Source organism: Eucalyptus grandis, chromosome 6, assembly GCF_016545825.1.
Source record: "Eucalyptus grandis isolate ANBG69807.140 chromosome 6, ASM1654582v1, whole genome shotgun sequence".
Taxonomy (NCBI): Eukaryota; Viridiplantae; Streptophyta; class Magnoliopsida; order Myrtales; family Myrtaceae; genus Eucalyptus; species Eucalyptus grandis.
Window position 1 is genome coordinate 50,873,071 of NC_052617.1, and position 142,025 is coordinate 51,015,095.

A 142,025-nucleotide genomic window follows, 5' to 3' on the forward strand; every position below is an offset into this window, starting at 1 on the left:
GTGCTGGTTGACAAAATATAACCAAGCATGTGGAAGTGAAATAATGCTGTGAGCATGCATCGAAATGGGTCAATCAAATCTCATGGGAGCTAGAGATCAATGGTCATCTGTGAAACCTAGTAATATCCATCTGAATCTCCCTATGAATAAGTTTAATTTGATTACTATCAAATGAATTATGAAGCAAACCATATGATCTTCCTGAAGATCGTTAAAGCTCCACAATCAGCTGTTACGACATAAAAATAAAAAATTATCATACCACCTTATCCAATCATCCTTCTTGTTGGATCATCCACAATCCATCTTGGATCATCCACGATCCATCTTGCACGGAAAACCTTTGGACGGTAATATTATCACATCATAATCCATCTTGCACGGAAACTTTTGGATAGTAATATTATCACATCAATTTTGGTATGAATTTTACTAAATTTGGTTAAATATTTAGGTGTTTTAGCAATATTGATTGGGTTGGATATATGTTACTAAATTTATAGTATATTGAAATGGATTAAAACGAGGTCAAAAGGGTTGATTTGAGTCCGACCATTTTTACTTGACCCACTCGTTTGATGGATGAACTCATTAGAGAGCATCAAAAGCCCAGGCAATTCAGCCCACATTCATCAAAGAAATCCAGGGGCAGCAAATATATATTATTTAGATAATTTACTCCAGAAAAATCCTCATGTGCTCATGCCTTCTTCGGAACAGAGCAAAGAGTCTCTCTCTCTCTCTCAAAGTGACTGCTGCATTTGGCCTTTCCCGCGTTAAAGAAAGATCATCAACAAGAAAGCAATTTCGTATATGGAATCGAACGGGAGATGCGGAGAAGAGGGAAAAACAACGAAGACAAGGGAGAGGTAATCATCCCATTCTGAGTTGAATAATCTTAATAGTTTCTTCTTCGAATGTTCCGAATCTGTATTCTTCTTTTTTTCCTCATCTCCTTCGTAATTCCCTCGCCTTTTTTCAGGAACCACTCTAAAAACGTCGCCTCTGAGAATACAGAAGAACGTCTGGATATGCGGAGGAAATTTGATGGAGGAACAGAGGACATGGATGAACTTTCGCAGAAGCTCCAATGCATGGCTTTTCGAACGTCTAAAAGAGGTATAAGGGAAAAGAATACTTCACTGTTTTTCTTCCAGTTTGCTTCACTTTCCCTCTCATTTTCCCGGAATAAAGATCCGCGTTCGATCACCATCTTGGGTCATTCTCGTTTTCTTTGAATGTAAGAAAGACTGTTTGATTGAACAAATTCTTTTCCACTTTCTTGGTCATTTTATGCACCAGATTGCTTTGATCCTAGTTGCTATTGTACTGGTGGGAGAATTCAACAAGATTCAACATTTTCTTGATTCTTAATTCATATAACACATAGACAATAGTTAATCTCTTAGATCGGGGATAGCTGCTAAATCATGTGGATGTATTTCGACTTCATCTGATAAAACGCATATCTTCTGTGTTTTGATGTTTCAAACGAAATTTTTTGATACATTTCTTTTGATTACAAGCTTTTAAACTTCCTAAAGTGGCGATGCTTGAATGAGTTGTTCATCGAGTCGATATGATTGCTCTCCAGGAAAGAACACTTCCCGGAGGCAAGGGCAAGACATGGAAGAACATCTAACAGAAGGGTGGGAACTAGACTTCCTAATCGAAGAACAGCTGGACCGGTTCTATGACTGCAACAACCGCGCAATGAACCCGACCCGGCTCGGCGATGTGGCCAAAATGCTGGTGCCCGATTCGACTCCACCCCTCGAGCTGGCCTCCGTGGGCTGGTTCGGCGATTGGAGGCCCTCCATAATCTTGGGCCTCCTTCTTGGGCTGGTGCACTCCTCGCTGCCGGTGTCCGACCCGGGTCAGATCGAACGGAACTTGACACAGTTCATCCGCGAGGTCAGGATCGAGGAGGCGATCGTCGATGGGGAAATGGCTGAGATTCAGGCCACGTGTGTGCTGCAGCTTCCGTTTGCTAGGCCAAGTAAGGGACCTGATGGTGTTTTCCCGTTGAGGGCAGTCTATTCTGAGTTCAAGAAAATCAAGCAGGTCATCAACAAGGCGCAACAGCTCAGGTCCAACCCCTTACTCCACATTTTCTGTTATTTTTTGGGTAAATTTTTGAATTTGTGAACTTCCGGTCAGTAATGTTTATAATGTTTTTTAGCCTTCAAGTTCGGGTTGTTTTATTAGTAAGGTCTTGAACCTACTTTCTGGTTTTGTACTGCTAGTAAATGTACAGTCAAATGCATTTGACTTTCTGATAATGTATGGTTTCAACTCACAATCCGTGAAAACTTGTGGGAATAAGGACATTGTGAATCAGAAGACCTAGTCTAAGAAACTCAGTTAATTTGAGAGTAGCTCAGAGTGCTAGAAAATGGCGAGGCAACGCGAAAATCCACTCGAACGACTGTCATATTCTTTTGCCACGATTAGATTGACCCGTAATATGCGGTTAATTAGTGATATTGCGACGGTCGACAGGTTCAGGACATTGGAGCTGGTGGTCCGGAAAATCCTGGACACAACTGATGCAGCAGCCTTCCTTGTCGCGTTCGAGAAGATACGGCATGAGCTTCACTGTTATGCAGCTGAACGAGAGCAGCGAAAGGGTCCCGTGACCGTGTCTACCAGGGGCTTGAGGTCCATTTCCGAGAGAGAGTGCGGGAGCCAGAGCCCACGCAGAAGTGTCAAGTCCATTGACAAAAGGCTGCTGAGGAACGCTCGGAGAGACTGCAAAGGAAGGTATCAAACCCATGAGGATGGCACGGCTCTGGCTCGGTTCATTGAAGAGCTTCAGCGTGAACTGCAGGAGCATTGCACCCAAAGCAAGAAGATGTAGCATGAGAAAGATGAGGAGAATAGGATCAGGGAAGTGCTGGGTCATCTTGATTGCCGAGCTGATTCAAGATCATTGTAGGCGCTTGGTTGCGGATTCATGCCGCGCACTTTAGACGCATTGTTTCTTTTGAGGTGGCTCCAATCTAGTAAAGTCGGGTCAATCGGTGTTCTTTCGCTTATAGTTAGAATAATTGCGGTGGAACATAGGATTGCACTATAATACTCATTTTTCTCCTTTAGTTTTGAATAATTGATTTTCAATGTCTTTTTGTATTGATGTAGATCACCTGTCGAACCACATGAATCATCACGTTCTTTTACTTTCTATGCTTTTCGATTTCTCATGAATTGCCGCCTATTCATATTTGCACCTACAACTTAGTAGCTTGATTGCCCTAGCAGGTCCCTCGCGAAAAAAGGTAAAGAGAATCGGATATAAAGGGGGCTTAAAAGGTGAAAAGAACCATCAATGCTCTAAAGTGCTCATTGACTTTGAGGGAGCCCAAGATTGGAGAGATGTTCATAATCCTTCAATTATATCTTTTCAGTTTGCCATGCATCGATATTGCATCGTGCATGCAATACATTGTCATATCATTTTGCATCATGGGAAGGTTTTCTCGTATGCAACTTTGAATAAAGTAGATCGAGATCTGAGAAAATTTCCATGCTATAAGGATCGATCACATCGTTGCTCAATCCAACTTTTTTTCTCGGTCTTGGTGCGGGGTTGGATGAATTCCATGGGTAAAGCTCTCGAGCAAATCTTGAAATGGATTCAAATTCTACTGTCGATATAAGATATGTCGAGTTGTATAAAATTACTACCGTGGCTATTACAATACAAATGATGGCAATTACCTTTAAAACCGATTCAACTTTAGGATCAAATTGGTCAAGACAACTAAATGAAGGATTGGGCATTTCAATTGTCAAAACTGAGGTAAGAGTTGAGAACTTCCGAGGTGCCTACACGCTTTGGGTTTTTGATCGAGATTTGAAATGGGGTTCACTCAGGAGTTGATTTCATTTTAAATTGGTTAACGTGACTTTTAAACATTTTATCCATAACTATTGACGCTAGTCTAGTTCTATTTTCAAAAGCGTTACCGAAAGAGATTTCACTATAGTAAATCATCGATATCAATTAGATTTTAGTACAATAGAAAACGTAAGGTCCAACAGCATATATAATATACAAATAATAGTTGACAATAAATATAGATTTATTTAGATATGAGAAGATTTTGGTACGATATCGGAAATAATTGAGATTGAACTCGTGAATGGACATGGAATTTATCCTGAAAACACATCCGTTACTAATTATTAGCGTTGTTGTTATATATATTATTCATAATAGTAAATTAGGGGAAAAAGCCATCCAAGAAAATTGGATTGCAGCTTTGCTAAGTGGGCGGAGCCGAGAGAGAGAGGGAGAGAGAGAGAGAGAGAGAGAGAGAGGGAGTTGGAGCGAGGGGCCCATCGGGAAGAAGGAGGCCCAATTAAATGATCAGGCGATCCCATCGGTGCTTGCCAGTACCGCCCGCGTGCACATGAACAGTGATCCTGTCCGTCCTTTCATCGTGGGGCCCCCCACCTCCAATTATATGGCGCATGATCTCCTCTCCAGATTTTTTGTGCTCCTCTTCCCTGCCCCCTTTTTTTTTGGGGTTTCCTTCCTTTCCCTTTGTTGTTTCCCCAATTTGAATAACCCGCATGAGATCGACCCGATCACCTGCTGTCAATTCCCATAATGCATCGGTATGATCACGCCCGATTAAACATGAGTTATGATAAAGAATCAGTGCAAGATCGGTACTTTTCTCGACTTTTTGGTTAAGGAAATATGACTTGACTCAGCGGCATTTTCAGTTGACCCATATTATGATTTAAGAAATTTTGATTTCGATTTTTATAGAAGAGGAAAGTAGGACCCCTTGTAGAGGCTAAGGACGAGAGAGTGAAGTTGTTAGGATACGAATAGATAGAACTAAGATCTCAATTGATTCACTGATTAATCTTGATTTGATGATAGGTACATGGACTTTGGCCATGTTTACCTTTCATTGATGGGAACGATGAACCATTTTCGCAACATTTAGCCATTTACATTCATGAAAACTTTTTGATTAAAAAGGACAAATTAATTGCATAAGTTTTTTGGCATGTAATCAATGTTGTTCACCATGCTCTAATTGGCAATCAAAACTCTATGATCCAAATGCTCATGAAATTGGTTTAACACTGAACAGGAGACAAGACATAAAATTTCCTACATTCTCTATACAATGCATCCCTAATCAAATATTAACCATCATTATAATATAATGATATAATGAAGTGTTGTATAAACATTATTTTCAGATATTATATAATAATAGTTTTATAATATTAAGTATGGTAACTATTATAACTATTCAAAAGAAAAAATGTTTTGGCTAAGGTAATTACATCACCATCATTAATTTTATGTGTAATGCAATTATAAACCTGGAGTCAATAGTAACCTTCTTATATTTTCAGTACGATAACAAAAGAGAGACAAAATCCATATTTTACCTACATCTTCAAATTATAATCATGATAATATAATGAATAATAATAATTTATAAAATCATATTATAAATTTTCACAAAAAGTGAAATCAAATGCATGCAGTTGAATCCTTCAAAGCCTTGACAATATTACTAGATGTTTGAAAATGATTGAACGAAAAGTGGAATCACACGCATGTGATTGAATCCTTCAAATCCCCGAATATATTATCAGATGCTTAAAAATGATCGAAATAGTTGAATAGAATGACTGCTTTGGCGATAGCCTGATAATTTGCCAAGATGGGAATATTTTGTGTGGAATAAAAGCATCCGGTGAAGCTGAGAAATAAAGTAAGTACAACTACGCATTTCTACACTATAACATTCGGAGAAGCTATTCGATTGAAGATAAAGCGTGGTACAACATGGTCAGTCAATTTATCAGGATATTGTTTTAAGCATTCTAGGGACTTGAACTTTTTAAGTCCATAAGGAATATCTTGAAAAAAAAAATTGAAATAAATAGAGAAGGCGAAACAAAATTATAAGAAAAGAGACAAGTATTGTCATGCTAAACACACTATATCTTTCTTTAGCATTGAAAGTACCAAGGGAATTATTATTATTATTATTTTGTGATGGCTTCCTTCATTAATCCATAATTTACAGATTATATACAACTATGCATTACGCATACATCGCACGGGTATTATCATAGTATATTACATTTTATATTTCTCTCCACATTCCATCATACATAGTTTCTTATTACTAAAAGCTATTTCGAGTATGCTTATCACATATTCTAACATATTACTCGAATTTTCCAATATACTTGAAATTATATGCCATGGAAGAGAGAGATTAAATCCCTAAAGTCACACGACCACGTTGATGTAATATCACTATATCACTCTCCATTTTACTCGCTTTATAATAACCTGACCTGGGAATTTTGTAATTTGGAATGACCCGAATATGCTTGGTGACACCACATGCATTTTGGACACAAGAAACATGACGAATACATGGGATATCTTTTAGTGACTTATGGAGTGAATATCGTACGATTGAGTAGTCACACCGCTTGAATTGATATGTATAGATTTTGCGTATCACTAGGTTGACACGGGAGAGGGCACTACAACGTGGAATGCGAAAGTTGTCGGTGTGTGTATAGATGCATGTCATGTTTAGAGTTAGACATCCTGAGACTTTGTGTTCGTTTACGACTTTCCACTAATGTGAAAGGGTTTTCTCCAAACCCTTGGCGGGTACTACCCATGTAATTTTCCTCATAAAAGCCAAGGCACTGATATATTCTCTTTGCTAAATCAGGCCATTGCCTACGTCAAAATCAGGCGTGCAAGTCGTGGAATGTCTCGAATCAAATCGCGATTAGAGTGACATTACACAGTAGATACGAGCGTGCAATGGTAATGATAATAAGAATCCTATCTCGTCTTTCACTTTTGACATTTTGACATGTTGGAAAGACACCGCGGCATGATAAATGAAGCAAATTTTCGAGTCTTGGCATGCACCCGGAATTCTCAATTGTATACTCACGTGTTTGATTAACTCTGAGTTAGTGAAATAGTTCGGGGGTGATGATATCGATTTTTACCATTTTGCAGGTTGCACTTCAAATCCAAAGATCTCAGCTAAATCATACAAAAACTATTTTAGGTAAGAAAAATATAGGAGATGGACTTTTGAACATTAATAAATATACTAAATCTAAAGGAAGTCTTTTCTTTATAAAATATGCCATTGGCCATTAAATACATATGTAAAATAATATTGAGAGGAAAAATGGTTTTGTCGTTTGCCATATCAACTGGTGACCAAATAGATTAACGCCACGTGAAAGAATATATCAGGAATAGAAAATAAAATATGAGCATTGCAATCGATTTTAATATAATAGTATATAATGTGATTTAGAAAATATAGATAATTATTGAATATGGAACCAATTCTATAACATATAGCTTGAAATTACTCTAGTTTGGTCCAATAACACGTGTAGTAAAATACAAATATTAGAGTTAAATAAGAGAAAATATCATTAACATTCTCCACTTTTCATCACCGGCTGTGGTGGCTCCGTTGAATAGGTTTTAGTGATCATTTGCGAGAGAGGGGAGAGGTTCGAATTTCTTGCTACGAAAGGAGGTTGGCAAGAGTAGCTAGGTGTATTAAGAGTGATGCCGTGATGGTGGGTCTTGCGTTAGCGTCACTAGGGGGTTTACGGCGCGGCTATCGGCCGCAAGCTAGTTTCTCTTATCCACAAAAAAATGAAAAATAAAAAATTCCCCACTTTTCATCTATCTCTATTATCTAAAGTTACATGTCTGCACCTACCTCACAAAAGAATTTTGCATAATTTCATCTCCATTTTCCCTTCCCAAAATATCCATACCAATCTTCTCTTACCCAATGATGAACGCACCCTAATTTGCAAACATCCAAAAAAAAACACCAACCCCCCCACTTGAGTTCAGCCGCCATGACAGTGCCACCACGGCTGCTGGCGCCACGAAGGGCTACCATAGGGCTACTCGTCCTTGCCTCTCAATCTCCACCTCTTCTGTCTTTTTCGCACGTGCGTATCGTGGCCACGGGCCATTTTATGCCTAATGTCAGAAGTAGCAAAATGACTGAAATAAAGAAAGGCGTGCTTTAAATTATATATATAAAAAAAAAATTCATGCTAAGAATATTAGGGTCAGTCATAATATTAAGTTATGATGACCTACTACAAACGAGCTTTCAAATAATCAAGCGATCGAGAAAACTTTATTTGATTATTAATAACTTTGCAATCTGATGATTAAGTGCTGAAGTTAAATGAACTGAATTTCAAGCTGTTCATTATTTCAAATGTCGAAAATATTAATGAATGTTGTCCGATAATAGTTGAATTTCAGTGTTAAATAATTTCTTTTGATAAGTACGTAATTAATGAATATCATGGTAGGTTATAAGTTTTTCTAACGTAATAAGCAAATTTTTATTTTAATTTCAAATATCTATATACGAATGAAATAAGTAATTTTATCCTTACTTATGGAATTAAGTGACTTTTGGACTCACTACAATCATGTAAGTCAAAGCTAGTTAAAGCTATAAAACAACATAATTTCAACAAGTATTGAATGCATTGAATTTTTTATTTTTATTTTTATTTTGAGCACTTATTGGAGTTCTGAAAGCGGCCTCAGTATGCTCATTAAATACTATATAAATGCTAACGCCAGCCGAATTGGATCTTCTTCTTCAGGTTCGAGGAACGCCTTCGCCAGTGCTGACGCAGACTCTCTCTCTCTCCCTCTCTCTCTCTTTCCACTCACGCACGGAGAGCGAAACAGAGAGCGAAGAAGATGGGGGCAGCAGAGAACGGAGGAGACCCGAGATTGAAGGCCATCTCGGACGCCATAAGGGTCGTTCCTCACTTCCCGAAACCAGGTTTGAATTTCTCTCGCACCCGCGTCTTCGTCTTCGTCTTCGTCTGTGTTCTTCGAATTCTAACGGAGATCCCCTGCCGTTCCTCGCTCCCGCATCGCAGGCATAATGTTCCACGACATAACCACGCTGTTGCTCGATCACAAGGCCTTCAAAGACACGGTTGACTTGTTCGTGGAGCGTTACAGGGACATGGGCATCTCCATCGTAGCTGGTACTCGCTCTCTCGTGATTATTCAATTTTCATCTTTTTCAAGGCTCTGTTGTGACCTCTCCCGATTGTGGCGTTATGGCACTGTCCATATTCTATCACGAGATTATTAATAACGAAAGGCAAGTTGCGGCTTTTTAGTATTACCTTTCTTGTGGAAAAAAAAGTCGAAATGCGGTGCTCCTCTGAACATATGGAGGACCACTGCATAATATTTATTTTCTCTAAAAGCATGTCACATTGGAAAGCAATCGGTAGGTAAGGCGGGTTGTTATCCTCGTTTTGTTGAATTTCTTTTTTAAATATTTGCTTTTTTTTTTTTAAATTATGACCCCTTAAACTACGAGCTAATGAATTGCAGAGCAACTGGTTTCCTATTCTTTATCTACTGTTCCTTGGGTTTTTTAATTTTTTTATATACCCTTTACTGTCTTCTGAAGCATGAAAGCACTGTGGACGAGACATGGGCTGCCGAATGCTTTTCTTGATCAGATTTCCATTTTCGTTGTAAAAGAAAGAGGGAAAAAGAAAACAATTTTGGTTGCTAAATGTTCACAGATTTGGTCATGAACTGCCCTGCCAATCGTCTCATTGGAACATCCACACTCGACTGAGGGCTTGTGTAATATAAGACGACAATTCTGTTTTCTTTCTTTGCAATGAACAATATAGCATATTACTCTGCCAGCAAGTCTGAATGTTTTGAAGTTTGCATCCTGTTATAGATGCATCGAAAAGGATTATTAGCTTATAGGCATTCTTGGTAATCCTCAACAGCATCGTCTTCCACCATCTGCGTGTATTATATGACGATTATCGTATAGCATAACAGTTGTCTCGTCATTTCGATGTTTGCCATCCGTCACATTACATGGAGTTTCACTTTTAACTAGGTCAATTTGCCTTTCTCTGCTCTTCTAACCAAGTTTCAAGTGAAGAAATAAAGTGGAGTTTGCTGATTGAAGCTAAAGTAGTATCCCAGATTTGCATAGTAGACCAGGCGGAGGATTTGCTCAAGTTCACATAAATTGTTTATAAGTTATCTACTTTTGGCAAGAGCAGAAAGTTATTTCTTATATCACAGTCTTCAAAAATCAATACAATTTTTCCTGTTAAAGTGGATCGATTGGATACTGTTTCACTATGCTTAGTGGTTCCGGTAGTTCTAGCTGATTCTTGACAAGCAAAAACGCGTGCAAGTACATAATAACTGGCCAGTAACTGTCCATCAATCCATATAAGTGGTTTGCTTGCTTAATGCAACTGCTGTTGATCATCCTGGTTTCTTGGTCAGCTGTGAAATGAATCTGTTCAGCAAAAAGATTTCAGGAAGATCTGCCTTTCTTATTTTCTTCATATCAAGGGTCCCTTTATTTCTCTCATTTTGGGCGTGATGATCTTTCTTTTAACTACCCTGTACAAGTGTGCTACATCAGAGTTCTGTTTCTCTTTCTTACCATATCCGATGTCAAGTTATGTTTCAGGCATTGAAGCCAGGGGATTCATATTTGGGCCATCTATTGCTTTGGGTATTGGTGCCAAGTTTGTCCCTCTCCGGAAACCGGGGAAGCTGCCAGGTGAACTTTCGCCGAGTTCCTGTAATTACTAATATATTGATCTTTTTCCAAATAAGTGACGACGGTCTAGTTGGTGAATTGACTATTATCTTGTTAGGTAGAAATCTCGTGCTTGTTAACTCTGCTTTTGTGGTAATGTCAATACATCATGAGAAAGAATTCTGAGACAATCCAACAGGTTATAGGGTAAAATCAGTGAAGCAGTTAGAAATATGATAGGTATACTTCTGTTTAAGTGCTTGAAGCAATGTTTATTATCAAGTTGGTTGAAGCATCTGGTCCTTGTCATCTGCTTGCCATGAAGCAGACGACTTGGCACCTCCTGGGTTTTAGGATATTTGTGTTAGGAGCCCTGTGCTCCACACTGTCTTAAGAGTTGCTTGTAGTGGAACGGCCTTCTTCCTGCCTTCTTTTATTGGAGTTTCTAATAGTCTTGAATTGTAGCTACTTCTAGCTAGTCCTTAATACAGTACTAGCAGTAAAATTTCAATTGAAGCTTCCAATATTTGATTGAACCTTAGGAAAAATCATATCTGAACCATATGAACTCGAGTATGGCACTGATCAACTCGAGATGCATGTCGGAGCTGTTCAGCCGGGGGAACGTACCTTAATTATCGATGATTTGGTAGCCACTGGTGGGACACTTTCCGCTGCAATAAGACTTCTAGGTCAGTTGAACTCTCGGGTTCTCGCTTTCTCTCACCTTTGTCTTTGCCATAAAACTTCCAGTTTTCCAGTTTCTAGTTCCAATTTTCCCTTCTCTAAATGTGAATTCCATGACTAAGATACACACAATTGGTCCTGCTGACCAGAACGCTTTCAGGCTGAAGTGGTTGAGTGCGCTTGTGTTGTTGGTTCGCCTGTTGTCCAGGTAATCCTCAAATAAAGCAGTTTGGTAATTTCTTATCCATGGGTTCAATCTTGCTTGAATTCATTGATGTATTTTGCTTCTCGCATCATCCAGCTTTCATGCACGCATTTCCCTTGCCACTTATCCTTTTCTATCTACTGAAGGAAAAGGAATTGTATGATCATTCATGTTAACTATCTAACCATGCATATCTTCCCTAGCTCAACGTTGAAATGCACTTCTTCTCGATAGCAGGCTTTTTTTTGTCGTACTGGTGTTGTTTCAAGTATGCATTTTGTAATTTTGTATGAGATCAAGCTATAACTGCTTATCAGCTACGCTGTGCAGAAGTTTTGTTCAGGAGGTTTATGGGGTCTTCTGTCAGTTACGGTGTCTGCTCTGTTTATTGAACTGAAGTGTGTTTTAGCTCAGCTGTAGCGGATAAAGTAGTCACAAACAAGTGATAGCTTGAATTTGTTGGACTGATCAGCTAAGCTAACTCGCAGTCAATTTGACGTTTTTGCTGTGAACTCTTGTGCTATGATACACATGTGAGCGCAGAGTGCAATTCTGGAGATATGGACCTCTTGTCCATTCTTTGGTTCCATTTGGTTTCCATTGGTTGATTGCTTGTGTTGCAGGGAGAATGTGAGCTGAAGGAGAAGCCGCTGTTTGTTCTTGTGGAGCCCCACCATTGAAAGATCAATTTGACAGGTAACATCCTCTCATTTTAAGATATACTTTGTCATCCAGAACAACCTAAGATATTGCTAAATTTAATCAAGTGTATGGAATGGGATAATTTTCGTTTTGCCGAACCGATGAGATGACTTTTAACTACAAAGACCATTTTCTTTCTCAAATACCTCAGGATCAGGAAGTGAAGAGGATCCAGTTTGGGACTGATACATGGGGCTACACCTGATGAAGCATTTGTTCATTATTCTACACCGCTGGCTACTTCCTTCGACAAAGAACAGTCCAATGTCGAACCCTAAAGGCAAAAATAATGTCGCTGGCTCTGCATTGGCTTCCTTGTGTAGTAGGGGCATCTAGCCAGCGTCCTCATAATAGTATATAAGATGCTTTCTCAGCGCACATCGAATAAGTATTGGAGTAGGCCAATCCTTTCAATGATCAGAGGAGACCAAACTCTACCATGCTTTTAGCCGACTGCGTTGAAGAGCCAATGCCCCAATGTTAGATTGGCGTCGGATGACATTGTGACCTATTTGTGTGGAAAATTTCTTGTTCATACTTTGTACAAAAATCGGTCTGAATTTCCTCTTGTTTGTGTGCCTAAGCATACCCGGTTCGGGCTGTGAAATTCAAGCATCGTAGAGGGCGAAACTAGCCCGGCGTGGCCCCATTTGCCGCCATTCACTTCTATGGTTGAGTTTAGATTGAATTAGTACGTCCAGAATCTAGAACTTTTGTCTTTTGGTCAGGACAGAATCTGAAAACTTGAAAGTAAGAATTGACGCAGAGATTTCTCCATGCGACTGAGCTTCAACGATCTATGATGGGAATATGCATAAACAGAGTGTCCATGGCCCACGTTCCATCTCAAAGCTCAAAAATAAAACGGCCCAAGAAAACCGCCCATATGGATAACTCGTTACAAAATTCTGCGTTTTAAAGGGAAAAACAGGGAAAAAAAACAAAAAGAAGAGTCGGTCTATTTTACTTCTATTTCCCCCTAATCTTGGTTAATTTTTCTCCATATTTCGTTGTAGCCCACAAATTTCTTGCTAGAAATGAATCACTCTTGAAGCATGACGCAGGCATGTGTGATATTCTTTTTTTAACAAATGAGCTTGGTGATTCCAAAAGATTGATTCGTTAATCTCGACTATTGAATATTGAGTTTTTGATCAAAAGATTTCATCATTTCGTTGCTACAAAAGTGATTAAGAAGCCCGAATGAGTGCCAAATGAGATTAGCCTCAAGAGATCTTGCCAAAGTTATTTAATAAGAGATGTGACCAATTACTATGGTTAGGAATTCATATTTAATCGCATAAAAAAAAAGAACACATCATGCGGTTTCATAAAACATCACCGATATCATTGGGGGTAGGACCGATCAATGGGGAATGGTGATTATAAGCCTCTAACCAAGTGAATTAGCAGAACAAAACTTGTCTTTTTATCCTTTTTCCTATAAGTTAAAGGACAAATGCTTAAAAACAAAAAAGACTCCAAATTATATCCAACACAAAAATATCAACCTTTTTTATGTCACCAAAAGCCATAAACTCATAATTGTAACACAAATACCTCAATTTTTTTGTGTCACAAAAAATATTCAAATTTATACAAATATGATATATACAGTCTCTATTTTAGTTTCATCAAATATATTCAATTATATGATTTCTTTAAAACGAAAAAACTGAGATGTTTGTGTCACAACAAGTATATTACAAAAAAAAAAAAAAAAATCAGGATGTTTCAGTTGCGGCGGGCATAATTTGAATTTTTTTATATGGTACAATACTGAATTAAATAAGTTTTTTTTTTGTGAAATTACGAGTTCTCCCCCATATCCCGACAGGCGATCCACCTGCCGCGCCACGTCAAACCCCCACCCCAAAAAAAGGCATTCCCCTTGCGCCGACCACTCGCGCCCACGCGCCTCCCTCCCCCGTTTAAAAAACTCGCCCCCACTCCACGCCACCGCTCGCTATATAAAAACCCTCCCCCTCTCCTCCCGATCGGACCGCTCTCCTTCGTTCCCAAACCTCCTCCGCTCGAAAGCCGAATCCCATCCCCGAAAAGAATCCCTTCTTCTCTCCCAAAAACCCTAATTCGCGAATCCCCCCAAATCCGAGTCGCCTCCGTCTCCGGCCTCGATTCGGATCGAATCCGACTGGAACGGATAAAGAGGAACTGCGGCCGGCCGGCGCGGGCGATTCGCGCGAGATCGGAATCCGAGGCGGCGGCGCAATAATGTCTGCAGTAGTTTGCGGGAGCAAGCGATCGTTGTTCGACGACATACCTTCTCCCCCCTCGCCCCCGTCCTGCAAGAAGATCCGCCGCTTCTCCCCGTCGTCTTCCTCGTCTTCTCCGCCCCCGGCTTGGCCGGCGCCGGCGGTGGCCCACCTCGATCGGCTCCTCCAGCTTTTTCCCCACATGGAACCCCAGGTGGTGCCTCTCGCGGTCTTTCGTTATCTGCCTGTTCGCTGTAGAATCCGTATGGCATGAAAAATCGTATAAAACGACGTCCGGTGGACTCTGAAGCTAACTAGTGAGCGTTTTCTAGTTCGTTCTTTGGGGCAGTCTGTGATTGGCATTAGCGCGGGCAAGGGCGTAACTGCTGATTCTTTCCTTTTCTAATCGGAGTTCGATAGTCCTGTTTGGTTCTTTTGGCGAGCTGTAGGCGAACGATTCGCGTGTTTTTTGGATTCTGGACTGTCGCGGGCCTGCAGTGCCTTATAATCTTGATGGATTTCATTCTCAGATTCTCGAGAGAGCATTGGTAGAATGCGGGGACGATGTAGAGGCTGCCATTAGGAGGCTGCACGAGCTCTGTTTGGGTCCTGCTGCGGATAATGGAGGGTTTTCTGAAGAACCTGGTGTTAATGTTGACCAAGGTAGATGATTCTTCTTATGTGCCTTTTCAGTTCGTGCAAAGTTAAAACCTGTTTTTCCTAACTAGTTGACCGGCGTGGAAAAGGGAAACAGATGGATTCGACCGTCAGTTGCAATTATGTCCTTCTCCTAGGCAGGGATGTTTTGATCCTCATCAATTATAGTGAATATAACAGGGTTTATATGTTGAAATCTTCGTGGGGATTGATAATGGTTTTTGTTTTTATTGCACAGAGGATATGAATCAACATTCTCTTTATTTTAAGGGCTGGAATTTCATGTAACTTATTCAGATGGAATTCTTGCCGGGATTTATTCTTCATATGTTACCTTGATCAGTCCAATGACGTTGAAGTTCCATTGACAGGTGATAGAGATGATGCTGATGTACCTTGTGAGCCATCAACCAACCTTCCCGTTGATGGTGCAGGGTGGGTGGATGTATTTGTGAAAGAAATGATGAGCGCCACAAGTTTAGATGATGCCAGAGCACGTGCCACAAGAGTGCTCGAGTTTTTTGAACAGTCTGTCAGTGGACAAGCTGGGGCTGAGGCTGTTAAAAGTGTCCAGAAGGTACTTGTCAATTCGTATATGGTTTTTGACATGCTGTGCTTTAGTGTATGTTGTTATGTCATGGTGTTTCCTTAGACTATCTGAGGTTACTTTAATCAGCTTATGAAGCTACATCTGTAATGTTTATCTTGGTAATCGCCAGCAGTTTTGTCTTAGTCACTACCCATTGACAATTGGGCTTGTGAGGCTCCTGACATGATTGTTTAGTTTGGCGTTTGTTTTGTCTACCTCCTAGAAATATCTCTTAGGATGAGAAACACTCATGTGGTATGCCCTTGCCATCCTCTCAAAGCTGAAATGCATCAGATGTCAGAAAATTTGGCTTGTCTTTCTGTACAAAGTCTTGATTCAATTACTGTTCAAATAAAAGAACAATTAGTGTTTAGTCTCTTCAACTGTAACTTTTTTCATGTCTGTAAATGAAAACCATCAAACGTCCCTTGCACTGATTAGGGCCGGGAGATGTGACGAAAAAAACACAGTAATGTCTGTTCTTCTGCATTGATCGGTCTAGTAGTTGTGGTAAGTATATCCCTTATTAAGTAATCATGTGGAACTTTAAAATTGGCATGTGATTCTGTTCATTTCTCAGGAACATATGATGCTGAAGGAGCAAATGGAGGCAGTCCTTCGGGAGAACGCAATTCTCAAACGTGCTGTGGCTATTCAACATGAACGTCAAAAGGAACACGAGGAGAAGAATCGTGAGCTGCAGCACCTGAAGCAGTTAGTATCTCAGTATCAAGAACAGTTAAGAGTACTTGAGGTCTGTCGCCTGAACTTCTCTACTAGATGTTTACTAGGTATCGCTTGGCTTATTTTAGCATAAGGTGAGAATGTTCACACGTGTTTGCTGTCTTGCCAGGTCAACAACTATGCCTTGTCGATGCATTTGAGACAGGCCCAGCAAAGCAACTCTTTCCATGGGAGTTATCCTCCCGATGTCTTCTGATTTTGGATCATTCTCCTGGAACGGTTCAAACCAAGTAGATGTTTCGTCCTTGGCGACGATGTTCCTTTATACATATTAAAGAGCAACTCGAAGTTGACAGTGGTCTTTCTATCTATGAAAATAGATGAAAGGAGAACAGTGCCGGCAGGAGTTCTGCGGAGCCCGTCCTGCATATTTTCCCCTTTCCGTTCTTACTAGTCTTGCAGCATGCTTCATATCATCAGATGAGGTGTTGTATTGTAGGAAAGTTGAAGTTGGGTCGAAGATTTTTATCCAATAGGGTTCAATTTTGATGTTGGGGTTCATTTCTCTGATTCTGTTTGTTGTCTGAAATCTGCTTGTAATTTCCTTAAGTAATCAATGGAGTTATGTTTAACAATTTGCTCATTGCTCATTGAGGTGGAAGATCCAGTAAGTACTGTTTTCTCAACAGACCTTTGTATTGTGAGAGAACTCCCCGACTGATCAATGGAAAATTCCTTGTCATCCTTTCGCTTTTTTTCATGCCGACCGGTGCCGCAACAAGATCCTCGAATAAACACGGCATCCCGCATTTTTTGTCTTTTGAATGCAAATTACTCGAGTTATCCAGAGAGATTCTAAGGATTTATTTGTTTTGTGGAAAAAAGTTTTGAAAAATATTTTTCTATAAATGATTGATTGTATTGTCAACAAAAATGGATGAAAATATTTTTATAATGTACGAAAATATTCAGATATAAAATATTGTCAATAAGGATTTATCTTCTATTAATTAATTATTTCAAATGTGATTATTTTTAGAAAAAATCGTTTCCAAACTATTTATTTTCAGCAAAATAAAGGCATCGTAAGAAGCTCATCATCTTCCTGATTTTTAGTAAATGGTTATAATTTATGATGCAAAGCCATCAATTACCCATTAGGTTAGAGAATTGAATTCGCGGCTGTGCTCTCTGTGAGTTTTGGTATATTGTTCCAGTTTCGGTTTGGACAGATGTATTTATTCTTCACTTTAGGCTTGATGTGACCTAACCCAATACGTACGACACGTTAATTAATCGATTGTCTATAATTCGTGTAAACGATAACATAATTCTTTAATGTGAAAATACAAAATAAAGGCTTTTGATCTTCGTGATTTTTCACTAAAAGGGATGAAGACATATTTTTATTCAAAATAGTACCATTGAAAGAATAATTATCGTAGAAACCGAAGAACCTAAGACATCTTATTTCTCTTCCTTAACCCACACTTTTCCTTAATGTATTTTATCATATAGAAAATAGAATACAATGTTCATTTCACTTGGGTTGAGAGAGGACCGGATTCTATTTATACATGCTATAAATATGTGCTTTTTATCAAAACACATTCTACCTTCATACCTTTTTATAATAACTACAACTTTCTCTTAAGGATTACACCTTTTTCATTTCATGAGATTTACAATTCTCATAGTCAATATGTTTTTGCACTTAAATATTTATTAAACTATTAATTAATAATATCATGTGAGCCATAATAATTCTTACAAGTCACTCCAGAGGAGGTGTAGACGTGCAAAAATTCTTTGCATCGTCTTCGCCTCTTCCATTGTACCATTCGGTCAAACTTCAGAAGGCATTGGTCAACCATTTCTAAATTTGTAATTCGAGGGTTTGACCTGAGACGTCCTCCCAAAAGAAAATGCAAAGTTTTGATTACATCGTGTTTGATATTGGCTAATAGTTGGGGTCTAGTTTGGTCAACTTGAGATCAACTAATAATTTTTTTGTTTCATTTTTTGTATTCCTTGAATAGACAATCCCGCTATTTGAAATTAATGGTGCATTTGGTAATATTTTTTGAAAATTGTTCAGGAACATTAGAAAAACACCTAACTTAGGAACCGAATAAAAATGAATAAAAACACGTTTGGTAAATTTATATTCTTTTTTGTTTCTTTTAATTTTTTAATATTGGTCCTCAATTTTTAGGATTGAGGACCTAGCCCAACCATGGCAAGGCTCGGCCCATTTTGGATTTATAGAGCTTGCCCGGCCAAAGGAGGCCAAGCCTCGCTAGTTTGCAATGTCAATTTGAGACCAACTAATAATTTTTTTGTTTTATTTTTTGTATTCCTTGAATAGACAATCTTGCTATTTGAAATTAAATATCTATCAACAATGTGGCATTCATCAACTAGACTATAAATACCAGTGTATATCCAACATAAATATAAGATAACATAATAATATAAATTTTGCAACTTGCTAAAAATAACAAAGCATAAAAACAACATGGAGATAAAGTGTTTCCATCACTAGGCCATGCTATAATTCCTTCCGCTTTTGATTTATCTTTGAATCATTTTTCAATTTGGGAAATGGGATGAGATGGGAAATTTAAGAGAAGAGGCAAGAGCTGAGACGAGGGGAGAGTAGCGTTCCGAGGGGCAAACGGCGAGCTGCAAGCTACAAGGTGAGGGGCGAGCAACAAGCAGGAAGTGAGGTGGGTGAGCATTGCTTACGAAAATGGTTTATAAATTTATAATTAGGACTTTGTTCTTTGTGATATACTTGCCAAAGATTAAAAAAAGAAAAAGAAAAAAAAAAGAGGACAAAAAAGAAAGAAGATAATAGAATAGAATGTTGGAGGAAGACGACTCAATAACGCTGTTAACATCAAGTTAGGATTATAAACTCTAGAATATACAAAATAATATTATATATGTAACATACTAAATATGTATATTTATATATAATATATAATATATGATATCTATAGGGCTGGTCTGAGTCGGACCAAGGACCAACCAGTTCTTTTGGGAACTGGATCGGGATTGACAGGATTGGACCGATCCAGGAGGATTGATCAATGACCGATGCTCGCCCCTAGCTAATAGCAAAAATGAAGACGTATCTTCCTTTGAACCAAATCCAAACCGATTACAATTTGTACTCACCTAAAATCACCCATTGGGCCTCCGATTCATTCCCAACCTGGGCCTAGAACGCAGCCCGTTTGGGGCCCATCTAACTGAAACCAACTCCAGAGGAACAACTCCCCAACGATCAAATGTCAAAACTCCCGCTCGATCTAGTTAACCTCTCGATCGCCATTCCTCTCTCCGGAAATCACCCCGGCCTTAGAGAGTCTCCAAGATTCTCCGTCGCGATCGTTCGCGTTCGCGTTCGCGTTCGTCCCCCGTCGTCCGTCTCCCGTCGTCCGTCCCTCGGTTTCCTTCAAGCTGCGCGAGCGAAGAAGATGGTGTTGGCGCAGTTGGGCGGGACCATCGCCCGCGACGAGAAGGTCCTGAGAGAGTGCCGCAACGGGATCAACCGCGCCTTCCTCAGCGCCGACATCCGGTTCCAGCTCGTCCGCGACATGCAAAGCAACATCAAGCGCATCGTCAGCGTTGACGATCTTGCTGCCGCCGGGCACAACAAGCGCAGGATCATCCACAGCAGGTATGTGTTTTTCCTTTTTGATTTTCTTTTTTGGGAATTCAGTCTCTCTCTCTCTCTTTTTCTTTTCTTTTTTGGGAATTCAGTGTCTCTCTCTTTTTCCTTTTCTTGTTTGGGGCTTGAGGTATCCGTGCATTGGCATGGGCTTTGATGAATTTTTGCTGAATAAATTGCATATAATTTGATGAAGTTTATATAGAAGATTGTCCTGGATTGAATTCGAAAAATATTCAACCCCGATGCGTAGGAAGGTGCTTCATGATATGAGTTATTGGTATGCCTATGTTGACAGTAAGCTGTGAGCTCAGTGTTATTATAGAATTCGAGGTGTTCCACTGTGTGTATCAGCAATTGCGATTAAGTTTTCTTTGATAAAAGTTGGATGATTGGAATTTGTCGATCTTGAGGATGTTTTAGATTCAGGACTCCAATTTGATAGGCTCTCATTCTGAAAAGGTGCCTTGATATGAAGCTTTGATTAGGAAACGCCCTATTTTCCTTCCTAGATATGTAGTTAATTTTGATTTGCTCTATGGAGATCAAATATAATGTGTTCCTTTGAGTGGCATCGCGTGTGGAAGAATTTTTGTTCATTAGACATTACTGCAACTGTAAATGCTAGTTCTTATTTTTAGTATTGATATGATCTTTGTTTTCAGCATAGCTCTATTCCAAATGCTTTTTTTTGTGTTTTGGGGATGGGTGGAATAACCCGGAGATATGTATAGTTTGGTGTTTGAAAATTGCTGTTGAAGGTGTGGAGACATTTAAAAAGGAAAATTGTGATCTTATAATTGTTGACACAAGTGTGCATCACAAGCAGGATGCTGCTCTTTTTGAAGAAATGCGTCAAGTTTCTGAAGCAACGGTTGCATATGATCCTTTTGCACATATACAATTGGATCTCTGCTTCTTTAAAACTTTAATATGTTGCATGATATGCTGCAGAAACCAGATCTCATTGTATTCGTTATGGACAGTAGCATTGGTCAATCTGCATTTGATCAAGCAAAGGCATTCAAGCAAAGTGTTCCTGTTGGGGCTGTTATTGTGACTAAGATGGATGGTCATGCAAAGGGAGGTGGTGCTCTTAGTGCGTAAGTGTTATTTTAGTTAAGTCAGAGACATACCATTTCATTACCCATAATTTCCCTCTTCACAGTCGCCATCATTTAAGTGGTTTGCTAGTATTTCAGTGGGGTAATAGAGTGGATTATTGTGCAAAAGGTTTGCAAACGGTTGCAATATGAGTCCCTAGAGTAGATTGCTGCTAGCGTGCAGTTGCATATATATGTTGTGTGTCTCTGTGTGTGTTTATTTAAATGGCAGCAGTTATGATCGTATTCTTAAGTGTAGCTGAGCAATGAATATCACAGGTTATATTTTTTCGTTGGATTCTAATCGTTAGATCTTCATACTTTATGGGTTATGTTAATATATGTCAGTTTAGGTGAAAGATCACATAATGAAACATTTACACTTTAGTAATTGAAAGTGATTATTATTTTTATGGGACTGATGGTGAAATACTCTACAGAAAAAAAAAAAAAAGAAGAAAAATTAGGTAGGAATCCAGCATGGTTAAGTTTTACCGGTTGAAGATTACTTAGGCTTATGATACTTTCATAACATTTGGTGTGAGTTTATTTGTTTTCATGTGCAGCGTTGCCGCAACGAAAAGTCCTGTGATCTTTATAGGTACTGGAGAACATATGGATGAGTTTGAAGTGTTTGATGTTAAGCCTTTCGTTAGCCGGCTATTGGGTAGGTAATTTCATTTGGGTTCTGCTTTTCAATGTGTCTTAATGATATGTATGAGGGTGAGTTGCATTATTTAGTGGTTTAATATTTTGGTGAAAACTATTTTCCACATAGGTATGGACGATTGGTCTGGGTTAATGGACAAAATTCACAAAGTGGTGCCTAAAGATCAACAGCCTGAGTATCTACAAAAGCTTTCTGAAGGGAATTCTACATCGAGAATCATGTATGAACAGTTTCAGAACGTTCTTAAAATGGGTCCAATTGGCCAGGTTTCTATTTCTTCCATCATTGGATATGATGCTCTACCTTATCATTGCATGCTTTTATTTTGAGATTCATTCAAAGAGAATACTCAAGCATGATTGAGAATGGACAAGCATGTGCCATGGTTTGGTCTCTTGAATCAAGGTATTTTCCATGCTACTGGGGTTCAATTCAGAATTGATGCTAAAGGGTCAAGAGAAAGCAAGTCATACTGTAATATATAAATTAGGTGTTTATTATTTTGGCTTGGGACTGCAGTGAAGGTTTTAAATTTAAATCCTTGCCTCTGAGCCTGATTAAACAAAGTTCAATTTGTTCCAGAGCTAGACAGTTCAAATCCAAAGATCATGAATGAGTCTAGAATCATGCAGATAGCAAGGGATTCGGGTTGCCTCGACAGAGAAGTCATGGAAATGTTGGAAGAATATAAGAGGCTAGCCAAGAGTCTGAGAAAAATGAGGGGACTTAAGATCACGACAAGGGGTGATATGAATTTGTGGTCTCGAAACATGAATGCGTAACGCATGAGCAGAGTTCTCCCACCTCAGATGGTAAGGCAGATTGGTGGTATGGGTGGTTTACAGAGCTTGATGAGGCAAATGGGTTCCGCCAAGGAAATGACGGGTATGTTTGGAGGTGGCCATTTATAATGGCTGATTTGCCATGTGCATCATTCATTTGTAACTCCAAGCGAAATTAAGTGGCCACAGTTTGGCTTCGGTTAGAATTAGACGAGCGTTGTTTCCTCGAGTGACAAGCCATACAGCTATGCTTGGACATGGGAGAGTGAGTTCTGGTGGAAAGGCTGATGATTTGATTCGCATTCTTTATGTAACTAGTCAAAATTCTGCCTGGAATAATTAGTTACAGGATTTTTGTTTTTTGAGTTAGGATTAAGGAATAGCAGGTGATTTTTTTTTTTTATTTTTTATTTTTAAGTCGGCTGAAATGCTAACTGAAGTTTTGTGGCGTGTTACCTTCCTTTTTCGGTTGAAGTTCTTGGTTCCATCTGACGAATCTTACCATGGAGTGTCTGGATTGGATGTGTAATGAAGCTGATCAACTGGTTTCTCTCTTTTATGGCTTATCGGCACCCTTTCCCACGATCTTGCTACTTGAGCAGGTTTGCTCCGAAGGTGCAGTAGAACCGTCACCTGACATTGTCACATTGCTTTGTTGCTAGAAAGGCGGTAAATAACTAGTCCAATGATCCGTCTGTTTTGCAGAAAATATTCTGATTTCAGTTCGCTTAGGAAAACAAGTCAATGAAAAATGTTTTCCTATCAAAACTTACATAAGAATCAGAAAATATTGATGTTTAGTTACGAAAACCCCAACAATGGTTCTTAGGTCCGTTCAAGATCAAGACTTTGGCAGCCGAGCCTAGGTTCGTCAATGCCGGGGTCGAGACCTTGGTGCTTAGGGTAGGGCCTTGGCACCACGCGGGTCCATTGAGGTTAGGCTTGAACCTTGACGCTCATACCGAATGATTTGACACCCTAGCCTTGGTCCATAAAGGTTGTGCTCGGGTTCCTAAAACATTAACTCTTGGTCCCGACCTTGAAGCTCGAGACAAAAATGGCCATGCGCGGGTCATTGGTTCTCGGCTCGGGTTTTTTATAATTATTTTTATTTTTTTTAAATATTGGGATTTTTAAATATTTTATATTATTTGCATTTCTTTCTTTTTCTTTCTATTTTTTTTCTCAACTCGTCACAAGCAAGTTTGAGCCTTGCCCAAAGTTGGTGACTCGACTATGATCGACAGCAATGATGACTCACAATTGGCAACCAATTGGCGGTAGTGGCGATCGTTGATGGCAATGACTAGCAATAAGATATTGACGACTAATCGTTGATTGGCGATGATCGGTAGTAGTTGATGATGACAATTGGTAGCTGTCGACAGTGACGATTAGTTGAGGAAAAAGGAGGAAGAACAAAGAAAAAAGAAAAAAAAATTAAAGTAAAAAAATGAAAAATTGGAATTTATTGGTAATTTTTTTTTCTAAAAATACCAAACGACATAAAGTATTTTCCATTTTATTTTTTTGGTTTACAGAAAAATACTTGAAAGTATTCTCATTTTCCTTGGAAGATGACTTTTCAGAAAATATTTTTTGAGTATATTTTTGGTGAAATAAACGGGTCCTTTGAGTGTTTATGATTTGAAGAAGAGTGACATTCCTAGAGGCAAAAAGCACGCGAATGGGGGATGAGCGTAACATTCTCAAACATTGAGAGAGGAGCCATCGAAGCAATCCCAATTTTATCACCACGGAGCAGAACCTCTACTTAAATAAAGAAGACGAATGGAATCGAATTCATCTTGATGTGCCAAGACAAGGGCGGATCCAATACTAACCCTGGAAGTGCAGCAAGTGCCGTACGAGAAAAATGCAGTCTTGTCTGTCTGTGTAGATGCATAAAATAATAGTCCCAAAAATGTTCTTTTTCGGTTTGTTTTTATCCATAACTACGAAGTTATCCATTTTTCCAGGGTATCAATTTAAGGAGAAAAAAAAAATGCTAAAATTGAAAATCGAGACTAATTGGGTATGTGTCCAATTAGGTGTAGGTCGCGTGGTTCCTTTTAAAAATAATAGGAAAAAACCATCAAAAATTCTAAATTGTGCAAATTATAACACATTTATCTAATTTTTTTTTTCAATTTTTTAGACACCGAAAACCTCATATCTGTATCAAATTCATTTACTCAAAATTACTTAATCTTTATAGGACACATTTACTTCAAATTTGAGGTAAATAAAAATCGCATAAATTAAATCTGAGATTTTTGATGTTATAAAAAAAACTTTTGAGATAAATATAACACGCTAATACAAATTTAGCGTCATATGAGCATAAAATTCGAGATTTTTATTGTATTACGAAAAAATTTGTGGCAAATGTGTCATAATTTAGAATTTTTGATGTCTTTTCTCTAAATAATAAAACGTTATCTTTTTACCCCTCCTCGTCCTCTTCCTCTTCTTCTAGCCCTAAGAGAGAGAGAGAGAGAATCTCCGATAGATCAGAACCTCTCAATCGCCACTTCTCTCTGGAATTCCTCCAGCCCTAGAGTCCCCCGATCGTTCATCGCGATCGGCGTTCGCGTCCGTCTCCCTTTCATCCCCCTCGTGTTCCCGAAGCAGAGCGAGCGAAGATGGTGTTGGCACAGTTAGGCGGGACCATCACCCGCGCGATACAGCAGATGAGCAATGCGACGATCATCGACGAGAAGGTCCTGAACGAGTGCCTCAACGAGATCAACCGCGCCCTCCTCAACGCCGACGTCCAGTTCCAGCTCGTCCGCAACATGCAGAACAACATCAAGCGCATCGTCAACATCGAGGATCTCGCCGCCGGCCACAACAAGCGCAGGATCATCCAGCAGGTCTGTGCGTGCGTGTTTTTGTTTTTGGGAATTCAGTTTTTTTTTTTTTTTTTTTTTTTTTTTTTTTTTTGGGGCCTGAGGTATCGATGAGTTACCTGTGAATTGGCGTGGGCTTTGATGAATTTTCGCTGAATTATTGCATAGAATTTGGTGAAGTTTATGTAGAGCCTTGTCTTGGATTGAATTCGGAAAATATTCAATTACGATGCGCAGGAAGGTGCTTCATGATGTGGTTATTGGTATGCCTGTGTTGACGGTAGGCTGGGACCTCAGCGTTGTTAGAGAATTCGACATGTTCCGCTGTGTGATTCAGCAATCGCGATTAAGTTTTCTTTGATAGAAGTTCGAATATATAATTCTTTTTCCCTTTATGTGATTGGAATTTGTCAATTTTGAGGATGTTTTAGATTCTGGACTCCAATTTGATGGGCTCTCATTTTGAAAAAGTGCCTTGATATGAAGCGTTGATTAGGAAACGCCCTGTTTTCCTTTCTAGATGTGCAGTTGATTTTGATTTGCTATATGGAGATCAGATATAATGTGTTACTTCGGGTGGCATCTCGTGTGGAAGAACTTTAGTTCATTAAGACATTACTGCAACTGTAAATGCTAGTTCTTATTTTTAGTGTTGATATGATCTTCTCTTTCAGCATAGCTCTATCCCAAATACTTGTTTGTGTTTTGGGGATGGATGGAATTTCCTGGAGATGTGTATATCATGTTATTCGATCTGTTTGGTCAAATTTTAAGGACATATCTGTCACTGGCACTGCATGTCAGAATTTTGTCTCACATGCGGCTGAATGTGATCAAGAAGTACTCATGTGGTTCACTTGTGGCGGCTTTTGTTTCAGGCCATATTTAATGAGCTATGCAACATGTTGGATCCTGGGAAGCCAGCCTTTACTCCTAAGAAAGGAAAGACGAGTATCATTATGTTTGTTGGTTTACAAGGTACTTAAAGATCTCCTTTGACTTGAGTTGCTGTTCATGAATTTAGTTACTTGGGAAATGGATATTGTTGTATCCGTGCATTCTCTTCAAGTGGTTACAATTTGTTTGGAGGCTTTATACACTGCTTATGCTTTGATGTGTGAATAGAATATTCAAATATGCATTATTATGACAGGATCGGGTAAGACCACGACATGTACCAAGTATGCATACTATCATCAAAAGAAAGGTTGGAAACCGGCTCTTGTCTGTGCTGATACTTTTAGAGCTGGTGCCTTTGATCAGTTGAAGCAGAATGCCACTAAAGCTAAAATTCCATTTTACGGAAGGTACTTTCTTTTGTGCATTGCATTTTGATCTGCTCCTGTATGCATACTCCTAGTTCCTCAAACAAAATGACTAGGACTGACAGATATTGTAAAAGTGAACTTAAGGTCTCCAAGTGCACATGTTTTCATCATGCATAAATTCTTCCTCATGTTGATTAGTTTATCCTTCGTCTATTCACGAGTGGGCTCACAGAAACGAACATTTAGGACTGTTGTGTTTCAATGCAATTTCTTGGCCATCAAATGATACGAGTTCTGTGACAGTTACACAGAATCGGATCCTGTGAAAATTGCTGTTGAAGGTGTGGAGACATTTAAGAAGGAAAATTGTGATCTCATAATTGTTGACACGAGTGGGCGTCACAAGCAAGAGGCTGCTCTTTTTGAAGAAATGCGTCAAGTTTCTGAAGCAACGGTAGCATATGATCCTTTTGCACATTTACAAGTGGATCTCTGCTTCTTTAAGATTTTAACATGTTACATGATATGCTGCAGAAACCAGATCTCATTGTATTCGTTATGGACAGTAGCATTGGTCAAGCTGCATTTGATCAAGCACAGGCATTCAAGCAAAGTGTTCCTGTTGGGGCTGTTATTGTGACTAAGATGGATGGTCATGCAAAGGGAGGTGGTGCTCTTAGTGCGTAAGTGTTATTTTGGTTTAGTCAGAGACATACCATTTCATTTCCCATAATTTCCCTCTTGACAATCGCCATCAATGAAGTGGTTTTCTAGTATTTGAATGGGGTAATAGGGTGGATTAATGTGCAAAAGGTTTGCAAATGGTTGCAATATGAGTCTGTGGAGTAGATTGCTGCTAGCTTGCAGTTGGTTATATATGTTCTGTGTATATGTGCGTGTTTCTCTAAATAGTGGCGGCTATGCTCAGCAATGAATATCACTGGTTATATTCTTCATTGGATTCTAATCATTAAATCTTCATACTTTTTGGGTTATGTAATATATGTCAGCTTAGGTAAAAGATCACATAATGAAACATTTACACTTGTTGTAATTGAAAGTGATTATTATTTTTATGGGACTGACGGTGAAATATTCTCTACAAGACAAAAAAAAAAAAAAAAATAGTTGGGAACCCCATGTGGATAATTTTTAGCTGTTGAAGATTTCTTAAACTTATGATACTTTCGAACATAAAAATGCTTATATGCATCTTTCTTTGGTGTGAATTTACATGTGCAGTGTTGCAGCAACGAAAAGTCCCGTGATCTTTATAGGTACTGGAGAACATATGGATGAGTTTGAGGTGTTTGATGTTAAGCCTTTCGTTAGCCGGCTATTAGGTAGGTAATTTCATTTGGGTTCTGCCTTTCAATGTGTCTTTTTGATATGTATGAGCATGAGATGCGTCCTTTAGTGGTTTAATATTTTGGTGGAAACCTTTTTTCCACATAGGTATGGGGGACTGGTCTGGGTTTATGGACAAAATTCACGAAGTGGTGCCTAAAGATCAACAGCCTGAGCTTCTACAAAAGCTTTCTGAAGGGAACTTTACCTTGAGAATTATGTATGAACAGTTTCAGAACATCCTTAAAATGGGTCCAATTGGCCAGGTTTGTATTTGTTCCATCATTGGATATTATGCTTTACCTTATCATTGCACGCTTTTATCTTGAGATTCGTGCAAAGAGAATGCACAAGCATGTGCCATGTCAAGATCAGTCAATGATCCAGAATGATGGTTTGGTCATCTTGAATCAAGGTTTTTTCAATGCTACCGGGGTTCAGTTCGGAATTGATGCCAAAGGGTCAAGAGAAAGAAAGCCAGGCAAAGATCAAAAGATACATGACCATGATGGACTCAATGACAAATGAAGGCAAGTCATGCAGTAATATATAGTTTAGCTGTTTATTATTTTGGCTTATGGCTGCAGTGAAGGTTTTAAATTCAAATCCTTGCCTCTGAGCCTGATTAAACAAGTTTGATTTGTTTCAGAGTTAGACAGTTCAAATCCAAAGATCATGAATGACTCTAGAATCATGCGGATAGCAAGGGGTTCTGGTCGCCACGTCAGAGAAGTTATGGAAATGTTGGAAGAGTATAAGCGGCTTGCCAAGATTTGGAGCAAAATGAAGGGACTTAAGATCCCGACCAGGGGTGATATGAACATGCGGTCTCGAAACATGAATGCACAGCACATGAGCAGAGTTCTTCCACCTCAGATGCTAAAGCAGATTGGTGGCATGGGTGGTTTACAGAACTTGATGAAGCAAATGGGTTCTGGCAAGGATATGATGGGTATGTTCGGAGGTGGCGATTCATAATGGCTGATTTGTTAAGTGTATCATTCAGTTGTAACCTCTGGGCGAAATTAAGCAGCCACAGTTTGACTCCACTAAGAATTAGACGGGCCTTATTTCCTCAAGTGACAAGCCATACAGCTATGAATAGACATGGGAGAGTGAGTTCTAGTGGAAGGGTCGATGCATTTGATTTGCATTCTTATGTAACTAGTCAAAATGCTGGCTGGAATAATTACAGGATTTTTATTTTTTGAGTTAGGATTATGGGAGAGCAGGTGTACCTTTTGGTTTTTTATAAGTCAGCTGAAATGCATAAGTGAAGTTTTTTGTGTGTTTCCTCCCTTTCTCGGTTGAATTTATTGATTACATATGACAAATCTTACCTTGGAGCGCCTGGAATAGATGTGTGAAGAGCTGTCAGCTTGTTTCTCTTTTATGGCTTAACGGTACCCTTTCCTACGGTCTTGCTAATTGACGGTAGGTTTGCTCCCATGGTGACGTAGGTCCATCACCGGACACCACTTTGTTGCTAGAAAGGCGGTAAGTAACTAGTCTGTGAAGCTGTTCTTGATACATCAATACTGGGGAAGACTCGGACATTCCTAGAGACAAAAACACAATGGGAAGCTTCAACTCATTGCGTAACTAGTGTAAGTTACTCTTCCGTAACATTGAGAAAGCCATCCAAGCAAAATTAACTTTCGTTACTAAGAAGCAGACCTCTAATTTATAAGTAATTGTATATGCATTAGCATCAGTCTTAACAACGCAGAAGATGGAAATTAAATGAACCTCCTCCATCGATGAGTCCAGTTGGGTGTAAAAGAGAGAACTAAGCTAATGGGCAAAGAAAAGCTTTAGTAATCATCCTTTTACGTGAAGTTAAGATTGTTTAACTCCACTTGCGCACGTACTCATCCTCCAAAACACATGCGGTTCATCAAATCGCAACCCATTAGTTTTTTGGTGGGGGAGAATTGCTTTTCATTTGGTTGCGTTCGCTCTTCATGCAGGACAAATTGACGAGGCAGCCAAGTTTACCATCGACCAAGAATTTGGCAGGTTCATAGTACGCTTTATTTGGCCGATCCTGTCTTGTAGGAAGACGAGATTTTGGGATATAAATTCCGAATGATCAAGATCTGTAGTTGACAATATCATCTGCATCACAGCATGTGTGTCCAAGTGCAAACTCACATGACATGCAGCATTTCTGCGGAAGACGGCCATAATAGTCAGATAAAGAGGGATGCTGTTTTGAACAGATCCCAAATTAGCTGAACTATTAAACACAGGGAAAATCTAAATTGCAAGCACAATGCAAAAATACTATAATTAATTTGATTGGAAAGGGGGACGGATCTAACACATGAGCGCAAATCAAGAATCCACCAGTCAGCATCTACTGATTCAACCTCTGAATAATCATCCACACAAAGATAAGCTAAACTAAAAAGTAGAAAAGAAAATTCGAAATTCTAAACCTAAACTTCAGCTTTCACAAATGCATTAGAAGTCTCGGACGATCCAGACTGGAGCCAGTTCTTGGCGCAAACAAGAGCTTCAAGTGTAACTGGACGCAATGAACTGCGATAACCGTCAATCTTCTTGCTTTGGGTGTCGAAGACAGCACCAGGATCAACAATCGAGATTGGTATGGACAAAACATCAGCAGCCATCTTGGAAAGAATGGGGTACTTCAGGTTATTTAATTTCCACCAACCCAATAGATCGAAGTCCTGTACCCTCGGCAGAAGAGACTCCTCCAAATATTGATCTAACTCGGACTTTGTTTGCTGGCCACTAGTGATCTCCGAAATGTAGACATCAAAATCAGAAAGCCCATCCCCAAAGGAGATGACCGTACCATCATGTGGCAGCTCTTCATGAGACACTCCTTCCTGAGGCATTCCTTCATTTGGCAGCTCTGATTTTATGATGCTCTCGGTGCCATTCTCCATTGGAGCTTCCGGAAGAGGAAGTATGGGTGAAAAATAATCAAGAAAGAGTTCGCGAATACCCTCATCAACAAGTCCAATCCACGTTTCAGCATCCTCGCCAAAAATTCTAGAGAAACTAAATTCTACAAGTTTCATCTTGAATCTTGGATCCATGACTACTGCAACCGCCAATATAAGGCAGCATCCCCTCCAATATTTGTCGAACTTTTCTTGTAAAGGCCTGATTAGGTTGCTTACAAATGGGTCCTGGCTCGTTGCAGCATGTGTGAGATCCAACTGAAGTTTAGACACTTCATGGAAGAAGGTACTGGCAGTTGGGTAGGTCGGGCCAGTCAATATATTTGCGGCATCAAACAATATCTTCAAATAAGAACAGAGAGTCTCTACTTGCCTCCAATCATCCATTGAAGGGTTAATTTATAATCAGGATCGGACGCATCGAAGCAGGCAAATACTTCCTTGAGCTCAGAAGCAGCTACAAGCATATGATAAGTTGTATCCCACCTTGTTTGGTCATCAATCAGCAGGTCCTTGGTACTAGGTACTTGAAGTTGTTGCTTGAGCTCATCAAACTTCTCTTCATGAGCTTCTGAAGTCTTCACATACTTCACACTATCCCGGATTTTCTTAATGGTATCTACCATTGACCCAAAAGCATCTTGTGCAAGACCACTTAACAGATGCGCATAGCAACTCCCAATCAGTATCTGGCCATTGAGCAACTGTGGATTCTTTACTGAGGTCAAACCTCTCACATTCGCAATAACAGCTTCGCTGGAGAAAGACTGATCAACAGTGAGGGTGAACAACCTACCTTCCAAATTCCAATCAGATAAGCAAGCCACAACAGCCTGATTAAAAGCATTATCTGAATCAGGATAAGGCACCATTACAACATTAAGAATGTGGCGATGTACCTTCCAATCACTATCAATGAAGTGTCCAGTCAAGAAAACATAACCTAGGTTCTGGTTTGAAGTCCGAAGATCCAGTGTCAGATTGACTCTTCCTGGTATTGTACTGATGAGGTTCAAAAGTTTTTGCTTTTCCCTCAGGTATAGAGCTACACAATCACCTTGAACAGTATTGAAGCTCACCATATTGTAATGGGGATTGAGAGTCCGTACAAAGTCAATGAAACCTGGATGTTCGACAATGTGTAGAGGATACTCATGCATGATAATCATCTTGGCAATCTCAAGACTGCATCGCTCTTGGTCAAGAGGTACATTTGCTATTGCAGGAGTGGTCCTGTACCGCCGTTTTGGTGGATCTGTTGCACTTCCATAAGCACCAGCAGACTTGGAAGCTGGTGTATATGTAGCAAGAGGTTGGCTCCTCTGGCGGCTGACGGGACAGATACCCAAGGCAATGTGCCGTTTTAGGTGACTCGTGCCTGCCAGCTTGGAGCCAGTTATATAGGCAAACGACTTCTTGCACTGCTTACAGCAAGCCCTCGTATGTCCAGGACCCACAGTTTCTACAGTGAAGTGTTCCCAAACAATAGATTTCTTTCTTCTGCGCTTATTAGGCTGTGTCTCTGAACCAGGTTGCTCATTATCAAGAGGGGTAGCAGGAGTAGCAGGGACGATAGCCATATCTGAATCAGGGGCGAAATCCATATCTGTTTCAGGGATAAGAGCATCATCTGTTTCAGGAATATTAGCATGATCTGTTTCAGGGATGATAGCAAGCTCTGTATCAGGGATGATAGCAAGCTCTGTTTCAGGGATGATAGCATGCTCTGTTTCAGGGATGACAGCAGCATCTGTTTCTGGGAGAACAGCAGCCTCTGTTTCCTGGACATGGGCGGTATCTGTTGGAGGAATGATAGCAGTATCTACTTCCGAAACGATAGTGGTATCGGTTTCCATGGGAGAAGGTGCATCCCTGCAACCATATGCAGGCATACCTTTAAAACTTTTAAGCATGAGACAATAAGGAATTCTTTGTAGCACAGAAATAAGCAAAAAGACACATATTACGGGTAATAGTACACGAAAAGGAACCAACGCCAGATTGATGGAATTGGCAAACAGAGACAATCCACAACGAATGATATATAAGCATCGCGAGAAGCAAAAATTATTGCCCACATCGATGCCTTAATCTCCTCTAAATTTCTATATCCCTGTGCCGTCACAGTTTCAAATATGAAAATATAGCAGGAAGAATAAAAAACTGACATCCATGTGGCAAACACTTCTGATCTGTCAGTCAAATCGACAACATGAACAGGTGCCTCAGTAGTCAATCAAAGAGAAAAACCATAATAGTGAGCTAGCGGACAATTCCACCCCCCTCTCCCCCAGAAAAAATAAAAATAAAAATAAACAAATAAAACCCACACCCGTACATATAATGTCCCATATGTAAGTACCTAAACTAAACCCTCATAAAATCCGTCATTTCACACATCTGAACTAATGTAGCTTAAATTAAACTACAAAGGACCCAAAATACTAACGTTCCTAGACAGTTTTCCCACCCGCACATATAATGTCCCATATGTAAGTAACTAAACTAAACCCTCATTAAATCCGTCATTCCACACATATGAACTAATGTAGCTTAAATCAAACGACAAAGGACCCAAAGCACTAAGGTTACCAGACAATTTTCCCTTTTCCACAAAATAAATAAAATTTTCCTCTATTTCCAAACTGGAGAATTAGAACTTAAGCTTCAACAAATTACAAAACAACTCGAAAACCTTCTCAAGTTGTGCAACTCGAATGATATCAACTCTAAGCTGAAATTGAGACGCAAATTCACATGAACCAAATCATCGAGTGCAATTTGGAAAAGATCTCCATTTTCCCTTTTCCGTGCTTTGCAGGATCTGGGCATGCCATCCATAATGCTCTTGTAGTGATGCTTGGTGCACCAATTGCACATCACAATTACAATCTAGTCAACAAGGTTCCAGAGAAGATGCACCCATTGTGCTAGGTGTAATATTAGCAAAGAAGTGCCCACTCATACATGCTGTGTGACCTCAGCAGTGCAATGATCTAACGCTTTGATGCTACCCATAACAGCTGTGACCGACGCAGTACAGACCCAATCCAAAAGCGCCGCGTAGTGACATTGCCAAGCGGACATAGAACTTATGAATCGCTAATCATGCTCGTATTCACTCCATTAAATTACTCGGATCTCACATAAAACATCTTGAAATTCACTTCTTGGAAAACGCAAGAACACAACAATGGCCTAATCATTCTTAAACCCATAGTGACAGAAATTCCTAACAAGGTTGAAATTTCAGGCGTCTCAAATCCGAGGGTGGTAAGCATGTAGATTTTCATAAAGAATACAGCCTCGAAGGTGTTCCGTCAATGGCCATCTCGGCTATGATACGAATTCTTCTCAATCCAAATGCATACCACACCATGCCTTTACAGCCGTGCTGAAGCCAAGGTTCCAACTGAGTATGTTGAAGTGAAAATCCCAATCCTAGGCGGCCTACTACAAAAGTATAACGCAAAAGCTATATAAAAAAAAACAACCGTTCTCTGGAAATCATAACAAATTCATCAGCTGTTATGATTCGGTTTCAGCCGTAGCCCGAACGAAAGTACGTACACCAAAACCCTAGAAAATTCAGTACCCACCAAGTCAAAATCGGTCCAGCTCTTACCCACTAGAAAATCTAAAAAACTGCTCGACGGGAGAACTCAACCCACACCGCAGTTCCCACTCAAAGCCACATAACCGGGTACCCAAATCCCAAGAACAAACGCTCTTTTGATCATCCACCCACCAGCGAACCCGCAGCAGAATCATCAAACGCGAAAAGAAAAGACGACGCAATTCGACCCTCGAGAGAAACAAGAACACGCGGCCACAGCTCCCAGAACCCACAAGCGAACCACGCCGAGAAGGGGGAGAAAATCACTCACATTCTTGCGGGAACGACGGCGAAGATCCTCGGCTACCCCGCGGGGGACGAATTCGCGGCAATTTCAAACGGGGTCCCGATTAAAAAAGAGGAAGGAAGGAGCAAGGAAGGATCCTTTTTTTTTTTTTTTGAAATTCGGAGCCAGCAGTAGCAGAGAGCGGTCTGGTCTGGTCAGGTGGCTGGGGAGGAGGGAAGGAGGGAGATGGGATGGGCTTGAGCTCGGCTCCGCAACAACAAAGCTTGGAGCTTTGAGCTTTTTGGGGGGGAGGGAGAGAGAAAACCCTAATGGACCTCTTTTAGGGGCTAGGGCTGGAGCGGTGATGAACATCGATTCGGAAAAATTATAATAGCCTCCCCTTGCGTCAGGCCTTTTCTTCATCTATTAAAGGTACGACCTTTGGGGCGAGACGAGGAGAGAGAAAGACAGAGAGAGCGAGCGAGCGAGAGTCCTCTTTAAAACGACGCGCACGATAATAGCGGAAAAAATGTCGTTTTTTTTTCCGAAGGCGTTTTTTACAAAACCGAATTGGATTTGGACTTTCAGGTCCACCGAGCGAGCGGGCGGGCGGGCGGGCGGGGAGGTAGGCCATCTCGATAGAGCCCACCTCGATGTTCGATCTAATCTCGGCCGTTGGATTCGGCCGGGACGTAATCCGCCGAGGATTTTCATTTCCTCTTGTGGAGTTTTGGCTTTTTGGGCTTTCTCTTTAGGGTGGGGTCGATCCGGTGCGTCGCGGTGTATGTTAGTTACCTAGGTGAGATTTGACGCCGTGCGATGCCGATGAATTATTAAATCGAAACGTCCTTTCGTCTCGCTAGACCAGGTACCGCGGCGAAATCAATCATGGACCGGAAAAAAAGAGAGAGTTATATGTGAATAATCCAAATATGATATTTACCTCGTAAGGATATAGCTATCAACGTCATCAAATAACAATGGACATCTTTAATGCCCTCCAAGTGTTGTCCCGCTGAAAAACTAGCGAGGGCCTTTGCGGTCCCGGCCGGCCTTTGCGGTCGGTACACGGAAAAATAATAATAAAGAAAAATTTAAAAAATTAAAACAAAAAAAACAAATTCAGCTTTTTTAATGCAAAAAAATCGACGAAGGATGATTTGTCAAAACTGACGTTTCAATAATCGATTTTACTTTAATGTAGCATCTAAATGATCGAAAAATAAGTTAAGACACCTCTTGCTATATTTGTCTCATTTTGCTAGCTATTTTTCAATATTACCCTCGCATCTAAAGTTAGAAACCATTCATTACTCTCCCTCTCTTAGCGAGGTGGCCATCTAACTTCATGCTTGTGATATAAAGTACTCGATGCACATTTGGTCAATTTTATCTAAAAAAAAATTGTTCATGTCTTTTCATATGCGGTTCATTTGTGGTCACGAATACACCCCTCAAGCACTAATTACCAAATGAAGCTATATAAGGGATTTCACGTTGCGTGACGATTCATTCTTGATAATAGAGGCATGGGTGCAAAAGTTCGATGATCTAGAGGCCCATGGATCGTCTGATAAGTCCTATGAAGAATTAAGTTCGTGATTTTAGCGTATGCTAATTGCCTTGATTGAACATTAAAAATATCACACGTGCATATTGTCGTGATAGGTGAATGACAAACGGGCTATGATCTCGAGGCCACTCTTGTGAAGAAAACTTCTCGTGATTCCTCATAAATAAAAACCAGTCAAGATTTACTTTTCTGATCATTAAAAACGAACCAACCAACTAACTCCCAACTATAAAAAGGCACGAAGGAAAGAAGAACTCAGGAAACAAAATTAAGCTAAAATTTGTTTACAACTTGAGCTATGGTTAGAGGAGAATTTCATGACTAAAACCTATTTTTTGATCCTTATAACTTAAACGAAAATAAATGAGGAATTAATGTAAAATCTACCAAAACGAAGGAGATGTATAGACGCATGATGTGTTGTTGACTACGAGGTCGCAACTTATGGAGTTTGCTATTGCATGTAACAATTTACTTATCACACCTAGATTTTATTTATTTATTTATTTACAACGGGTCTAAAGTTACTCTTTTTTTTGAAATCTTACCAAAATTACATGTGAAAAAAATTGGTTATTGATAGGTTAAAAAAGTAATTTTTCAATGTGAAAAATGCTATTGGCCATATAGGGAAAGAGCCTTGACATAATTACTTGGTTTCTTGATAATTTTTTTAAGCTATAAGTGCACTAAAAACTTTTCAAAAGGTTCAATCAAATAGTAAAATTCATCAATAAAGCAGTATCTTTGTTAATTCAATATATTTCAAGTGGTGAAAATATTTGACATGAATTTTGATTTTTTCGAACGGTACACAGTTCTAATATGACGCTATGGACATCGCAACATGAAAATAGACTAAAAACCAGGTGTCCTTCCTTTGTCAATAGGGGCGTGCGACCCTTGCTTGCCCTCAGGCAATGATAGGGCCATTAACTACCATTGGTCCTCACATGGTGATTAGCGTGGGCCGACCAATCCTTTGTCTTGCCTATCTTTTTTTATCCATGTTACGCTTTTTTTTTTTTTTTTTTTTGTAGATTTCACCTTCTCTTGTGACCACACCTATTCCTATTTTGTAGACATCATATTCGCACTCGCCTAACAAAAAAAACCCAAATCAAAGTAGATTAATTACATAATTGGATATTCTCGGTGTGCTATCGACTAGACGACTTAGGCAACAAATTTTTATGATAATTGGCGTATTTTTATTATCATTATTATTTTTTTATTTCCCCAAAATAAATAAAAACTAGAAAAAGAAAATCCAGGAGCACGGGGAAGGATTCAAGGATGGGGAGGAAGGCAAAGGAACGCGTCGCTTTTCTTTCCCCCTGAACCTCTTCTGATCCGAAACCAAGCGGGCCTACAAGTCTAAAGCCTCAGAAAATCCCGTCTCCTCTGCGCGGGTGGGGCCCACGCGCCGTAGCTCATCCGCCGCCTCCGCCTCCGCCGCCGCCGCCGCCGAACCTCCTCATCGAATCGGAGATGAGTCTGTACGCGAACGACTTCTCCCTGTTCGACTTCGGCTTCTCCGATCCGGGCTTCGACGCCCTCTCTCAACGCTTCGATTCGCCTCCGACCTCTCCCACCCCCTCGACGTCGTCGAGTTCCGCGATTGCCCACGCCCGCGCCCACGCCCGCGCTTACGCCACGCCAACGCCAACGCCACGCCGACGCCTCCAGTTCCGCCACCGCCACCGCCGCCGCCGCCGCCGCTGCCGACCCCCGAGTCACCGTCACGATGGCAAATCGCCGCTGCCTCTGGGGATGGACTGGAGCCCTCCTCCTCGCAATTGGGTATTCCTTTTTTCGGTCCCTTCGTTCGATCCGCGATCCCAATTTCATTGCTTTATCGCGATCCTCTTTTTTCCTGCAAATTCGGGAACTCACGTTGCGTGGAAACGTCAATAAGCTCAATTCGTTTCGCGTGTTTTTATCATCTTATGGCGTGTGTGGTCAATGAACCTTTCTCACTCTCAATTCCTCGGAAGGTTTTAGGCTTGCCTAGTTGAATAGAGTCGGTTAATTGGATTGCATTATATAGATTTAGTGATCAATGAGGAATTGACGGTTTCGCCTTCCTGATTTTGATCCTCCATAATTGAAGGCATCTGCTGCGTGTGTTAAATGCGATGTCGATCGATAATTTAGTGAGACTTTCAGAATGCTTTTACATATTACGGTGCATGGAGTGATGCAATGCGCATGTCTTTGAAATCTTGCATATGTTGATTGTTTCGATCTACCTATCTTGTTGCTGAGTTTCTTTTTTAATTTATTGTGGTGGCTATGTGTTTCCTATACGTCGAATCGTTTTATATGAGGGAGGCCTTAAGCAGAGTGCTTCTTTTATAACTTGGCTGGCGAGAGTAAACATTTTCTATTGCATGATTTTTGTTGTGTTGATATATATACTTGGTTGATATCCCACCCAGTGCCAGAACACAAACTAGAAATTTTTGTTTAGTGAATGTATATCTGAATGAAGATGTTCAAATGTTCCATCAAAAGGAAATTCAAATTTCCTTTTGATGCTCCACCAATGAAACACTATAGCTTCATTTAAACAATAGAGGTTTACAGAATGTAGAGCGATGAAAAAATAGTTGAGTGCAGAAATCTTTTCCTATCTGGCAATTGCATGTGAGAAACTCATCTATTTGTTTAAGTAATATCTGTAGCTCTGAGAATGATGAAGAGGACCCCGCTTTTCTTTTGTCTCAAACAGCATCAGTGTTAAAACAACAAGAGACTGGAAATGCATTAGATCTTGTTAAAACTCACAACTTTTGAATGAAGTATGCTCTGTCATTCTGGTTTCTGTAGAATTGATGTGAGCAATTGGGGAAAATGTGGAACATTCTCTGTTCTTGCTGCTTCTTAACTGCGTGGGCCTTCTGGCAAAAAAAAAAAAAAAAAGAAGAAAGAAAGAAAGACTATGTGGCGCGTGGCTAAAGGTTATAGAGGTCTAACCATTGCCAGCGAAAAGAGGCATGTCAAGTTTGTTATAATGTAGTATTAAGTTTGCATGCTCCTTTTCCCCCTAAAGTTGGTGACTTCAGGGAAGTGTCTTTTGCTTCTCATCATTTACGTTACACATATTACTGGATAAGCCCAGAATTGCGCTGCCATGTCATCCAGGCATTATCTACAAATATAGAAAGTCATCTAGGCTTTGTGCAACAACACCAATTATCCTTGAGGTCATTCCATATTCAGATACTTTATAGAGGGCCCTATGGAGAATGTGGTCAGAAATCCATAATAGAGTCCGACCAGTATGGTTTTCTGCCCATCCTATTAAAATTTCATAATTTCGAGTTTTGATTCTTGTCTCTGATGGCAGGATGGGCGGAGTACTGTTTGGCCTCATGATCCACGCACCGGATGGAGCTACTGCATCACAATTCCTTCTTGGATTCTCCTGTCTGAATCTATAGGTTCAGACCCCATAGTGGTACTTAATGTTTCCTTTTTGTCAATTAATGTAATATTTTTCTTTATGCTACAGTATGAGTACATGTAATATTTGAGCATCAGAGGTAGAGCACCTGTTGGGAAATGAAATATTCTGGCATAGGTACTAAAATTGCATGCATTTTTACACACATAAATATACTATATGTGATGTTTCAAATGTCAGACTCTAGATGTGTCTCGTTTTGTGGAAAACAGTCGAGTGGCACATTCAAAGCATGGGCCACATGTTAAATACTTAACTGAGAGCATTTGTTTTGTGATAATCATACTTATTTTATTAGGGTCGATTCAAACTTAATTCTCTCTCTTTTTAAATTGTTAAATAGCCTCTTCTTAACCTTATGGTTATTTAATATTTTGTGTACTTATCAGATAGAGTGATCGGTATTGCATTCAATATTGGTGGATTAGAATATATTCAAGTAGCTGATAGGAAATTGCCCCTTATTTTATTTTTGGGGAAATTATATAATTCATCCTCATACTCTTATATGAAATTGTTTTTGGTCTTTGTACTATATTTCTGATGCATGTAGTCCCCCAACTTGTCTCTAGTGACAACTCAAGGACAAAATTCAACTTCTGTCTAGATGTAAACGGGTTATCCGAGTTAGCATTGACATATTGACATATGGCGCCTACATAAATGGATTAGGCCAAGTTACACTTTTGGTCTGCGTACTTTTAAGAATGCTCCATTCTAGTCCTTGTACTTTATTTTAGTTTTAAAACTACTTTTTGAATTATTTTTCAAAAAAAATTAATTTCTTCAACACATTATTATCAGAAATCTTATGGAAATGTCAATTTAAAACAAACTATTAATTGGTGATTCCTACGCTTGAGTGCATAATTTGATCGATAGCCCTATTAAGATTAATTCAATCGTATGCAATAATTTAATATCCACATTTTGGGTGGAGATCCATATAGAAGTATTCTAGGACCTTTTTTTTTTTTGGGGAAAAAAGGATCATTCTTAAAAAAATTTAACCATAGCTTTAACTCACTATATTATAGCTAACATATTTTGGAAAGTTTATAAGAAAACTTCAAATTATAGTATGATTAGCAACTCCACATCACATTGATTGTAAAGACTTGCATATGATGTTTCAATTAGTCTGGTGTTTCATTTAGTCATTCAATTAGATTGGGCAAACTTGTAGATGAGTTACAAATTAATACTTGGTTTTAATTCAACATTTCGATAAGATTTTGGATTGAGATGCTGTGAAAGAAATTAAGTTTTTGTTGAAAAATAATATGAGGACTATTTTTGTAACTAAAACAAAGTATAAGGACTAGAGTTGAACATTTCTTAAAGCAAGTGGACAGAAAGTGTAATTCTTTTAGAAACTTGTACATGTAGGCGCTGCAACTTAGCATACATTGTCCACATTTTGATAGAAAATTTAATTTTGTCATTCAATTTCGCGAAGATCAGTTGGGGGACTAAATTATAATGAAATATAGTATAACAATCAAAACTGAATTAGGTAAATAGTGTGGGGACGATTTTTGTAATTTCTGCTAAATACTTTTATGAACATCAACATGATTTTAGATTCTTAACTTCGGATACATGGCTCAGCTAGTCCCTTTTCTGTTTCTTACATGAAATCAATGTTGCAGGATTGGGACCCTAAGCTGGGTTGTTTTGAGATCTTCAAGGGATGATCATGGATTGTTCGTACAGTTTTAAACATATTTAGGCAAAAACTGTTAATTGTAACTACCTATTAAATAAAGTGCATTTTGAACTTTGTTTACACTCCCATGCATATCAAGTTTAAGAAGAATGAATAAATCTTGGAACCCTCCTATCAAGGTCAAGTGCTTCATATCTTAGTCCATTGTCCATGCAATTCTTGCCAAAACAAATTATAAAGAGTGAGATATAAAAGGAGAGTAAACTATTGTACAGAGAAAGCAAACCCAAAGAGAGAAAGGAAAGCAAAATAAAGATACAGTGTGGTATTGTGGAGTGCTCAAGCGCGGTGAAATGTTGGGCAGATTAAGCCGTGCTATGGTGATTGTACAGCAATGTCATGTTGTTTTGAACAAAGGAAAATGTTGGTTCCAACTATCACAGAGGTATGAAGAAAAAAATATGCAAAGAAAAAAGAAGAATAAAGACCCAATGGAGAACAATATTTTGTAGCGATTAGTGAAGTGGACATAAGAGTAGTCTCTATACCGACTGAAGAAGAAGAGGATGGAATGGCATCTTCTCATTCCCAGAGCTCTGCCTCTACTTCATGTTTCTTTCTACTTTCAGGCTTCAGGAGTGTCAAAAAGAAGCTTTTTATATAAATTTCTATGCCCTAGTAGGGAAAGCATGTGTGTTTTCCATTAATTGCGATTGGCAAAGAGGACTAAGAGCTGAATTAAAACCATAGACATTTCTATATAGGAATAGTACCATTGCCACTTGTTTGTTAGATCATGGCCTTTTTTTTTTTCACTGCATGGTGCTGATCTCAATGTAGTAGTTCTCGCGTTAATTTTTGGTCTTGAGTGTGTATATTATTGATCTTGATGGTGATATCACTCTGTCACTTTGTATTTCATGCTGGTGATCTGTTATTTTCTTTTTCTTTGTTATTCTCTGCTGTCCATGACGGGATTGGATGACTAGTTTGTATTCTGGAAGATGAATATGCTCATAACAATATCTAGTTACAGCAATTCGCCACCGATACTTAAAGTATAGTATCTCAAAGTCATTTTCTGTTTTAACATTCATTTAGAACAGTTTTACAGGGTTCAAGTTGGCATACAATCGCCAGAAGGGATCACAATAACACGAGGAATATTGCGAAGATTTCGTGATTTTTTGAAGCTTTCAAAGGAGGTGAGTTGTCTGTTTGCCTCATGATTGCAAAGTTACTCTAGATGGGCATTTACAAATATATGAATGCATTATGCTCATAAGCTTCTAGATCCTCTTGCATAGTTAGATGGTTAATCATTAAATTAAACTATTCCAGTAACTGGATACCTTTCTACATGTTTTTGCAGCTGAAAGAGGATTTTCCAGTAAAAATGCTGCCTCCAGCTCCTCCAAAGAAAATTCTGAGATTGAAAAGCAGGATACTTTTGGATGAGGTATGCTCTTCCCCCCCTCCCGCACTTTCTCTCTCTCTGTGGCACGGCCTAGCATTCATTTTTGACACGCCTTTTATATTTACTATGCAGTTTCGCAATCAAGTAGATACTTGTATTTTAGGCAGATTAAGAGTTTTTTTTTCACTGATCTTTTATATTTTCTTTTGGTGTTTATTCCTGATATAGCAATATGCTCAAACTTTACATTCTTCACATTAAGGGCTTATTTCTTTATTGTTCCAAGATCTACTGTTAAATAAATCTCTCTGTTTGCTACTATTTTCTTAATAATGGATTCATTCTCATGAATGGTTATAGTAATGTGCTCAAACATTTAGTTCACTGCAGAGAAGGTGTTCTCTGGAGGATTGGATGGATAAACTCTTATCTGATATTGATATATCACGATCTGCTGTGGTAGCAAACTTTCTTGAGCTTGAAGCTGCTGTGAGGTCATGTAGGTGCTTGTTTGATAAATCCTCATCAGTTTGTAATTTCTCTTCACTTGAACCAGGATTGTTGCATGAAATATATATAAGGGCAATGTTTTCCTATATTTTGCAGATTTTGATGAGGTACATGTGCAGAGCTCAGATGCAAATTCGATTGCCACTGATGCGGCTCCACTCTATCCACAACCTGTAGCTGATGTTTTCAATAGTGTTGTAAGTCCATCTGTATTGTCAGATCAGGGCAATGATTCATCCTATGAGATATCTGAACTGGGATCACCAAGAGTTGGGCATAGTGATTCTGCTGATCTTGGCATTGACAACTCTGAACATGAGTTTACCCATGCGGATGCAAATTTGAAGTATGGACTTTTTAATAGAAAGTTCATCTTGGACAATATAGAAAGATTTTCCTGGCTTAAAGTTCGCAATAGAGGTGTTAACAGCATTTTGAGTGGCAGAGGGGTTCCTTATGATAATGTTGCCATCGTAAAGATCAGTATGACAAGGACTTTCCTTCTGAAACAGAAAGTCACATGGTTCATGCTCGAAGAATATCATCAGAAAGTGTTGGTAGCGACTTAAGCTCCGGAAAAGCGAGTGAAGGAGTTGCATTTAATCCCACTGCAAACAATACTATGTGCAATCCTGAATTTCCTGAAATGCAAAATTCTACCATCGCAAGGTTACAGTTTCCAAGGGACTTAGCTGTCGCTCTTCCATCAGAAGAGCGGCATAAGTTGAACAGAGTTCTTACAACTGTGCAACAAAGGTTATCGACAGCAAAGACCGACATGGAAGATCTCATCGCCAGATTGAATCAAGAGACTGCTGTGAGACAATTCTTAACAACAAAGGTACGTTCTGGCCTCTTGGAAAATTTGTTGAGTCTTTTGTCTGCTCATCATCTCCAGTCAAGAGAAATGGTTGCTGCCTCTCCACCATTTTGTCTTTTGAGATAATAGTGCTGATTCGTGTCATTAAAATTTTAGCTTGTATGCAGTAAATTATTGGTTTTTCTTTGCTCAGCTGGTCACTCCGAACTTCTTTCTTTAGTTTGAATATATGCCTGTAGTCATATTGATAGTTTCCGCTGCATTCGACTCAATGGTTGAGAGGTGCTAACGATCTATTTGATGAATACATTACATGTTTAGCCCTTGAAAGCTTGCAGTATTCCAATCTGTTATATTTTTTATGTTGTTGAGCTTTTATATGGACACTCAATCTGTTATGGATTATTCTGTTTGCAATATCCCCATCCTGAGACACCATCACATGGTTAAGAGGCTGTTATTACCTAGTTGCACGTCGACTTTTCTGAATGCTTCTATGTTCTTGTGTTTATTCACACGTCATTGTTTTGGATGATGCAACTAAATATATGAAGACTCTGTCTTGAAGGTCAAGGATCTGGAAGTGGAACTTGAAACCACGAGATATAATTGCAGAGAAAACGTGCAGCAAGCAACTTTAATTGAGAAAGAAAGGTTTACTCAAATGCAATGGGACATGGAGGAGCTTCGTAGCAAATGTTTGGAGGTGGAAATGAACTTGAAGGCCGAACAGGTTCCTATCACTATCTATTTTCTGTGACTTCTATTTTATTGCCTGTATCAATAGGCATTTTCAAATGTTGTAAAATTCTCAGGAAGAAAAGGCTCGTGTTGAATCAGCAAAAGTACTGGTGATTCAAGAGAGAGACTTGTTGCTTAATGAGTTGGATGTTGCTAGAGAACACCTCAGTAAACTGCACAAACGTAATGAGGAGTTGGAAGCAAAATCAAAAGCTGATGTGAAGCTTCTTGTTAAAGAGGTTAAATCTCTTCGTAGTTCTCAGTCAGAATTAAAGCAGGAGCTTGGCCGCCTCATGAAAGAGAAAATAGAAGTAGAGGTAATCCGCCCTTTTTTACGTAATAATTTTTTTTTCTCCATAAATTGAGAATATCTTTACGTGCACGAACAAGTGATGCACCATCACAAGCAGTTCCTGTTCTATATATTACACCCATGATCCATTTTTGAAGTCTGAAAAACTGGCAATTTAGTTTAAGTCTACTGCAGTAATCACCTTTTGATTGAGTTTTGGAGTCTCAAGGCTGCTCTCTGAGCCTTAACTTACTGTTGAATTTGTCTTGTTCAGCGAACTCTACAGAAAGAAAAACAGAGGGCAGAGTCTGCAAGTGCTGCTAATTCAAAGCTGCTGCATGAATGTGAAATTCTAAGAAATCGGCTTCAAGAATGTAGCGTTAATTTCCTTAGTGAAGAAGAAGATATGTTGATTGTGGATACCTCTTCACCGTCTGATGCAATAGATCTACTGACGACCTCTGACAATCGAATTGGCCTTCTTCTTGCAGAGGTATCGTTTGCATATCAGAATTTTAACTTCTTATTTGCCTATATTCTATTTCAATCTTAATTTTTGATATCTTTACAAATTGGCCTCAGCTCCCCCATATAGGCCTCTTCTTCTTGTTATAGATTCAAATATGCCATCCCTTGTATCACCTCTTGTAATTCATCTTTCTCCAATTTAATAAAACCTGAACCTTATATAATCATTGGAGCGCTGTTTAACTTATGTTGTGAATTGGATGGGCGTTCTCTAATTCATGAAGTCAAGGATGTCAAGTACTTGAAGTTTTTCTGCATTATGTGGTCTTGTCTGCATCAGTTACCTGGCAGTTATCATGCTGACCTGTGTGCATTATCAGGCCCAACTCCTTGCTCAAGATGTAGAAAATGCCGTTGTAAAAATGGATGAGACTCGGAATGCTAATGATGGCAATGGGAGGACCAGTGATGATGAATTGAGGAAGATGCTGACGGACATGTTCATTGACAATGCGACATTGAGGAAGCAAGCGAATTCAGTAATCCGTTGTGCTTTAAATATGTATGTCCAAGCCGAAGAAAAGGATGAAGAAGATGAAGAAGTCCCTTTGCGAAAAACAGTTTTAAGCAAATTTTTAGAGAGATGATGGGAATTATGGTGACTATTGATGGTGGGTCATTTATCCTAGTAGAATTAGCAGCAGCTGCTTGTACATTTGTGCTGGCAATAAATGAGATTGCCTCTGCTGCAGGATGGTTCCCTTTCTCGCGTAAGGTGATCATAATTCGCACTGTATCTCTTCCCTTTCGAAATTTATTCTTTGATTAACATTTCCTCCAGAATTAGAACGGTTTGCTCATATCAAATAGCAACGCTCCACAATTCAAGAATTGGTAGTTTTGGATGTACATACTTCTAAGATGGTATATGATACATAGGAAATGAACTTTTGTTAATTGATTTTAACTTTATAATTTCCTTTTGGTATAGAAATCCCTAAAGTGCATGATTATTTTCTTTTGCTGGAATAAGGAACCTTAGAATGACATCACTGAGAATCTAGGATATGGACCATGGTTCTTTTTAGGTCTTCAAAAGGGCAATTGAAAACAAGAGCCCTCTGGTCTATATCGAGTCTTTAAGCTCCATATGCTCAATATCTTCCCTTATTGTTGTCTTTGCGACTCTTTTGTCCTGAGTTTTGATCTCTTGATTACACCTCTCATTGGATCATCCCGAAGCTTATATCCGACTTGAGCAATAGAAGCCTTTAGAAAATGCCAGAATTGCCAATTCCAGTGCAAGCTTATGGATGAAGATGCACATCTAAATGCGAAAATATCGCCTCTGTTGACATTTTAAAGAAAAAATAGAGAAGACGATTGTGTTGCTCTCTCTCTCGTACTTCTCGAATAATATCGACTCGCTTATACCTCTTAAGTCATATCAATGTCCTGTGCAATGACGGCATTATTTTGCCATTGAAGAGAAGAATTGTTTTCCTTTCGTAGAAATTCAAGAGAAGAATCTATAACAATCACATGCACAAACATGACTTCAAAATAACATTTTCGCTAGTCCTCACAAAGAGCATAAAAAAGAGTACTATGCCAATTAAGATGGCCAATGGACCCCTGTCCTGGCTGGGTACCCTGAACTGCGATAATCCTGCGCAGGAGCTGCAAAATAGAATTCTCCAGGTCATATATACATACGTACTCGACAAGTTCATGCAGAAGCAGCTCACATTAATCAACGGTGTTTCATTTTTCTTGATGCCTCATGACCTCCAAATTACGAGACCCGTTTCGAATTTGAGTGCTTTTCTGTATTCCACAATATCTTCTTTGCACAGATAAGAATGAAGAGGAATCGAAAAGAACAGCAACAGATCAACATTGTGAACCAAGAGAGCGGACCTCAAACTTTGCGCAGGTTTTCGCTCTATATTTATGGCGATTACATAACATTATCACCTAATTATTGCAGTTAATCTATTTCAAGCATGCATATGGTGGAATCCGTATATATAAATCATATAGAGTCCGACAGGATCAAAACCAGGACGCGACTTGTTTATGTTCACCTCCTCCGTGGTGTCCCAAGTGCGGACGGAACATCTCGTACTTCTGTTTGATACGAACCACTGCCATGCTACTCCTGCACAATGAGCATATCCATGAGAAGTCATGCAACCACGCTGCCAAGATACAGAAGAGTAAGTGAGCATATGCTGATGCTGGCTGCTGCAGGGAGTAGTCACTTGGCAAAGCGCGTTCCTTTCCTAATCCCTACTGCCTTGACTTTCCTATTGAAATTACCGCCCGAAATGGCCAGTTTAGTCAATTTTGTTATTATGTTTCAGGCCGGGCCAGAATTTCGAGCTTCACACGGTGAAAGATGTTAGTAGCGAAAGACATTTATTCTTCAACGAAATGATGTTGGGGTCAACGGGTCAAGCTCAAAAAAATTGCTCGAAGCATGTCAAAAAAGTGAATTTTATAAGGGAAAAAAATGATCTCAAACGCCGTAGGAAATCGTATATGACGAAATACACTTTTCGATCAGATCTCTAGGACTGATGAAATAGAAGAATATCCAAACCTTTTAACTGGAAATCTTGTTTTGTAACACTAGTGAAAAAAGTATTAGTACTCTATATTCGCTATCCAAAGAACAAGGATTGACTCTTGTTGTCATAGAAGAGCATTTCTTATCCAAGTGATAACCTCGTATCAAACTTTCTAAGATGAAATCATTTAAAATTGTGGATAGATTGATTCTGATCATAGTAATTTTATCAGCTTGCAATCTTAACTTCACATTATAAGCATAGAACTCAGTCCAATCTGTAAGAAAGGCGATAGTAAACTGTCACGTAAACTGTCATACTATCAAATGCGCTTCCATAGCAACTGATGGTATAACACACATCTCCGTAATGCTAAAAAAGACAAAAGAACCCTATGATCACACAAGCACACGATTTTCGATATGCTCGTACTTTTATCCGTGCAATCAAGTCCTCCAAGAGCACTCAGATGGTCTTCACTTTTCAAGAAAATTCGGCCTTCTGTTACCCATTTTGTCTATAGCAAACATGAAGTCGGTCTATGATTTTTATTTTTATTTTAAATAAAGAATGTGAATAACCATCATTCCATTCAACTGGTATTTCTATAGTCATCAATTCAGTTATGAACATCAATATAATACCCCCAATAACGTAAACATTAATCACGAATTACGAATTGCAATTAGCGATTGCTGCTTTAATTATTTTAAGACTTAAGGTGAACATGCATGCATGGCGTGTATTATTTCTAAGAGGAACAAACTGAAAATTGCTTGGGAGGAAAAAGAAAAAGAAAAAATAGTAGAAGAAGAAACTAAAGGAAATTTTACCTTTCTCCAATCATTGACACGTGTCTGAAGAGGTAGATCAGGCAAATCTAGCGATGGACAACCAATCAAGTTTAATAGCCGCAGCTTCTTTAATTCTGATAGGCCAGAGAACCTTTTTAGGGATTTGCAACTCGCAATTTGTATAGACTCTAGCGATTCCAATTTCTCCACGCCTTGAATCTCCTTTAGCCTTGGGCAATCAGCCACACTCAATCCCTTGAGCCCCTTTAATATCGGAAAACCCAATAGCCTCTCAAGCAATTCACTGGAGTTCACTTCCAAAGTACGAAGTTTCTCCAACTGCTGTCCAAGCACATAGTCTAATTTCACCTCCGGTGACCTGAGATCGTATAGATGTAATCCACTAAGATTGGACGGAAACACTATCGATGATCGGTGGTCAATCCAAGTCACTACAAGACTTCGAAGCCGAGAAAGAGTAGCCAAATCGATAAGACAAGATGTGACATCTTTCATGTAAAGCACCAAATGTTTCAGTGTTGATAATCGCTTGATCCACTTTGTATTTGGAGCCCCATCACCAAATTCTGACAGTTGAGGAGTGCCTTTGCTTATAAAAAGTTTGACTAAATTAGTTAGGTATGAGAGGTCAATGGCTGTCCACAATAAATGAGATGGGAAATATAAATCTTCCAAACTCATGGGGAGATTTGAAATTTGTTCAAGTTTATCACACTCATATAAATCGAGTTGTTGGAGATGGGAAAGCCGATTCATAGATATTGGCAGCCTCCTAATCTTGCTCTTCCTTAGACATAGCCTCCTTAAAAAGGATAGAGCCCCAATTTCATTTGGAATTTCCCCCTCCAGATTTCCACACATTGAGGCATCCAATTTCTTAAGATTCTCCAACATCCCTATGGTCTCCGGTAGCTCTCTTATTGCACTCCCTTTTAGATCTAAACTCTCCAAATTTTTGAGATTACCGATACTAGTAGGTAATTCTACGATATCCAAATTCGACAAATTTAGCTCAATTAAGGACTCTAGCCCTCCTATTGAGTTCGGTAGCTTTTTTATCAAAGTCCCACGAAGCCTCAACTTTGTCAACTTTTTAAGATCTCCAATACAATGAGGCAATTCTGTGATTTCCGTTTCACGCAAGTCCAATTCAACCAATAGTTTCAATTTTCCAATGGAGTCTGGAACTTTTCTAAGCAAACAATTACCGAAAGACAAATACTTCAAATGCATCATCTCCCCAATGGAATGATGAATTTCTTCAACATTCATACCTTCTAAGTCTAGTTTTGATAGGGATCTTAGACCACCAAATGTGGAAGGTAAGGAGCTGCATTTTTTGCTTTTTGGCAAAGATGAACCTTTGATTTCCAAGTGCTTTAGGTGCTCCAGTTTAGAGAGAGAGCCATCAATCACTGGCATGGCTGAAAAACATTGAAGAACCAATCTTTTCAAATTCTTGCATTTCGAGAGGTCAGGAGTCCTTTCCAGTATAGTTTGAGAAGTGATGTGTATAACTTTCAAGTTATTGCTCACCTAAAAATAACAAACCAATGATCAGACAAGTCAAGAAAGGTAAATGAGTAAGTTTGGTTAGAGCGACAAATGCCAAATAAAGTAAACCGCTTGCTGTAATGTTGTACCATGTATTGCTCCCATCCCATCCAATCTCCGAAGACAGTTGTTGAAAGCTTGAGCACGACTAGTTTCTCAAGACATAAGTTCTTTGCTTCTAATTTCGAGGGGCAATTTCTCCAAGAGAACCATGTTAATTTGGAGAGAAGATTCTTAAAGTCCCCTATCAAGTTCCCACCGTCTAAATCCATGAATCTTAAGTTGGGTAGCTTTGAAAATTCTTCACTCGTGATATTCGGTACTTTGGAGAGTCCTGTTAGTTTGAGGGCTACGGTTTTGTTTGATGCCTGATGATAGGAAAAGCATAAGTGGACAGTGAAGTAGATGACAACCATGGTATTATAGATCTGAGGAGCTTGATTATGTTCAATAATGAAACATACATTATTGTTTCGTACACATCTAAATCCAGAAAATTGTGAAAAAAGAGAGGATATAATCCCCCGTTAATCTGACTTATTCATACAATGGAGAAAAGTTCTTATATTGTATAAAGCATAATAATACTTATAATCCATCAAATTTGAGAGAATTTCTGCCGCAAGATTATAATAGAATAATGTTAGTATTATGTGTAGAACCCTTTCATAGAAAATACTGCCTACATATTTAATTATTACGAAAATAAAAAACCTGCAATGGTTTTACAATTAAGAAAAAAAATTATCAGAACAATTTCTAACTTTCTTAAGACAATTGCGGCTCTATGGATGGAAACCTGCTTGGTCTAGAGCGTGTGGTAACCCGGGTTACCTAAAGGCGCCTCATTAGTAGGTTTGCTGCGAGTTTTATCACGAGACATGGACTTTTAGGAGTACTTCTGGATTCCACGGAATGAAGGATCAATGTTTAGAAAGATTTCTTCCGTAACAGTAGAGAAAGAGTCAAGCAAGTCTCCCATATATAGTTGGAAATGTTAGAGATGGACCGTCAATTACCAAATCCACATTTTATAGGAAGGGTCTACCGGACAATACAAAGACAATTGCACGCCACAATTAATCACTAAATCAATTACCAAATATTTTCGGCCAAAAAAAAAATTACCAAATTTCAACTGAGTGGCGCAGATGATGTCTCATTGAACAGTGCTAATGATTGCCAACTTAGCATAAAATAAACAAAGTCAGCCGTGAAGAACTTTGATGGCCTAGGAAGTTGCAATCTGGATCTGTTTTCATATACTTTGCTCAACATTTTTCGTATTCAAACGTATTCCTTGAAGTGTTTGCTGCTAGTTACTTTCACGTCGTGAGTATAATCTACGAAACACTTTTTAGATATAATATGCGATGATATTACCGTCAACGAAGTCTTATAGAAACCCTTTAATTTTTCTTTGCCAGAAGAAAATTTGAACAAAAAAATTTAATTGCAAGAATTTAATTACACCACCGTGGTAAATGCATGTTGATTTTTTCCCAATGAAAATAGCAAAGGTGACTATAGCTTACCTGTTTCCGCTGAACCACATTCAAGGCATTGTCGGGCATCCACAACCTGCTACGCTTTCCAGGATCACTCTTCAAGTCGAATAATTTCTCTTCCAAGATCTCTAAGTTGGTCATGCATCCATAGCGTATCATCTTCCTCTATCTTTATCAAAGACATACGAGTAAGGACAAGTAGATCGGTCTTTGGGAAATAGCCAGAAGCTTTCCACATATAGAATGGGCAGAGTCTGTCTTTTCCAATGAAGTAACATGCAATGTCAAGAAAGATCTCTCTTTGAGCATCATCTAACATGTCATAACTAATCTTTAATTTAACGAAGACTTCCTGCTTGGGCATCGAATGTAATTTCTTCAATGTGTCTTTCCATATTGTTTTGTTTTTGCCGAAAAGTGAGGAACCAATAACCTCAAGAGCTAATGGAAGTCCACCTGTTTTGTAGGTAATTTTGCGTGAGATATCTTCATACTGAGGTGGTGGGAAATCCATCCCTAAGGCATGTCGACTAAAAAGCTCAAGAGCATGAGAAGAATCCATTTCTTTCATGTCATAGATTTCAAATTCTTTAGAATGTGCTTGGAAACTACCCTCTTCCTCCTCCTCCTCTTTGATTGGCAAAAAGTTGATGTCCTCGTTGTAATGATGATTTTGCTCCCTGGACCGAACCAATCGCTCTTTCCCGCTAGTTTAGAGAGTTGATCCCATTTATCCACGTCATCAATAACAAGCAGGACTTTCTTATGACGAAACCTTTCTCTAATTATGTTAATCCCTACATCAATGGAATTGTGGATCTCTGGAGATCGGCCTTGGAGAATTTCTGACAACAACTGCTTTTGCAAGTCAATAATTCTACCACGCTGTGCAGATTCGCGAACATCCGAGAGGAAGCTATAGCCTTCAAATTGATTGGAGATTCGATTAAAGATGGCACTTACGAGAGTTGTCTTACCGATACCGCCCATTCCATGGATGACTAGGTAACGGGTATCACGAGAACCTTTGTTTAACAAGTCCATTATAGCTTCCACTCGATCATGAATCCCGACTAAATATTCGGGTAGAATTATCCTTCTTTTCATTAGCTTGGTCATAATCTCGTCCATGGTATCGTTGATGATTTCACCATAGCTGCCATATTGACATAAGAATTTTAGCATGAAACAGATGCGGATAAACTCTCCAATTGAGAAATATAGTAGACATAAAAGCTAGTCAGATTTCCCATTGGGCGAGATTTTACCAACAAGAAGATCGCTTTCTTAAGTAAAATGAAATCTTGACTTATGATATGACACTATGTTTGGATGAGTGGTTTGGGAAAGGAAGAAAATAATTACAGGGAGAAAAGGGGAAAAAAAAGGGAGTAACAAATATACAGTGCTGGGTAGTAGTAAGTAAAAGAGAAAAAAGAAGAAGAGAAAACTCTACTCCTTAATATCATCTCACTTTTGTAGAGATCAGCCAAACGAAGAAGAAAAAACTATGAAAGGATCCGAAGGGATTAGTTAGGAAAATTTTCTTCTCCTCCTTTCTCTTCATCCCATTAGAAAAAGTAACTAACTTATCTCTTTGATTTCTCATTCCTTCTCTTTCAATCTTTTCGATCCTACATCGAGTGAAAGAGTGAAAAAATTTTCTGGAAAAAGAGGCAGCCTAGCATATTTTTTTTGAGGAGTAAGCAGTATAATATTACACAAAGGAAAACATCATGAGTACGTCTTATCATCTTAATCCAAAATGTACTTCTCCGCTGAATTTATATAATTATTCTTTTAATTGCCCAGAAAACAGAAAAGCAAGCGGATTTCCAACCCACGCTCTTACCCTTTGTTCTTCAAGTCCGATCCTCTCATTTTTGCGACCTCGGTCAGAGCCTTCTTCCACTGCGGAACCTCGTGGTCGAACTTCTCCTCGTGCTCCCCCAGAGCATCGAGGTACAATTTAGTTTCGAGCTTCACATCCTCGGGATCCACATCAAAGAAAATAGGTAGGATCATTTTATCTTTCGCTTTGCTCCAGCAATCCACCATTTGGGTGAGCTCACGAAGACACCACCTGCTGGATGCGTAGTTCTTAGAGAAGATGGGCACGTATATTTTGGAGGATTTGATGGCATGCAAAAGCTTGTCTCCAATCTTTTCGCCCTGTCGGATCTCTTCGTTGTCTCTGAAAACACGAATCCCAGCTTTAACTAGGGTGTGATAGAGGGAATCGGTGAAGGTGAGGCGGGTGTCGGGGCCTCTGAAACTCAAGAACACCTCGAATTCAGCCCCCGAGGACGAATCACCGTCATCGACAGAGGCAGACATCGTCGATGGGCCAGGTGAGTCCCACTTTCTCTCCATCCTCCTTTAGGAGCTCAAAATCTTGACCGGATGTGATCTGAGCGAGATGTAAAGTCTTCTTTCTGAATCTGATCTGGGATTCCTCGAGAGGAAATAGCGAATCGCCGGAGGCAGGAGAATGGCAATGCGCTTTCGCCTGTAATTTCGCGGATGTGTCCACTTTTGTCTCGGCACAGAAAGGGAAAATGAAGAGCGACGACTTGGACGAGTCAAGCCAATGAAAGTCTTCCGGAGTGGCGGGGCCCAACTTTATCAGCTCCAGCGGTGTGTTCGCTGTCCTGGTGTACGTGGAGAGGATTGGACGAAGCAGCTCTGATCCGGGGTTTATCTGTGTTGATCAGTAATTCGAAAGGAAATTAACATAAATAGTATCTGAACATCAGTTTGAACATTAGTTCTGAAATATTAGCAAGTGTTCTATGTAATTCTAAAATTATATAAAAATATTTAATGTTATATTGTAATTAATTCAACTAAATGGAGCATGTTGATGCGACTTTTAATTCGTTATGTTTGAATGATAGATGATGAAAAAAGTTAACATATGAATTCTCCAATTAAGATATTCATCTTAAATAAAGATATAACAATCAAACTCAGTCATCAAATAATGATAAACATGTTAACACCTCATCTTTTTCCTTTTTTAAAGTAGATAGATAAAATTGTAGCTCATCATTTTTAAAAATCCAACTTAGTGTTCTACATCATCAACTAATGTTTGCTTTGTCTCGAGCAAACAAAATGATTATATTGAATATTTAAATATAATTCAGGGATCGTATTGAAAATATTAAAAATTCAAGGACGATGGGATCTATTGTATCATTCTCCCGAGTTTAAAATGAGGAAAGGATCATTAAAATTGTTATAAGTTTCTAAAGCTCATTTCATTGCCAAAACTTTTCAAGTGATCACTCTAATACTGTTTTGGTTAAAAAGAAATTATTTACATGCCATCGCCGATTTGGGATGTTAGAAATTCAACATGGCAATTAACATTCTTTAGATCGGTGTGCCTCGTTAGCACTTAAATGCCCAAAACAAGGTCGCGATATGAGTTTACCCCAAATCCAAATCCTAATTCGGACAAATTTAGCTACTTCCCCTCCTCTTCAAACCCTATTTCCGACCAAGGCAATTGGGGCCAAAATTAAGAGCAGGAGCCTCGTATCAACAACGCCCGAAAGGTTGTCGATTGAAAACATGAGTAAAGCGAGGTTTTCATCACCGCACCATGCTGCTTAGCTCAATGCAATGCTTAACTACTATTGTCCTGAACGAAGAGTTGTTTGAATTCTCGGCATAAGCTCCAACAGACCAAACAACCACCGCACTGGACCGAGAAAATAATTAAAAGAATTTTAACCAATTGTAATTGTACCGATCAAGTCCTAAATCATTTTTTTTTTGTCAATCAAGTCCTAAATCTTTTGTATTTGCACAAATTCAGTCCATTTGTTCAATTTTGACCGGCTGACGTTAATGTAGATAATTTTTAATAATATTTTAATATTTTAAAATTTTTAATTTTTTTCTTTCTCCTTTTTCTTCCTTCCCTTTATTTTGTGGCCGGCGATGTTGACCTTGTAGGCCATTGTTGAGGCCCTTGCCCAGCCATGGCGAGGGCAAGCCTTGTCGTTGTTGGGTGAGGTTGAGCTTCACAAAGCAAAAAAAAAAAAAAACAAATAAAAAATTGAAAAAAATTAAAATATTACTAAACATTGTTCACATTTGTGCTAATTGTGCCGTGTTGACACTTGCTGGCCAAAATTAGTTGGATAGACTAAATTGACACAAATCGAAAAATTTTGGACTCAAATGATAAAATAAAAGATTTGTGATTAATTTGACAATATTGTAATAGGTTGATGACTTTTTGGTAATTCTTCCCATTGGAGGTAGTGACAGGACCATTGGAAATACTTCCTATGTCGACATTTATCATAAGAGGCTTTATCTCAAGTGACTGGCTTAAAAGGCTAAAACCATTTCAGAAAATTGCCTATTTTAGTTCGCTACAAAGTCATGAATGGACATGTAGGCCATTGGAAATACTTCCTATGTTGAAGACTGTGTTTTGAATGATGCAACTAAATATATGAAGACTGTGTTTTGAAGGTCAAAGATCTCGGAAGTGGAACTTGAAACCACGAGATATAATTGCAAAGAAAACATGCAGCAAGCAACTTTAATCGAGAAAGAAAGGTTTACTCATATGCAATGGTGTTGGAGAAATCTTTCCAGAATATTTTGAAGTCGACAAAACATTTCTATCACCCAAGTCTGGATATCGATAGTTAAATTCTCAAGATTTTATAGTCTCAAGACTTTGTTATCTCAAGACTCAAGACTCAAGACTCAAGACTCAAGACTCAAAGTTATTCTCACCGATGTCTTTCTAATCCAGTGTTGAAGGAAATCCAAAGTCGAGGTTTATGATTGAGGATTTGATCCTATCCTCTCGGGATAGATTCTTTGGTTGGATAATCATTTCGGATTCTTTATATCTTATCTAAGAACGATTGAAGATCCGATGGTCGACGAAATAATCTTGGATTATTCTATTCTTGGAAACCGAGATCCCGATTGTATGGGCGAACAGATTGATGGGCTATCATCGATTCCTTATATAGCTCGGATGATCTTCTTGATTGATTCCGTCCAACGGGTAGATTGGAGGAATTCCTTTGGTAAGTGCCAACGGCTATGATGGCATGAAGGAGTATAAAAGGAAGACGTTCTAGTTGTTTTAAGTGTGTGATCGATAGAAAAATTCCCAGTCCGAAGATCCTTTGATTGTTAGTTGAGGCGAGCGAAATTGTATACCGAGAGTGTTTATACTTGGTGACGCCTTGAGCAAGTGTGGTAGATCATCTACACCTAGAAATCAAGGAAGATCAACACCGTAACATCTCTTTGATCATAGTGGAATCCAGCCAATCGGTGTCGGTGCGTAAGAGTGGACGTAGGCTTGAATCAAGCTCGAACCACTATAAAGCGAGTGTTCAATTCTCTCTTTCCCTTACTCGGTCTTGCGATTGAATTTTCAACTGTTGCAAAGTCTCTAATTGTTTAAGTATCGTGCAAACATCGAGAAATTTTTGTGTATACCTATTCACCCCCTCTAGGTACTCGTACTAGCTATCTCAATTGGTATCGAGCCTCGTGTTCTTACTTTGTTTGAAGTGTTTTACTTGAGTAAAAGATCCATGGCTAGTATGCTAGCACCGGGGCTGATGGAGGGGCAAAGCAATACCAGACCTCCCTACTTCGATGGAAAGGATTACAACATCCTGGAAGAACAAGATGAAAGCTTTCCTACGATCAAAGGATCCTCCGGAATGGGACGTAGTGGAAAAAGGAATCACTATTGCTGCTGCATCAAACACCGAAAGAGGAAAAGAAACCGTTGAAACCAGCGGAATGTCTCAAGAAGAAATAAACAAGAGACAAGCACTTGATGCTAAAGCAATTTATTCTTTATATTGTGCTTTGTCACCAACTGAATATAATGAGAATATCTTCTTGTGTCACAGAAAAGAAGTCACGGGACAGGTTACATATCACTTATGAAGGAACAGATCGAGTGAAGGAGACCAGAATTAACATTCTTCTTGGTCAATATGAATCCTTCAAAATGAAACCAGGAGAATCTATAACCGACATGTTTAGTCGTTTTACGATATTGTCAATGGTCTTGAGAACCAAGGACAAAAATTTCTGATCCCATGAAGGTGAACAAGCTTCTACGTGGACTCTCCAAGGATTGGAATCATATAAAGACTTCAATAAGAGAGACGCAAAGAATCATGCCATTATCGTAGACGGGCGATTGGAACTCTTGATCTTACGAAGTGGAACGAATTAATGAAGACGAAGATCCAAGAGGTAAGAAATCTATTGCACTGAAATCAAATGATGATTCGATGATGCAGATTCGAAGATGATATGAATGATGAGGAGCTCGCCCTCATGATAAGAAGATTCAGAAAACTGAATAGAAAAGGCGAAGGTTTATCCCAAAGAAACAAAGTTCTCGGAGACAGGCGGACCAAGTCTGCTTGATGATGAGGAACCAAACAAAGAAGTAGTTTGCTTCGAATGTAAAAAGAAGGGACACATCGACCAACCGTCCTCTTCGAAAAAAGAAAAGAGGAAAAGCTGAGAAATTTCGAAAAGCTCTTAAAGCCGAAACCTCGGAGCGATACGAGTGTGAAGAGAGTGATGAGGAATATGCCAACCTCGTGTCTAATGGCGCAATCGACTCGGACTGGATCGTAGACTCGAGCAGTGAATTTGAGGTAAGCAATTATAAAATCCCTGTCAAAGTCTCTAAATATATTAATGAGTTATGTTTTAGTCTTAAGACTTCTCTTAAAAGGATTTCCGAACTTAAAAAGGAAAACTCAGTTTTAAAACAAAAGGAAATCATTTTAGAAGAAAAGGTAAAAAATTTAGACTTGAATGTTTCTACTCTTAAAGAGAGTGAAGACAATCTTTCAAAAGAAAATGCTTTCTTAAAACTGATTTATCAAATATTTCAAAGAAATTTTCAATAGGGTCCGAAAAACTTGAAAAAGTTCTTTCAATCCAAAGACCTTACTTTAATAAGTCGGGTCTAGGTATGATGAAGAAACAATCCCTTTGATTGATTTTCCGAAAGTAAAAGAAAGAATTAAGAAAAGACCATCGAAAGAGGCTTATAAAAATCATTTCAAAAGAGTTTTTGTAAAGCCCGTAGGTCGAAATGCTTTAAGGTGTTCTAAGTGTAACAATCGGGGATCATTTTGAAAAAGAGTGTCCTATGGTTTGGAAGTTTGTGAAGAGAGTATGGCCTAATAATGCTTATCCTACTAACATGAAAGGACCCAAGAAAATTTGGGTACCAAAGAAAGCTTGAGACTCTTTTTTTTGAATGCGAGTCTCTGTCAAAAGAAGGTAAAGTGGTATCTTGACAATGGCGGATGCTCAAGACACATGACAGGAGACTCGAGTGTTTCATAAAGCTTATTAAAGTGAATGGTGGAAAAGTTTCATTCGGAGGAAATAGCAAAGGAAGTATTGTGGGATTCGGAATTGCGAAAATTGGAAATCTCACAATAAGCAATGTCTCTCTAGTGGAAGGACTCAACTACAATCTACTCAAAGATTAGCCAATTGTGTGATATCGGGTTACAAGATCTTCTTTCAAGAAGGCATTTGTTCGGAATTAGCAAAGATTCGACTCGAGTCTTTCATGGGTCGAAGGCATGGAAACATCTACCTCCTTGATGTAAAGCCAAATGAAGAACAATGCTTAATTTCAATTCAAGATGAAGCAATTCTATGGCATAGAAAGCTTGGCCATATCAACAAGAAGCAATTAGCCAAAATCTCTTCAAAGCAGCTTGTTAGAGGTCTACCTAAACCGCCATACCAAAAGTCGACTTATGTACTCCATGCATTCTGGGAAAGCGGGTAAGAAATTCATTTAAACAAATAAATCATGTATCTACTAATCATGTAATATTTGCTTCATATGGATCTCTTCGGACCAACAAGAACCCGAGCATTGGAGGTAAGAAATATTGTCTAGTAATTGTAGATGATTACTCTCGTTTTACACAGGTATATTTTCTAGCAAACAAATCGAAACCTTTTCGTACTTTGAAAAGTTTGCTAAAAAGGTTCAAAATGAAAAAGGATGTGCTATTTCTAGTATAAGAACAGATCATGGAAGTGAATTTGAAAATCAAGATTTTACGAGATTCTGTGATAAATCTGGTGTTAATCACATGTTCTCCTCTCCGTATACTCCGAGCAAAATGGAGTTGTGGAAAGAAAGAATAGATCTCTTCAAGAAATGGCTAGAACACTTTTAATTGAAAGTAAAATTTCTTCACGATTTTGGGCTGAAAATTTCGTTTCAACTGCTTGCTATATTATAAATAGAGTCTTTTAAGACCTATTCTTGATAAAACCCCTATGAATTGTTCAAAGGTAAGAAGCCTATTGTTTCATACTTTCATGTGTTCGGTTGCAAATGCTTTATTTTGAAAAATGCAAATGATCGAGTTGGTAAGTTTGAAGAAAGATCGGATGAAGGCATCTTCCTTGGATATTCTACATCAAGCAAAGCCTACGAGTCTACAAAAAAAAAAGCCAGTCTGTGGAAGAATCAATGAATGTCAAATTCCAAGACTCGGTCAAGATGAATCCAGCCCGGACTCGGCACGATGAGGCGAATCCGCTCTAGATCTTCAAATGTCTACATCTCAAGAAGCATCTCGGATTCTGGAAGTCCATCATCAAGACGATCATGGAGAATCAAATAAAGAAAGAGATCATCAACCCGGTAACCGGAAACACAAATCCGGTCATCCCAAAGATCTTATTATTGGCGAACTTAATGAAGGAATCCGCACTGGATCAAAAAGGCATGAAGAATCTAGTCTTTGTGGCTCTCATCTACGAAATTGAACCAAAAAGCATAGAAGAAGCTTTATCGATGAAAGCTGGATCGAAGCTATGCAAGAAGAGCTTAGACAGTTCAACATCAATGATGTCCGGGAATTGACATCTAAACCAAAAGGTAAAAATTATTGGAACCAAATGGGTATTCGGGAACAAAATGAACGAAAAGGAAAAGTCGTACGAAACAAAGCAAGGCTCGTGGCCAAAGGGTATACGCAAGAAGAAGGAATAGACTATGACGAGACTTACGCACCCGTTGCAAGGTTAGAAGCTATTCGTCTATTACTTGCGTTTGCTTGTTACAAAAATTTCAGGTTATTCCAAATGGACGTCAAAAGTGCTTTCCTAAATGGATTTATCCATGAGGAAGTTTATGTGGAACAACCGCCTCGGATTTGAAGACCCAAAGAAGCCAGACTCAGTCTTCAGACTGAAAAAGGCTCTGTATGGTCTAAAGCAAGCACCTCGAGCTTGGTACGACAGATTAAGTAAGTTTTTATTACAAAATGGTTTTGTCAAAGGTAAAGTAGATACTACTTTGTTTATCAAAAAGGAAAACAAAAACTTTTACTTGTTCAAATATATGTTGATGACATTATTTTTGGATCTTCTAATGAAAGTCTTTGCAAGAAATTTTCTAAGTCTATGCGGGATGAATTTGAAATGAGTATGATGGGAGAATTAACATTCTTTCTTGGACTCCAAGTGAAACAAATGAAGGAAGGAACTTTCATCCATCAAGAAAAATATGCGAATGATCTTGTCAAAAGGTTTGGATTGGAAAAATGCAAAAAGATCGACATACCAATGTCATGTTCTCGGAAGATAGACAAGGATGAAGAAGGGAAGAAAATAGATCAAAAGCTGTACGAAGCATGATCGGTTCACTTCTTTATCTTACCTTCTAGACTCGATATTTTGTTCGGTGTTTGTATCGTGCTAGGTTTCAATCGGATCCTAGAGAATCACATCTCGGTGGGTGAAACGAATTATCAAATACGTTGCTTCATCTTCAAGCATCGGTCTTTGGTATCCAAAGAAGGGAGACTTTAATCTTCTAGGATACTCGGATGCGGATCGGCCGGTTGCGAATCGATAGAAAGAGCACTTTCGGAACTTGTCAACTACTTGGAAACGAACGGTGTCTTGGTTTTCGAGGAAACAAAGCACCGTAGCTCTTTCAACAACGAAGCGAGTATGTAGCTCTTGGAAGTCAGTACATTCGCAAATTCTATGGATAAAACAACAGCTACAAGACTTTGGCATTGAAGACTCATGCACGAAATCGGATGTGACAACACCGTGCTATAAATCTCACCAAAAATCCAATCCTTCATTCAAGAGCAAAGCATATTGAGATTCGACATCACTTTATTAGAGATCATATTCAAAATGGAGAAATCTCGATCCAATTTGTTGATTCAAAAAGTCAACTAGCGAGACATATTCACAAAGCCTTTGGAGAAGAATCGGTTTGACTTTATCCGCTCAAGACTCAACATTTTGAAGCTTGAAGAAGTTAAAGTCTAGAGACTCACCAACTCTAAAGACTCGATCTCTTAGACTCTAAGTCCCGAGACTCGAGACATTCGTGGATAAAGACGTAAGTTGTATTTCTTCTAAAAGGTACTAATTGTCATTTAGTCGAAAAGGTACGATCTTTTGTTTAATAATTTTGGCGTTATAGATTTTGAAAAGAAGTAATCGTTCACTTTCCATTGCACCGATTGAACTTCCCTTTTCAAAAACTAAGTTATATATACTGCTTTTTCCCCAAATCTTCAAAACCCTAAAAAGCACTCTTCTCTCTATCTTGTTTCTACTCTTTGTTCATCGTCGAGAAAGTGGTCATTTTTCTTGGGAAAGCAAGTGAAGGAATCCTCCAATAGACAAAGAAAGATGTCGTCTTCAAGGAAATCATCAAGAATCGCGAACAGGGGACCACAAAGAATGAAGAAGGGACCGACTCATTTCGATCTCACTGAGGAAGAAGACTTATCTGGTCAGCGACAAAGTCCGATTCGCTCTCCTCCACGTCATTCAGCATCTCCTGCCCCACAAAGTGAAAGTCATAACTGGAAGAAGAGATAATCGAGGATGCCGACCCGTAAGAGTTCAAAAGCCTTCCTTTTTGTATAAACTTTATTGTGCATTGAAAGCACAGTACTCCATTGAACTACATAGATGACTTCCTTAAGGACAAAAATTATGGGAATGAGTATCTTTTCTGAAGAAAATGGAGGAATGGGAATTGCCCCAAAAAGGAAAAGCGAGAGGAAGCTCTTGCGAACATTCCAAGAGATCCTCGTATGCCAGACAAAATCGATTGACGCGAATGATGATGACAAAATGTTCCTTGAATTTGAACCTAGAATGGGTGTGGCGGCAAAGGCGAAAGGAAATCGGATGGATTTGTTTAAATCCAAGGATCAAGAAAAAGTGTATTACGATGTCTGTTGAAAAGAGGGGTAATCAACCCTAGAAGTGTCGATTTTGACTTCGGATTCCATCAACTTGAACCTAAAGAGAAGTTGAATTTGCTTCAACTTGAGACTTTCGCTCCGACTCTGCGACGGTCTATGTGGTAGATGTGAATATGTTGGCGGACATAGTTGGAGTTGAACGGGACGCTATCTCCCAATTAAAGTCTCACCTGCTCGAACTACTGGATCTTGTCAAAGATAGGGATGTAGATAAGAAAATTATCTATTCAGGAATGAACGCTATCAACATTGTGCTTCACAAGATTGTGATCAATTGTCTAAGACCTAAGTCTACTTCAAAGACTTCGTGTCTCTTTCTGAAGCAAAGTTGATGTATGCGATCAACTCGGGACGGAAGTTCTCTCTCCCGCACACTATTCTTTTCCATATGTACGTAACGTGTCAAAAGACAAAGGACAATTGCCTTATCGGATGCAGTGACCAAGATCTTCGACATCGAATATTGAACCGCCACATACTTTTTGTGTTCGACCGTGTGATAAGATGGTGGTAGGGTTGAAAATGTTAATGAAGATGCGTCCGCAAGAACTTTCTAAGGCAATGGAGAAATTCAAAGTGAAATCTCAGTCGATCTGCTTCAAAAGGAAAAGGAAAGAAGGCATTTAGTGCTTCTTCGAAAAAGAGGAAAAGAATTCTTATCTGGAGGATGAGGATGAAGATGAAGATGATGAAGATCCCACTATTCCAGCACGACAAGAACAAGACGTTCCGTGTCTTATTCGACGAGAACTCGGCAGAGCGAGAGAAGAAGAAGAACGAGAGAGAAGGAGAAAGAAGTTGAGGAAGAAAAAGAAGAAGTAAAAGATCGGTCTGGCGATAAACTGGAGAGAAGGGAAATCAAGAGATTGATCATCACTCTTCCCTTTCGATGTCCTAGAGACGGGGAGTTAGCGAGCAAGAGAGGTCTCCACCTCATGCTGCTTTGAAGATCAAAGAAAATCTCCAGAAGACCCGAAGAAGCTCAGTCTCTCAATTGCTCAAGAAGATGATACGACAATTCCAAATCTGCAAGACCGTTCGAAGCGCCATCGTACGCACACACACCATCCGAGAAAGCCAATGCCGCATTACACGACGGATGATTACGTAGATCTTCGTAGTATCATGAATATTCTTCGGAAATGCGTAACAGATATATATTCTGGATTGTGAAATCCAAGTCTTGAAGCATCTTTGGACAAGCATCTTCGAGTCTCTCGGAAGAAAAATACAAAGACCTCGCTCTACAACTTCAAGCCAATGCCAAGAGAGAAGAGGTAGCTCATCGCGAGAAGATCCGGAAGAAGCTCGAAGGAGTAGTCCAGTCCATTGGGGATTTCCAGATCGTGCGCATTCCCAGCGAGACATGACTCCTTTCTCACCCTCTTTTTAATGATGACAAAAAGGGGAGAACCAATTTGAACAAACATTATTTTAAAACTTGAACAAACATTATTTTAAAACTTTATTTGACTTTTGTGGTTATGTTTATTTTTGAGTATGACTTGAGAACTTGAACTTGAGTGTTAGACTGAATTGGTTGTGGATTTTGATGCTTGGTTGCATTTATATCAAGTATTGTTACATGGTATTACTCATGAAAGACTAACCAATTTGCTGTGGATGCGAGTCCGGTTGTTTATTAATCTTTATGAGTTAGCCATATTGCTTGAGAAATGTTTTTGCAGGTCAAAGTTGTTCAAATCTTCAAGAAAGTTTTGTCACCATCAAAAAGGGGAGATTGTTGGAGAAATCTTTCGAGAATATTTTGAAGCGACAAAACATTTCTATCGAGTCTAAGTCTGGATATCGATAGTTAAATTCTCAAGATTTTATAGTCTCAAGACTTTGTTATCTCAAGACTCAAGACTCAAGACTCAAGACTCAAGACTCAAAGTTATTCTCACCGATGTCTTTCTAATCCAGTGTTGAAGGAAATCCAAAGTCGAGGTTTATGATTGAGGATTTGATCCTATCCTCTCGGGATAGATTCTTTGGTTGGATAATCATTTCGGATTCTTTATATCTTATCTAAGAACGATTGAAGATCCGATGGTCGACGAAATAATCTTGGATTATTCTATTCTTGGAAACCGAGATCCCGATTGTATGGGCGAACAGATTGATGGGCTATCATCGATTCCTTATATAGCTCGGATGATCTTCTTGATTGATTCCGTCCAACGGGTAGATTGGAGGAATTCCTTTGGTAAGTGCCAACGGCTATGATGGCATGAAGGAGTATAAAAGGAAGACGTTCTAGTTGTTTTAAGTGTGTGATCGATAGAAAAATTCCGTAGAAGAAGATCCTTTGATTGTTAGTTGAGACCGAGCGAAATTGTATACCGAGAGTGTTTATACTTGGTGACGCCTTGAGCAAGTGTGGTAGATCATCTACACCTAGAAATCAAGGAAGATCAACACCGTAACATCTCTTTGATCATAGTGGAATCCAGCCAATCGGCTGTCGGTGCGAAAGAGTGGACGTAGGCTTGAATCAAGCCGAACCACTATAAACCGAGTGTTCAATTCTCTCTTTCCCTTACTCAGTCTTGCGATTGAATTTTCAACTGTTGCAAAGTCTCTAATTGTTTAAGTATCGTGCAAACATCGAGAAATTTTTGTGTATACCTATTCACCCCCCTCTAGGTACTCGTACTAGCTATCTCAAATGGGACATGGAGGAGCTTCGTAGCAAATGTTTGGAGGTGGAAATGAACTTGAAGGCCGAACAGGTTCCTATTACCGTCTATTTTCTGTGACTTCTATTTTATTGCCTGTACCAATAGGCATTTTCAGTTGTTGTAAAATTCTCAGGAAGAAAAGGCTCGTGTTGAATTGGCAAAACTATTGGTGATTCAAGAGAGAGACTTGTTTCTGAATGAGTTGGATGTTGCTTGAGAACACCTCAGTAAACTGCACAAACGTAATGAGGAGTTGGAAGCAAAATCAAAAGCTGATGTGAAGCTTCTTGTTAAAGAGGTTAAATCTCTTCGTAGTTCTCAGTCAGAATTAAAGCAGGAACTTGGCCGCCTCATGAAAGAGAAAATAGAAGTAGAGGTAATCCGCCTTTTTTACGTAATAATTTTTTTTTTCTCTCCATAAATTGAGAATATCTTTACGTGCATGAACAAGTGTTGCACCATCACAAGCAGTTCCTGTTCTATAAATTACATCCATGATCCATTATTTGAAGTCTGAAAAACTGGCAATTTAGTTTAAGTCTACTGCAGTAATCACCTTTCTCTTGAGTTTTGGAGTCTCAAGGCTGCTCCCTGAGCCTTAACTTACTGTTGAATTTGTCTTGTTCAGCGAACTCTACAGAAAGAAAAACAGAGGGCGGAGTCTGCAAGTGCTGCTAATTCAAAGCTGCTGCATGAATGTGAAATTCTAAGAAATCGGCTTCAAGAATGTAGCGTTAATTTCCTTAGTGAAGAAGAAGATATGTTGATTGTGGATACCTCTTCACCGTCTGATGCAATAGATCTACTGACGACCTCTGACAATCGAATTGGCCTTCTTCTTGCAGAGGTATCGTTTGCATATCAGAATTTTAACTTCCTATCTGCTTATATTCTATTCAATATTAATTTTTGATATCTTTACAAATTGGCCTCAGCTCCCCATATATACCTCTTCTTCTCGTTGTTGATTCAAATATGCCATCCCTTATATCACCTCTTGTAATTCATCTTTCTTTAATTCAATAAAAACCTGAACCTTATATAATGATTGGAGCGCTGTTTAACTTATGTTTTGAATTGGATAGGCGTTCTCTAATTCATGAAGTCAAGGATGTCAAGTTCTTGAAGTTTTTCTGCATTATGTGGTCTTGACTGCATAAGTTACCTGGCAATTATCATGCTGACCTGTGTGCATTATCAGGCCCAACTCCTTGCTCAAGATGTAGAAAATGCTGTTGTAAAAATGGATGAGACTCGGAATGCTAATGATGGCAATGGGAGGACCAGTGATGATGAATTGAGGAAGATGCTGACGGACATGTTCATTGACAATGCGACATTGAGGAAGCAAGCGAATTCAGTAATCCGTTGTGCTTTAAATATGTATGTCCAAGCCGAAGAAACGGATGAAGAAGATGAAGAAGTCCCTTTGCGAAAAACAGTTTTAAGCAAATTTTTAGAGAGATGATGGGAATTATGGTGACTATTGATGGTGGGTCTTTTATCCTATTAGAATTAGCAGCAGCTGCTTGTACATTTGTGCTGGCAATAAATGAGATTGCCTCTGCTGCAGGATGGTTCCCTTTTTTGCGTAAGGTGATCATAATTTGCACTGTATCTCTTCCCTTTCGAAATTTATTCTTTGATTGACATTTCCTCTAGAATTAGAACGGTTTGCTCATATCAAATAGCAACGCTCCACAATTCAAGAATTGGTAGTTTTGGATGTACATACTTCTAAGATGGTATATGATACATAGGAAATGAACTTTTGTTAATTGATTTTAACTTTATAATTTCCTTTTGGTAGAGTAATCCTTCAGTTGCATAATTATTTTCTTTTGCTGGAATAAAGAACCTTCGATTGTCATCGACATCTACCCCGGTTCTTTTTAGGTCTTTGAATTCTGCTGTTTGGGTTGCGAGGCTGCAGATTCAAAAGGGCAATTGAAAACAAGAGCTAAAAAGAAATTATCTTTTGTAAGAATTCTCTTCCGTCATTGCGTTCAAGTCTATATCGAGTCTTTGATCTCTATATGCTCAATATTTTTCCTTATCGTCCTTTTTGTGACTTTTGTCCTGAGTTGAAATTTTTTGATTACATCTCTCTTGGATCATCCCAAAGCTTATACACGACTTGAGGAATAGGAGTCTTCAGAAGATGCTTGAATTGCCAATTCCAATGCAAGCTTCTGATTGAAGATGCACATCTGCGAAAATATTGCCTATGATGACATTTTAATGAGAAATGGAGAATACGATCGTGTCACTCTCTCTTATACTTCTTAAATAATATCGACTTGTTCATACCTGTTAAATCATATTAATGGTCCCGGAGCATTGACGGCATTAGTCTGCCATCATTCATGATGCATTTTGTGGATCACTTTAGCGATAACTATATATCACTGATTTATAATTATGAAAGTCTATCCTCACACATCCACTCTTACATCAGTTAGCAATCAAACCACGCATCATTCAAGACAAGAATCAATTTTTTTTTTTTTTTTTTGGCTAGAAATTCAATAGAAGAATTTATAATAAACACGAGTGTAATCATGGCTTCAAAATAACGTCTTCGCTGGTCCTCACAAAGAGCATAATAAATGAGTACCACGCCAATTAAGATGGCCAATGGACCTCTGTCCTGGATGGGTACCCTGAAATGCGATTACCCTACGCATGACCTGCGAAAATAGAATTCTCCAAGTCATACATATAATATATACACAAGTTCATGCAGAAGCAGCATACATTAAGTCACCAGTCGGCAAAGAAAAGAATAAGCGAAAAGAACAGTAACAGATCAACATTGTGAACCAAGAGAGCGGGACCTCAAATTTTGCGCAGGGTTTCGCTCTATTTATGGCGACTTTGTAACGTTATCACGTAATTATTGCAGTGAATCTCTTTCAAGCATGCACATGGTGGAATCCATATATAAATCATATAGAGTCCGACAGGATTGAAACAGGGACGCAACTTGTTTATGTTTACCTCCTTGGTGGTGTCCAGGTGCGGACGTAACATCTCGTACTCCTGTTTGATGCAAGCCGCTACCGTGCTACACCTGCACAATGAGTGTATCCATGGGAAGTCATTCAACTTCACGGTGTCAATATACAGAACAGTAAGTTAGCATATGCAGGGATTAGTAACTTGGCAAAGGGCGTTCCTTTCCTAATCCCTACTGCCATAACTTTGATAATGGAATTACTGCCCGAGATGGCCAGTTTAGTCAATTTTGTTTTTATATGTTAGGCCAGGCCAAAATTTTGAGCTTCACATGGTGAAAAATGTTGGTAGAGAAAGACATTTATTCTTCAACAAAATGGTGTTGGGGTCAATTTGTCAAGTTCAAAAAAATTGCTCAAAGCATGTCAAAAAAGTGATTTTTATGAAGGAAAAAAATGATCTCAAACTGGAAATCTTGTTTTGTAACACTACTGAAAGTATTAATACTATTATCGCTATCCAAAGATCAAGAATTGACTCTTTTATTTTCATAGACGAGCGATTCTTATCCAAGTGACAACCTTGTGTCAAATTTCTAAGATGAAATCTAGTTAAAATTTTGGGTAGATTGATTCTGATCATAGTAGCTTCATCAGCTTATAATCTTAACTTCACATTATAAGTATAAGACTAGATTCAGTCCACGGGAAAAGTGATAATAAAAATGTTGCATAAGCTGTCATATTTTCAAGTACTTTGCCATAACGATTGACGGTACAACACACAGTCTCTGTAAGGCTAAAAGAAAATAAAAGAAGCCTATGATCATAGAAGCACACGATTTTCAATATGCTAATACTTTTATCCATCCAATCAAGTCCTCCAAGAGCACTCAGGCGCTCTCCACTTTTCAAGTACATTCGACTTTCTGTAACAATTTTGTCTTTATCAAACAAGAAGCCGGTCTATGCTTTTATTTTTAAAGAGTGTGAAGAACCATTATTCCATCAACTAGTACTTCTATAGTCATCAATTCAGTTATGAACCACAATATAATTCCCACATTAACGTAAATATTAATCACAAATCATGAATAAGACCTTCCTTTTCCCTTCCTTTTAATCTTCACGTATATTACAGTTAGCGATTGCTGCTTTAATTATTTTAAAATTTAAGCTGAATGTGCATTTATTGTATAAACTATTTCTAACAGGAGCAAATCGGAAATTGCTGGGGAGGAAAAAGAAAAATAATAAAATATAGTGGAAGAAGAAACTAAGGGAAACTTTACCAACAGCAAGTCAATGTGAGATAGTAGATCGGGCGAATTTAGCGATGGACAATTATGCAAGGCTAACGACCGCAACTTCTTTAATTCTGACAGACCAGGGAACCTTTTTAGGGATTTGCAACCATAAATATATATACGCTCTAGCGATTCCAATTTCTTCACGCCTTGAATCTCCATTAGCCTCGGCAATAAGTCACTGACAAAATTTCGAGCCCCTTTAAACTCGGAAAACCCAATAGCCGCTCAAGCAATTCACTATTCCACACCCCCAAAATAATGGGTTTCTCCAACTGCTCTCCACGCACATCGTCTAATATGACCTCCGGCGACCTGAGATTAAATAAAGCCAATGAACTAAGACTGGACGGAGGCGCTATCAATGATCGGTTGATCCAAGTCATTTTAAGATGTTGAAGCCGAGAAAGAGTAGCCAAATCGTTAAGAGAAAACAAGACATCTTTCACATGAAACGACAAATCTTCCAGTTTTGATAACCCCTTGATCCACTCTATATTTGGAGCCCCATCACCAAATTCTGATAGTTGAGGAGTGCCTCTGCTCATACGAAGCTGGACTAAGTTAGTTAGGTATGAGAGGTTAGTGACGGTCCACAATAAATGAGATGGTAAGTCCAAATATTTCAAACTCATGGGGAGCTCCGAAATTTGTTCAAGTTCCTCACACTGATTTAAATTGAGTTGTTGGAGATGGGAAAGCTGATTCATAGATGTTGGCAATCTCCTAATCTGGCTATGGCAAAGATTTAGCATCCTCAAAAAGGATAAAGCCCCAATTTCATTTGGAATTTCCCCCTCTAGATTTCCACACAGCGAGGCATCCAATTCTTTAAGATTCTCCAACATCCCTATGGTCTTTGATAGCTCTCTTATTGCACTCCCTTGTAGATATAAACCCTCCAATTTTTTGAGATTACCAATGCAAGTTGGTAATTCTGCGATATCCAAATACGCCAAATCTAGCTCAATCAAGGACTCTAGCTCTCCTATTGAGTTCGGTAGCTTTTTTATCAGAGTCCCTTGAAGACTCAACTTTGTCAACTTTTTAAGATCTCCGATACAATGAGGCAACTCTATGATTTTCGTCATAGACAAGTCCAATTCAACCAATGATAATTTTTCAATGGAGTTTGGAACTTTTCTAAGCAAACAATTATTGAAAGACAAATACTTCAAATGCATCATCTCTCCAATGGAATGATGAATGTCTTCAACATTCATATATTCTATATATAGCGTTGAGAGGGATCTTAGACCACCTAATGCGAAAGGTACTGCAAAGAGGTTGCATTCATTGCTTTCCAACCAAAATGTACCCTTGATTTCCAAGTGCTTTAGGTGCTCTAATTTAAAGAGAGAGCCATCAACCATTGGCATGGTTGAACAACCTCGACAAATGAATCTTTTCAAATTCTTACATTTTGAGAAGTCAGGAGTCCGATGTAAGTTTTCACCATCATTGATGTGTATAACTTTCAAGTTATTGCTCACCTGAAAAAACAAACCAATGATCAAACAAGTCAAGAAATGCAAATGGGTAAATTTGGTTAGGGAGACAAATGCCAAATAAAGTAAACTGTTTGGTGTAATTTTTTACCATGCATTGCTCCCATTCGGCCCAATCTCCTAAGTCACCTCTTGAAAGCTCGAGCACGACTAGTTTCTCAAGACGTAAGTTCTTCACTTTTAATTTTGAAGGGAAATGAGTCCAAGAGAACCATGCTAACTTGGAAAGAAGATTCTTAAAGTCCCCTACCAAGTTCCCACCCTCTAGTTCCAAGAATCTTAAGTTGGGCAACTTTGAAAATTCTTCATTGGTGAAATTCCGCCCTTTGGAGTCTCCTGTCAGTGTGAGGGCTACAATTTTATCTGACACCTAGTGATAGGAAAAGCATAAGTGAACATAGAAACGGATGACAACCATGATGATGTAAGTCTGAGGAGCTTGATTATGTTCAATAATGGAACATACATTATTGTTTCATACACTTCTAAATCAAGAAAATTTAAACAAAAGAAGGAGATAATCCCCCGTTAAACTAACTTGTTCATACAATGGAGAAAATTTCTTTATACTGTATAAAGCATAATAATACTTTTAATCCATCAAATTTGAGAGAATTTCTGCCGCAAGATGATAATAGAATAATGTTAGTATTACCGTGTAGAACCCTTTCATAGAAAATACGGCCTACATATTTAATTATTACGAAAATAAAAAAACCTGCAATGGTTTTTCAATTAAGAAAAATATTATCAGACCAATTTCTAACTTTCTTAAGGCAATTGCGACTCTCTGGATCGAAACCTGCTTGGTCTAGAGCGTGTGGTAGCCCGGGTTACCCAAAGGCGCCTCATTATTAGGTTTGCTATGAGTTTTATCACGAGACGTGGACTTTTAGGAGTCCTTCTGGATTCTACGGAATGAAGGATCAATGTTTAGAAAGATTTCTTCCATAACGGTAGAGAAAGAGTCAAGCAAGTCTCCCATATATACTATATAGTTCGAAATGTTAGAGATGGATCATCAATTACCAAATCCACATTTTATAGGAAGGCTCTACCGGACAATACAAAGACAATTGCACGCCACAATTAATCACTAAATCAATTACCAAATATTTTCGACCTAAAAAAAAAAACTACCAAATTTTAACTGAGTGGCGCTGATGATGTCTCATTGAACAGTAATGTTGCTAATGATTGCCAACTTAGCATAAAAGGAACAAAGTCAGCCTTGAAGAACTTTGATAGCCTAGGAAGTTGTAATCTGGATCTGTTTTCATATACTTTGCTGAACAGTTTTCGTATTCAAACGTATTCCTTAAAGTGTTTGCTGCTAGTTACTTTCACATCGTGAGTATAATCTATAAAACACTTTCTAGATATAATATGCAATGATATTACCGCCAACGAAGTCTTATAGAAACCATTTTATTTTTCTTTGCCAAAGAAAATTTGAACAAAAAAATTTAATTTTAAGAATTTAATTACACAACCGTGGTAAATGCGTGTTGATTTTTTCCCAATGAAAATAGCAAAGGTGACTATAGCTTACCTGTTTCCGCTGAACCACATTCAAGACATTGTCGGGCATCCACAACCTGCTACGCTTTCCGGGATCATTGTCTTCAAGTCGAATAATTTCTCTTCCAAGATCTCTAAGGTGGTCATGCATCCATAGCGTATCATCTTCCTCTATCTTTATCAAAGACATACGAGTAAGGACAAGTAGATCGGTCTTTGGGAAATAGCCGGAAGCTTTCCACATATAGAACGGGTGGAGTCTGTCTTTTCCAATGAAGTAACATGCAATGTCAAGAAAGATATCTCTCTGAGCATCATCTAACATATCATAACTAATCTTTAATTTAACGAAGACTTCCTGCTTGGGCATTGAATGTAATTTCTTCAATGTGTCTTTCCAAATTGTTTTGTTTTTGCCGAAAAGTGAGGAACCAATAACCTCAAGAGCTAATGGAAGTCCACCTGTTTTGTAGGTAATTTTGCGTGAGATATCTTCATAGTGAGGTGGTGGGAAATCCATCCCTAAGGCATGTTGACTAAAAAGCTGAAAAGCATCATAAGAGTCCATTTCTTTCATGTCATAGATTTCAAATTCTTTACAATGTGCTTGGAAACTACCCTCTTCCTCCTCTTTGATTGGCAAAAAGTTGATGTCCCTCGTTGTAATGATGATTTTGCTCCCTGGACCGAACCAATCGCTCTTTCCTGCTAGTTTAGAGAGTTGGTCCCATTTATCCACGTCATCAATAACAAGTAGGACTTTCTTATGACAAAACCTTTCTCTAATTATGTTAATTCCTACATCAATGGAACTGTGGATCTCTGGAGATCGACCTTGGAGAATTTCTGACAACAACTGCTTTTGCAAGTCAATAATTCTACCACGCTGTGCAGATTCGCGAACATCCGAGAGGAAGCTATAGCCTTCAAATTGATTGGAGATTCGATTAAAGACGGCACTTGCGAGTGTTGTTTTACCAATACCGCCCATTCCATGGATGACCAGGTAACGGAAATCACAAGAACCTTCGTTTAACAAGTCCACAATAGCTTCCACTTGATCATGAATCCCAACTAAATAATCAGGCAGATTTCTCCTTCTTTTCATTAGCTTGGTCACAACCTTGTCCATGATAGCATTGATGATTTCACCATGACTGCCATATTGACATAAGAATTTTAGCATGAAACAGATGACGAATAAACTCTCCAGTTGAGGAATATTATACAAACAAAACTAGTCAGATTTCTAAATACCAAAAAGAAGATCACTTTTTAAAGTAAAATAAATTCTTGACTTATGGAAGAGAATACTATGTTTGAATAAGTGGTTTGGGAATTTGGGAAAGGAAGACAATAATTACAAGGAGAAAAGAAATTAAAAAAAAAGGGATTAGCTAATATACAGTGCTTGGTAGTAGTAAGTAAAAGAGAATAAAAAATGGGAGAAAATTCTATTCCTCATGATCACTCACTTTTGTGGAGATCTTTAAAAAAAAAAAAAATTAACTATGAAAGGATCCAAAGGGATTAGTTAGGAAAATTTTCTTCTCCTCCTTGCTCTTCTCCCCTTTAGAAAAAATTACTAAGTTATCTCTTTGATTTCCCATTCCTTCTCTTTCAATCTTTTCAATCCTACATCGAGTAAAAGAGTGAAAAATTTTCTGGAAAAAAAGGCAGCCTAGCATTTTTTTTTTCCCGGAGGAGTAAGCAGTATAATATTAAACAAAGGAAAGCATCATGAGTATGTGTTATCATCTCAATCCAAAATGTAGATCTCCACTGAATTTATATAATGATGCTTTTAACCCGGAAAACTAAGAAGAAAACGGATTTCAAACCCACTCTTACCCTCTGTTCTTCAAGCTCAATCCTCTGATTTTTGCGACCTCGGTCAGAGCCTCCTTCCACTGCAGAACATCGCAGCCGAACTTCCCCTCGTGCTTCTCCAGAGAATCGAGGTACAATCGAGTTCTGAGCTTCACATCGTCAGGATCGACATCATAGAAAATAGGTAGGATCATTTTATCTTTTGCTTTGCCCAAACACTCCACCATATGCTCGAGCTCGCGAAGACACCATGCACTGGATGCGTAGTCCCTAGAGAAGATGGGCACATATATTTTGGAGGATTTGATGGCATGCAAAAGCTCATCTCCGATCTTTTCGCCCTGTCGGATCTCTTCGTTGTCTCTGAAAACGCGAATCCCAGCTTTAACTAGGGCGTGATAGAGAGAATCGGTGAAGTTGAGGCTGGTGTCGGGGCCTCTCGAAATTTAAGAACACTTCGAATTCAGCCCCGAGGATGAATCGCCGTCATCGACGAAGCGACGTCGTTGATGGGCGGGGGTGAGTCCCACTTCTGTTCATCCTCCTTCGGGGAGCTCAAAATCTTCACCGGATGTGATCACGGCGAGATGAGGAGTCCTTTCGGATCTCGATATGGGATTCCTCGAGAGGAAGTAACGAATCGCCGAAGGCGGGGAGAACAGCAAAGTCACTGTATTTTCTCGGAGTTGTTTGTTTTTTTGCCTCAAGCACGGAAAGGAAAAAGAAGAGCGACGACTTGGATAAAAAAATTCCGAATTTATTTTATTTTATTTATTTCTTTCTTTTTCCTTTTTTTTTTTTTTACACAATGGTCGGCCGTTGGCCATTGGTCCAGTCGCGACCTCCACGGCCACCGAGCAAGAGCCGGCGGGTGAGGGTTGCGGCCTTGGTTGGATCTAGCAAGGGTTGCTTTGGCTCTTACTTAGTGGTTGGCCATGTGTAAAAAAAGGAGGAAAAAGAAAGAAAAAAAAAAGAAATAATTATTAAAAAATTTGGAAATTTTTTAAAAATTTATAAATTGTTCACAGCAGCGCTAGCTACACCATGTAGGACAACCGGCGTTGACTTCTTTGGAAGGGCTAAATTGACAATTCATTAAAAAACTTAGGAGTAATTTGACGACTCGTTTAAAAGTTTAGGACTAAATTGACATAATCTAAATGTTTATAACTGAATTGACAAGTCATCAAAGGCTTATGATTAAGTTAGTAAAATTGAAAAATTTAGGAATTAATTGGTTATCATATAATAAATCCAAGATTTCTTAGATAATTTTCCTAAATACATAATGATTGTTGATGGTCGCTAGTATGCCTCGGGTTCAAATATCACGTGGCCGGCTCACAAAGAGGAGCGAGCACGAAAAGTACGGGACCGTGCCCATCTTAGATGGGAGTCGGGTTTTGAAAATCCAATCTAGTCTCTATTCTATTGTGTTTCGACGTGTTTTTACGTAAAATATTAAAGATTGAAGATTCCATAATGGTATGTCCCTCTTTTGCCAGCATAAGTTAGCAATCCATCGATTCCGGGATAGGCGTGACATCCGCATTTTGAGTTAATTTCGATTTGGATAAATAGGGTAGTTTACGTTCAATCGGGTGGATTGTGAAATTGGGATACAGTGAAGCCACGTTGGCAGGAAAATACCAATGGAATGATGAGGTATTGAATGAAATTATGTCAAATTGATTTGAATCAAGCAGGACTTAAGGCCCAGTGGAAGAAAACCCAAAGACATTCGTATGCCACACTTACCCCCATATTTTAGCTTACCTAAATGCTTCTAGAAGGGCAAAGTTGTCTTGGAATTGTGAGTGGAGGGCAGCTGGTGGTGCCCATGTGTGGCTGACCTAAGAGAGAGAGAGAGTGAGAGAAAAGAGAGAGAAATTAGGTTTTTCTTCCTCCCCTCTCTCCTCCGTCGAGCATCTCCATCTTCTTCCTTTTTTCTCTGGCTTTCTTCTTCAGCAGCAACCGAAGACCAACGAAGACTGAACTGCAGTCATCGCCTCTCGCCGTCATCGTCGCACGCCCGCAAGCACCGGAGCTGCTCGCGAACCCGAGCCCGCCGCCGTGCTGCCGTCCGGCCGTCCGCCCCTCTCCCTCCTCTGGTTCGAACAGAACCGAACAGCAGAAGCAGAAGCAGCGTCCAGCGTCGCCGGAAGGAGCCGCGACCAGCTGCTTGGACACCGCCGCACCGGAGTTGCCGCACCGCCGCCCGCGCGACGCCGCGCGCTCCGCCGCCTCACGCTCGCGCCTGCCGTCCCCGCTGTGCGACCCAGCCCCTGTTCCGCCTCTGTTCAGCTTCGTTTTGGCCATCACAGGCCATGGTTCGGCCACCTCCGGCCACCGTCGACCTCGCCGAAGCTCCGCCTCGCCCTCAGCCGCTCTTGGCCGCCTCAACCAGCCCCGAATCTGCCCCGACCAGCAGCGATCAGAGGGTTGCAGAAAATGGGTATCGCAGAGGGTTTTGGCCCGTTTTGGCCATTTTCCCGAGCCCGGATGCTCGGCCCGCTTTGAGGAAAGTTGATCCTCGCGTCGAGCCCGTCGTTTTGAGTGAGTTTTACTCACTAATGCCTTCTTAGTGCGCTAATTATACTTAAAGGTTGATTAGTGTTAATTAAGTGTAATTAGGTTGTTAGATTAGAATTGATTAGTGATTATTAGTTAATTGCTTTGTATATTAGTGATGTAATTAGTGTAATTAGATAGAGAATTGCATGTAGTATTTATTGGATCCTTCTTGGGATTTTTCCCGTCCCTTATCGGGTGTTTATTAAGCGATTCGGGCCTAGGTGGTATTTTTAGGAATTAAATATTAATTTTCGAAATTAATTATTTAATTATTTATTTCCGGAAATTCAACTGGGATGGCTAGTAACCAGGATTTTATGCTGATGATCATGGCGCAGTCCGTTTATTTAATTGAGCTTTATATTGTCTAAATTGAATTTATTGTATTTATTTATTTAATTTTCGAAATTAATAAATTAATTAATTATTTTTCGGAAATTAAGATTTTGATGGCCGACAACCGAAATCTCGTGCTGATCGTCGTGGCGCAGTCCGTTTATTTATTTGAGCTCTACGTTGTATGGAATTGAATAAATTGTGATGTTTTAGGATTTACCCTAATTTGATTGGAATTGATTGAGATTGAATTGGCCAAGTGTGTTATTTAGCATTTATAATGTTTTGTTGAGTTGATTTAATTATTTGATTGAGAAATTGTTGGGCATTGGTTGTCGGTATTGAAAGTAGATTGGTAATCATTTGAAAGAAAGCACGTGGGCTCGGTGAATTGGAATATCACCTGGAGAATGCACGTGAGTTCAGTGGTTGAATATGTCACCTTGGCGAAGAGGTCGCCTGAGAGAATGCACGTGGCTCGGAGACTCGGTATGTCGTCTTGGAGAATGCACGTGGCTCGGTGACAGAGTTTGGCATCTAAAAGGGCACGTGGCTCAGTGATCTGATGCGTCACTTTGGTAAGCGAGTAGCTTAGAGAATGCACATGGGCCCAGGCATCTAAAAGGACACGTGGCTTGGTGATCTGATGCGTCACTTTGGTAAGCGAGTACCTTAGAGAATGCACGTGGGTCCAGTATTTGGAATGGCATCTAAAAGGGCACGTGGCTCGGTGATCTGATGCGTCACTTTGGTAAGCGAGTACCTTAGAGAATGCACGTGGCCCGGGCATCGTAAAAAGGACACGTGGCTCGGTGGCTTGATGTACCACCTTGGCGAAGAGGTCGCCTTAGAGAATGCACGTGCGCCCGAGGTTTGAGGCACGTGGCTTGGAGACTTGGAATGTCGTCCTTGAAAATGCACGTGGCCTAGCTTTTAGATACTCCTCCGTGGAGAATGATTGGTATGACATGTAATCGACTAGGTCGATTGATCATTGTTTTGATATGATGTTGTGAATTGGTTGATTGATTGGGAATGACCGTGAGTGGTCTTGTTGGCGTGTAATCGACTAAGTCGATTGATCGATGATTCGATCTGAGTGTGATTTGATGTGATTCATTGCCTTGATTTGATGTTGTGAAATGATCGATTGAATGAAAGTGACCGTGAGTGGTCTTGTTGGCGTGTAATCGACTAAGTCGATTGATCGATGATTCGATCTGAGTGTGATTTGATGTGATTCATTGCCTTGATTTGATGTTGTGAAATGATCGATTGAATGAAAGTGACCGTGAGTGGTCTTGTTGGCGTGTAATTGACTCGGTCGATTTGATCGATGCTTCGATCTGTGATGTGATTGCTTGTGTGCCTATTTGATCGTCTAATCTCGGCAGTGGAATCGAGGCCAAGGTAAGTCCTCTGACTCATGTTATGCATAGGTAGCCCTAAGGTGTATTAGTTTACTAATCGGGTCTTAGGAGGTAGAACTTGCCGAGACGTGGTCTCGGTGGTTATGAATAACCATTTGGGACCTGGATGAGGAGCCTAAGGAGCATGAATCGACGAGGAGATCCTTGTTGAGGAACCCGAAGAGGAGTACGTGGAGGAGGACCCGAGTATGACATCGAGTACGACCGGATGAGGACCGAATCCTATTCTGTCTTGTCGACCTTGTTTGCATGTAAAAGTTGTAGTTGTGAATTTCAAAGTGAGAAAAATGTATGGCTGCTTTTCTATCCCATTCTTTATTGTCTGGGATTTATAAGCTTTCCGCATGTGCTATAAAGAATGAAAGGGTCGGCGATACATAGTCGGGGATATCGCATTTTAAAATCGACCAAGAGTAAGGGATGTGTGCGTGCCTGAGGGTCGGGGCGTGACAATAGCCTCATTTATCCTCCATGTGCTCCCATTTTTATATGTTCATACTTTCCAGTGCATTCGTAAAGGCGTCTTCTACAGATCTTGTACAATTTTTTTTCTTTCTTTTGTGGTTATTTGCTGCTAATATAGATTCTTTTTTTTTTTTTGGGATAATCCCCACTAATGTAGATAAGTTGATTTTATTGCGGAAAATGCCAAGGACAACATTACTAACACAATAAAGATACAAGGATAAAGGTGTCTGCTTGTCTCTTTCTGTCTTCCTTTCCGAGACAGATGAAAATATGACCCGATTGGAGGAATTTTCATCCAATCATATGTTTGATTGATACACAAGACATTAACATCATCCACCTGCAAATAAATTAAACACAAACGTGGGTGACGTCCATGTTTGTAAACTCATCATATTCATCAATCATACGATTGGTTTCCTCTAATCAAGGATAGAAGAAATCATGACCCCTTACATGATACTTCGTCAACTTAACTTACAGATATTATCCCACTCATGAACCACAATGTAATTTCCACTATAATGCGAATACTAATTCATGAGTCACGAATTCTTTCTTCTTTCCTTTTCCCTTTCTTTGGAAAATCCCGAACATTACAAAAAGATTGGTGCTGCAATCATTTTTCGAACCTAAGGTGCGTGAGCAAGATGTAAACCTGAAAAAAAAAAAAAAACAGAAAATTGCTCGGAGGAAAAAAGAAAGCAAATTTACCAACTGAAAGAAAATGAGATAATTCTCCCTTTCTAGAGTTGGCGGTCTATGTCTTCCACATTATGACTGTAAGTATTCTTCCAATCTTTGCTATGGCCATTAAGGACATGGAACCTCCCGCAATTTGCAATGTTGAGATGACACGCATCTAGTAGATGTAAATCATGTTAATTTTGCAGTGGTTTATAGTAGTGTAAGATTCAAAAGCAGCAGCTTCTGTAATTTTTGATAGACTCGGTAACTTTTCTAAAGAACTACATTTGTGAATGAACAAATGCCTCAACAATTCCAATTGCTCGTAACCTCAAGTCTTATTTAGTCGCGGGCAACTCTGCATACTCAAATGATGGAGCCCCTTTAATCTCGATAGACATGATAGCCTCGCAGGCATTTGGCAAATGCGCATTTCCAAATAATGCAGATTCTCTAGCTTCTGTCCAAGCGCATCATCGAACTCGACCATTCTTAGCCAGCATTCTTAGAGGGGCGATTCAATCAAATTCGTCAAGTTGGGAAAGAGTGGTCATTCTATTGGTGGCTTGAGATCTCCCGAGGTCACCACAGGACAAGGGTGTTGGAAGATATGCTCGAGAATCCAGAAGATATACTCGAGAATCCATTTTGATCATAATTGTGTGCTAAATCAATTAGGGATTAGATTGAGATTAAGATTGATTTGTAGAATATTTGATTGCCATTTATTGTGTACATCTTGTACTATAATTGTAATATTTGGCTGGTGGGGCCCAAAAGAAGAAAAAGAAAGATAAGTTGAAAAATCAAAAAAGTAAAAAGGAAGGGAGGGGAGGGCTCGGTTAAAAAGGACAGCAGAGAGCTCCCTCGACCAAAAAAAAAGGAGAGAAAAAGAAAAAGGAGGAGAAGAAGAAGAAGAAGGGGGAAAAGAAGAAAGGGTTTTTGGCACGTGCATACCACGGATGCCTCGCCAAGCCGGTTCAACTTTATAATGCAGCACCCAGTAAGAGATTAGGCCCATTATTCGTCCAATCGAAGTAATTTACGGGTTTAAGGCTCCAATTCGAAATATTTGGAAAATAGAGTGGCGAAGTCCAATTTTGGAGTCGTTGAGCCGCGTATTTTTGTAGAAATGATAGTTTAGGGTGTTGTGGAGCCGTGGGATTTTACGGATCATGATTTGAACTTACGGTTTGCTCGAAACAAAATTTTGAAGTTTCCCGCGCACAGTGAACAGTGTGCGTCCAGCAGTTTCGAGCCCTTATTTTGTTAATTTTCGGTTTGATTTTGGGACGGTCAAGTTGGGATTATTGTAGTATGATAGAAGGGCTCTCTATTGACTATAAGTATGTTAATAACGGGGTTCGATAGAGAAAGTTATAGTGTAACTAAGTTTTACATTCAAGTGTCGTGTTACAAACGGCTTGAATAATTATTTTGGGTATGCGATTTATTAGCACATAGGAGTCGTTTTGTTAACATTTAGACATAATATAGCCGTTTCGTGGTTGATGTGGCGTGCTACCTAAACTTAATGTTGATTCTCGCTCATTTGGTAGGATCGCGAGATCGAAGGATCAAATAACACACGTTATTTGATTTTGGGGCATCCCCAAGGTGAGTAGTACTAATGTCATCTTTGGTTTTGTGTAACTCGTGTACTAAGGTAAGATTAACCGACATATACTTGTGAGGAAATGAGGACCTATTTGTTATATATTGATGGATATAGTGCTCGGTAATTTTGAGTTATTGTGAGATGATTCGACAAACCTCTCTTGAAGGGTTATGTATGCTGTTTTGGTACAATCGATTTATGTGGTTATGTGATGACTATTGAAACATGATATGTGTTATGTTGAGGAAATCAAATGTGTGGTAGTAAAGGACTAAGTGCTACACGACAACGAAATTTCGTGTGAGTCACCTCTAGAGCCTTGTAGTCAAGGGCTAAGTGCTACATGGCGACTTGAGTCACATGGGAGTCACCTCTAGAGCCTTGTACTACTGACATGCATAGTAAAGGACTAAGTGTTACATGATAACGTAATTTCGTGGGAGCCACCTCTAGGGCCTTGTACTATTGCTATATGTGGTCGATGGCTAAGTGCTACACGATAACGTAATTTCGTGAGAGTCACCTCTAGGGCCTTGAGTTTGGATATTGAGTGTGGAATGAACCGTTGATATGAGATAGGATGAGTTCATGCTGGTTTTATTATTATGGATGAATGGAAAATTTGGCTATTTGATATAGCTAGGTTGAGGTAACATTTAACACATTTTGTTCTTGCAAGTGATCATATTTTGTTTGGCAATAATGAGTCATGCCTCGAGTTTTAAATGTGTAATGTGGAAGCTTGATATGCTTTTATGACATATACTAGTCACTGAGCTATGGTTGCTTATTCCATTCATCTTCCATGTTTTCAGGTCCCAGGGTTAGCAACTAGTAAGACCAGAGCGCTTTTGGAAAACTTTTGGGAGTTCTATTTTGGGTATGGTTTAAGAAAGTGGTGTATATAATCTTTGCTAGTGGTTGGACTGGTTGAGTTCTAAATGTATATTTCTTTTTGGTGGATTATAGAAACTCTAATGTTGCAACAAACTTGTTAGTTATCTGATATGTGTATATATATATATAGCTTGAGATATACATAATTCATGGAAGGTTGGCCATGTCATCCCCATTCCTTGTAGTTTTGGGGTGTGACATTTTTGGTATCAGAGCCTAAGTTTTGATCTTCCTAGGTAGAGATATGGGACGTTGGGAGATTGTGTGATAGGTTTTAATGTGCTAACCTTTTTGATACTAAGGTGTAATCTTATTCTTGAGTCCAGGTGATTATGCATACCGACTCAGAGACACTTGCCTCGCTTCGTAAAAACAGCAAAGGCAAGCGAGTCGCTACCCCTAATACTAGAGATGAGCCTCAAGCTTCTCGAGGGGCAGCTTTAAGGAGGAGACTAGAGAACCGATTTGATGGGAGTCATGATTTGGATGAAGCTAGGGAAGAGCCTCAAGAGCCGGTTCCTCCGATTGAGTTCACGCAGGCGATGATTCACTGGTACCGTCAAGCGAAAGAATTAAGTGAAGGTGGAGTAGCTGGCTCATGCACCTTCGCCCAATTCAGAAAGGCGGATCCACCTAAGTTTGATGGGAAGTTGGATCCTCTCAAGGCTGATGATTGGATTAGAAGCATGGAGGGGGTTTTTAGAGCTGAGAATGTTCGTGATGATCAAAAGGTCAACTTTGCCACTCGATGCTTAGAAGGTGAAGCTATTAGCTGGTGGGAAGGAACTAGACCGGCTCTCGGAGATAATGATGCGATCATTTCATGGAAGGACTTCACTGAGGCTTTTAACGCTCAATTCTTTCCAGAATCTTTTCAAGCGAAGATGAGAAGCGACTTTGTCAATATATCTCAAGGTAGCTTAACAGTTATGGAGTATGCGACCCGCTTTAATCGGTTAAGTAAATTTGAGGATGGTTTTGCGGCCAATGAAAGGCGTAAGGGTGAACACTTTCGGCGTGGGCTCCGACCTGATATTCGTACTATACTCGTACCATTTGAACTAACAACGTACAAAGATGTTTTGAATCAAGCAATTAGGGTCGAGCAAGACATTTTGGAGCGTGGCACGCAAGGAGCACCTCAACACAAGAGATTTAAGCCCACCAATTTCCAGAACAATCGTACTAGTGATAGCGGGAAGCAAAGAGATTTCAATCGGCTAGATAGGTCTCGGAATCAAAGTGGTCAAAGCCCTTGTGCTACTTGTGGAAAGCTTCATGGCGGTCATTGTTATTGTAAATTAGGAGCATGTTTTGTTTGCGGAAAAATGGATCACATGGCACGTGATTGCCCCACGAAGAGGAATAATCCTACGGATGGTAGGATATGTTATATGTGTGGACAACCAGGACACATCGCACGCAGTTGTTCTATACGGAGGAATGCTCCTTCCATTGGTAGGCCCCAAGGGAACCCACAAAAACAAAATGCAAGTGGGAAAGTTTTTGCGATGACGAAGGAAGATGCGGAGGCGTCTAACGCAGTTGTTGCAGGTGATATTTCCATTACCTCACAACGTGCTTATGCGTTATTTGATTCTGGTGCTACGCATTCATTCATTTCAACTGAATTTGCAAAGAAGCTTGATGTGTTACCTGAACCTCTTGAGTGTAAATTGCATGTTGATACTCCTACTGGTGATTTCTTAATTGCTCATAATGTGTTCAAAAGATGTATGCTTCGGATTAATAATGTTGAAATGCCTGTGGATCTAGTAGAGTTAAATATTCGAGACTTTGATGTTATTATAGGGATGGATTGGTTATCTACATATCGTGCTATTGTTGACTGTTTTTCAAAGAAAGTGATCTTTAGACTTCCAAATCAACTCGAATTCTCTTTTTCGGGAGGTTGTCAAGACACTTTTCCAATGTTGATCTCAGCTTTACAAGCGAAGAAACTTTTGAGAAAAGGTTGTTATGGTTATTTAGCTTGTGTAAAAGACACAAGTAATGTTATAGGGAAGTTGGAGAATATTCCTGTTGTTAGAGACTTTCCAAATGTGTTTCTTGAAGATTTACCAGGTTTGCCTCCTGATAGAGAAATGGAGTTTTGTATTGAATTGATGCCCGGTTCAACACCAATCTCTAAGGCACCATATCGGATGGCACCCGCTGAATTAAAAGAATTGAAAACGCAACTGCAAGATCTTTTGGATAAGGGTTTCATCAGACCCAGTGTTTCGCCTTGGGGAGCTCTTGTTCTATTTGTGAAAAAGAAAGATGGTAGTATGCGACTTTGCATAGATTACCGAGAGCTTAATAAGGTAACGGTCAAAAACAAATATCCTTTGCCTCGGATTGATGATTTATTTGATCAACTTCAGGGAGCTCAGATATTCTCCAAGATCGACCTTCGTTCTGGGTATCATCAGTTGAAGATAAAAATAGATGATGTGCCTAAAACTGCTTTCAGAATAAGGTATGGCCATTATGAATTTCTTGTCATGCCTTTTGGATTAACAAATGCGCCTGCTGCCTTCATGGACTTGATGAACAGAGTGTTCAAAGAATATCTAGACAAATTTATTGTGGTGTTCATTGATGACATCCTAGTGTATTCAAAGAGTTTAGAGGAACATGAACAACACTTGAGGTTTGTCTTGCAGACTTTGTATGAAAAGAAGTTGTATGTCAAATTTAGTAAGTGTGATTTCTGGCTTGATCATATAGAATTCTTGGGTCATGTGATCTCGAAGGATGGCATATTAGTGGATCCAAAGAAAGTTGAAGCAGTTGTTAAGTGGAATCGCCCAACTAATGTTACAGAAGTGAGAAGTTTCCTTGGGCTAGCTGGCTACTATAGGCGATTTGTAGAGGGATTCTCAAAGATTACTGATCCACTTACCCGTCTAACTCAGAAGAGAGTTAAATTTGCATGGTCAGACCAATGTGAGTGCAGTTTTCAAGAGTTAAAGAGACGGCTGGTAACGGCTCCTATTCTAACTTTACCTTCAGGAAGTGGCGGCTTCGTAATCTACTGCGACGCATCCAAAGAAGGTTTGGGTTGTGTTCTTATGCAAGATGGCAAAGTTGTTGCCTACGCTTCTAGAAAATTGAAATTACATGAGAAGAACTACCCCACTCATGATTTGGAGTTAGCAGTAGTTGTATTTGCCTTGAAGATATGGCTGCACTATTTGTATGGTGAAAAATGTGAAGTCTTTACCGATCACAAGAGTCTAAAATATATCTTTACTCAGAAAGAACTAAACATGAGGCAAAGAAGATGGCTAGAGCTTTTGAAGGATTATGACTTGTCCATTAATTACCATCCGGGTAAGGCTAATGTGGTAGCGGATGCTTTGAGTCATAAATCTTTTGGAAATATGGCAACTTTGCTCACTTCTCAGAAACCCATCCTTGAAGATATGCGGAAATTAGACTTGGAAGTATTGGTACATCAGCTTGGTGCTCAGTTAGCTAACCTTCAAGTACAACCTATGTTGATTGACAGAATTAAGGCTAAACAGAATGAAGATCCACAATTACAAAAATTTAGAGAAGGTGTGGAAGCTGGAAGACAAGCGGATTTCAGTTTACACGTAGATGGATCCTTGAGGTTTCGTGGTTGACTATGTGTTCTGAAGGACTCAAAGCTGAAAAAGGAGATCCTATAGGAAGCTCACAGCACTAGATTTTCAATTCATCCCGGAAGCACTAAAATGTATAGAGACTTGAGAGAAAACTTTTGGTGGGTCAACATGAAAAATGATATTGTAAAATTTGTCGATCAATGTCTAGTTTGCCAACAAGTGAAAATTGAGTATCAGAAACCAGGTGGACAATTACAACCTCTAGAAGTACCTAAATGGAAGTGGGAACATGTCACCATGGACTTTGTAGTTGGCCTACCGAGGACGCCAAGTGGTAAGAATGCTATATGGGTGATTGTTGACCGATTGACTAAGTCCGCTCACTTTTTGTCATATCGATTTGGCCTTTCAATGGAAGATATGGCAAAGTGATATGTTAATGACATAGTGAAACTTCATGGAGTTCCAGTAAGCATTGTTTCTGACAGGGATCCCAGATTTGTGTCTAACTTTTGGAAGAGTTTGCAAGGAGCATTGGGCACGAAACTCAACTTGAGTACAGCTTTTCATCCACAAACAGATGGACAGTTAGAGAGAACAATCCAGACATTAGAGGATATGTTGGGATCATGCATAATTGACTTTGGTGGTTCTTGGGATGAACATCTACATTTGGCAGAATTTTCTTATAACAACAGTTATCACTCTAGCATTAAAATGGCACCGTTTGAAGCTTTACATGGCTGAAAATGCAGAAGTCCTATTTGTTGGGATGATGTTGGTGAGAAAATACTAACTGGCCCTGAATTCATTCAACAGTCAGCAGAGAAAGTTAGGCTAATTCGCGAACGTTTCAGAACGGCTCAAAGTCATCAGAAAAGCTATGCGGATCTTAAAAGACGCCAGTTAGAATTTAGTGTGGGAGATCACGTATTCTTAAAAGTTTCTCCTACGAAGGGTGTATTGAGATTTGACACACGTGGGAAGTTAAGTCCAAGGTATGTGGGACCATTCTTGATCTTAGAGAAAATTGGTGAAGTCGCGTATAAATTGGCTTTACCACCGGCGCTATCAAGTGTCCATAATGTGTTCCATGTTTCTTTGTTGCGGAAATATGTGCCAAATCCCGAGCATGTGCTAGACTTTACCCCATTGAGATTACGGGAGAATTTGACATATGAGGAGCAGCCTATTCACATTATTGATAAGAAGGATTTGGTGCTGCGACGACGAACTATTCCTTATGTTAAGATACAATGGCAAAACCATATTGAGAGAGAGGCTACTTGGGAACTTGAGGATGAGGCAAGACGCAAATATCCATACTTGTTTCATGATTGAAATACATGTAAATTTCGAGGACGAAATGTTTTTAGGAGAGTAGAATGTAATATTTGACTGGTGGGGCCCAAAAGAAGAAAAAGAAAGATAAGTTGAAAAATAAAAAAGTAAAAAGGAAGGGAGGGAGGGCTCTGTTAAAAAGGACAGCAGAGAGCTCCCTCGACCAAAAAAAAAAGGAGAGAAAAAGAAAAAGGAGAAGAAGAAGAAGAAGGGGGAAAAGAAGAAAGGGTTTTGGCACGTGCATACCACGGATGCCTCGCCAAGCCGGTTCAACTTTATAACGCAGCACCCGGTAAGAGATTAGGCCCATTATTCGTCCAATCGAAGTAATTTACGGGTTTAGGGCTCCAATTCGAAATATTTGGAAAATAGAGTGGCGAAGTCCAATTTTGGAGTCGTTGAGCTGCGTATTTTTGTAGAAATGATAGTTTAGGGTGTTGTGGAGCCGTTGGATTTTACGGATCATGATTTGAACTTACGGTTTGCTCGAAACAAAATTTTGAAGTTTCCCGCGCACAGTGAACAGTGTGAGTCCAGCAGTTTCGAGCCCTTATTTTGTTAATTTTCGGTTTGATTTTGGGACGGTCAAGTTGGGATTATTGTAGTATGATAGAAGGGCTCTCTATTGACTATAAGTATGTTAATAACGGGGTTCGATAGAAAGTTATAGTGTAACTAAGTTTTACATTCAAGTGTCGTGTTACAAACGGCTTGAATAATTATTTTGGGTATGCGATTTATTAGCGCATAGGAGTCGTTTTGTTAACATTTAGACATAATATAGCCGTTTCTTGGTTGATGTGGCGTGCTACCTAAACTTAATGTTGATTCTCGCTCATTTGGTAGGATCGCGAGATCGAAGGATCAAATAACACACACGTTATTTGATTTTGGGGCATCCCCAAGGTGAGTAGTACTAATGTCATCTTTGGTTTTGTGTAACTCGTGTACTAAGGTAAGATTAACCGACATATACTTGTGAGGAAATGAGGACCTATTTGTTATATATTGATGGATATAGTGCTCGGTAATTTTGAGTTATTGTGAGATGATTCGACAAACCTCTCTTGAAGGGTTATGTATGCTGTTTTGGTACAATCGATTTATGTGGTTATGTGATGACTATTGAAACATGATATGTGTTATGTTGAGGAAATCAAATGTGTGGTAGTAAAGGACTAAGTGCTACACGACAACGAAATTTCGTGTGAGTCACCTCTAGAGCCTTGTAGTCAAGGGCTAGGTGCTACATGGCGACATGAGTCACATGGGAGTCACCTCTAGGGCCTTGTACTACTGACATGCATAGTAAAGGACTAAGTGCTACATGATAACGTAATTTCGTGGGAGCCACCTCTAGGGCTTTGTACTATTGCTATATGTGGTCGAGGGCTAAGTGCTACACGATAACGTAATTTCGTGGGAGTCATCTCTAGGACCTTGAGTTTGGATATTGAGTGTGGAATGAATCGTTGATATGAGATAGGATGAGTTCATGCTGGTTTTATTATTATGGATGAATGGAAAATTTGGCTATTTGATATAGCTAGGTTGAGGTAACATTTAACACATTTTGTTCTTGCAAGTGATCATATTTTGTTTGGCAATAATGAGTCATGCCTCGAGTTTTAAATATGTAATGTGGAAGCTTGATATGCTTTTATAACATATACTAGTCACTGAGCTATGGTTGCTTATTCCATTCATCTTCCATGTTTTCAGGTCCCAGGGTTAGCAACTAGTAAGACGAGAGTGCTTTTGGAAAACTTTTGGGGTTCTATTTTGGGTATGGTTTAAGAAAGTGGTGTATATAATCTTTGCTAGTGGTTGGACTGGTTGAGTTCTAAATGTATATTTCTTTTTGGTGGATTATAGAAACTCTAATGTTGCAACAAACTTGTTAGTTATCTGATATGTGTATATATATATAGCTTGAGATATACATAATTCATGGAAGGTTGGCCATGTCATCCCCATTCCTTGTAGTTTTGGGGTGTGACAATAATTAGAGACCATTGTACGTTAGGGAGAATTGAAGAAATACAAAAAAACTTTTTCCCCTAAACTATCTTCCTTCAGATGCGATCTATTCTGTTTTTCCGCTTCTTCTTGCTTCCTTTCAAAGGGTATTTTGATTCCCAAAGCTAAATGCACCAGATTAATGAATCCCTCTCCGATTTCGAACTGGACTATTTTTCCTAATAATAATAATAATAATAATGGGTGCACGGGACAAATTTGGCATCGGGGAGTACATATTATATACTTGAGGTAGGAAGGCACAGCTTACAAGACAGTCTCTTGAATCAAATGAGAAAATGAGCGATGGAACGAGAGAACTTGTTTATGCTATAAAACTAGATGGGCGATCACCTTGATGGGGCCTAAAGGACCCAGAACATCCGGAATTGGAAAGTAATTTTATCAAAGGGATCGCATTCTTCCGGCATAGGCTCTTTTACAGGTCTAAAAGGCCCAAAATCTTTTGTTCTTTTACCAAAGTGGATGGATTGCTCTGGTTCGCACTTCGAAAATTCAGGATTCCTTTTTAAGATTGGTCAATTGGTGATTTGTATAGCTTTCAAATTTTGCTCCCGGTAAAAAACAAACCAAGCATCAGCTAAATTAAGAAATGTGAATGCACAAGTTTTGTTAGTGAGACAAATGCCCGCAAAGCTAAACTATACGGCATGATGTTGTATCGGCATGGTCCCCATCCCACCTAATTGTCAGTGATTCTACTACTTGAAAACTCAAGCGTAGCTGATTTCTCGAGACATAAATCTGTCATGGGTAATTTCAAAGGGCAAAAGAGAGCCATGTTAATTTGGAGAGAATATTCTTAAAGTCCCCTACCAAATTCTAACCCTCTAATTTTAAGAATCTTAAATCGGGAAGTTTTGAAAATTCCCTACTCGTGAAATTGTGCACTTTGGAGAGTCCCGTAATCTAAGTACCCTGACTTTGTCCATCACTGGTGACGAGAAAAGCATAAGTGAATATTTGAAGTGGATGACAAAGACGAGGTTATGCGAGTTTAAGGCACTTTATCATTCAGTAATGAAAAACGTATCATAGAAAGGCATAAGGAAGGAAAAATTAGTCAAGTAAATCTGCCTCATTCAAACATTTGAAAAGAATTCTTTATACCATGTAAAGCATGTCTAGTCCATCATTTTTAGAGAATTCCGTCCGAAGACTATAAGTAAGAACATTACTATCACATTAAAATCGTTAGATAGAACATATTGACTACTTATTTCCTTTTTTTTAAGATAGAAAACTACAACGGTTTTGCAATTTAGAAACAAATTATCAGACCAATTTCTAAAAGTTGGGTCTAAATCGACTTAAGGTGAAATTTGACAATTAGGCGATTGAGAAAACCAACAAAAAGCTTGTTCTTTGGTTCTAGTCGCGGGTCTTTTTAGGTCTTCGAATTCCGCTGTTTGGGTAGTGAGATTGCACATTCAAAAGGGCAATTGAAAGCAAGAGTTAACAAGAAATTATGGCTCATAAGAGTCCTCTTCCGTCATTGCACTCGAGTCTATATCGAGTGTTTAAGCTCTATATGCTCAATATTTCTCCTGATCATCCTTTTTGTGGCTCTTTTGCCCGGAGTTTCAATCTCTTGATTACATCTCTCACTGGATCATCTCAAAGCTTATATCCGACTCGAGCAATAGAAGTCTTTTGAAGATGCTGGAATTGCCAATTCTAATGCAAGCTTATGAATGAAGATGTACATAAAAGTGCGTAAAATATTGCATTTGTTGACATTATAATGAAAAATAGAAAATACGATCGTGTTGCTCTCTCTCATACTTCTTGAATCATATCGACTTGTTCATACCTATTAAATCATATCAATGGCCCATGTGCATTGATGGCATTAGTTTGCCATCATACCTGATTTATTTAGTGGATCACTTTAGCGATAACTGTCTATCGGTGATTTATAATTACAAAAGTCTATTCGCACGCATCTGCTCTTATACCAGTGTTGACACCCAAAGTTGTCTGTACCATCACGTGCCAATCACGAGGATAGCAACATCTTGACAAATCACGTGCTTGTCGCGAGAACTAGGAAAAAGTCAAGATGCATAGGGATGTTTGACCGAATATGAGCCTGTGGATGGAAACATGTAGTTCGACGATAAAGGAAGGAATGACCACGTGTCTGGGTATTAGAATAATGCCACGAGTACAGAATTAGAGAAGTATTGACACTGAAATTTGAGTAGGAATCATTAATGTGCAAACAACTGCTCGAAATTAAGGAATGGTTACTGATGGATGACCGAGTCATGCAATCGTTGTCAACGAATCAGAAGCAGTACCGCATTATCAAGGCAGTTGCGAGAAAAATATGTGATCTGAAAAGGTTAAAAATAGTTACCAAGGGAGGAGTAATTGTTTAAAGGTTACCAAATTATTCTATAAATACTGCTAGTCGTCCAACGAAAAGGCCACCAAGCAACACATCAAATATTTTTACTTTACATTTATTTTATGGCACTTTAGTTTCATAGCTGTAGTCTCTAGATTTCTGTCATTGATTGGATTTCGGCGAACATCTACATCTTGGTGCAGCGTCGTCAAATAAATTCCGCTGTTGTACCACAAGCTCAATGCTGTCGATTAAATTTCGATGTTGTGTTTCTATCCACGGGCATTGTTGTTGATTAGATTCCAACTTTGCACTGAATTATCCATAAACTGTGCCGTCGATTAAATTTTGGCATAGTTTAGAACCAGAGGTGAAAGTTAGTGGGTTGTTGGTTGTTAATATTGTAATGTGAAGATTGGAAATAACATATGCATTTTGATATCCTCTGTTCAAATTCAACATGGAACCTGAGTCTCCTCTAATAAAATCGAAACGTATCGTTCGGTGAAAGATATTTCCTTGTGGGAACAAAACTGGCAAAACAATCAACTAGCAATCAAATTATGCATAATTTAAAAGAAAGTCGCTGTTCTTTTCTTTCTTTTTTCCCCCTAGAAATTCAAGAGAAGAATCTATAACAATCACAAGTGAAATCATGGCTTCAAAATAACGTCTTCGCTGGTCCTCACAAAGAGCACAACAAAAGAGTACTACACCAATAAAGATGGCCCATGGACCTCTGTCCTGGCTGGGCACCCTGACCGCGATAACCCTGCGCATGAGCTGCAAAAATACAATTCTCCGAGTCATATATACACAACAAGTTCATGCAGAAGCACCTTACATTACGTCACCGGGCAGCAAAGAAAAGATAAAGTGAAAAGAACAGCGACAGATCAACACTGTGAACCAAGACAGCGGACCTCAAATTGTGCGCAGGGTTTCGCTCTATATATTCATGGCAATTTCGTAACATTATCACGTACTTATTGCAGTTAATCTCTTTCAAGCATGCGCATAGTGGAATCCATATATATAAATCATATAGAGTCCGATGGGATCGAAACAGGGACGTGACTTGTTTATGTTTACCTCCTCGATGGTGTCCCACGTGCGGACGCAACATCTTGTACTCCTGTTTGATACAAGCCGCTGCCGTGCCACAACCTGCAAAATGAGCATATGCATGGGAAGTCATTCAACTACATGGTGTGAAGATACAGAACCGAAGTGAGCATGCCGATGCTGGCTGCTGCAGGGATTAGTCACTTGACAAAGGGCGTTCCTTTCCTAATCCCTACTGCCTCAACTTTCCTGTTGGAATTACTGCCAGAAATGGCCACTTTAGTCAATTTTGTTTTTATATTTCAGGCCGGCCCAAAATTTCGAGCTTCACATGGCGAATAATGTTAGTAGCCCTTCATGGGAATCAAGGCCAGAGGACCCGAATTAAGGGTGGTTTGGACCCCCGCGGTTATCGTTACCCCATTTTACTGTTGGGGTTGACTCCGAGAACATAAGCAGTTTAAGGACATGTTTAGGTCCAGAGAAAGACATCTTTTCTTCAACAAAATGATGTTGGGGTCAGCCGGTCAAGTTAAAAAAAAATTGCTCAAAGCATGTCAACAAAGTGAATTTTATGAGGGAAAAAATGATCTCAAACACCATTGGAAATCGTATATGACGAAGTACACCTTTCGATCAAATCTCTAGGACTAATGAAACAGAAGAATATCCGGACTTTTTAACTAGAAATCTTGTTTTGTAACACTAGTGAAAGTATTAATACTATTATCGCCATCCAAAGATAAAGGATTGGCTCTTTCGTTTTCATAGACAAGCATTTATTACCAAAGTGATGACCTTGTATTAAATTTCTAAGATGAAATCTAGTTAAAATTTTGGGTAGATTGATTCTGATCATAGTAGCTTTATTAGCTCGTAATCTTAACTTCACATTATAAATATAAGAACTCAATTCAGTCCATGGGAAAAGTGATAGTGAAAATGTCACATAAGCTGTTATATAATCAAATATGTTGCCATAACGATTGACGGTAGGACACACACATCTTCAAAGTGCTAAAAGAAAACAAAAGAAGCCTGTGATGACAAAAGCACGTGATTTCAATATGCCCATCCTTCCATCTATGCAGTCAAGTCCTCCAAGAGGACCCAGGTGGTCTTCACTTTTCAAGTACATTCGACTTTCTGTAAAATTGTCATTACCCTTAAGTAATTGTACCAATTTTGTCTTTAGCAAACATGAAGTCGGTCTATGCATTTTTTTGGGAAAGAATGTGAAAACCATTATTCCATTCAATTAGTACTTCTATAGTCATCAATTCAGTTATAAACCACAGCATAATTCTCACAATAACGTAAATATTAATCACGAATCATGAATAAGACTTTTCTTTTCCCTTTCTCTTAATCTCCACGTATATTGCAAGTAGCGATTGCTGCTTTAGGTGAACATGCATGCATGTTATAAACTATTTCTAACAGGACCAAATTGGAAATTACTTGGGAGGAAAAAGAAAATTAAAATATAGTGGAAGAAGAAACTAAAGGAAATGTTACCAACAGTAATTGAACATGAGATGGTCCTTTCTATAACGACTGACATCCTTCCAGTGTTTGTAATCGCCATTAAAGGCGGGTGAAAACCCGCATCTAAGATTGTCTCCGACCAGTGACACGTGTCTGAAGAGGTAGATCGGGCAAAATTAGCGATGGACAACCATCCAAACGTAATCTCCGCAGCTTCTTCAATTCTGATAGCCCAGACAACCTTTTTAAGGATCTGCAATCACAAATAAATATAAACTCTAGCGATTCCAATTTCTCCACACCTTGAATCTCCATTAGCCTCGGGCAATAAGCCACTCTCAACTCTTTGAGCCCCTTTAATCTCGAGAAACCCGATAGCCTCTCAAGCAATTCGCTTGAGTTCACAAACAAAGTACCGAGTTTCTCCCGCTGCTGTTCAAGCACATCGTCAAATTCGACGTCTGGTGACTTGATATCGAATAGAGCCAATGTATTAAGACTGGATGGAAGCACTATCAATGATCGAGGGTCAATACAAGTTATTAAGAGATATCGAAGCCGAGAAAGAGTAGCCAAATTGTTAAGAGAAAACATGACATCTTCCATGCAGAGGATCAAACTTTCCAGTTTTGATAACCCCTTGATCCACTCTATATTTGGAGCCCCATCACCAAATCCTGACGGCCGAGGTGTGTCATTGCTTATATAAAGTCTGACTAGGTTAGTTAGGTATGAAAGATCAATGGCTGTCCACAATAAATGAGATGACAAGTCCAAATTTTTCAAACTCATGGGGAGCTTTGGGATTTGTTCAAGTTTATCACACTGATTTAAATAGAGTTGTTGGAGATGAGAAAGCCGATTCATAGATGAGGGCAATTTATTAATCTTTCTCCTGCTTAGATCTAGCATCCTCAGAAAGGATAGAGCCCTAATTTCATTTGGAATTTCCCCCTCCAGATATTTACACTCTGAGGCATACAATTCTTTAAGATTCTCCAACATCCCAATGGTCTCTGGTAGCTCTCTTATCACACTTCCATGTACGTATAAAATCTCCAATCTTTTTAGAATACTAACACAAGCAGGTAATTTTGTGATATCCAAATCCGTCAAATTTAGCTCAAGCAAGGACTCTAGCCCTCCTATTGAGTTTGGTAGCTTTTTTATCAGAGTCCCACAAAGGCTCAACTTTGTCAACTTTTTAAGATCTTTAATACAATGAGGCAACTCTGTGATTTGTTAGATCATGGCCATTTCTTTTTTTCACTGCATGGTGCTGATCTCAATATAGTAGTTCTCGCATTAATTTTTGGTCTTGAGTGTGTATATTATTGATCTTGATGGTGATGTCACTCTGTCACTTTGTATTTCATGCTGGTGACCTGTTATTTTCTTTTTCTTTGTTATTCTCTGCTGTCCATGACGGGATCGGAAGACTAGTTGTGTAGATACTTTTGTATTCTGGAAGATGATTATGGTCATAACAATATCTACTTAAAGCGATTCGCCACCGTTACTTAAAGTATAGTATCTCAAAGTCATTTTCTGTTTTAACATTCATTTAAAACAGTTTTACAGGGTTCAAGTTGGCATACAATCGCCAGAAGGGATCACAACAACACGAGGAATATTACGAAGATTTCGTGATTTTGAAGCTTTCAAAGGAGGTGAGTTGTCTGTTTGTCTCATGATTGCAAAGTTACTCTAGATGGGTATTTACAAATATATGTAATTCATGCATAATGCTCATAAGCTTCTAGATCCTCTTGCACAGTGAGATGGTTAATCATTAAATTAAACTATTCCAGTAACTGGATACCTTTCGACATGTTTTTGCAGCTGAAAGAGGATTTTCCAGTGAAAATGCTGCCTCCAGCTCCTCCAAAGAAAATTCTGAGATTGAAAAGCAGGATACCTTTGGAAGAGGTATGCTCTCCCCCTCCCCCCTCCCCCTCTCTCTGTGGCACGCCTGGCATTCATTTTTCTGACACACCTTTTATATTTGCTATGCAGTTTCACACTTGAGTAGATACTTGTATTTTAGGCAGATTAAGAGTGTTTTTTTCACTGATCTTTTATGAATTCAATTTTTTTTTTTAAATTTCCCTCTAATAAAAGATTATTTTCTATTTCTATTTTCTAAATTTAAATTAGGTGTCAACACCAGTGCTCCTCAAATTATAGGTACCACATCCTATAAACCTCAACCACACAGTGCAAAAGCTCAGATTCACAAATCTTATCCAGGACCTGTTGATTGCTGTGAACATCAGTACCGAGAACTCCAAAGAGTTTTGTGCCAAGAAAATAAAACCATTCCTGAATATGCATGGAACTATAATGTACCAATTGTATGGGATCATTATAACCTAGCACTATAAGCCAAAGAAGCACTCAAGGATTTCAGACAGGCTGCATCATCATAAGAGCATGAAATGGCAAATACAAATGACATTGCACAGTCCTCTCAAGACCTCTATGCTAAATGGGGAGGTCATCTTTCCCAAAATCCCTATGATTAAGGACCTTTGTCCTTATCTCAAGGCATGGACACATCCTATTATGCATAGCCATCCAATTGGCCTCAGCCAAGCATTCCTACCGACACTACAGGTTCCTCCCAGAATCAAGAATAAGCATCCTCGTCAAACCAAATTCTCTCATCAGATTCACTTGCAGGACTTGAGCAAAAATATGAAGAAAATCTTCTGGCAATGCATAGTTCGGATGACTCAAACTATGACTACAATGCTCGCGACAGACGAGACCGCTTATCGTACCCATCACTATAGCTCGTCATTGTAGCAAGTTATTGTAGCAATTACTATTCACTTTTACTGTAGTAGTAGGCTAGGAAAATCACTGTTCACTGTCATTGTTCATACTGTGTGAATAATTCCCTACTGGAAATTTCCGACGCCTCTATTTGTTTTAGGACCCATGAGCTTAGTCCTTATTTGTGTGTGACCTCTCATTGCCTATAAAATGCGAGGAGGATGTAATGTGTTGGGTAAGGTCCCTTGAAGTAAAATGAGTGTTTTGTGAAAACTCTCCATGGCTTTCTAAACCTCTCTTCTTCTCCAACCTGGTAGGATCCTTTGAGAAATGCAGCTCGGATAGTTAGAAATGTTACCATCCTAGCATCTCTGAGTGTCTCTACACTCTGAACTAAAGGGCATAGTGATTTTTTGCTAAAAGGCTGTCCCTGAAGGGCTTGAACGGAAGTTGTTCGCCCACTGTGGGAAGGCATACCTGCAGGAAACTAACTCCGTCTTCCTTTCGCGGTTAATTTCAATCTGGCCTGATTTTAGCGTAACTTAGGCTACTAGGTAGCTTTCAGAAATTTTTGGTACAAATGACCCATGGTCGATTTTCTTCGAGCCACAATGAACCTCTTCAACACATTGGCGACTCTCGGTGGTCGTGAAAACCTCGAGGTTTCAAATGCAGGCACAAGGTACCAAAACGACCGAAAATCAGTCTAGTACCGATTAACGAGAATTTTGCAATTTGGTGGAATTACCCACGTTTAGCCATACATCTCAGTCAAACCGACCTATCTTTGATCTCTAATTGATTTTTAACTGTGCCGTAATGATCTTTGCAGATGAGCATGGTCGAGTAATCAATTCCTAATCAAATTTTCAAGTTTATTGCGTAAAAATCCCTTAATGGCTTTCCCAGATAGTCTAGTTATCTCAAGAGTGATCAGCTCTAAGAATAGCGTTATAGGCACGTCAATGAAAAGCTCGATGTATTTAATTGAAAGCAAAACTGAAAATTTTAGAATATCACAGGAAATGAATCAGAAATAAACCAAACATAAAATCATATTGACCTAGATTTATCGGATTGAAGTGAAGTTTTACTCTTGAAAACATTTCTTTGGCGATAGGAAGAACTATCTTGTGGAATTTTTGGGTCTTAGTTAACACCTTATAAACGGAACTGGCTTTTTTGCACTTACTAATTAATGGAAAGGGACATTATCACCACTTCTTGGCACTCTAACCATGGCAATACAATTTCTTTTAATAGGAGAATTCAAGCAGTTACGAATGCTTTAACGAAATGGAGCCGTTCAAAATTTTCCCACAACAGAATGAGGGCTGATGAGTTGCAGCTGCAGCTACAGCATCTTATAAATCAACGACATATATTATTTGACCAAACAGAAGTTAAAGCTTTGAAAGAAGAACTGCAGAGGGTATGGAGTCGAGAAGAACAATATTGGGCTATCCGTTCCAGACTAAATTGGCTAAAATGGGGAGACAAGAACACCAGATTTTTTCACGCAACAACTGTTCAGAGACGTCAGCGCAACCGGATTACTATGCTTAAGAATGATGACAATTTATGGGAGCAGGATCCTACCCGAATTAAAGAAATGGTAACGACTTTCTTTTCTTCTTTATATACCTCCGTAGGAAGTCGTCATTATGCTCCCATCCTCGATCAATGTGATCCTTTGGTAAATCAGGATATGAATGCTCAGTTAATAGCTGCTCTTACCCTGGAAGAAGTAAAGCAAGCTACATTTCAGTTAGGAGCAGCCAAAGCTCCAGGTCCTGATGGACTTAGTGGTTTATTTTATCAGACGCATTGGGATATTATTAAAACTGATCTGTTTGCAGTTGTTCATGAGTTCTTTATTACTGGTATTATGCCTTCTTACTTAAACAGAACTTTGATAACCCTAATTCCTAAAGTTCCTCACCCGGAAAGTCTTGATCAGTATCGTCCTATCAGTTTGTGCAATTTTGCCTACAAGGTCATTTAAAAAATTATTGCAAATCAGTTAAAACCCATCCTTCCAGACCTTATCTCAGAGGAACAGTCGGCTTTTGTGGGGGGCAGACAAATTCAGGATAACGTCCTACTGGTTCAAGAAGTCCTACACCAGCTTCGAATTAAGAAAGGAAGATCTACTTATCCAGCTGTTTTGAAAGTGGATATGAGGAAAGCATATGACAGGGTTGAATGGGATTTTCTCCAAGATTACTTATTAAAATTGGGTTTTCATCCTATTTGGGTGAATTGGACTATGCAATGCATTTCTACCCAATCGTCCTGTGTTAAATTAAATGGAGAACATCTTACTTATTTCCACCCTTCTCGAGGACTAAGACAAGGGGATCCTCTTTCCCCTTACCTGTTTATCTTGTTGGCTAATCTCCTTTCTACACTTATTAAGAAAGCTGTTGATCTTGATCATATCACAGGAATTAAACTTAATAGGTGGTGCCCTTCCTTAACGCATTTGTTTTTTGCGGATGATGCCATTTTCTTTCTTCATGGCACTATTACTGAATGTCAAAATCTATCAAATATACTGCAGCAGTATTGTATTGCAACAAGGCAGGAAATTAACCGAAATAAATCAGGTATTTACTGTGCAAAAGATTGCCCCCTCAGTTTGCAGCAGAATTTGGCTTCAGAGCTTCGGGTTCCTATTATAAACAAATGTGGGAAGTACTTAGGGATACCGTCAGATTGGGGACGTTCGAAAAAGGATATGTTCTCCTGGATATTAAGCCGAGTTCATTCTAAGTTGGAGAGCTGGAAAGCCAATTTGATCTCAAAGGGTGGGAAAGAAATCCTACTCAAAACTGTTATTCAAGCTATTCCTCAGTACGCAATGTCTACTTTCAAGTTGCCTATGTCCATTTGTAGATCTATTGAAAGAAGTATAGCTAGATTCTGGTGGCAGAATGACAGAAATAAATCTGGAATACATTGGAGAAGTTGGGATGTTCTGAAAAAATGGAAAGCAGATGGAGGTTTAGGTTTTCGAGATCTTATTCAGTTTAATAGAGCTATGTTGGCCAAGCAGGCTTGGCGTTTACTTAATCAACCTTCATCTCTTTGGAGTAAAGTTTTTAAAGGCTTATATTTTCATTCCAAATCTTTTCTGTATGCTGGCAAAGGCTCTCGCCCATCTTGGGGCTGGCAGAGTCTTCTCACGGGTCGAGATGCTATACTACCCAACATACGTTGGTCTGTAGGTGATGGTACATCAATTAGGATTCGCGGTGATCCGTGGCTCTCTATTGGAATATTACCTGGCCCTTCAAACCGCGAAGAACCCTCTTTGGTGGCTGATCTTATTGATCAATCCACCGCCACCTGGAATGCCAGCCTGCTACATAGGTATTTTGACACTCCAATTATAGAGCAGATCACAAACATCCCTCTCCGACCGCTATCTACAGTTGATCAGCTAATCTGGACTGCCACTAAAGATGGCCATTTCTCTGTTAAATCTGCCTATCATTCTTTCACAACAACAGCAACACAACAGCCAGTCAATACCTCTTCCTCATCTTATCAGAATCCCAGCTGGTTATGGCACATAATATGGAAAATGCGATCCCCCCCAAAAATTCGAGCATTTCTATGGTCAATCTGTCAAAATGCTCTTGCTACAAGGGCTAATTTGTTTCAGAGACATATTATCACTAACCCCTGCTGTCTCCTTTGTGATCACGATACTTCGGAAACCCTTGAACATTTATTTTTGTTATGTCCATGGACTAAGCAGGTATGGATGCACCCAAGTATTCATATTCAAATATCTCCATTGCAAATTCACAGAATTGATGACTAGATAGTCCAGCTAGTAAAATCTCGAGCTTTTGTACCTGGTTTGGAGACTTTGGCTTCGGTTCTTTGGCAGATTTGGCGAGCCCGGAATGGCTTCATTTTTCGGCAAGAACGTATTCGGCCGACTCGGGTGGCTGAGGCTGCTCTTGCAGATTCCCATGTTACTCGTCTGCTATCTTCGTCGCTAACGCCAAAGGGTCGCTCCTTTCTGAACAGGGGATCTCTTTGGAGGCCTCCAGATCCCGGTTCCTTGAAGGTTAATGTAGATGGGTCGTATCAGATTGGATCAAGAGAAGGTACAATGGCCTGTATATGCAGAGACCATCAAGGAAGACTTACCGATGGCTTTTCCAGGTGCTTCCCTGCTTCGTCTGCCCTTCAAGCTGAGATCCAAGCGGTGTCCTTCTCCCTAAAACATCTCCAGCGCCAGGCCTTCTCCGATGCTCAGATTGTTCTTGAATCTGATAGCCAAATTGTGGTTGACGTCCTCAAAGCTCGCCGCAAGCCGCCATGGGAAGCTCGGTCCCTCTTTCTCGAAGCCGCTTCTTTACTCTCCAATTTCCCTAATCTCTCGCTAGGGCACTGCCGGAGGGAGGCCAATGTTGCTGCTGATTGGGCTGCCAAGGCCCATGATCCTTTTTCCTCTGTCCAATGTTAGACTGTTTTTCCCCCTTTTCAGTTGGCAGACCTTATTTGCGCGGATGCTATCGCCGCCGGATGTAATGGTTTCTCTACGTTAATCTAGTTTCCTTCGCTTTCGACCAAAAAAAAAAAAATTAATGGAAAGGGAGCATGTGATGTCACGTGCCGAATTCAGTACAATCGGATATGGGAGATGGAATTTTGGCTCGGACATCCAAATCGGAAAATACAGAAATAAAGTATAAGATGTTGACTGAGACAAAAGAAATTACTGAAGGTTCACTAAGACAACTATGAAATTCCAAGGGGCAGACATATTAGAATTAACCCAATTGCTTGTTGTGCCAATCAGAATAGTGAGAACGTGCATTAGATATTGTAATATATGCTGGCGACTCAATGATTGTAACAATCATCTCATTCAACTAACCAAATCATCTCGTTCAACTAACCAAAAGAACTATACATAGAAATTTAAATTAGCAAATGGTAGCAACCAAAGAACTAGAAAGTGAGCATCTATGATCATCAAATTTTACAAACAAAAGAAGACCAGGAATCATCAAAAAGCACAATTGTAAAAGCTTAATACCTTAATTGTCCGATCTGCAGAGCCAGTGCAGAATCATTGATTGCTAGGATCAAATGCAATAGATCTCACCCATCCCAAATGCCCACTTATGACCTTGCACATACAAAAAGGAGAAAACAAAACACATAACAATCCAAGTAAGCGAGCAAATAACTGCAGATACGATAACATGGACAAGACACAGCTGTATGATAAATTCAAATGTATAATTATCACATGACACCATAACTATTACTGAAACAAAACAAGAACTTTCTTCTAGCTGCTAGAAAAATTAGGCCACAATTCTCACCCTGTAGTTCTTCCATGGAGGATGCCACACAGGACGTGGCCACCTGCTTGGAATTCTTTCCATAATGGCTGAGGTAGACAAATTCCTAAAAACAGAGTGAGAGCATGAGGCCAAACCAGATTAAGTACCTTAGAGCAGAACTTAAGATGACTCAGTGATCCTTGAATGCATGAGTCGAATTATGAGAATCCATGAAACAGCTTTTCAGAAACCATTAAGAAATGTTCTGATGTTACTTCAGTGGATTGTGCAAATAGATGCATGTCAACGTATTAAAAAAGTAACAGTAATATAAAAGTCCTATTTTGACCAAAAATATAGGATACATAGCCTATCATTGCCAATAGCATACATTACTCAAGAAACTCAGAAATGGGGATTCCGCCCTATAGCCATAAGAGATAATCCCGTGAAAACAGGAGCGACTCTGGCATCCCCTTAACCGTAGCAAGAGCACGGTCCTCAATCAAGAAGCAATATAGGTCAAGACAAATAATTGATGAATATGTCGTTATGTAATAAAACACTCGCAGCTTTCTTATATGGTGTTATAGTTAAGATGGTTTTCAAACTTATCAATTGATGAAGTTGCATAAAGAGGTGTGATTTGTAATAGCCAAGACAAATAATTTGTTCATACCGCAAGCGGAACAACGTTGATGTAGTAGTCAACCAAGGTCGCTGCCATCCACCTGCAATGTAGTGGGCAAAAATTTATCACTAATCCACGTTTTGCATAGGCATGTTCTAGTAAAGAAAGAACCTTCGGACGTACGGGAGTCGCCAATGGGGTGCCTATCGGTGGGGCTTGGGAAGGCGACGGCAGGAGACGACGGCGTCCGCGGCGTCCGTGTTTAGGAGCAGGGGGCGCTTCCCAGAGGAAAGAGAGAGGGAGAGAGCGAGCAAAGCGACCTTCGTTCGTGGAGAGGGAGGCCAAAACGCAAGCAGGGGTTCGTTGGCGTCGGGGTTGCCAGCAAGGGCGCTCCGCAGAGGAAAGAGGGACAGAGCAGAGCAGAGGTCGCAAGAGGGAGGCGAAGGGGCGTCGACGACGGCGTCGGAGTCGGGGGCGACGGCGGAGGCAAAAGAGTCGGGGGCAACCAGCGGAGGAGAGAGAGCATCGGCGTCGGCATCAGTGTCGCGGGCAACCAGCGGAGGAGAGAGAACGTCGGCGTCGGCAGAGGTGGAAAGGGCGTCGGCGTCGCGGACAACCATCAAAAAGAGAGTGGAAAGGGCGTCGGCGTCGGCGTCGTGGGCAACCAGCGAAGGAGAGAGAGAGCAGAGGCGTCGGCATCGATGTCGGGGGCAACCAGCAGAGGAGAGAGAGCAGAGGCGTCGGTGGAGGTGGAAAGGGCGTCGGTGTCGGCGTCGTGGGCAACCAGCGAAGGAGAGCAGAGGCGTCGCGGGAGGTGGAAAAAGCATCGGCGTCGGCGTCGCGGGCAACCAACGAGGAGAGAGAGCAGAGGTATCGACATCGGCATCGGCGTCGGCGTTGCGAGCAACCGGCGGAGGAGAGTGTCGGCGTCGGCGGAGGTGGAAAGGGCGTCGGCGTCGGCGTCGGCGGAGGGGGAAAGGGCGTCGGTGTCGGCGTCGCGGGCAACCAGCGAAGAGAGAGAGCGTCGACGTCGGTGTCGCGGGCAACTAGCAAAGGAGAGAGTAGAGGCGTCAGCGGAGGTGGAAAGGGTGTCGGCGTCGGCGTTGCAAGCAACCAGCAGAGGAGAGCAGAGGCGTACGCGGAGGTGGAAATGGCGTCGGCGTCGCAAGCAACCAGCGGAGGAGAGAGAGCAGAGGCGTCGGCGTCGGTGTCGCGGGCAACCAGCGAAGGAGAGTAGAGGCGTCGGCGGAGGTGGAAAGGGCGTCGGCATCGGCGTCGCAAGCAACCAACGGAGGAGGCATCGCGGAGAACCGGCGGAGGAGGCATCGCGGACAACCAGCGGAGGAGACAGAGCAGAGGAGAGGGTAGAGCATTCGGAGAGAAGCACTTGTGACTTTTGTTCTCCCGCAAAACGGAACGGAGAACGGGGAGAACGGGGAAAGAGAGAGAGAGAGAGAAAGGAGAGAGAGGACGAGTCGACAGGTCCCAGAGGTCACAAAGGAGAGAGAGCGTCAGAGTGGTGGGCCCCAGGAGTGGCGCGCGCAAATTTTAAACCTCTCGACGCCGTCACCTACATGGAGCCACGTGTCAATCGCTGAATGGTCTTACCCTAAGCCTACGTGGAGGGTAAGACCCACCCAATATTTTCTCCCTTTCTCCTCTGCTCTCCTCTGCGGACCATCTCCCTCCTCTCTCTCTCTCACCCCGACGGTAGGGTTTTTTCTACAAGTTGTCTTTGCCTCTGCAGACCCTCTCCTTTCTTGACGCCTCTCCTCTCCCTCCCTTCCGTAAATTCTAGGTTCCATCGTCTTCGCTCTCTCCAGCTCTCGTGCTCGTGCTATATTTGAGCCGACGTCGTTGGCCAGGCTCCTGCTCCTGTCGACGTCCGCCGCAAGCTCGCTCAACCTCACCTCCATCTTCACCGTCACTCTCGCCCTCCCTCCTTCGATCTTCCCCCGCCCCGCACTGCCGTTCCGTTTGAGAACTCAAACCCCCCGAAGTTGGTGTTCCGGAGGACGGCCTCCCCTACCGGCGACACAGTCGAGGATGTATCTCTGTAACATCCAGATCAGCAGCAGGATGCTGATGCATTGTCCAGATCCATGACTGGATAATTGCCCCAACGATTGAATGAACAAATGCCAGCGTGCAGTTACTGAATGAATTGATCAATCTTATAGCCGTACTTTGTTCTCGATTCAATCTTATTGATCATTTTTCACCAGGGCTCATTGAATTCACAAAAGACTGTTCTCCTCGATTTTGATCAGCACCTAAATGATGTATTGTTGGAAAGAAGTCAGTATCTAGATCGGCAAGTTAACATTTTTCTTCCGAGCTTGGGATGTTTACCATTGACACTAGATGGTAAAATTCGTCCCGGCTGCCCAATGTGGAAGATTTCAAACTTTAAATTCTGTGCGGAAGTTCCCTTCCCTCCATCTACAATTACAGAAGCAAAATTTTTTGCGAAGGGTTATTGCCTTTGAATGCGAACAAGCAGTCCTATCAAACAAGTCTGTCGAAATTCACGAACTAGCCCATCTGAGAATGTCTATCAAAGAATATAAACATTTCAGTATGGGACATTTTGAAAACGAAAGATTCATCAAAATGTAAAAGGATAGGGAAAGAAAGAAAAAAGGATGACCAGATCTTGCAATACAAAAAATGCTATCCCCATCTGTAATGGGACACAACCTCTTCTGTGTATATTTCCTACCCGACTCGAGTTTTACAACATCCCTGTTTATACATAAAAATGAAAGAATCTCAGCAATCGATCTCGAGTCGAACATAGCAAACCCAAGAGTCTATGTTCATTACAAGCACCGTGCTGCGAGGACTATCCTTCGAACTGTGCAATCGCAGTGCCGCGAGGACTATCCTTCGAACTGTGCAAATCATAAGGCATCCATAGGGAGTCCACAGGACATGGCATCTTCAAATCAAGCCTCGTCCGGGGCTTCCCTTTACCACTCCGGTGCAAAGTAGGCTCACGGGGCCGGGATGGAGTGCCCTGCAGCTGTTCACCACATTGTCTCCACCCAATCCGTGTTGATTCCACCTCCTATCAATCGGCTCAATGTCATTGCCGAACACGAGCAAGAACGGCGGCAGCCAGCCCAGCTCGTAGATCCGCCTCTCCCTCTGAATCTCCATCCATCCCTCGATCCGCCTCTTGTAATCGCCCTCTCTCCACCTCACCAAATCCATCACCATCACCCCCGTGTTGAAATAGCACGGCCTTTTCCCTGCAAAGACCTTGGGAAGCTCGGCGTCTGACCAGAACTCGTCAAAGAAGTACTTGGTGAAGTTGGCTTGGTGAAGTTGGCGTGGCAATACTCGGGCGCTCCGATCACTCTTGACCCGGTTAGCGGGACGGTCCGAGTTTCGGGACCCCGCCTCCGAGCTACGAAGTGGAGCTCGCCCACTTCGCCAAGCCGCCGCCTTGCCGTAACCAGAGGCGCAGCAGCAGTAAGTGCTTCGTCTACGCCCTTGCCCCGATCGTCATCCTCCCCGCCGCCTTCCTCGGGTTCGCCTTCACCATCCGCGTGAAGAGCCCCGAGCTTAGGCTTCGCCGCGTCGACGTCACTACTCCACCGCGGCCTCCTTCTCAGCTCCCTCGACCGTGTCGCCGGTTGGGGAGGCTGTCCTCTGAAACACCAACTCGGGGTTCGAGTTCTCGAACAGAATGGCAGCGCCGGGCGGGGGAAGATCGAAGGAGGGAGAGGGCGAGAGTGACGGTGGAGATGGAGGTGAGGTCAAGCGAGCTTGCGGCGGACGTCGACGAGAGTAGGAGCCTGACCAGTGACGTCGGCTCAAATATAGCACGATCACGAGCGTCGGAGAGAGCGAGTGAGCGCCGGAGAGAGCGAAGACAATGGAACCTGAAATTTTGAATTTACGGGTAGGAAGAGAGAGGAGAGGCGTCAAGAAAGGCAAGGGTCTGCAGAGGGAAAGACAACTTGCAGAAAAAAACGGGATAAGTACACTAACAGTGCCAAAAGTTGTGTACGGCACTCACTTTTGTGCTAAAAGTTTCCGTCGGATCACTTAAATACCAAAAAAATTGAAAAACGATCATTTTAGTACCAACTCCGATCAGATTGACCGAAAATCCGGCGTGGCACTTTTTTATTAATTTTTTAGGCTGACGTGGCTCGTCGGAGAGCACAGTTAGCATCTAAACCACAAAAACGACATCGTTTGGCTTCTTTCCCCCAAATCGAAACCCTAAATCCCCAAATTGAGAGAGAGAGAGAGAGAGAGAGAGAGAGAGAGAGAGAGAGAGAGGAGGCACATCGTCTTCTTCCCTAAAGAACAACAACACCAAATAGCCGAACGGCACCAAGAAGAACACCAGCAAAGACACCAATAGCAGCACCAATAACGGCACCAGCAGCGGCAGTGGCGGCGCACCAGTAGCGGCACCTTCGACCCCTCTTCTTCCTCCTCCTCCTCCGCCCTCGCCTCCTATTCTTTCTGTCACTTCTTGCCTGAGCAACAATCTCATTCTCTCCTCGCTCATCTGGTCGAGCATCTACAATGGTGGCCGAGCGACGGTGGCCGAGTGTTGGCGGGCGAACAACAGTGGCCGAGCGGCGAGGAAGAAACCCTAACCCTAATTTCAATCCACGTATGAGCTAAACGGCGTCGTTTTTGCAAGGATGTCCACGTATAAGGGCAAAACGACATCGTTTCTTAAAGAAGATGGAAAACGACGTCGTTTAAAAGCTGAGAATTTTTTTTTTTAAATATAAATGCCACGTAATCGTTTTGGCCGGAATTTATGGCCATTGGCACCAAAGTGATCGTTTTTTTCTCCGATTTGGCACTTAAGTGATCCGGCGGAAACTTTTGGTACCAAAGTAAGCGCTGTACACAACTTATGGCACCAATAGTGTACTTATCCCCAGAAAAAAACCCTATCGTCGGGGTGAGAGAGAGAGAGAGAGGAGGGAGACGATCTGCAAAGGAGAGAGCGTCAGTGTGTGCAGAGAGGTGGGCCAGGTCTACAGGAGAGAGACCAGAGGAGTGGGAAGAGCAAATTTCGAATCGGTGACACCATTTACACGTGGCTCCACGTGTCGACTTTTGAATGGTTTTACATTTCGCCAAGTGTAAAACCCACCCAATATTTTCTCTGCCTCGTTCAGCTCGAGAAATGGGAGCAGAATGTAAAGATAGCAAATCATTATATCGGGACAGAAGGGAAATCTGTGCAAATTTCATTTTAGTAAATATGTCTTCATTAACAAATTATATGAATAAAAACGCGGCTATCAAAGATTCGGTCGAAACTTCCTCTCGAAATGCAGAGAACTTCTCCTCTCGACATGCAGAGAATCATAAACCCTGTGTTTAGTTATTGCTTCTTCAACCTAACCCTCACTTCCATATCTACCACCCCTCTTTACATCTTCATCATCTTTTCCCTTTCTTAAGGGTTTGGGAGTCGGTCTACACCTGGTCTTCCGAAGAATCGTTCCGCATGTACTATTCCTGGGAATTATCGATGGCTTCTCCTCTCATCGTTCCTGATTGTGCATTACCCACTTGAACAAGGTCTCTGTTTCTGCGATTCCTCAGTGTTTGTTCGTTCGTTCTTCTCCCGCATCTGACAGGTACACGGTACGATTTCATCTCCTCCGTTTTCTTCGTACTTGCGGATGTCTTCTTTGACTTGAATTTTGCATGTCGGGACACACCGACTCTGCTACTCTGGATGTACTGTCTTGGTAGTCTTCCCTCGGCTCAATTTTGTGACACTATTTATAAAGGACTGAATGGCCTCCGAGGCGGTCCCTGATTCTGTGCGACTTGCTGCCCTGTGCTCCAGACTGGGTAGGCTTACAACTGAGCGGAACATCGATGAATGGGATGATGCACCACCTCCTGAAAAGTTGGAAGAATGCAGTTTATCTTTAGTTGGAATGATCCTTTCTAACCCGTCCATCAATTTCCATGCTTTCCAGACTACTATAAAAAAAGCATGGCGAACTGAGCGAGTTGAATTTACTCAATGAGAGGGTGGTCTATATGTCATCAAGTTTCAGTCGGCTGCTGAAAAAAAGCGTATCATGGATGGTGGGCCTTGGCTTTTTTCAAGTCATCTCTTTATTCTAAAGCCATGGCAGCCCAATACCCCCCTACATTGTTATGATTTTTCTACATGCGCTTTTTAGATACAAATTTTCGACCTGCCTTTGGAATGGACCACTGAAACTCTGGTAACCAAGGCTGTGCAAGATATTGGTCGGGTCCTAGAAGTCCGACTTGACACAAAGGAGGGACCTACTGCTAGAACGGGTTGTGTTCGGGTTGAGTTAACTCTACAAGACCCTCTTAGAACCGGCAAGCTGATTCGTGTTGCTGGGAAATTGCTGTGGCTGGATTTCCGATACGAGCGTCTTTCGCATTTTTGCTACTCTTGTGGGAGACTGGGTCATTACGCCATGTACTGCAAGGAAATTCCCTATGATGCAGCTAAATTTAACACTAGAGACACTATGGTCTACGGTCAGTGGCTTAAGGCTGAACTTAAAGAACCTAGTCCTTTTTGGCAATCTTTCTATGCACCTCATGCTATATTAGATCAGCCTGAAGAATCTGTACCTGAGACGCCTTCGTCACAACTGCTGAATGCTCCTCCTTTGCCCCCGGCCAGCCGCACCACCACGGCCATGATCCACCTCCCGGTCTCTCCAACACCCCATGTCCCTACAGGGACAAATCAATTGCATTCTCAGATGGAATATATGGATGAAGTTCCTACTCATACCGCTTTGATCCCTACTTCAGTTAAAATGAAGGGGCTTCAGCTTCCTACTATGGATACTCAGACCCCCAGGAAGATCAAGAATTCTAAGACGATACCTATTATGAGTGCTGCCAAAAAACAGAAACGGTATACGCCTTATGACAAAAAAAGTTTACTGCTCTATGACTTGGATGAAGCAAACCTGATGGACACACCTGTGCTTGGCATTGAAGAAGACCGAACTCGGGCACCGGTAGCTGGCCCAACACAGCAGTGTGTCACTCCCATAATTATTGCTGACAAGCAAAGTACAAGGGCTGAGGTGGCTTGCCCTCAAAAGCCACCGCTGGCGAAATGAAAATGCTGAGTTGGAACTATCAGGGTCTTGGGTCTACCCTGACAGTTCAAGCCCTTCGGGCCCTTGTGGCTCGAGAACGCCCGGATCTCCTATTTTTAATGGAGACAAAGAATGGTCCTGCAAAGTTATCAAAAATTCAGAAACAGCTTAAATTTCCTCACTCTTTTTTGGTTAACCCTATTGGTCTAGCAGGGAGTTTAGCTATCTTTTGGCATGCTCAACTCAATATCAGCATAGTTCATTCGGATCCTGACTTTATCGATCTGTTTTGCACTGATTTGGGGAACCATATACCTACTCGCATCACTTGTATTCATGCGCCGGTAGTGTTTAGGCTTCGGCAGCAATTCTGGGAGGTTCTTCGGCAGATTGCAGTAACTAACTCTTTACCGTGGCTCTGTGTAGGAGATTTCAACGAAGTAATTTACCATTGGGAGAAAGTAGGGAAAAAGTTAGCTGATTTTCATCGTATGTCCTCTTTTCGCGAGGTATTACATGACTGCTCCTTGATTGATATGGAGAGCAAAGGCTATGCATTTACCTGGATAAATAACCGTCAAGGCGAAGATAGTATTAAGGAACGTTTGGACAGATCTCTGTGCAACTTTGACTGGAGACTAGCTTTTCCGGATGCTGTTGTCAGTGCTCTTCCAGCGGTGGGTTCTGATCACAGCCCGCTCCTTCTGAATACTGTAGCTTCCCAACCCCGGCGAGCCCGCCCCTTCATTTTTGAAGCCTTTTGGCTCGAACACCCGGACTGTAGCAAGGCTATTTCCAATGTTTTGCAGCAACCAACCAATGCACACCATGATTTACCATACCTCTTAAAAAAGGTCAATCTCGCACTTTCCTCGTAGAGCCGCCGGACCTTCTCAAATGCTAACAAGAGAATCTGCGAACTGCAATATAAACTTCAATAGATCACCAATCAACTGGATATTCCCTATGACAGACATGAAGTAACAACACTTAAATTAGAAATTCAGCAGCTTTGGCAACAAGAAGAGAAGTTATGGGCTATGCGCTCGAGAATCAAATGGTTGCAATGGGGCGACAAAAATACTAAGTTCTTTCACGCCACAACCATTCAAAGAAGGCAGCGTAATTGTATCACGATGTTACTAGATGAGGAACTCGGCTGGGTTCGAGATGAAACTATATTAAAGGACAAGACTCAACTTTATTTCTCAAACCTATATCAATCCGTTGGGTTTCATGATTATGGTCCAATCCTCGACCAGTGCCCCTGTTTAGTCACCCCTGAAATGAATATGGCTCTCACCGCCAGGGTTACTAAGGCCGAAGTCCGTACAAGCACCTTTCAGCTAGGAGGGAACAAGGCCCCGGGCCCGGATGGCCTCAATGGACTGTTTTATCAATCCAACTGGGCCACTCTTGAGGATGTAGTGTTCAATTCAGTCCAGCAGTTCTTCCTTTCTGGTAAAATGCCCTTGGCTCTCAACCAGACTGCTGTTACCTTAGTACCAAAGATCCCCCTCCCACAGAGTCTCGACCATTACCGCCCTATTAGTTTATGCAATTTCGCCTATAAGATCATTTCCAGAGTCCTAGCTAATCGGCTGAAACCTATCTTGCCTCAGCTGATTTCACCTGAACAATCGGCATTTGTTAGTGGGCGTCAAATACAGGACAATATTTTGGTGGTCCAGGAGGTTATCCATCAGATTAAAACCAGAAAACGTCGACGTCACTACCCGGCAATCATTCGTATGGATATGCAGAAAGCTTTCGACAGAGTTGAATGGGACTTCTTGATGGCCTACCTACACAAGATTAGCTTCCATCCTCAATGGGTTCAGTGGATCTTCCAATGCATATCAACTGTATCTATTAGTATCAAGTTTAATGGTCAATAGTTGGATTACTTCCGCCCTACTAGAGGTATTCGTCAAGGGGATCCTTTATCCCCTTATCTTTTCATCCTCTTGACGAATCTATTATCCAATCTCATTCATCGAGCCATCGACATGGGACAGCTCACAGGTGTTAAACTTAACAGGTTTAGTCCTACCCTCTCTCATTTGTTCTTTGTTGATGATGCTATATTCTTCGTAAATGGCACCACTACTGATTGCCATACCCTAGCAAGTATTCTGTCTCAATATTGTTTAGCTTCGGGTCAGTCCATCAATCGAAACAAGTCCGGTATCTTTCTTAGTAAGGACTGCCCGAGCCCTCTTAAAGCTAACCTAGCAAGTGAACTCAGAATACCTGTGCTGGAACGAATGGGTAGATATCTAGGCATCCCCACTGATTGGGGTCGTTCAAAACGAGAGCTCTTTTCTTGGATCTTGGGTAAGGTGAACTCCAAATTGGAGGGATGGAAGGAGAATCTAATCTCAAAGGGTGGCAAGGAAGTCCTTATTAAAACTGTTGTGCAGGCCATTCCCCAGTATGCAATGTCTGTTTTTAAAATTCCATTATCTATCTGTAAATCTATTGAAAAACAGATTGCTAGATTCTGGTGGCAGAATGATTGTCGCAAAACGGGGATACATTGGAAACAATGGGCTGTGTTGAAAGAGCCTAAGGCGAAGGGAGGACTAGGCTTTCGCGATTTGGCGGCTTTTAACAAAGCCATGTTGGGTAAACAGGCATGGTGTCTCATCCAACAGCCGTCCTCATTGTGGACCAAACTATTTAAGACACTCTATTTTCCTACACAAGACTTTCGCTACGCCCAGAAAGGAGTTCGCCCTTCTTGGGGCTGGCAAAGCTTACTGTTAGGAAGGGAGGTTATACTTCCTAATCTACAATGGTCGGTTGGCGACGGCACAAATATCAACATCAGGCAGGATCGGTGGCTTCCTAAGGGTATTCTTGGTGGACCTCTGCAGCGTGAAGAACCAACAATGGTGGCTGATCTACTAGTTCAGAATTTGAATAACTGGGATATCGAGACTCTAAACACCTATTATGATGCACAAACAGTACATGACACACTCAGCATTCCGGTGCGACGAAACCTCATCAATGATAAACTAATCTGGACAGCTACAACAAATGGCCAGTATACAGTTCACAGTGGATATCATTCTATCAGAGGATTAGAAAGAGAGTCTCTGACCTTACATGCCTCATCGTCATATCAAGCGCCTCCTCATCTTTGGAAGCGCATCTGGAAGCTTCATCTCCCACCGAAGCTCAAGGTTTTCTGTTGGAACGTCTGCCATAACGCCTTGCCAACAAAGGACAACCTCTATCGACGTCGTATCAGCCCTGATCCTCTTTGCCCTCTTTGTCACACCCATCAACCGGAGACGATTGAGCACCTCTTCTTGTTCTGCCCCTGGACATCTGACATATGGTCACACCCGTCAATCGGTCTTTCTCTCGCAGACACAAGTATCCGCCGCATCGATGAATGGTTTGCTAGCCTAATTTTTGATAAAAAGCTCGTACCTACCCTGGAGTTTATTATAGCCGTCTGTTGGCAGCTCTGGAAAGCCAGAAATAGCGCGATCTTCTCCAACCGTCGCCTGGATCCATCCTCTGTTGTTCTTGCCGCCACAGCCCAGTTTCGTTCTGCTCAGCTCTCCCATCCCTCTCCGTTGCGACATAGTCATCAGGGCGAAATTTTGGCTTGTTTCTAGCGATCTCCTCCTCCGGGGTCCCTCCGAATCAACATAGATGGTGCTTTCATCTCCGGTAACCTCACCGGATCTATTGCTGTCATCTGTCGTGACCATTCGGGGCTTTTGAATGATGGATTTACCAGATCTATCCAGGCCGTGTCCGCCCTGCAGACAAAAACACAGGCGCTTCTTTGTGCTCTCCGGTACGTGCTTCAGCTCCCTTCAGTGACTACCCCTCTGGAGATTGAATCGGACTGCCTTGTCTTGGTTAAAGCCCTCAACAACCGACAAGAGCCTCCATGGGAGATCCGCCCCCTTCTCCACAAGTCGCTCTCCTCTGTTGCTCTATCCCTCTTTTGCAAATTAGGTTTTGTGCTAGGGTTGCCAATTCGATTGCTGATTGGACAGCACGTGCCCACAACAAGGGATGCCTCTCCCCTTCTTGGGCCGAAGCCCCTCCCTCCCCCCTTCTCGACTTGCTGTTATCTGACCTAATAGCTGCTGACTGTATTTCCTCTCTTTATAATTAAGTTTTATTTCCTGATCAAAAAAAAATTATATGAATATAATACCATAAAATCTAATTAATTTTGATCAATTTGGTTGAAACATTTTACATATGCATTTATTTTGAGTAGATATAAAAAAAATAAGGATCATTTAACTATCAATTTCAATTTCACAGAAAAAATCAAGCGAAGCTCATTATTTGGTTAATTAATTATTAATTAAGCTCTTTTAAACAATTCCTCAAGAAATTGTCCCATTCATCTCTATGGAATAATAAATGGAAAAGGAAAGAAAGTGAAGAAGAATAAAGAGTAGTTGGGTTAATTAACATACAATTTCGGCCCCTAACGTACAATGCCCATCATATTCTCTACAAAATCTACAATTAAATGGCCACATGTCAACATGGGATGAACAACAATATTATTTTTATAATATGAATCGAAAAAAATTAGTAAAAGGAGGGCTTGAGGATAAACTCCGACAATCAATTGCAGTTCCCAAATTAAATGAATAAGGAGAAGCTTCGTTACCAAATTGCACTCTAAGAAAAAAATCTTCGCACTTGCAAAAAATAGCCTATACTTTTTATTTAAATAAAAATAACCTCTATAATTATCTCTACGCACGTATACATTACATATATTTGAACAAGAAATTGCCAATTACTATTATAAGCATAAATATAATTGAGAAAATTATGATCAAAAGCAACCATGGCAAAGAAAAATAAATAAATAGGATATGAAAGTGTTTATATAACTCGATCAATTTCCCTTGAAAAATGAGAGGTGCAAGAATGTTGGGCCCTAGATCAAAACAGCAATAATCCATATCTACTTGTTAATGTTATGTGATTTTTAGCCTTTCTCACCCCAAAATTAGCTCAAATGGTGAAGTTTTTCTTCATATTTATAAACTAAGCACTAATCCCTTTGAATTAATCCCAACAAATCGTCACTACCCTGAAAAATAACGGCATGGCACCGGCCACCTCTCATTTTCCTATTCACATGTGATGCGTACAGTCAATCGCTAATGCCTGCTTGTGATTGCTTCTCCCCAATTTCGGGCTCTCTTTTTCGTTTGTTGTCTTCAGCGCTGTCAACTAATAAATTATTTAGTGATATTGTAAGTGCTCTACCGACAACTTTTCCCCCAAAGTGAAAGTGCAAGTGTTAAATGCTTTATTAATAAATGGTAGAATACCAACAAAAAAATCTTAAATTATGTCTAATGTGACATTAATACCTCAAACATTTTCTAAGTCATGAATAACTACAAACTTTAATGTGACAAAAACACCATATGACCGTTAAAAATCTATTGTGGCGGCTTACGTGGATAAAGTTGGCAAACATAACTGGATAATTCCACCGAAGCCCAAGCTTTGTCCAGTGTGACATCAGTACTCCAATATTTGCCATCTTGAATAGCATTCTTGTGTCATGCCATCTCGATAAGTGTTACCCGATTTATATCCATTCTAATCCCTACATAGCATTGTAATTCGATTTTCTTTTTTTCCGTTTGACATCAAAATCAAAATCAGAAGAGATTAGTGAGTTTCTTTTTTAAACTCTGAAAAAGTTGAAAATTTGTAAATCAAATTATTATATGGATGCTTGATATTTAATTTTCTTTGCACATGAAATCATAAATATATCATACACATCATTTTATACCAACATCTACCATCTAAAACATTGACACAGTCAACTCAAATGCATGTGGATCCAACAGCCCTTCCACACAACAAATTTTTGCAATTTTGATTTTGTTTGCACTATCGCTATCGGTGTTTGTTTATGTACTACATTTCGTGTATGAATTAAATTTCCTTAAATCTTTTTTTTGGTTTCGTCGCTATGTTAGCTTTTTTTTTTTTTTTAATTGCAATAGAAAAATGCTTTTACAGCTATAACAAACATCTTTATTTCTAGAGGACTATCCTTTCCCTTTATTAGTGTTTAATCACTATCTGGGAGATAATCAATCAATTTCTTACCCAATGTTCCTGCATGGTACGAACAAGGCGACATTGCGTTTCAGTCAATTTTGTAGATTAGACATCTTTCTAATTCAACAAAAAGAGAACATATTTTCTAATAGAATTATCTATCATCCATTCCCATAAAATTACCTACTAATCAAAATGATATATTTACTTAAAGAAATGTTCCCCGACGTATTCTTCCCCAATTAGTTTCCCACTCTCTTATGAAATGCAACAACGGAAAAGATATTTTTCTTTTCCTTTTCAACTTGACATGTGCCCCGTTTCTACGAGGAAATTATAACTCTATTGCTGCACGTATCCCCCTCAAAATGGAAATAGAAACAATTGATGGAAATGATAGTTCGGGTCTGCTTGTCTCGTGAAAAAATTGGTGCGAGATCAGATTTTTCTAGTTAAAATGCTGCTTTTCAAGGATGATATTCGTGAGTCTTCGTTGGATTTGAAATTGGTGTTGTCATTTCCTAAGAGCACCAATGATAACTATTCTATTTCTGGACACAATTTCTAGCCAGAAATAGATTATTATATTTCTCTTCCTTGAACGGGTTTCTAAGCAAAAATACACGTTTGATAATAATACATAATTTTTTTATAATGACACAAAATTTCTTTCTTCTGGGCGGGCAGCCAACTAGTAGCGAGGGCGAGCAATGAAAAAGTTTTTATTTTTCATTTTGTTCTCGAAATAGAAAAGTACAAAAATTTTACTTCTCATTTATATTTCAAACTTATTTCAAAACTTACAATTTATTTAAGAAACAGAAAAATGAAATTGCTTTACTAAATAGATTTCCGTTTCAAACCTGCTCTAAAGAATAGAAAAATAGATCTTGTCAAAAATAGAATGGTTATTATATGCACCCTAGAGGTGTACAACGGAAACTTCCCGAACCACGAATTGTTCGGACCCAACCGGACTAGCCGGTTCCCATTCTTGGAACTAGTGACCGGTCAGACTGATTCCCAATTCCAAGGTAGGAACCGAACCGACCGGACCGGACCGGACCAATTGATATAATAATAATAATAATAAAAGTTGAGAAAATAGATTTGCTCCTTTGTTCACTTCACTGAACTTAGAATTCGGTCCAATCACTATCTCATATGGAGGAATGTCTTGCATTTTGGTCGGATCGATCGATGATGACTGTCTAGATATGGAGCCAATTCGCCTTTTTCCTTTTGCTTTTAATTTATTAGGATTTAACAAAAATTGCATCTTCGTTTTAATTTAGATCAGGTTTGCCTTAGAAGCTTTTTTGTTGCGTCTATGTATGCTGTAATTCGCTCAACATTCAGTTTGTTTTGTTAGGCAACTCACGATGTTTCGGAGATGGAGCAGAGCACTTAATCAATTATCAAGGGTTAGTCCAAAGAAATAAGAAGTAATAATATTTTTCAATTTATTTTTGCCCGATTCCACCGGACCGGTCAATTAGTCCGGTTCCCAGTCCTCTCGGTCTGGTTCTCGGTTCCACCTCGGAATCGGACTGAACCAAAAACCGATTAGTCCTAATGCACCCTAAGAGTCTCGCGATTCCTATCATGCGATAGCACGTGAATTACTTGAGTGTGGTTGTAATATTCATTATATCATTTCATCAATAATGAAATCCCGTTTTGCTCTTCCCGTGATCATAAGTCACATCGAACAAACCACATAAATTCGATTTCCAATTTATCTCCTCATTCTGTGCATTTTATTCAACTGCTTCTTATAGTTACGATAGAGTGAATCTGGGTAACATCATTTAATTTTGAGGTCTGATTGATGGACCATGTCATAAAGGTGTGGTACAGAATAAGTTAAATAGCTCATAAATGCGGCCATGGGAATAGGGGCAGCTCTCTTTAAGAATTTAACCTGAGTATGGTGCGGACTGTCATGTTTGCGATTTGCTTCCCCACTATTCATTTTGGAAGATGAAGCTCTGCTCTGTTTTTTCGATGGTGCCTAACGTAATTGTGAATAAGAATTTAGCCTTCGATGGCATGGATGAATTGCATATCCGATACAACAATGGCTCGTATTACACCTTCGATATGAAACATGAGGCCATTAATTTAATATTTGCACCCCATTTTGACTAAGATACTTATTTTTTTCAATCAATTAACCGGAATAACCTTCTCTCTCTTCAATTTATTACTTTCTTTATCAAGCTAACAACAAAATTGACTTCCATCCGTCATCCCTTTTATCGGTTTCACAATATAAATATCCCATTACACCCAATAAGACTTCATCTTATCATGTGTCATGCTTTGCCTAGAGAAGGTTGTTATTTTAAATTAATGGCTTCATATTTCTAATCAAAGGTGTAATACTTTGCCTAAAGGAGGTTGTTACGTTAAATCAATGGCTTCATATTTCTAATCACTTTTGTTTCCAACTTGATAAATAGCACATCTTTCTTACTATTGGAAATATTATAATTACTAATAGATGCAATTTTGGTAATGTAAAGTATTAGGGATGAACATGGTCCGTGTGGATGGTTCACACCCTAGATCCGGGAACCACCCACTAAGGTCAGGTTACGAAAAATGAGAATCGGAAACCGCCCGTTGATTCCATGGATTCACCCAAGAACCAGATCACTAGTCTGGTCCGATTCCCGGGTGGATCCATAGAACAGATCCCCCTAAGCTTCACACCTTTATACAACAAAGAATTACACAACGAAATCACCTCATTAAAGTCTATCTTAATTAGAGCCAATGAACTAGCAATATTAGTATGTTAGGAAGTGTGTAAGCAAGAGACCACACTCACCAAACTTGCTATAAGTGGGCAATAAGCACACAGTTATCTAACATAAAAACTAACAAGTAGCCTAGGAATTTAGGATTTTTCGTTTTTATATTAAAAATTAAATATATATTATATATATTATCGATCCGGACCAAGTGAGCGATTTCACACCTGAAATCAGGAACCGGATCGGTACTCACCAGTTCCAATAACCGGACCGATTCCCTTAGGAACCATCGGTTCTTGGGCGCTCCGGTTCGGTTCCGTGCAATCTGGTGGTTCATGATTCCTTTGCACACCCCTATAAAGTATCCATTAGAAGTCTGCATCTATTGGCTCCTATAAGATATTCTAGAAAAGAATTCATTATTAAAGAAAGAATTACATAAATAGTTTTTACTATTAATTTTGTAGATAAGACATCTTTCTAATTCAACAAAAAGGGAAAAATATTTATAATAGAATTATCTATCATCCATTCCCATAAAATTACCTACTAATCAATATAAATTATTCATTTAAAGAATTGTTCCCCCGACGTTTCGTCCCCAATTAGTTTCCCATTCTCTTATGAAATGCAACAACCGAAACAATATTTTCTTTTTTTCCCTTTTCAACTTGAGACGTGCCCGGTTTCTACAAGGAAATTATAGCTTTATTGCTGCACGTATCCCCTCAAAATCGAATAGAAACGATTGATGGAAATAATTGACGAATGATAGTCGTGAGCGTTCGTTGGATTTGCAATTGGTGTTGCCATTTCCTAAGATTCTCGTGACTGCTATCATGCAACAGAACGTGTTTTCCCCCTCAAAGAGCAGACGCCGGAGAGCGCAAGAGAGGGATGGTAAAGGAATTCGATATGCGAAGCTTGGGTTGACGTCTTGAAACTTGACAGTTTGCGGAGAGGTGTCTTCGACAATTGACGATATCGGACCGTGCATCCAGCCGAAGTTTATGTGGATTGTGGACTTAAAATAGAGTCGTTGGACGAAGAAACACTTCGTTAATGTCCTCCCTTCATCGACAATCTGCCTTTGGAGTTCTTCCGTAGACTTTGGTTCCAAAACACCAAGTTTTTTAGACGAAACGCTTTGCCTCCGAGTCCGCATGCCCTTTTTGTTTTTTGCTTTTTTGGTTCAAACTTCACGTTTTGAAACGCTGAGTTTTTTCTTATGCGATATCGAGAACACCTTCTTCGTAGACCATAAATCGATGAGTTCCCTACGAACTTAACAATCTTGTAACATCAATCGAGTTGTATTCGCATAAGCTTCCGTCAAACGGTCCTTGAACTAATACAAGACACCTACCTAGTCCATAAACTACCAGCCACTAGGTTGTTGGTGGAGAAATCTTCGAGTCACTCGATAACCTCGACCATGACCTTGGGTCAATGCACCACACGTCTATATTCATGAGAAGCGAGCTTTGCCCTAATCTTTGTTGCATCTACCATATGTTCGTCTTCCAACACATTCTTTTTATCACAAAAATACAACAAGACACCGCGTGACCAATAACTACCCCTGCCATGTTGGAAGATGGAAGTACATAATTTAAGGCCTTTGCTCTCAACTGGAACTCGATGATGAGAGTTCTATAATTCATATCTAACCAATTAAAAGAAAAAAGTGAATGTCGATTGCTTGCAGATTAAATCACAAGTGAGCTTTGTTTAGTCACATTCAGTCAACTTTTTTTGGCTCTTGCTATCCGGAAAATGAAAATGAACCAGAAGAAAACCAAACATACGATCAGATTGACCTAAATTTCTCGGATTGAAGTTTTGCTCTTGAAGACATTTCTTTGGCGATAGGAAGAACCTTCTTGTAAAAAATTTGGTCTTAGTTAACGCCTTATAAATGGAACTGATTATTTTTTATTTTTTATTTTGTGACTCAGGGAACCCCGCACGGCCGGGAGCCGGAGATAAACCACTGGGGGCGACACGTGCTAGCCACCACACACGTGCCACCGGGTAAGTCGCCAAAGGGCTCAAAGCTAACCTTCCTGCAACTTGCGTTGCAGGAGCTTCGAACACTAGACCTCCTCAATGGAAGTCTAGTGCCTACCCAGCTGAGCCACCGCGGCGGGTGGTTGGAACTGATTATTTTGCGCTTACTAATCAACGGAAAGTGAGCATGTGATGTTACATGTGCCGAATTCGGTACAATCGGAAATGGGAGATGGAATTTTGGCTCGGACATCCAAATAGGAATATACAGAACTAAAGTATAAGATGTTGACTAAGACAAAAGGAATTACAGAAGGTTGACTGAGACAACCATGAAATTACAAAGGGAAGACAAATTAGAATTAACCCAATTGTTTGTTGTGCCAATCAGAATAATGAGAACATGCATTAGATATTGTCATTTATGCTGGGCAGAGTGCACTGAGACCGTCATAAGCATATGTCGAATAAAATATCATTGATATTGATCGAGAAAATGAACCACTCATATTATAAAACATTCATAAATTCCAGCATCACATTTTTCACAGACTCCTCTAGTTTTATTTTATTCGAAACCCACTAGGGAGAAAAAAAAAACAAAGGAAGGGGGTGCGGGCACGGCGGGGCGGTTCTCAGGCCAGAAAAGAGCATTGATCAAGAGTTAACACACAATTTAAATCGTTCGGAAATGTCTGACGCGATCGATGACGGCTTGGTAATTAACCTTGTTCTTCCAATCCATCACATTGGCATGGATTGACGAGCAGAAGAGTCACAAACTCTTTGAAATTGGTCCCAGCATTGACGTAGTGATCTGTTTCATCTTCATATACCGCATGCGTGGCTCGTGCAAGATTGATAATTCGCATGAGGAGTACCATGGGAACGGCAGTCGGACGGCACAACTCTTCGTTAATGTCCTTCCACGCATTGGCCACTTGTTTACAGAGTTCCTTCTTTGCCTCTTCCTCTGTAACACTGTATTGTTTCATGAAACACTCCACTGAAGATGCCACATGACCTCTCTCTTGCTCAAACTACAAAAATATATATATATATATATATATATATATCATTGGAATTATTTTTTCTCCTATTGATAAAACCTATGAAAATAATTTAGATTAAATGATGTTGTTCACTGGTATAGCTTTTGTATACCTTGTGTCCAGCAATGTCATTCATAAGCCGACCGATTACTTGCGAAGCCTTCACTATCCTGGGGTCGCTAGACAATAACCAATCAAAAGCATCTTTTGTTACAATATCTCCCATTCCCAGAAATGCTGTCACAAATGCCAATTGACTACCAATGCTTATTAATGCAATAGGCATGTACTCCTCCATCGTCGGTACGTGACTATGGTGGAACCATTTGGCTTCTGCCAAGTATGCTCTCACTTGAATTTTCATCTGAGAATTCATCATAAACGTAAAAGCTACATCAATATTCGAGTTTTAATGTATTTGATGGACATAGATATATGACAGTCTTTCATCCTTATCCAAAAGCTTAGTATTTTGTTTCAAGTGGACAAAGTAAAAATCGCATTTGATTGATGTAATGTCAAATGGCTTACCACTTCTTTTGCATAAAAGAGGCGGTATGATCTTCCTTTTCTAGCCAATTCGTTGCCAATTTCATCATAAAAATCAAGAAGTGTCTTGTAAAACACTTGCATGCACTTTGGCAATCCTTCTTTGGCATCAACATCCCACCTGAGTTCAAATTTAAAAAATACTAAACTTGATCCTAATCAACAGTTGGTCAAATTAAAATAAGTAAATTTAGAATCTGTAAATTGAGAAAAGCCCCGAGTGCCAATTGTACCTTTCAATTGCTTCCGTGAAGAGTTCTAGTTCTTCCAATGTGCCATAGACATCATAGATGTCGTCAAGAATGGAAAGGATGACCATCATTTTGGTTACTATTCCTCTAGCAATCTCGTACACCGGCTCGAAATAAATTCCTAACATCCAGACATACAACTCCCCAAGCCTATCTCTAGCAAATGGAAACTCCCTCTCTATATCTATATCCTTCCACCACCTACAATTTACCAACAAATCTCGTTTAGGGCAAACACATCAATGATGGAATTATAGAAAGTACTTTGGACCAATGATCCAAAGAGATAACACTCCTTGACATGTGCAAATGATTTTTAGTTTAGAATAGATTGCAATTACACTAATCAGTCTATAACAATTTGGTGTTTTAGAACATCTAGCTACTCCAAACACACTATCATGAAGTTCACCTGGTAAGGTTGCCGAGTTCTTTCTGGTGTTGCTCTTGCAATGAATTGAAATCGAGCTTAGCCAAAGAGAGCAGGACTTCATTATGTGAAGGTTCCTCTTGGTAGAATTGAATGTAACGCCTCGCCTCTAGCCTTGGCAAACCCTTTTGGATTGGCTGATGCAGGGCATGACTCACTTGTTTTACGAGATTAGGGCTTACTTTCTTTTTCTCAATTGATTCAAGGTGAGATATAGTAAAAGCGAGTGCATCATTCAAAATATCATCGCCGTGATAACTTAGATGGCAAGCTTCAAATAGACTTAGCATTCCCTGCACGTCAGCAATGCTCGATTTGTTGAAATTTCCTTCACTGTCCTTGAACCTATTAAAGATTTCTGTATGGCCAAATGGAATATGGGAGAAGATGCTATCATCAAATGCTGTGAAAAGCACCATGTTCAATATCTAGATCAATCGAAAACGATGGAAAAATGACATACTAAACAAAGGAATCGGAAGAGAGGCCTACTCACCTTTTAAAACGAGAAAATTTGAAGAACACAAACTATGAGAATTAAATACATAAACAGGTTAACAAATAAACAAATCAACATCAAAGTAAACTGAACATACCAATGATTTTATATGTTCCCTCTAATCAATCAAATGGATTATCAAGCTAGTATCTGCAATATAATTTCGCTAACTCAATAGTCAATGAAATTGAAACATTACATACCACATGGAACATTGTAACCTTGTTGTCGTAATAATCGAAAGAGAACAGCAACAGTGTGAAGGTTGTCATCATTATCGCCGTAGTGAAACTCGAAATAGCTTCTATGGATTTGTTCTAGCTGCTCATCTATCTCATGTTCAAAATGGTAGGCAAATCCCAAGCGTTGGATCCGATCAATCAAGTTCAACTTTTGCGATGGCTTATCCATAGCACCCATCAACATCTTCCTCACTTCTCCTTTCAATCTCTCAATATGTTCCTCTACTACGCCATCAGAACTCTACAATTAATACAAAATTGAAAGTTCAACAAAACAAAAAATAGAGGTAATTGACGTAAATCGAGTAAGCATGCCAGAAACATATGAGGTTGCCTATGATCCAATTGATCACAATAAAAATCTGAGTTGAAATTACCTAAAGATTATACCGTTAAGACCAATTTTATTTACATTAAAGTTCTTTCTACATTTGTCAAGTCATATGTGCATCCCAAAGGTTCGCACAGAAATTTTGAATCATGCAAGGACCAACCCTTGCATGGGGTTTCCAATAAATTAGAACTTCTTTTTCTGATTAAATGCTGTAGAATGATCATCACCAATCCAAGATTATTCTTTATGCTCTCGGTTTTCAGAAGACATAACAGCTGAAAATTTTTCCAAAAGTAATTTAAGAAAAGGAGTAACTTAAATGCTACCGTCGAGTTGGAGTTGGAAGCATGTTTGAGAAAGTAATCCGCCCATATGGTTGGATGAAAAATTGCCGATCCGCCTTCAGGGACCAGGCTTGTTTTTTCAGCAGGAGAAGAAGATGGGACTCTTGAAATCGGAAGAGACATTTCTTTTTGCTACTTTCTAGATCTAGGTAGCTGAAGAACACTGGAGGGAGAGTAGAGGCTTTTCTGGGAGTGTCCAAACCTTATGGATGGGTATTTATAGTCGACAGCATCTAAGGAACAGAAAAGGCAATAGTTAATTCATTAAAGCATCTTCTTCCCCCTATATTTTTATTCGGGTTGAGTGTCGTGTAAGAAAATGTCTCCGTACCTTTCGAATTTGAGGCCGTTGGACGAAACTCGATCCGAGAATTACGGACGCTCGACCACCGTTTGATATTGGAGAGCTGAAATGCAATGCTGGCCTGTCAATCGCCATGACGCGATGGCGCCACTACATTGTGGGGGGCCCGACTATGGAAAGAAAACGAAGAGAGGCCCGTGATCGAGAAAATATTGGATGGATTTTACACTCCCGTAGTCGAAACGTAAAATCATTCAAAAGTCGACACGTGGAGTGACGTGTAAATGGGGTCAGCTATTCAAAATTTGCTCTTCCCACTCCTTTGCTCTCTCGTGATGTGTAAATGGAGTGACGTGCACGCATGCATGCTCGACGCTCTTTCTCCTCTCCTCTCCTCTGCGGACCGTCTCCCGCCTCTCTCTCTCACCCCGACGGTAGGGTTTTTTCTGCAAGTTGTCTTTGCCTCTGCAGACCCTCTCCTTTCTTAACGCCTCTCCTCTCCCTTCCTTCCGTAAATTCAAAATTTCAGGTTCCATCGTCTTCGCTCTCTCCGGCACTCGTGCTCGTGCTATATTTGAGCCGACGTCGCTGGCCAGGCTCCTGCTCCCGTCAACGTCCGCCGCAAGCTCGCTCGACCTCACCTCCATCTTCACCGTCACTCTCGCCCTCCCTCCTTCGATCTTCCCTCAGTATGGAGGGAAGTAGATTTAGAGGTATTGTCTAAAAGACAGACCTATGGCCTTAGCTTTAAACTGGGCTCTTTCAAGCCCATATCCCACGCAACATTGGGTATTCAAATTAACACTATTAGAATTTTATGATGAAGAGTCGCCACTAACTTATTGACGTCAATTAGAAACTAAGTGAAGTAGGGGAGCGTACTTTACCTTTTACACAACTAGAGAATCTAGGGACAAGACTTAATTACAGTAATTAACTAACTAGTATTTGTTCGGTACCTAATCTTGTTCATTTTAAAAATACGTCTATTAGGCAGTTCGGATCGACTTTAAACCTATCTATGCAATCATGCGGGTGCACAGTCATTAAAATTACAATCAGCAACCAAGGAAGCATTAAATATATGACAAAGCAAAGCGAGAGTTTAACGCTAAGAAATAAGAAATCTGCTGCTCCTAACTAGGCTAAAGGGAAACTAAAATTAATATACTGAGAGTGCACAATCAATTGGTAATTGAAATAAAAATGAGCAAACAATGATCTAACATATGTTTATAAGGACATTCAAATCTTATGGTAAAACCCTCATAGCTTATTCAATTTTAAGCATAATTTTTGTCAAGGATCTTTGCACATTTTAAGAGAAAACTATTCAAAACTAATTTTAAAGATTTTTCATGACTTTTAGAATAAAAAAAAAAATTAGGAATTTGTAAATTTTTTAATACTTGTTTTTAAAAAAGTATATTTTATTATAAATTTTAATTGATAATCCAAAAATAGGGACTTAGGCTGGCCGTCCGGTCCGGTCCGAACATGGGCTGCTATGGACTCTTGTGAGCCTGGACTGGGAGCATAAATTGGGCTCCATTACACCAAGCGTCCCTTTTAGTAATAAACTTCCAGAGACCCACTTGCTATAATTGAATTTAGAACCGATATTACTATTTTTTCATGGTAGAAGTAAAACAATATGAAGTTTTTTTTTTTTTTCCTTTTGTGCCTGTCTTTTTTCATTTCGATATGATCTAAACATACATGTTTAAGATCTTGTCATATTTCTAACAATTAACCTTTTTTGACATTTTGATCAATATTTTGTCCATATTCAATCAAGATCAACTAGATAATTAGATTAAAATTTAGATTTCAACTTTGAAAAATAGCTTCACTCAAACTGTTTAACAAAAAAAAAAAGGCAATTAAATATGTGTTCGTAAGCCGTCATAATAGAAATTTTTAATCTTCTAAATAGCTTTTGCGATTAAAAAACAAGACATTAAATAAAAATTCACAACTTTCTCTAGGCAAAGCATGATGCATGATAAGATGAAGTTTTGTTGGGTGTAATGGGCATTTATATTGTGAAACCGATGAGAAGGATGATGAAATTAAAGTTAACTTTGTTAGTTTGTTTGATTTAAAAAAAAAAAAAAACAAATTGGAGAGAGAGAGAGAAGGGTATTCGGGACAGTTAATTGAAAAAGATGAGTACCTGTGCGTCTGGGAGAAGCTTTTCAAGGAGCTTTGGGCATCAAAAGCACTTGGGCCAAAATAAGGGTGTTTGGGAAAAATCTTTGGAAGTCTCTTCATGGGAAATGCTGGGGTTCATTTAAAGGAAAATTTCATTTCGCCTTTTTTGCCCTCACAAATTTATTAAATTACAACTTTGACCCTTTTGAAAACCCTAGATTTTCGTCGCCGCGAGAGAGAGAGGTCGAGAGAGAGCGTGGCAGAGAGAGTGAGACTCGAGAGCGAGAAGGAGTTCTCTAGCGGATCGGCCTCGCCCGGACCCTCTCCGACGACCTCTGGCCGACACCCTCAAGCACACAATCTTTCACTCCCAAATCTCGCACCGCCAGTGAGTTTCTTTACTTGGTTCGAACCTCCCTTGCCCAAGGATCCTGGCTCAAAGACACCAAGGCGGCAGACCATAGCCCGATTTGTCACGAGCTAGCCCGCTTGCGGCCGTCTCCGAGTCGAGTAGGGAACTCCGCGATTAGACGGTCGTTTTCTTGAATCCCTGTTACTCCCCGCTGTTTTGATCCAAGCAAAGCCGAGACTCAATCTCCTTAAGCACATACACATGCTGGGTTTAAGCTGTCTCATGATGATTTCTTTTGAGTCCAAACTTGAGTTCGGGTTTTAAAAGCGGTCGATATTTTCCTCTCACTCCGTGCTGTTTTGCTGAAATGTTTACCACTACAAGAGGATATATCACACCTCTCTTGGAAAAAGAGTTAGTTTTCCTGCTCTTCCCGATTCATGTCAGTTGGTGTCCTTATAGCGCATAGATCTTCCTATTTATCTGTGTTTAGTCTGCTTTGAAATCTTGCTTGTATGTCAAAACTTGTTTATTTTCGATTATGCTCTTGATGAGGTGATTTCACTATTTGGCCTGAGCAATTGATGTCTTTACCAAGTCAGATGGGGAGTTATCTGTTGGTGATTTTGCTGATGATCATCGATATGTTTCTGTGGAGCTAGAGAAAAGCAATATACTGTTACTTCTGCCGTGGTTTTAAGGACAGGGAAGACATTGCCGGCAAAGACGCTAGCTCGCGTTGTGAGTGTCCCATTTGTAATTGCAGATGCCACGACATTGACAGAGGCAAGTAATCCTCCTCCTTGATCTCAGTGAAAAGTTCTTCATGCTGTTGGACAGTGTCGTACAATCTAACATCAGCATGGTAGTACATGTAGAGATTATGATGTCTCAAATGATGTGCGGTATTCAAAAATCTAACGAGATTTGAGATCATTGAGTCTATAGGAAAGTGCTCTGCCTTCTTATCGTGGGTAAGAGAGGCAATTTTTTTGAGGTGACTAGGATAGCTTAACATCACGATGTTTTTGTTATAGGCATGTAATCTTATGTAGGGCTGAGGCTCAATTTCTTAATAGATCGTGGAGAAACTATGGATCATGACTCTCAAGAAGCATATCAAATTTTGGATATCATTTGAACATCAGCTCTTAGTTGCAAATACCTGAGCAGTTCTCATATACTTTTTATTTAAATAATAAATAACCTCTATAATTATCTCTACGCACTATACATTGCATATATTTGAACAAGAAATTGCCAATTACAATTATAAGCATAAATATAATTGAGAAAATTATGATCAAAAGCAACCGTGGCAAAGAAAAATAAATAAATAGGAAATGAAACTGTTTAACTGACTCGATCAATTTCCCTTGAAAATTGAGAGGTGCAAGAATGGTGGCTCTACATCGGAGCAACAACAATCCGTATCTACTTGTTGGTAAGTGAGTTCTAATACTAGTGTCATGTGATTTTTGACCTTTCTTATCCCAAAATTAGCTCATATATATAAACTGAACATTAGCCTCTTTGAATTAATCCTAACATATCGTCACTGCCCTGAAAAATGACGGGTCCGCCTCTCATTTTGCTATTCATATGTGATGCCTACTGTCAATCGCTAATGCCTGCTTGTGATCGCTTCTCCCCCAATTTCTGGCTCTCTTTATCATTTTTTGCCTTCAGCGCTGTCAACTAATAAATTATTTAGTGATATCGTAAGTGCTCTACCAACAAATTTTCCCCGAAGTAAAAGTGCAAGTGTTAAATGCAGTATTAATAAATGGTAGAATACCAACAAAAAAATCTTAAATTATGTCTATCATGATATTAATGCCTCAAACATTTTTTAAGCCACAAATAACTACAAACTTATATTAATGTGACAAAAACACCATATGGACGTTAAAAATCTAATGTGGCAGCTTATATGGATAAAACCGGCAAACGTAACTGGAAAATTCCACCAAAGCCTAAGCTTTGTCCACTATGACATCATTACTCCAATATTTGCCATCTTGAATAGCATTCTCGTGCCATACCATCTCGATAACTGTTACACGATTCATATCCATTCTAATCCCTGCATCGCATTGTAATTCGATTCTTTTTTCCGTTTGACATCAAAATCAAAATCAGAAGAGATTAGTGAATTTCTTTTTCAAACTCCGAAAAAGTTGAAAGTTTGCAAATCAAATTATTATATGGATGATTGATATTTAATTTTCTTCTCACATTAAATTGTAAATATATCATACACGTCATTTTTTACCAACATCTACCATCTAAAACATCGACAGAGTTAACTCAGATACGTGTAAATCCAACAGCCTTTGCACACGATGCATCTCACATTAACAAAATTTTGCAATTTTGATTTTGTTTGCATTATCATTATCGGTGTCTGTCTATGTTATACATTTCATATATGAATTAAATTTCCTTAAATTTGTTTTTCTGGTTTCGTCTCTATGTTAGCTTTTTATTTAAGATTGCGATAGAAAATGCTCAGATGGCTATAACAAACATCTTTATTTCTGGAGGATTATCCTTTCCCTTTATTAGTGTTTAATCACTATCTAGGAGCTAATCAATCAATTTCTTACCCAATGTTCTCACATGGTACAAAGCAATGCTCCATGGCGTTTCAGTCAAGTTTGTAGATAAGACATCTTTCCAATTCAGCAAAAAGAGAACATTTTTGTAATAGAATTATCTATCATCCATTCCATAAAATTACCTACTAATGAAAATGGTATATTCACTTAAAGAATTGTTCCCCCGACGTATTCTTCCCCAATTAGTTTGCCATTCTCTTATGAAATGCAACGACTGAAACGATATTTTTCTTTTCCTTTTCAACTTGACATGTGCCCCGTTTCTACGAGGAAATTATAATTCTATTGCAGCACGTATCCCCCTCAAAATGGAATAGAGACAATTGATGGAAATGATGGTTCGGGTCAGCTTGTCTCGTGAAAAAATTGGTGTGAGATCAGATTTTTTTGTTAAAATGCTGCTTTTCACGGATGACATTTGTGAGCGTTCATTGGATTTGAAATTGGAGTTGCCGGTTCCCAAAAGTGCGAATGATAATCATTCTATTTGTGAACACAATTTCTAGACAGAAATAGATTATTGTATTTCTATTCTTTGAACGAATTTCTGAGTAAAAATACACATTCGATAATGACATAGAATTTCAATTCCCGGAACATGAATTCTTTTAATAACAACACAAAATTTCTCTCTCCCAGGTGGGCGGTTGTTTAATAGCGAGGGCGAGCAATGAAAATGTTTTTATTTCTCATTTTTATTCCAGAAATTAAAAAAATGCAAAAATTTTACTTCTCATTTATATTCTAAATTTATTTCAAAACTTACGATTTGTTTTAGAAATAGAAAAATGAAATCACATTACTAAACAGGTTCCGTTTCAAACTTGTTTCCGAGAACAAAAAAATTAGATATTGTCAAAAATAGAATGGTTATCATGTGCACTTTAAGGAATCTTGTGATCCCTATCATGCACTAGAACATGCTTTTTCTTTTCCTCAAAGAGCTGACGCCGGAGAGCGCAAGACAGGGATGGTAAAGGAATTCGATATACGAAGCTAGGGTTGACGTCTTGAATCTTGACAGTTTGCGCAGATAGAGTCGTTCGACGAAGAAACACTTCGTTAATGTCCTTCCATTCATCGACAATCTGCTTATGGAGTTCTTCCTTAGACTTTGGTTCCGAAACACCAAGTTTTCTGACGAAACGCTCCACCTCCGAGTCCGCATGCCCTTTTTTGTTTTTTGCGTTTTTAGCTGAAACTTGACGTTGCGAACAAGACATGTTAGTGGATGGAATACACATAAATGTGTACTCTTTTTGTTCGTGCAGGGGAAATGACGTTTCTCTTCCATCACTTTTTCATAAAATGTTAATCCCCACGAGAAAAGTAAAGCTACTGTAATTTCTTATGCAGTATTGAGGATATCTTCTCCATCAACCATGAATCGATGGGTTCCCTATAAACTTAACAATCTTGTAACCTCAATCGAGTCAAATTCACGTAAGCTTTCATCTAACCGTCTTTAAACTAATACAAGATGCCTACCTAGTACATAAACTACCAGCCACTAGGTTGTTGATGGAGTGATCTTTGTGCCATTCGATAACCTTGACCATGACCTTGGATCGATGCATTTTACGTCTATACCCATGAGAATCAATCCTTTTGTTCTAATTTATTTTGTATTTATTAAATATTCACCTTCCAACACATCCTTTTTATCAGGAAAATATAACAAGACACCACGTAACCAATAACTATCCAAGCCAAATTGAAAGATAGAAGTGCATAATTTAAGGCCTTTGCTCTCAACTTGAACTCGATGATGCGAGCTATATAATTCACGCAGTGCTTGTACATATGAAAATGATCACTCAACTTGCAACATACAAAACAAGTGATTGTGCCAACGTTGTCCACCGGCGTCTTTGAGCTAATCAAGTCAAGATGCCTACCTATCTAACCAAATAAAAGGAAAAAGTGAATGTCGATTGCTTGCAGATTAAATCACAAGTGAGCTTTATTTAGTCACGTTCAATCAAGGATATTTTGGCTCTTGCTACCCGGAAAATGGAAATGAGTCAGAAATAAACCAAACATAAAATCAGATTGACCTAGATTTATCGGGTTGAAGTGAAGTTTTACTCTCGAAAACATTTCTTTGGCGATAGGAAGAACCGTCTTGTGGAATTTTTGGGTCTTAGTTGACACCTTATAAACGGAACTGGCTTTTTTGCACTTACTAATCAATGGAAAGGGAGCATGTGATGTCACGTGCCGAATTCGGTACAATCGGATATGGGAGATGGAATTTTGGCTTGGACATCCAAATAGGAAAATACAGAAATAGAGTATAAGATGTGGACTGAGACAAAAGAAATTACAGAAGGTTCACTGAGACAACTATGAAATTCCAAGGGGCAGACATATTAGAATTAACCCAATTGCTTGTTGTGCCAATGAGAATAGTGAGAACGTGCATTAGATATTGTAATTTATGCTGGGCACAGTGTACTGAGACCGTTATAAGGATATGACAAATAAAATATCTTTGATATTGATAGAGAAAATGAACCACTCATATTATAGCACATCAATATATTCCATCATCACATTTTTCACTGACTCCTCTTGTTTTATTTTATTCGAAATCCACTAGAATAAAAGGGGCTCTCAGGCCAGAAAAGAGCAGTGACCATGTGTTAACACACAATTCAAATTGTTCGGAAATGTCTGACGCGATCGATGATGGCTTGGTAATTAAACTTCATCTTTCAACCCATCACATTGGCATGGATTGACGAGTAGACAGGTGACAAACTCTTTGAAATTGGTTCCAGCATTAACGAAGTGATCTGTTTCAGCTTCATATACCGCATGAATGGCTCCTGCAATTAAATATGTGCTCGTAAGCCGTCATAATAGAAATTTCTAATCTTCTAAATAGCTTTTGTGATTAAAAAAACAAGATGATTAACAAAAATGTACAACTTTCCCTAGGCAAAGCATGACACATGATAAGATGAAGTTTTGTTGGGTGTAATGGGCATTTATATTGTGAAACCGGTGATAAGGATGATGAATTAAAGTTAACTTTGTTAGTTTGTTTGATTTTGAAAAAATAAAATAAAGTAAAATAAATTGGAGAGAGAACGGTATTCGGGATAGTTAATTGAAAAAGATGAGTACCTTTTAGTCAAAATGGGGTGCAAATTGCATCGTCAAACTTATACTGCCTTTTCTTTGGGGAAAATTCTAAATAAGGACCTAAAGTGCTATCATTTTCTCAAATAAGGGTCTGAAGTGAACACTGTTTCAAATAATGACCCAAAGTACCCTCATTTTCTTAAATAAGGATCTGAAGTGGATATTATTTCAAATAATGGCCTAAATTCACCAATTATGAAGAGTAATTTCGTATTTTTAAATTTTGTCCTTTTTTCTTTTATTTTTCTATTTTTATAAAAAATTATTTTTTAAAAAAAAAGGGGCCGTAGCGATAGCCAACGGGATCAGCTTAGGTGAGGGCCGATGACCCCTGTCGACCAAAGGTGAGGGCTTGCTGGCCCTCACCAAAGACAAGAGAGGGCGGCAACCTTCTCCCATATTTGGGCAAAGGTCACCGCCCATCGCCCTCGTCTGGCGGCCCTTGCCCAAGCCCCTGCACCTTATCGCCTAGGGCTGGGGGCACTAGGCAAAGATCAACGACCCAAGCCCAAACGAGGGCAAGGGGCGGCAACCCTCGCCCAAATCTAAGTGAGGGTCACCGCCCTCCCTCATCCTTAGCAAGGGCCAGAGGCCCTTGCCTCTAGTTGGTGGAGGTCGCCAACTCTCGCCCAGGCTTTGGCAACCTCGCCAATCGTCGCCACCAGCCACCGGCGATGGGCTGACTATGTGTTCTCCTTTTTCATTCATTCTTTTTTTTAAAAAGTTTTAATATAATTAAATTTAAATTGTGTTTGAACAAAAATACTACTGATCGATTGGAATTTTTTGCCAATCGGCAAGCTGACGAGACTAAACATTTATTTGAAATAGTCATAATTACTTTAGGCCCTTCTTTGAAACTAATGTATTTATTTGAAATAAAGTTCATTTCGAACTCTTATTTGAGAAAATGATAGCACTTCAAACCCTTATTTAGAATTTTTCCTTTTCTTTAATGTTACTTTTTGTGTTGTTATTTTATTTTACAAGGAATTTAATTCCAAGAATTTTTTTATTCACCCAACCCACTTCGCACTCATCACGTCGCACGGTCTCTTCCATCATCCGATTGCGATGTTAACTTTCTAAAGATAAAAAATCGCCGTCGTCCATCATTCGGACTTTTGGTTGTTTCTAGTTCTGACGTTGAACCAAAGCCAACATAGAAAATTGATAAAAGAGCAACATATTAATTTGGTTTTATATAACCTCAAAAATTACTTGTTTGTCTCACTCGTAATGGTTAAAAACGTTTCTATTTTTTAATACAAATTAATATATATTCGAGCTTTACTCTATAATGTTAATTAAACCATCCTAATAATTATTTTGTTTAATATCTAATCATGCTACAAAGTAGTTACATTGCACTACTTATACAACATATGTCATCAATTTCTAGTTGCAAACGATATGTTCGCATCGAACATGTGTTTGTGATGACAAGCAAAAAATTGTAATATCTTGCGTTGACTACGTACCAAAAATCTCACACTAATTTCTAGTCTGTTAGAAGAAAATTTTCATGGCCATAGGGTTTACCACTTCATGACAAAAACCAAATTAAATAGTTTGTCTCCTTAAATTCCAATTAATAGCAACAAAACTTACTTTTGCCGCCTTCGTCATACCCAAAGGTAACGCAAAAATGATTTTTGTCGCTTTTGGATGGACCAAAGGCGACAAATTCACTGACTTGTTGCTTGATGGTAGAACAAAGAACACAAATTCTAAGATTTATCACTTTAGGATCGACCAAAGGTAACCCAATCTTAACTTTGTCACCTTAGGTCATAGCCAAAGGCATAAAAATCATAATGATTTTTTGTCGCTTTAGGTCTACCTTATATGACAAAGTTTCAATTATGTCTCTTAGGCCTATACCCAAGGCAACAAAACCATGATCTTGTTGCATTAGATCTAACCTAAGACAACAAAATTTCACGTTTGTCGGTGAAGTTCCAAAACTTAAGGCGACAAAACTTGACGAATCGTCGCCTTTGGTTGACCCTAAGGCAATAAAATTCTTAGACATATCTTTTTGTTTTTTTTTTATAATTTGAAAGCAACTGTTTACTTTTCCAAATTAACGGAAGAATTTGCAGATTTCATTTTAGTAAATATGTCTTCATTAACAAATTATATGAATATAATACCATAAAATCTAACCAATTTTGATCAATTTGATTGAAACATTTTACATATACATTTATTTTGAGTAGATATAAAAAAAAAATAAGGATCATTTATCTATCAATTTCAATTTCACAGAAAAAATCAAGCGAAGCTCACTATTTGGTTAATTAATTATTAATTAAGCTCTTTTAAACAATTCCTCAAGAAATTGTCCCAGTCATCTCTATGGAATAATAAATGGAAAAGGAAAGAAAGTGAAGAAGAATAAAGAGTAGTTGGGTTAATTAACATACAATTTCGGCCCCTAACGTACACTGCCCATCATATTCTCTACAGAGTCTACAATTAAATGGCCACATGTCAACATGGGATGAACAGCAATATTATTTTTATAATATGAATGAAAAAAATTAGTAAAAGGAGGGCTTGAGGATAAACTCCGACAATCAATTGCAGTTCCCAAATTAAATGAATAAGGAGAAGCTTCGCTACCAAATTGCACTCTAAGAAAAAAATCTTCGCACTTGCAAAAAAATCCTATACTTTTTATTTAAATAATAAATAACCTCTATAATTATATCTACGCACGTATACATTACATATATTTGAACAAGAAATTGCCAATTACTATTATACGCATAAATATAATTGAGAAAATTATGATCAAAAGCAAACATGGCAAAGAAAAATAAATAAATGGGATATAAAAGTGTTTAAATAACTAGATCGATTTCCCTTGAAAAATGAGAGATGCAAGAATGTTGGGCCCTAGATCGAAACAGCAATCCATATCTACTTGTTAGTGTTATGTAATTTTTGGCCTTTCTCACCCCAAAATTAGCTCAAATGGTGAAGTTTTTCTTCATATTTATAAACTAACCACTAATCCCTTTGAATTAGTCCCAACAAATCGTCAATACCCTGAAAAATAACGGCATGGCACCGTCCACCTCTCATTTTCCTATTCACATGTGATGCGTACAGTCAATCGCTAATGCCTGCTTGTGATTGCTTCTCCCCAATTTCGGGCTCTCTTTTTCGTTTGTTGTCTTCAGCGCTGTCAACTAATAAATTATTTAGTGACATTGTAAGTGCTCTACCGACAACTTTTCCCCCAAAGTGAAAGTGCAAGTGTTAAATGCTTTACTAATAAACGGTAGAATACCAACAAAAAAATCTTAAATTATGTCTTGATGTGACATTAATACCTCAAACATTTTCTAAGTCACGAATAACTTCAAACTTATATTAATGTGACAAAAACACCATATGGCCGTTAAAAATCTAATGTGGCGGCTTACGTGGATAAAGCAGGCAAACATAACCGGATAATTCCACCGAAGCCCAAGCTTTGTCCAGTGTGACATCGATACTTCAATAGTTGCCATCTTGAATAGCATTCTTGTGTCATGCCATCTCGATAAGTGTTACCCGATTTATATCCATTCTAATCCCTACATCGCATTGTAATTCGATTTTCTTTTTTCCGTTTGACATCAAAATTAAAATCAGAAGAGATTAGTGAGTTTCTTTATTAAACTCTGAAAAAGTTGAAAATTTGTAAATCAAATTATTATATGGATGCTTGATATTTAATTTTCTTTGCACATGAAATCATAAATATATCATACACATCATTTTGTACCAACATCTACCATCTAAAACATTGACACAGTCAACTCAAATGCATGTGGATCCAACAGCCCTATCACACAACAAATTTTTGCAATTTTGATTTTGTTTGCACTATCGCTATCAGTGTTTGTTTATGTACTACATTTTGTGTATGAATTAAATTTCCTTAAATCTTTTTTTTTTTTTTCGTTTCGTCGCTATGTTAGCTTTTTATTTAAGATTGCAATAGAAAATGCTTTTACGGCTATAACAAACATCTTTATTTCTAGAGGACTATCTTTTCCCTTTATTAGTGTTTAATCACTATCTGGGAGCTAATCAATCAATTTCTTACCTAATGTTCCTGCATGGTACGAACAAGGCGACATTGCGTTTCAGTCAATTTTGTAGATTAGACATCTTTCTAATTCAACAAAAAGAGAACATATTTTTTAATAGAATTATCTATCATCCATTCCCATAAAATTACCTATTAATCAAAATGATATATTTAGAATTGTTCCCCTGACGTATTCTTCCCCAATTAGTTTCCCATTCTCTTATGAAATGCAACAACTGAAACGATATTTTTCTTTTCCTTTTCAACTTGACATGTGCCCCGTTTCTACGAGGAAATTATAACTCTATTGCTGCCCGTATCCCCCTCAAAATGGAATAGAAACAATTGATGGAAATGATAGTTCGGGTCTGCTTGTCTCGTGAAAAAATTGGTGCGAGATCAGATTTTTCTTGTTAAAATGCTGCTTTTCAAGGATGATACTCGTGAGTGTTCGTTGGATTTGAAATTGGTGTTGCAATTTCCTAAGAGCACGAATGATAAATATTCTATTTCTGGACACAATTTCTAGCCAAAAATAGATTATTATATTTCTATTCCTTGAACGGGTTTCTGAGCAAAAATACATATTTGATAATGACACATAATTTTTTTATAATGACACAAAATTTCTTTCTTCCGAGCAGGCAGCCAGCTAGTAGCGAGGGCAAGCAATGAAAAAGTTTTTATTTTTCATTTTGTTCTAGAAATAGAAAAGTACACAAATTTTACTTCTCATTTATATTCCAAACTTATTTCAAAACTTACAATTTATTTAAGAAACGGAAAAATGAAATTGCATTACTAAATGGACTTATGTTCCAAATCTGCTCCCGGGAATAAAAAAAATAGATCTTGTCAAAAATAGAATAGTTATCATATGCACCCTAGAGGTGTGCAACGGAAACCCCCCGAACCAGAAACTGTCCGGATCAAACCGAACTAGCCGGTTCTCAGTGGTTCTCGGAGAAGATGGTCCGGTTCCTAGTTCTCATTCTTGGAACTATGACCGGTCGGTCCGATCCCCGATTCCAAGGTGGGAACCGAACCAACCGGACCGGATCGGACCAATTGATATTTAAAAAAAAAAAAAAAAAAAAAAAAGAGCTGAGAAAAACAGCTTTGCTCCTTTGTTCACTTCGTTGAACTTAGAATTCGGTCCAATCATTATCTCATATGGAGGAATGTCTTGCATTTTGGTCCTCCCAATCCGTTTCCCAATTCCACCTCGGAATCGGACCAGACCAAAAACAAATCAGTCCTAATACAACGTAAGAGTCTCGCGATTTCTATCATGCGATAGAACATGAGTTACTCGAGTATGGTTGTAATATTTGTTATATCACTTCATCAATAATGAAATTATGTGTTGCTCTTCCGTGCATTTTATTCAACCGCTTCTTATAGTTACGATAGAGTGAACCTGGGTAACATCATTTAATTTTGAGGTCTGATTGATGGACCATGTCATAAAGGTGTGGCACAGAATAAGTTAAATAGCTCATGAATGCGGCCATGGAAATAGGGGCAGCTCTCTTTAAGAATTTAACCTGAGTATGGTGCGGACTGTCATGTTTGCGATTTGCTTCCCCACTATTCATTTTGGAAGATGAGGCTCTGCTCCGTTTTTCCGATGGTGCCTAACGTAATTGTGAATAAGAATTTAACCTTCGATGGCATGGATGGATTGCATATCCGATACAACAATGGCTCGTATTACACCTTCGATATGAAACATGAGGCCATTAATTTACTATTTGCACCCCATTTTGTCTAAGATACTCATTTTTTTCAATCAATTAACCGGAATAACCTTCTCTCTTCAATTTATTACTTTTTTTTTATCAAGCTAACAACAAAATTGACTTCCATTCGTCATCTTTTTCATTGGTTTCACAATATAAATGTCCCATTACACCCAATAATACTTCATCTTATCATGTGTCATGCTTTGCCTAGAGAAGGTTGTTATTTTAAATTAATGGCTTCATATTTCTAATCAAAGGTGTAATACTTTGCCTAAAGAAGGTTGTCACGTTAAATCAATGGCTTCATATTTCTAATCACTTTTGTTTCCAACTTGATAAATAGCATATCTTTCTTACTATTGGAAATATTATAATTACTAATAGATGCAATTTTGGTAATGTAAAGTTTTAGGGATGAGCATGGTCCAGGTGGATAGTTCCCACCCTAGATCTGAGAACCACCCACTAAGGACCGGTTACAAAAAATGAAAATCGGAAACCGCCCATTGATTCCATGGATCCACTCGATAACCAGATCACTAGTCTGGTCCAATTCCCGGGTGGATCCATAGAACCAATCCTCCTAAGCTTCACTCCTTTATGCAACAAAGAATTACACAACGAAATCACCTTATTAAAGTCTCTCTTAGTTAGAGCCAATGGACTAGCAATATTAGTATGTTAGGAAGTGTGTAAGCAAGAGACCACACTCACCAAACTTGCTATAAGTGGGCAATAGGCAAACAGTTATCTAACATAAAAACTAATAGTAGTCTAGGAATTTAGGATTTTTCGTTTTTTAAATTAAAAAACATTATATATATTATCTGTCCGGTCCAAGTGAGCGACTTCACACTTGGAATCAGGAACCAAATCGGTACTCACCAGTTCCAATAACCAGACCGGTTCCCTTAGGAACCATCGGTTCTTAGGCGGTCCAGTTCAGTTCCGAGCGATCTGGATGGTTCTTGATTCCTTTGAGCACCCCTAGAAAGTATCCATTAGAAGTCTACATCTATTGGCTCCAATAAGATATTCTAGAAAAGAATTCATTATTAAAGAAAGAATTACATAAATAGTTTTTGCTATTAATTTTGTAGATAAGACATCTTTCTAATTCAACAAAAGGGAAAAATATTTATAATAGAATTATCTATCATCCATTCCCATAAAATTACCTACTAATCAATATAAATTATTCATTTAAAGAATTGTTCCCCCGACGTTTCGTCCCCAATTAGTTTCCCATTCTCTTATGAAATGCAACAACCGAAACAATATTTTCTTTTTTTCCCTTTTCAACTTGAGACGTGCCCGGTTTCTACAAGGAAATTATAGCTTTATTGCTGCACGTATCCCCCTCAAAATCGAATAGAAACGATTGATGGAAATAATTGACGAATGATAGTCGTGAGCGTTCGTTGGATTTGCAATTGGTGTTGCCATTTCCTAAGATTCTCGTGACTGCTATCATGCAACAGAACGTGTTTTCCCCCTCAAAGAGCAGACGCCGGAGAGCGCAAGAGAGGGATGGTAAAGGAATTCGATATGCGAAGCTTGGGTTGACGTCTTGAAACTTGACAGTTTGCGGAGAGGTGTCTTCGACAATTGACGATATCGGACCGTGCATCCAGCCGAAGTTTATGTGGATTGTGGACTTAAAATAGAGTCGTTGGACGAAGAAACACTTCGTTAATGTCCTCCCTTCATCGACAATCTGCCTTTGGAGTTCTTCCGTAGACTTTGGTTCCAAAACACCAAGTTTTTAGACGAAACGCTTTGCCTCCGAGTCCGCATGCCCTTTTTGTTTTTTGCTTTTTGGTTCAAACTTCACGTTTTGAAACGCTGAGTTTTTTCTTATGCGATATCGAGAACACCTTCTTCGTAGACCATAAATCGATGAGTTCCCTACGAACTTAACAATCTTGTAACATCAATCGAGTTGTATTCGCAT

At 39.5% G+C, this 142,025-nt stretch overlaps 13 protein-coding genes across 14 annotated transcripts; 8 read left to right on the forward strand and 5 right to left on the reverse strand.

Moving 5' to 3' along the window:
* The first annotated feature begins 1,626 nt into the window (after positions 1–1,626).
* On the forward strand, positions 1,627–2,860 carry LOC104452214. The gene is made up of 2 exons (XM_010066717.2): positions 1,627–2,090; positions 2,503–2,860. The coding sequence occupies exons 1-2, from the start codon at positions 1,627–1,629 to the stop codon at positions 2,858–2,860; spliced, it is 822 nt and encodes a 273-aa protein (XP_010065019.2).
* A 5,798-nt stretch (positions 2,861–8,658) lies between these two features.
* LOC104450571 (adenine phosphoribosyltransferase 5) lies at positions 8,659–12,891 on the forward strand. Its single transcript, XM_010065175.2, has 7 exons — positions 8,659–8,870; positions 8,971–9,081; positions 10,563–10,655; positions 11,177–11,326; positions 11,471–11,529; positions 12,150–12,222; positions 12,380–12,891. The coding sequence occupies exons 1-6, from the start codon at positions 8,786–8,788 to the stop codon at positions 12,204–12,206; spliced, it is 555 nt and encodes a 184-aa protein (XP_010063477.2). The 5' UTR covers positions 8,659–8,785; the 3' UTR covers positions 12,207–12,222; positions 12,380–12,891.
* A 1,316-nt stretch (positions 12,892–14,207) lies between these two features.
* LOC104450573 (hypothetical protein) lies at positions 14,208–17,014 on the forward strand. The gene is made up of 5 exons (XM_010065176.3): positions 14,208–14,655; positions 14,972–15,104; positions 15,470–15,675; positions 16,268–16,441; positions 16,541–17,014. The coding sequence occupies exons 1-5, from the start codon at positions 14,461–14,463 to the stop codon at positions 16,625–16,627; spliced, it is 795 nt and encodes a 264-aa protein (XP_010063478.2). The 5' UTR covers positions 14,208–14,460; the 3' UTR covers positions 16,628–17,014.
* A 2,653-nt stretch (positions 17,015–19,667) lies between these two features.
* LOC104452215 (signal recognition particle 54 kDa protein 2-like) lies at positions 19,668–22,371 on the forward strand. The gene is made up of 6 exons (XM_039314658.1): positions 19,668–20,059; positions 20,247–20,347; positions 20,785–20,924; positions 21,005–21,153; positions 21,720–21,820; positions 21,932–22,371. Exons 1-6 carry the CDS (start codon positions 19,668–19,670, stop codon positions 22,150–22,152), a joined length of 1,104 nt encoding a protein of 367 aa, XP_039170592.1. The 3' UTR covers positions 22,153–22,371.
* Positions 22,372–25,071: 2,700 nt separating this feature from the next.
* On the forward strand, positions 25,072–29,365 carry LOC104450574 (signal recognition particle 54 kDa protein 2). The gene is made up of 9 exons (XM_010065178.3): positions 25,072–25,481; positions 26,336–26,435; positions 26,611–26,764; positions 27,029–27,179; positions 27,260–27,408; positions 27,968–28,068; positions 28,181–28,338; positions 28,488–28,602; positions 28,722–29,365. The coding sequence occupies exons 1-9, from the start codon at positions 25,251–25,253 to the stop codon at positions 29,048–29,050; spliced, it is 1,488 nt and encodes a 495-aa protein (XP_010063480.1). The 5' UTR covers positions 25,072–25,250; the 3' UTR covers positions 29,051–29,365.
* Positions 29,366–30,348: 983 nt separating this feature from the next.
* LOC104450575 (zinc finger BED domain-containing protein DAYSLEEPER) lies at positions 30,349–35,153 on the reverse strand. Its single transcript, XM_010065180.3, is given in 3 exon segments — positions 30,349–31,406; positions 31,409–32,880; positions 34,896–35,153. Coding segments are annotated over 3 exon segments (2,367 nt in total). The 5' UTR covers positions 34,898–35,153; the 3' UTR covers positions 30,349–30,513.
* A 2,561-nt stretch (positions 35,154–37,714) lies between these two features.
* On the forward strand, positions 37,715–46,700 carry LOC104450576 (PX domain-containing protein EREX). The gene is given in 11 exon segments (XM_010065181.3): positions 37,715–38,226; positions 39,776–39,886; positions 42,668–42,766; positions 42,934–43,020; positions 43,369–43,477; positions 43,585–44,050; positions 44,053–44,329; positions 44,877–45,041; positions 45,124–45,366; positions 45,616–45,834; positions 46,190–46,700. Coding segments are annotated over 11 exon segments (2,355 nt in total). The 5' UTR covers positions 37,715–37,914; the 3' UTR covers positions 46,457–46,700.
* Positions 46,701–47,208: 508 nt separating this feature from the next.
* Positions 47,209–54,894, reverse strand: LOC104452216 (leucine-rich repeat-containing protein 1). 2 transcript variants are annotated; one of them, XR_005552222.1, is made up of 6 exons: positions 54,112–54,894; positions 52,287–53,415; positions 50,841–51,119; positions 49,216–50,733; positions 47,897–47,970; positions 47,209–47,489 (listed from the first exon to the last, which is right to left on the reverse strand). XR_005552222.1 is itself a non-coding variant. In XM_039315709.1 (5 exons), exons 2-5 carry the CDS (start codon positions 52,416–52,418, stop codon positions 47,965–47,967), a joined length of 1,935 nt encoding a protein of 644 aa, XP_039171643.1. In that variant the 5' UTR covers positions 52,419–53,415; positions 54,112–54,894; the 3' UTR covers positions 47,511–47,964. The 2 variants fall into 2 exon arrangements, 1 of the variants encoding a protein (XP_039171643.1); XM_039315709.1 differs by lacking the exon at positions 47,209–47,489 and having other exon boundaries at positions 47,511–47,970.
* On the reverse strand, positions 52,827–54,596 carry LOC120294525 (TMV resistance protein N-like). The gene is made up of 2 exons (XM_039314659.1): positions 54,112–54,596; positions 52,827–53,415 (listed from the first exon to the last, which is right to left on the reverse strand). The coding sequence occupies exons 1-2, from the start codon at positions 54,594–54,596 to the stop codon at positions 52,827–52,829; spliced, it is 1,074 nt and encodes a 357-aa protein (XP_039170593.1).
* An 11,375-nt stretch (positions 54,895–66,269) lies between the features above and the next one.
* On the forward strand, positions 66,270–67,834 carry LOC120294526 (PX domain-containing protein EREX-like). Its single transcript, XM_039314660.1, has 4 exons — positions 66,270–66,306; positions 66,474–66,631; positions 66,884–67,102; positions 67,457–67,834. The coding sequence occupies exons 1-4, from the start codon at positions 66,270–66,272 to the stop codon at positions 67,721–67,723; spliced, it is 681 nt and encodes a 226-aa protein (XP_039170594.1). The 3' UTR covers positions 67,724–67,834.
* Positions 67,835–70,680: 2,846 nt separating this feature from the next.
* On the reverse strand, positions 70,681–77,697 carry LOC120294527 (disease resistance protein RUN1-like). Its single transcript, XM_039314661.1, has 6 exons — positions 77,354–77,697; positions 75,400–75,741; positions 73,580–74,705; positions 72,119–72,397; positions 71,940–72,012; positions 70,681–71,795 (listed from the first exon to the last, which is right to left on the reverse strand). The coding sequence occupies exons 1-6, from the start codon at positions 77,695–77,697 to the stop codon at positions 70,681–70,683; spliced, it is 3,279 nt and encodes a 1,092-aa protein (XP_039170595.1).
* An 8-nt stretch (positions 77,698–77,705) lies between these two features.
* LOC104447460 lies at positions 77,706–87,023 on the forward strand. Its single transcript, XM_039314662.1, has 4 exons — positions 77,706–77,833; positions 79,683–79,698; positions 83,715–85,949; positions 86,058–87,023. Exons 1-4 carry the CDS (start codon positions 77,706–77,708, stop codon positions 87,021–87,023), a joined length of 3,345 nt encoding a protein of 1,114 aa, XP_039170596.1.
* A 35,653-nt stretch (positions 87,024–122,676) lies between these two features.
* Positions 122,677–126,606, reverse strand: LOC108956993 ((-)-germacrene D synthase-like). The gene is made up of 7 exons (XM_039314663.1): positions 126,433–126,606; positions 124,939–125,218; positions 124,219–124,594; positions 123,789–124,007; positions 123,538–123,676; positions 123,119–123,370; positions 122,677–122,994 (listed from the first exon to the last, which is right to left on the reverse strand). Exons 1-7 carry the CDS (start codon positions 126,604–126,606, stop codon positions 122,677–122,679), a joined length of 1,758 nt encoding a protein of 585 aa, XP_039170597.1.
* Positions 126,607–142,025: the final 15,419 nt, after the last annotated feature.

Bases quoted from the DNA above. Each gene is read 5' to 3' on its own strand.
- LOC104452214 (XM_010066717.2), top strand. From the start codon at position 1,627: ATGGAAGAACATCTAACAGAAGGGTGGGAACTAGACTTCCTAATCGAA. The intron at 2,091-2,502 runs GTCCAACCCCTT...GACGGTCGACAG, and splicing joins AACAAGGCGCAACAGCTCAG to GTTCAGGACATTGGAGCTGG.
- LOC104450571 (XM_010065175.2), top strand. From the start codon at position 8,786: ATGGGGGCAGCAGAGAACGGAGGAGACCCGAGATTGAAGGCCATCTCG. The intron at 9,082-10,562 runs GTACTCGCTCTC...GTTATGTTTCAG, and splicing joins GGGCATCTCCATCGTAGCTG to GCATTGAAGCCAGGGGATTC. The intron at 11,530-12,149 runs GTAATCCTCAAA...CTTGTGTTGCAG, and splicing joins TTGGTTCGCCTGTTGTCCAG to GGAGAATGTGAGCTGAAGGA.
- LOC104450573 (XM_010065176.3), top strand. From the start codon at position 14,461: ATGTCTGCAGTAGTTTGCGGGAGCAAGCGATCGTTGTTCGACGACATA. The intron at 14,656-14,971 runs GTGGTGCCTCTC...TTTCATTCTCAG, and splicing joins TTCCCCACATGGAACCCCAG to ATTCTCGAGAGAGCATTGGT. The intron at 15,105-15,469 runs GTAGATGATTCT...TTCCATTGACAG, and splicing joins TGGTGTTAATGTTGACCAAG to GTGATAGAGATGATGCTGAT.
- LOC104452215 (XM_039314658.1), top strand. From the start codon at position 19,668: ATGTCAAAACTCCCGCTCGATCTAGTTAACCTCTCGATCGCCATTCCT. The intron at 20,060-20,246 runs GTATGTGTTTTT...AATTTGATGAAG, and splicing joins CGCAGGATCATCCACAGCAG to TTTATATAGAAGATTGTCCT. The intron at 20,925-21,004 runs GTTGCATATGAT...GATATGCTGCAG, and splicing joins GTCAAGTTTCTGAAGCAACG to AAACCAGATCTCATTGTATT.
- LOC104450574 (XM_010065178.3), top strand. From the start codon at position 25,251: ATGGTGTTGGCACAGTTAGGCGGGACCATCACCCGCGCGATACAGCAG. The intron at 27,409-27,967 runs GTAAGTGTTATT...TTACATGTGCAG, and splicing joins GGAGGTGGTGCTCTTAGTGC to TGTTGCAGCAACGAAAAGTC. The intron at 28,339-28,487 runs GTTTGTATTTGT...TCTTGAATCAAG, and splicing joins AAATGGGTCCAATTGGCCAG to GTTTTTTCAATGCTACCGGG.
- LOC104452216 (XM_039315709.1), bottom strand. From the start codon at position 52,418: ATGATACGCTATGGATGCATGACCAACTTAGAGATCTTGGAAGAGAAA. The intron at 51,120-52,286 runs GTAAGCTATAGT...TCCTATCATCAG, and splicing joins ATGTGGTTCAGCGGAAACAG to GCATCAAACAAAACCGTAGC. The intron at 50,734-50,840 runs GTACAACATTAC...TGTTATTTTTAG, and splicing joins TGGGATGGGAGCAATACATG to GTGAGCAATAACTTGAAAGT.
- LOC120294525 (XM_039314659.1), bottom strand. From the start codon at position 54,596: ATGTCTGCCTCTGTCGATGACGGTGATTCGTCCTCGGGGGCTGAATTC. The intron at 53,416-54,111 runs GTAAGAGCGTGG...TCAATATGGCAG, and splicing joins TCGGACTTGAAGAACAAAGG to CTATGGTGAAATCATCAACG.
- LOC120294526 (XM_039314660.1), top strand. From the start codon at position 66,270: ATGTTTGGAGGTGGAAATGAACTTGAAGGCCGAACAG. The intron at 66,307-66,473 runs GTTCCTATTACC...ATGTTGCTTGAG, and splicing joins TGAACTTGAAGGCCGAACAG to AACACCTCAGTAAACTGCAC. The intron at 66,632-66,883 runs GTAATCCGCCTT...TGTCTTGTTCAG, and splicing joins AAGAGAAAATAGAAGTAGAG to CGAACTCTACAGAAAGAAAA.
- LOC120294527 (XM_039314661.1), bottom strand. From the start codon at position 77,697: ATGGCCAAAACGAAGCTGAACAGAGGCGGAACAGGGGCTGGGTCGCAC. The intron at 74,706-75,399 runs GTAAGAGTGGGT...TCAATATGGCAG, and splicing joins TTGAGCTTGAAGAACAGAGG to TCATGGTGAAATCATCAATG. The intron at 72,398-73,579 runs GTAAGCTATAGT...TCCTATCACTAG, and splicing joins ATGTGGTTCAGCGGAAACAG to GTGTCAGATAAAATTGTAGC.
- LOC104447460 (XM_039314662.1), top strand. From the start codon at position 77,706: ATGGTTCGGCCACCTCCGGCCACCGTCGACCTCGCCGAAGCTCCGCCT. The intron at 85,950-86,057 runs GTGTTCAAAGAA...TTTGTCTTGCAG, and splicing joins TCATGGACTTGATGAACAGA to ACTTTGTATGAAAAGAAGTT.
- LOC108956993 (XM_039314663.1), bottom strand. From the start codon at position 126,606: ATGGAGGTGAGGTCGAGCGAGCTTGCGGCGGACGTTGACGGGAGCAGG. The intron at 125,219-126,432 runs GTCTGCAGAGGC...TATTAATTGTAG, and splicing joins AGGCGTTAAGAAAGGAGAGG to AGTTCTGATGGCGTAGTAGA. The intron at 124,008-124,218 runs GTGAACTTCATG...GGTAAATTGTAG, and splicing joins GAACTCGGCAACCTTACCAG to GTGGTGGAAGGATATAGATA.